At 42.7% G+C, this 111,891-nt stretch overlaps 1 protein-coding gene, 1 long non-coding RNA gene and 1 pseudogene across 11 annotated transcripts; 1 reads left to right on the top strand and 2 right to left on the bottom strand.

Annotated features, from left to right (window-relative positions):
- The first annotated feature begins 3,444 nt into the window (after positions 1-3,444).
- KDM5C (lysine demethylase 5C) lies at positions 3,445-34,679 on the top strand. 9 transcript variants are annotated; one of them, XM_027535261.1, is made up of 26 exons: positions 3,446-4,131; positions 7,957-8,034; positions 10,302-10,424; positions 10,715-10,885; positions 11,242-11,376; positions 12,114-12,237; positions 12,344-12,525; positions 13,563-13,721; positions 15,431-15,550; positions 15,678-15,836; positions 16,463-16,644; positions 16,731-16,893; positions 22,855-22,974; positions 23,086-23,280; positions 27,569-27,750; positions 27,840-27,964; positions 28,092-28,239; positions 28,846-28,951; positions 29,889-30,247; positions 30,839-30,977; positions 31,461-31,640; positions 31,780-31,917; positions 32,101-32,700; positions 32,989-33,061; positions 33,196-33,395; positions 33,504-34,679. In XM_027535261.1, the coding sequence occupies exons 1-26, from the start codon at positions 3,982-3,984 to the stop codon at positions 33,861-33,863; spliced, it is 4,671 nt and encodes a 1,556-aa protein (XP_027391062.1). In that variant the 5' UTR covers positions 3,446-3,981; the 3' UTR covers positions 33,864-34,679. The 9 variants fall into 9 exon arrangements, with proteins under 9 accessions (XP_027391069.1, XP_027391062.1, XP_027391061.1 ...); XM_027535260.1 differs by having other exon boundaries at positions 11,245-11,376; positions 32,983-33,061; positions 33,504-33,863; XM_027535259.1 differs by having other exon boundaries at positions 3,447-4,131; positions 32,983-33,061.
- A 13,460-nt stretch (positions 34,680-48,139) lies between these two features.
- Positions 48,140-49,645, bottom strand: LOC113887705 (annotated as a pseudogene). The gene has a single exon (XR_003509799.1). The product of XR_003509799.1 is annotated as a palmitoyltransferase ZDHHC3 pseudogene (transcript).
- Positions 49,646-81,415: 31,770 nt separating this feature from the next.
- On the bottom strand, positions 81,416-107,138 carry LOC113887067. The gene is made up of 3 exons (XR_003509645.1): positions 106,934-107,138; positions 106,747-106,820; positions 81,416-85,264 (listed from the first exon to the last, which is right to left on the bottom strand). It is a non-coding gene; the product is annotated as an uncharacterized LOC113887067 (long non-coding RNA).
- Positions 107,139-111,891: the final 4,753 nt, after the last annotated feature.

The raw sequence follows: 111,891 nt of genomic DNA on the forward strand, positions 1-111,891 counted from the left end.
CTAGCCATGTAACTTGGTTAAGTTTACACTACTCTGAATTTCAACCTCCTCATCTGTTATATAGGGATAACAATACCTATTTCATAGTACCTGGCTTTTGAGCAATGGCAGTTATCATGATCTCTAATCTTCATAACCACCCTGTGTGAAAGGGATTATATAGTCTCATTGGACAAATGAGAAAATCGAGGTTCAGGGAGGGGAGGTACATGGTAGATCTCAGTGGGTGAATGTCAGCTGCAGGAAAGCAGAGACCATGTCTGTCTTGGTCACCATTATATTCCCAGGACCCAGAAAAGTACCTGGTGCATAACAGGAATTTGATAAATGTTCATGAATGAATGAACTGGGACTGACTGGGCTTCAAGGAGTCTATACAGTTTCCATTTGCCCTTCCAGAATGGTGGGTGGTGTCTGGGCTAAGAACCTTTGGGAAGGCTAAGCTGAGCTGAGACCCCAAACCTGGTCTCCTGACTCCTAATTCGTGCTCTTTGCCCTTCACTGAGCAGCCTCAAGATAGAAAGGCCGAACTTCTTTCAACCTAGGATTCAGCATATTCTTTTATCTTCTTTGTTCTCTTCACCTTCTCCTGCCTAGTTCTACTATGGTGGGAGCAAATGACAAAAGCATTTGACCAAGAGTCAGCAACTTCCTGTGTGACAATGGGCAAGTTTAATCTGTCTGGAACTTGGTTCCTCATCTACAGGTTGGGTAAATTGATCTACATCTTTCCCAAAACTGTTGCAAAGATTAAGGGAAGTAATTGGTATGAAAGAGCTATGTGGGCTGTTAAATGCTTACACATGTGAGAAACTAGTGATTTTTTTTTTTTTTTTTTACTGTTATTACCATTACCTTTCCTAGCTTTGTTTTCTGTCCATACAGTTGTTCAGTTGGGTCACTCACCTGTGTTTCTGGTGGAGAAGGGTTGAGGTTTCCCCTGACACCTAGAAAGCTAGAAAGGAGATGTCATTTACTATATGTATTACCTGGGACAAGTTTCCTCACCAGGCAAGTAGGGGATAAAGATTCCAAGCATTCAAGGCAATCTAAGGGTTCAAGTGATAAAAAATCTGAAATCACTAGGCACAGTGCCTGGCACAAAGGAGATTCTTAATGAGTTTTGACATACTGTTTGTTGACTCTCAGGAATGAAAATAACAGTTAACAGATACTGAGGGCCTTCTATATGCTAGGTAGTATACAACAATCCTTCAAGGTAAGTATTACCATTCTCATACAACATCACTCAGTTTCAGAACCCGGGACTTACCCAAGGCCACATAACTAGAAAATGGCAGAGCTGGTGGGACTAGACGTCAGGCCTCTCTGACTACAGGGTGTGAATTCCTACCAGTGTTCCCCACTCCCTTAGAGATGATGCCCTTAGCTCAGCAGGCAGAATGAATATACTTAACTGGGACATGGTATAGATTAGAAACATGATTAGAAACTGATAACTGAAGGAATGACACTCTCCATCCCCTTCAAACATACTCAAGCTTACAGCAGATGCTTAATATATCCAGGAAATGTTTGCAAAGAGTATATATTATTTTTAGTGAATATATATTAAGGCTGCTCAAAAATATACATTCACTTTTCTGTTTACTCAGCATTTATTTACTGCTTACCATGCCAGGCGCTAAGGATGTATAAGATCACAAGGTCCCTGCCCTTAAGGAATTCACAGTCTGATGGAGGAACACAAAATAAGCACTTAAGCAGCATGTAGTGAAAATGAAAGTTGCTCAATCATGTCCCACTCTGCAACCCAATGGACTATACAGTGCATGGAATTCTCCAGGCCCAATACTGGAGTGGGTAGCCTTTCCCTTCTCCAGGGGATCTTCCCAACCCAGGGATCCGAACCCAGGTCTCCCACACTGCAGGCGGATTCTTTACCAGCTGAGCCACCAGGGAAGCCCAAGAATACTGTAGTGGGTAGCCTATCCCTTCTTCAGGGGATCTTCCCGACCAGGAATCCAACTGGGGTCTCCTGCATTGCAGGTGGATTCTTTACCAACTGAGCTATCAGGTAAGCCCAATCAGCATGTAGAGAAGTATTCTAAAATGTGCACAGTAGGTTCTTGAACTATTTATGCTTTAGGCCCACAACTGATGAGTAACTTAGAGCTCCTCAAATGCAGTAGATGCCTGCTGCTGCTGCGGCTGCTAAGTTGCTTCAGTCATGTCCGACTCTGTGCCACCCCATAGACGGCAGCCCACCAGGCTCCCCCGTCCCTGGGATTCTCCAGGCGAGAACACTGGAGTGGGTTGCCATTTCCTTCTCCAATGCATGAAAGTGAAAAGTGAAAGGGAAATCGCTCAGTGGTGTCCGACTCTTAACAACCCCAAGCCTACCAGGCTCCTCCGTCCATGGGATTTTCCAGGCAAGAGTACTGGAGTGGGGTGCCATTGCCTTCCCCAGTAGATGCCTGATCTATGGGCAAAGTATTGGTTTGATAGTCAAAACAGTTGCAATAAACCTATTCAGAAACTGCTCACAAACATGCACACAATGGGAGCAGAGGTACACATAGTAGATACTCAAATATAAGGAGGGGGCTATACACAATAAATAAAATCCATGCACACAAATACATAATAAGTACACTGTAGGCTCACAAGTGGGCACAGAGTAGGTACTTCAAATGGTGGGCACTGGTAGGCAATACATATGCTGTTGTTAAAATCCAATAGTTAAAATATATATACTCTCAGGCTTATTTTTGTAGGGGTACATGCCACAAATGAAAGTTGCTCAGTCGTGTCCGACTCGGCCACTCCAGTCCATGGAATTCTCTAAGCCAGAATACTGGAGTGGGTAGCCTTTCCCTTCTCCAGAGGATCTTCCCAACCCAGAGATCAAACCCAAGTCTCCCGCATTGTAGGCGGATTCTTTACCAATTGAGCCAGAAGGGAGGCCCACATGCCACAAATAAGGACACGATAAAAGTGTTCATTAAAATGCTGACTGACAATGACTCTTTGGAGCTAAGGATGGAAGCCCCATCTCTGAGAAGCCTCTACACGCAAACTTGGACAAATAAATATTTCCTTCCTCTCCTTGGGGCCCAGGATTCTAAAAATCCGCAATCCCCGAGAAGGGAGCAGCATCTCGGCTTCCTTTTTTCAAAGCCCCAGAGGTGTCAGAGCCTAGACCTGGGAGCTATGTATGTCTCTCGTAACCTGCGGGCCTGCAGAAGGGTCCCTTGCAATCACGGACTCGAAGCCACCTTCTGTGGCCCACACCGGAAAGACCCGGGAGGAGAGCATGTTGGGGCGGGGCTCGCGCCAGTGTTGAGGTCATCGAGTGGGTGCCAGTTTGGACCCACCACCCACCAACGCCAACTCCTCTTCCGGTCTCCCTCCGTAACGCGCATGCGCAGCACTGGCCTTTAAACGTGCACCGCCGGTCCGTCCGGAAAGAGGGACCGATTTGCTAATTTCAACTTTGTTCCTCCGCCGCTAAGGCGGACTATTTACTCTCAGTCTGGGAAGCAGTTTTAAGTTCCCGCTTCCTGATAGGGGATCCACGCCTGCCGATTCAGCTCAGTCCCCACGGGGTGATGGCTTCCTAGGGCTTGGCCTCTCGCAAGGCATACGAGGCTCGGAGGGACATCCCGCGGAGGGATCCGGTTTGTTGTGGTGAAGGGAGGGGGGGGGAGACGGTGAGAAACCAAGATGGCGGCGGCGGCACTAAAGGCCGCGGCGGTTGGGAGTTAACTGTGGTGGTGAAGGCTGTGGTAGTTGGGAGACAGCGGCAGAGTTTGGAACGAACGGAGCGGGACGAAGAGGCGATAGAGTAGCGTCAGTCTGAGCCTCTCAGAGCGCGGCAGCTACACGTCCCCTGGGCCCTCGGCGGGCGGCGGCCGCCCCGCTTAGGGCCTAGTCTCCGAGCAGTGCCTCGGCTTCGTACAGCGGCGTCCGCCATGAGTCCTTAAGGGCGGTCCGAGCCCTCCAGTCCTAGGGCGCACCATGGAGCCGGGGTCTGACGACTTTCTACCGCCGCCGGAGTGCCCGGTGTTCGAGCCTAGCTGGGCGGAGTTCCGAGACCCTCTTGGCTACATTGCGAAAATCAGGCCCATCGCCGAGAAGTCGGGCATTTGCAAGATCCGCCCACCCGCGGTAAGGCCTTGGGCCGGTGGTCGCCGGAGATGAAGAACTAGGGTAGCGGGCGGAGAGGTCCAGATCAGAGGGCAGCTCGAGGTGTGGGGAGATGGGGTGGCTAGCACCGTTGTGGATGCGGCGCGGGTCGGAGAAATGGTGCTGGGGGCAAGGGGTCTTTCGTGGTGGCCCTAAGTCAGAGACCCACTCCCACTCCATCCTTCAGGATCACTCTTAGTAAGATTCAAGAAACGGATGCCTAGTGGCCCCGGGGAGAGTTCACAGAGAGGTACCCCAAACATCTCTTGGTTACCCCGAACCACCTAGGTCAAGGCTGCTCTAAAGGTCTTTTCTCCCATTTACTGGCATCACTTCTCTTAATGCACGCAGTGTGGTGTAATGAAAAGATCACAGCTCTGAAGGGAGATAGACCTTCAGAACTCCACTCTGCAGTTTACCAGCTGTGTGACCTTGGTCAAGTAATGTAATTTCTCTGAGCCTGTGAAATGGGTTCCATGAATGGTTATTTCGAGAACTGGATTAAACTAGGTAGCGTCTATGTGTAGTAGGCACTAGGTAAGTGGTAATTATTGTGACTGCGAAGGTGTTTGATGTGGTCATTGGTTTGCTTCTATGTGGGTTGACTCATATTTACTCATAGCCTGCCAGGCCAATACATTTATGATAATATTCTGGGCTGGTAGACCAGTCAGGAAATCAGTCTCACAGGGAATGCTGTCTGGCTTCCTTGAGATGGGTTCAGCGAATTGTCCTTTTTTCCTAGTTGAAGGCAATATCTGGGCCTTTCCTGCCCATCACTACCCAGGCTTGAGTCTTGGATCAGTCAGCTTGGGGTGGGGTATGAGTCCTTCTCAGAAGATTTCTACTCTGATCTGTCCCAGGATGTAGGAGGTGCCAGATGATAGGATATTCTTGAACCCTCAGAAACAGAATGGTTGGATGGATGAAGTATGCCTCCTTTGGAACCCTTGATTCCCAGAGGTCAGCGACAAAGGGCGGTGTATCTGTACTCCTAGACCTGGCTTCAGGCCAGGAGAAGTCCCCCAAGCACTAGGATACACTGCCACCCTGCTAGCATCAAAGGGAAATGATGATATATGTTGTTCAGTCACCACTTGGGATTCAAAGGGCAGGAATTGAGTTTGGGTGTTTTTGAGCGGGTGTCTCCTGGCTGAAACCAAATGAGAAACCTCGCTGCCACCTGAGGAGGGCATAACAGGCCTCCTTATTTAACTTGGTGCTTTCTGGTGCTCAGCCATAGATCTAGGCTGGTTTCAAATGGATCCTTTGGGAGGTGTTGGGTAAGCTGATTTCTTCCTTATTGGAGCCTGGCCACATATCTCTGAGGTATCCTTGTCCATGGTGGAAAGGCTAGCAGAAAGGAGAAGCTGGAGTCTTGGGCAGCCTCAGGGAGGCATTCCCTGAAGTGACTTGGCAGGCCTGTGGGAAAGAGGCATATCTGACATAAGGGGTAGTTGAGCCTTGAATTTTGTATCCCATTTTTCTGTCTTGGACTTCTCAGGGCAGACTGGCGTTGTGCACGTGTTGTTACCCTTCCTTGGGAGACCAGGAGTAGGAAATGTGACGTGTGTGTGTCTGTGTGTGTCTGTCTGTGTCTCCTGCAGGGGGCCTTCCTTTGTTACGCTTCTCTTCTCTACCTCAACACTGTACTTCCCTCTAACCCAGGAGATCTGGCTCTTTTTGGTTTTGTTCGGTTTTCCCCTCCTGTAGAGCTGCTCCTAGGCCTCCTTTAGAAGTCCCTCCTAGCGGGACTTCTGGCTGGAATTTAAAGCACTCACCCAAGTGGTGCTTGGGCCCAGAGTTGGAACGTTTGTAGGGGTGGGTGCTTGGAAATTGGAGGTTTGCCTAAGGAAGGGCAGGGGAAGGGTAATTTGGATTCTGAATTGCTAGGCGAGTGGCTGCCACTCTTGGGGAAGATGAGTGCAAGGAGAGTGTTGGTATTCTGGAGTAGACCCAGGGGAGCTTGGAAGGGCCTTGCTTCCTGCATCAGGTGGCCAACCATTTTATCACCATCCTGCCAATACTGACATCCTGAGTATTTGACACATGAGAATATGGGACTGAAGCCAGGATGAGGGAGCTTGTAGGTCCCAGGGAGAGCCAGGCAGGGAGACCACTGAACCTTCCTCAGCTATCTATCTGTTGTATGTACAGCTCCTGCTCTAGGATTTCAGTTCTGCCACTGTCAGGTTGCTTGATGTTGCACTTATTCTTATCTCGAACTTGATTTAGGAGGAAAGAAGGGTGCCTGGAGTTCTGGGTTTGAGCACCTTCCTACCTGGGTTACCTGCGCTGAGGGCAATGCCCTACTGATGGGAGGCAAGGGAGCATGGGGAGCCTGTCTGGACTTGAGCCATATCTTTTTAGTTTGAGTTTTTTTGTTGTTAGTTTTGTTTGTTTTTGCCCCTACTTCACGGAGTCCCATGTGTTTGCTACCTGCTTTGCAGGGGTGGGGGTGGGGATTATGTATGCATGTAAGTATGAGTCCTTTGGTCCCTTTTCTAAAAGTGTGTGTACAGAAGAGGCCAGCAGCTTTTTATGCTCTTTAACTGCCCCTCCCCTTTTCCATGTGAATGCATGTGTGAGTGAATACTGGTATCCTGGTGTAGTGTAAAGAGCCTTGGACCAGTGGTCAGAAGACAGGGGTTCTGGTCTTGGCTCTACCAGTAACTCAGCATGTTATTTTGGAGAAATTACAATTCTTTTCTGGGCCTCATTTCCCCCATTCATTAAATGAAGGCACCGGTCTAGGTTACTCCAGGTTCTTTTCACCATCCCAGCAGGAGCCAGGGTTCTAAGAAGGACTGCTGGGAGGGTGGAGGGAGGAAGGAGCATTGGGGAGGAGGCTCTTTACAGCTGCCTTTTGGGCAGGACACAACAAGCTCCAACTTGGCAGATCAGTCTCCTCTACTTTTGTTATCTTTCCTAACTTCTCTCCTCCTCCCCAAATCCTCCCAATTTTTGCTACCACAGTCAGTGGTGCATTCCAGCGCTTAGAACACCCCTCCCTCCTTCCTACTTCTTCCCCTGCCTCTTCCTGGTACTGGGCAGGTGTTTGAGAGAGGACACATAGGAAGCCTTTCTGACCAGGTGAGTATTGCAAATTCTTGCTCCTTGTCCCTTGCTCTTCCCTGCAGTGTCTATCTCACTGAGAGAACGAACATTAAAGGCCCAAACTTTAAATAGCCCAAATTGGAGCTGAGCTACTCTGCAGATATATTGGGTAGTGAGGTCAGCCTTAGATGTCAAGTATTAATGGTGATTCCTTTGAATAACATTTTCATTTGAAAACCAGTTTAATTTTTCGTATCAGTCTTATGAGGAAACCAGGGCAAGAGTTCATATTGCCACCTTACAGTTAAGGAAACAGATTCAGAAAGGTAAAAATCCCATAACTAGTAAGAAGTAGAGCTAAAATGTGAACCCACGTCTTCTGACTTCAGATCCTGTATGCTTTCCAGTACAGCACATGCCTAAGGGATGTGTGCATAGGGAAAGTTTGAAGTCAGCTGTTTTGGACCTCATTTTTCTATTTCTTAAAGTTGTACCACTGTACTGTTGGAAGGGAATCAGGAGACATTTCCCAGGGTATGTGCATGGGATGTTGAGTATGGACTCGAGGTACTTCTAAAGCTCTGTTGTGAGTTGTGTTTGTATGGGTTGGGTGTTTGCCAGGTTAAAAGGTCTGGGGTGGCTAGAGGTCTGGGAAGCCATGTATGGGGTGCTGAGTTGCTTTTGGTGCCCAGCCTGGTCTTGCACTATGCTGGAATAACCCAACTCCCTTTCCCCTTCTTACCCACTCAGGACTGGCAGCCACCCTTTGCTGTTGAAGTGGACAACTTCAGGTTTACTCCCCGAATCCAGAGGCTGAACGAACTAGAGGTAAGAAGACTAGCAGCTGGTGGTGGGGTTGGGAGAATGGATACCTGAGCTCTGATCCTCTTTCCCTCCTACCTTCTCTGGCTGAGGTACTTTACCTAACTAGGCCTTTATTCTGTCTTGTTAAGTTGCCTGGAGGGCACGGAGAAGCTTTAGAGCTCTGAATATAAACCAGAGCAAGGGCTTTTAGTCTCCCAGATCTGATAGTCCCAAGGCTGGGGATTGTGCTTTTCCCACAAACATTTGGTACTTCTGAAACTCCCCTGTCAACTAACCCACCCTACTTAGGTCAGCAAAAGAGAAATATGAGGCTAACTGAGACCCTTTCTTGCTTGGCCAGCTGAATATGTCCTCATCTATCCAATTCATCTACAGCCCTGTGCTTCCTACCTTCCTTCCATGGTGCTTGGTAAGGTGGAAGGTGAGGTGGATGGGCAGGAACAACAAAAGAACTGGTCTCTGTGGAAGCTGGAATGGTTACAAACTTGGACAGAAGGTCAGGCAAGTAGGCTTTTCCCTCTCCCTTATGTTCTGTACAGGAAATATAGGCCCTTTGCATGGGTAAGGTGAGGTTCTCCATGAAAGACTTGAGAATGCCCCAGAGCAATGAGAGTAGATGCTCTTAAGCCAGTTCCAAGTAAAATCCTGGAGTTTCCCTTGGAAGATGTAGATTAGAAGTATGCTACATACTCCTCTCCCTCACTTTTATGTATCTTCAAGCCTTAATAGATGTCTATGGGTATGGGGCTGACTATTAGGCCCAACCAAATACCCATAACTTAAAAGGTTACTTGTCTTTTAGACTGCAGATCCTCAGCCTTGGCACTATTGACATTTTGGGCCAGGTAATTTATTGTCATGGAGGGCTGTCCTGTGCATTGTAGGATGTCTGTCATCCCTTTAGGATGTCTGTCAGCCCATTAGATACTAGAACATATTACCCTCTCCCAGTTATGGCAACCAAAAAATGTCTCTAGACATTACTTAAATGTCCTCTGGAAGGCAAAATTGCCACTTATTGAGAATCACTCTTCTAGAGTCAGTCTAGGTACTGTTCCGGTCAGGGCAAAAATCATCTTTTGTATGGGATACAAGTTCCTTAGAGAGATGGATCTGACCAGGTCTCTTGGGGTATAGGTAGGGCAAGGTGTAGCCTACCATAGGACAGGGGCAGGTTTTCTAGAGTGAGAGTGCTGGCTAATGAAGGGGCGAGGGGCAGGCATGAGGCCAAGGTTGGAAAGCTAAAGGGTTGAAGTGGAAGGATTAGGGTTCCTGGCCCCTTAGGGATTCTCATAGCAAAGGAGCCATAGGATATTCCTTTCTATGGCTAGACCTTACTTTTCCTCATCTATGAAAGAACTGTCCCTGTATCCCCCTAATGGGATCAGAGCAAAGCAATGAATGGTAAAGACTTAACCTAGTTCTCCCTAAAACTAGGCCCTCTGGCTAGGGTGAGGTGGTTATAGACTTGGGGAGCCCTTCTTGGGTCACAGATTTCAGGAACACATGGCACATGCCTTGTTCCTAGGATCTTTTGCCCACATTGGGTCCTGGGTAGGTCAGGTACCAGTGCTGCTGTGGTACACCATCTCAATTCTTTAGGCCATTTTCTCTTTAGCATGCACTCTCACCCTTTGGCCATCATGGAACAAATTTCATGGTGCATGTGAAGAGGTGAATGTTCTTTTTCGGAGCCTTCATTCTCTGAAACATGCCTAGAGCTTAGATATAATTCTGTAGTTTCCAGAGGGCATTCACTGTTCCTGTCATAAGTCTACTCTTCTGGGGTGAGTGGACTGGGCAGTTGTTTTATTTCCCTCCTAATCAGAAAACAGGGGTCCAGAGAGTAGAACTAATTTACTCAAGACTATATAGCAGATTATTAGCAGAGGAAGAGCAAAAACTTATTTGACACTCAGGTTTCTTGGTACCTGCTGTGTGACTTGAGGAAGCAGAGGCTCTGTAAGAGATGATGATACTCACACAGCCCTGTCAAGGAGACTGAGAAAGAATATATGTAAAGCTTTGGCTGTTGTGACTCAGCCTGCTCTGTTTTGGGACCTTGGGCTTCTCCTGTTGACTGGAAGATGGCAAAGATAACAGAGGTGGGTGAGGTACTACCTAGAGTTGAGGATCCAGTTCACTGGGAGAGGCCTGCTGCTCTGTAGATGAAGTGGGCTGCTCTGTATCCCTTCTCCTGCCCTAAGATTAGGCCAGAAGATGGTCAGGTACAGGGGGAGGCCAGCCTCTCTGAGCCATTTCTTCTCCAGGCCCAGACGAGAGTGAAACTGAACTACTTGGATCAGATTGCCAAATTCTGGGAAATCCAGGGCTCTTCCTTAAAGATTCCCAATGTAGAACGGCGGATCTTGGACCTCTACAGCCTCAGCAAAGTAAGAACAGGTTTTTCTCAAAAAACCTCCCCACCCCACGCCTTAATATCCTTGGTATTCTGGGGGCCACCTTGGTTTGGATATTGGATCTCTAGGCTACAGTGGAAGGGGCACAGCCTGGTAGCACACAAGCTGTCATCAGAACTTCTTGGCATCCCTTGGCTGCAATTTGAGTCTGAGTGGTGGAGGTAGGAGGGGGTAGCCTCCAGTGAAGTAAGGGGATGGAGTTGTCCTCGTTCTTTCTGTACCCACACACAGCAAATCACGTCCCTTCCTGCTTGTCCTTACAGATAGTGGTGGAGGAAGGTGGCTATGAAGCCATCTGCAAGGACCGTCGATGGGCTCGGGTGGCCCAGCGCCTCAACTACCCACCAGGCAAAAACATTGGCTCCCTGCTGCGCTCCCACTATGAACGCATCGTTTACCCCTATGAGATGTACCAGTCTGGAGCCAACCTGGTGGTAAGAATGCCAAGCCAGGGTGGGAGTAGGCTTTCTTCTGCCAGATGCAGATTTCCACACTTGCTCTTAATGGAACTGGTTCAGTGGAGTGGACTGGACATCTGGAGAGGTCCGAAAGAGATGAAGTCTGGTTGTTGGGGAGATGTTTGGAAGGAGGGATGATATAAGCAAAAGCATGAGAATTCTCAGAGTGTGTGCTGGTGTCAGTGGTAAAGACCAGTTAGGCAGGGCCTGTTGGCAGGGGAGCGGGGATGAAACCACAACTTTGGTTGCCATTGGGGGGAGGGTAGAGGGAAGTCCTTGCTATTGGGGGCTGGGGCCCCATGCCCTGACCTTTACCCTTCACCTATCCCCAGCAGTGCAACACACGTCCATTTGATAATGAGGAGAAGGACAAGGAATATAAACCTCACAGTATCCCCCTTCGACAGTCTGTGCAGCCCTCCAAGTTCAACAGCTATGGCCGGCGAGCCAAGAGACTGCAGCCTGATGTGAGTGCTTCCCTACTTTTAACAGAACTTGAGGGGTGAAGAGAGTTCTTTCCCTCTGACCAAGACACTTCCCTGTTCCACTCTCCCTTCTCTTGGTTCTCTGAGTTCTGAAAAGTAGTGTGCCTCTTTCTGGCTTCACTCTTGCTCTTCCTCTACTCTCAACTGAGCTTCTGAGCTGGGTTTTGATCTCTTTGCATAATATCTTCCCTGTGTCTGCGGTTTTTGCCTGCCTTGTTCCTTTCCTGACTCACTCACTCTGCTTATAGGAGAAGAACTCTCTTTCTCCTTACACCTATATTCTAGCCTCAGAAAGAAGCTTATATGTCAGCATTCTTCTGGGCATTGGGGCTACAACAGGAAAGAAGATGGACACTGTCCCTGGGCTCACCAAAGCATGTAATTTACCAGACCATGTTAGTCTCTGCCATTTATTGGTAGTGTCAGATACTTAGATTTCTTTATGTATATCTTTCTCAAGCCCCTTGTAACTGTGAGATAGGAGTTAATATTCTCATTTTACAGTTGGAAAAACTGAGATCCATCTTAATTCCATTCCAGGAGAGGGATGAGGAGGGAGCTCACTTACCCTCAGTCTCCAAAAAGCAATCTAAATTCTTGCCGTGGCCCACCTGTGCTTCAGGCCTGATATGAACTAGTCAGGACTATGATACAGTCCAGGCTGTTCTTTTAGAATGGGGCAACCTGCAATCTTGATTCATTTCCTTCTTTCCTCCTAGCCGGAACCCACAGAAGAAGACATTGAAAAGAATCCTGAGCTAAAGAAGCTGCAGATCTATGGGGCAGGCCCCAAGATGATGGGCCTAGGCCTCATGGCCAAGGATAAGACTCTGCGGAAGAAAGGTGAGGCCTGACAGGCTGGGGAAGTGTGAAGAATGGCCTCACCTGGGGAGAGGAGGCGGGGCCCTAACTGTTCAGACTTGTACTTTAGAGCTATTCTCTCTCCCAGATAAGGAAGGGCCTGAGTGTCCCCCTACTGTAGTGGTGAAGGAGGAGTCAGGCGGGGACATGAAGGTGGAGTCAACCTCACCCAAGACCTTCCTGGAGAGCAAGGAGGAGCTGAGTCACAGCCCAGAACCCTGCACCAAGATGACCATGAGGCTCAGGAGGAACCACAGCAATGCCCAGTTTGTAAGGACCCAGCCCTGACTTCCTAATGCTCTGCTTCTCATCCCTTCAATGAGCATTTCCCCAGCATGGCACTGGACCAGGTTGCATTAAACAGAAAAGTGGGCCTGGTAGGCCCTGTCCTCAGGTAGCTCACTTAATTGGGGAAACAAGGCCAGCTCACATGGAACAAAGAACAGGAAAGGGTGATCAAGTGCTGTTAACATGAAGTGCTGGAAGGGTGCAGAGAAGGAGACTCCCTCTCCATTGTTTCAGGATAAAGGCTAAGCTCCTCATTACCATGCATGATCCAGTCGCAGCAGACCTCTAGCCTCATTCCCCAGCACTGCCCACCTTACTTCTCTGCTATAGCCACACTGAACTGCTTGTAGGTATGTTTGTTTTTTCCCTGAGACGTGCCATGCTTTCTTGCCCCATCCTTTGCACATGCTGTTTCTTCTGCCTGGAAGTTTCCCCCTGTTCTCTGCACCATTGCCAAATCTTAGTTTGCCTTCAGATTTCAGTTAGTTTCAAGTGTTACCTTTTCAGTGAAGTTCTTCCTCAAGGCTGTTCCTCATCTCCAGCTGATTTGTGTGCTTCCTCCTCTAGGTTTCCATAGTACCCTTTTATGGGGAGCTATTGGCAGTTTCTACACTGCCTTTTAATTTTTATGAACTTGTGCTTCTGGACTATTGTATGCCTTTAGAAGGAGGATACCGTGTCTTACTTATCTCTGTACCATAGAGTCTGGCATAGTGTTGAACACCTAAGTGTTCAGTAAATGTTTATTGAATGGATAAAAATGGGGAATTCAGCCCTGAATCATAAAGACTCTGCTCTCACATCTCTACCAGTTAGTTTATTTGGGGAGATTCTTGCTTGCAGTTTAACTCCTGAGCTAGCATGACTAACCTGTACAAGGCTATGAATGATCCAGCCATCAAGCACGGTGGGTTTCTAACAGAGATCTCTGTGGACTAAGATACTGTCTGGAGGAGTATTATGTTTGAAAGGCTGGACGGGGCTTGGGTTGATGAACTGTTGCCTCCCTCCCCTGGCAGATTGAGTCATATGTGTGCCGAATGTGTTCGCGAGGGGATGAGGATGACAAGCTCCTGCTGTGTGATGGCTGTGATGACAACTACCACATCTTCTGCTTGTTGCCTCCTTTGCCTGAGATTCCCAAGGGTGTCTGGCGGTGTCCAAAGTGTGTCATGGCGGTAAGGACTTCCCAGCCCCAATCTGTGTCTGCCTCATAGGCTGTCCTTGCCTTCCTTCATCTGGTCTTATTGAAAGCAGCCTCCTAGCTCAGCCACAGTCTTATGTTTTGGGTCCCTGAGGTTGGGCTAGGTTGGGCAGAGCTTTGGGAGAAAGAAGAGGAGGACATTCAGCCTGTGTTCTCTGGAAGCTCTCAGACCACCTGGGGAGGTGAGATTCATAATTAGATTGTATATGATGACATATAATCAAATGTTAAATTGTGTGTTAGAAATTCAGATGTAGAAGTTCAGAGGAGAGGAAAGTGACTAAGAGTAGTAATCAGGGAAGGTGTCAGCAATTAGATTTGGAGGACAGGAATATGAATAAAAAAATGTCCTTTTGATTTTCAAGTTTTTTATTTTTTATTTCTTTTCGAAAGCTCTATTGTAATAGTCTGGTGTATTTTCTTCTCATCTTTTCATTGTTGCGTATATATAACTATCTTTAACAGGTTTGGGATCATACTGTGTACTTTCATTTGTTACTTTATAATCATTTTTCTGTATTATTCATGAGTATGATTTCTTGTAAAGGGTTCATCATGTGGGTATAATATTTATTAGTTATTTTCTTTCTGTTGTGATAATTAAATTGGTTTACACTGTTGTAGACTTCAGTTACAAGCGTTGGGCAGACTTTCTAGACTGGGGGATGGAGGAGTTCAGGAGTAAGGCTATGTGGGGATAACGTACCTAGTGCAAGAGAGGCAGTGAGGAGAGCACCTGAAGCAGCAGTGAGGGCTAAGAGGCCTGGTAAGTCTGCCAGTTTCATTTCATGAGCCTTTTACCTTGATCCAAATTCTGGGTTGCTCGTCTACATCTTTCCCTGGCTTTCTGGGAGAGTAGATGTTGATAGTCTCTCACCCTGTCAGCTGTGGTCATAGTGTCCAGGTATGCATGTGCACGTGGACACACACACACACTCACACGAGGAAAGAGACTGGGGCAGTGTAACGCCTTGGTAGTGGTGGGGATTCCTTTAGGGAGGAGTTTGAATGCCAACAGTATCATAGACAACAAAGATTGTCAGGTCTACTTAGCTCTCTTCTTTAAGTGGTCTTGGGCCGGTGAACCAGGTTGACATTTAGATTTCAGACATGAGCAGAAGGTGCGTCTGCCTCGGGTACATACAACTCTCATCTAAAACCATGAATATAAGTATAAAATGAGTTAGACATATGTGCTGTTTTATGAGACAGTCTAAAGAGCAGAAAGTGTGGAGTTTGACACTAAGGGTTGGTGCCTTTGTTTCCCATCCTCCGAGCTACTGGAATATTCGGTGTTGTTTTCCCAGGCCTGTAGTTCCAGTCTCGGCATAAAAATTTCTCTAAGCATCCTGTATAAACTCACATTTTGTCTTGAAAGAAAGATAGTGACAGAAGAGAAGGGGGTAGCATATTAAATCAGAGCCCATGGTTTAGATAGTCAAGTCCTGAAGGAAGAGAAGATAAAAGCATGGTAGAAGTGCATGTGAGGAGTGAAGAGACTAACTGCACTGAAGTACTAGGAGAAAAACATAGAGCTATGATGTGAGACCTGCCTCAGGGGCCTTAAGTACAAACCTAGGGCTGTTCTCCCTCCTGATTCCTACCCCATATTCCAGCTCAGCTTTTGGGGATTCTCCACCTCTTTGCCTCTACCTTGGTGACATGTTCTCCTTTGGGTTTCAGGAGTGTAAGCGCCCCCCTGAAGCCTTTGGCTTTGAGCAGGCTACCCGGGAGTACACTCTGCAGAGCTTTGGCGAGATGGCTGACTCCTTTAAAGCCGATTACTTCAACATGCCCGTACACGTAGGTGATGGAGGGCTGGGGTAGTGTCAGGGCTAGGTTCATAGGTGTCTGATGGTCTATAGCTCTCCTGGGTCAATGGGGCCAGGATATGATGAGCCACAGTCATCAGCTACCCCTGTTCCTTTAGATGGTACCCACAGAACTTGTGGAGAAGGAATTCTGGCGGCTGGTGAATAGCATTGAGGAAGATGTAACTGTTGAGTATGGGGCTGACATCCATTCCAAAGAATTTGGTAGCGGGTTCCCCGTCAGTGACAGTAAGCGGCACCTAACCCCTGAGGAGGAGGTGAGTAGATGATTCATGGTTATATTCAGCTGTGTGACTTAGGCAAGTCCTTCAGTATCTGAAAGACCCAGTATCTCTGTAGGAAGGGGACTGTTATCCCTGCCTTATGTGTTGCTATGAGATTTAGATGGGATGATGTGTGTAAAGAGCACAGCCTAGTATCTTGCGTGGCATCTCCAGTCATGAGATTGGCTATTTTTTGTCTGTAGAATGGGAGTAGTATCCATTTCACAAATTTTATAAGAATTAAATGAGAAGGTATTTGAAGTACCTGTCAGAGTACCTGGCTCATTCATAAGAAGTGTTCAGGGACTGGGATTGTAAGTGAAGGAAATAAAGAGGCCCTAGGCCTGTATCACAAGGAGGGTACATTTTGGTCCAGAGCAGGGGCTTTTAACTTGCAGATACTTTTGTGAGTGGGCACATCTATAAATTTTCCTAAAATTGAAGTAAAGTGAAGTGAATCGAAATTTTGTCTATGCATTTGAGGGAGGCAGGGGGAAGAACATCTGTAATATTTTTTAGACGTTTCAGAAAGGTCTGTGACCTCAAAATTAAGGTTCCTTGGAATAAAGAACTCAGCACCTTAGCAAAACTCTCTTTTCCACAAATACCTGACCTATCAGGAGTATGCTACGAGTGGTTGGAACCTGAATGTGATGCCAGTGTTGGAACAGTCTGTACTGTGCCACATCAATGCAGATATCTCTGGCATGAAGGTGCCCTGGCTCTATGTGGGCATGGTCTTCTCGGCCTTTTGTTGGCATATTGAGGATCACTGGAGTTACTCCATTAACTACCTCCACTGGTGAGTGGGGTCCTGGGCAGCCAAGGAAGCATTCAGGGTGGGCTCTTTGAGTGCCCACTCTACGTGTCCCCTTTCTTTTTGGCCAGGGGTGAGCCGAAGACCTGGTATGGGGTACCCTCCCTTGCAGCAGAACATTTGGAAGAGGTGATGAAGAAGCTGACACCTGAGCTCTTTGATAGCCAGCCTGACCTTCTGCACCAACTTGTTACCCTCATGAATCCCAACACCCTCATGTCCCATGGTGTGCCGGTGAGTGCCTAGGAAATGGGCAAAGAATAGGAATGAGTTAGTGATGTCCTGTATGGTGGTGGTGGTGGTCATTGTCTAGAATATACCCCCATGCCTTTCTCATTCTTACTCTCTCTTAATCAGACTGTAGGTTTGATGGAAATAATAGTGCTTAGAGATACAGTGTGATGGTGAGCCACCTCGGCCAGATGTTTCAGGGCAACGCCTTAGGGGTGGATTCCACCAGTAGAAGAGGGAAATGAAGGAAGGACTGGGCAAGACAAGTCTCCTTACTGTTAAGGGCACACATCATTGTCATTCACCTCCTATTGATCATAACTTAGTCACATGGCCACATATAGTTGTGAGAAAAACTGGAAAATCTGATTTTTATTAAGGATGGTCATGTACCAGCTACAAATTGGAGGTCATGTTATTATGGAAGAGGGTGAGAATGGATATAGGGGGACAACTAGCAGTCACTGCTATACTTTCCATATTGTGACCCATCTTGGAGAAGTGAGTAGGTCTGTTTACTTATTTAACAGGTCAGAGTTCTGTGGTGGTAATTACTTTGCAAATACATAAGTGTATCACATCAAAATGTTGTGCACCAACAGGTTATATGTCAGCCGTATCTCAGTAAAGTTGGTGGGGAGTGGGGGGAATTAAGCTAAAAAAAAAAATGCCAATATCTTTCAGCATTTAAAAAAAAAAAAGCTGAACTCAGAGTCCTGGCTTGTCCTATTCTCCTCCTCTGTAGTCTTCTCTCCCACTCTGGGTACACATCCTGGCTTACCTCTAAGGGGCTTTATATTCCTGGGAATTTCTAATGTTGATTAGCATCAGCCAGTTTTCTGGTATGGGTCTTAAAATAACCTGATCAGTAGTCCTGTAGGAATAGGATTGAATACATCTTCCACCTCTGCTTCAGTCTTACTCATTCTGTGGTTATACTTCTCCCCACTCCCTTCACCTCACCACTTCCCCTACACACACACCCCCACACCCCAGCCTTAGCTACCCTGCCACTTACTCTGATGTATGGGACATGGTAGACAGTCAGTACATACTGAATTAATCTCCTTGAAATTCCTGGTCACCTGAACAGCAGGTCTTTGGACTAGGTCAGTGGTTCTCACCAGAATTTCTTGCCTTCAGCTTGTTTTACTATACTATATAATCTGCAAGTGATACTTTTACACATTTTAGTGGTACTTAGCTAAGGATTGAGATACCTAGGAAATTAGAGGAAATGAATTCTGCAACAGTTCAGGTCACCTTCCTCCACTTGGGGGAGGTCGGGGGGGTTACATTTTCCCTCTCTGCCTCACCCCGTTTGAAAATGACTGGGCTCAAGGTATGGAAATGATCAAGGGCATTTCAAGTTATGCTCTTTGCAAGTTAGACATTGAGTCTGACCTTTCCTCAGACTACTTCCTGATTCACAGCATCCTTTCTTTCCCACAATGTCAAGAATTGTACGAGTAGGAGAGGATTCTCCTTAAGGATTCAGACAGCTAAGATGCATATATATGTGTGTGTGTGTATATATATATATATATATATATAATATATATAAATATATATAATATATATAGCTATTCAATCCTTGCCTCTTGTTTAAAAAAGTCTTATCACAGACTCTTAACATGTGCTCTTTGCATCCACCTCCATAGCATTTCTTCTGCTCATAGCCCCCCAGCTTCTCTGGCCAACTGCTGTTTCACCACCTCACCCTCTGTCTGCCCTGCCACTCCTATAGGTAGTTCCCAGCATCTCCAGGCTCTTTGGACTTGGCAGTATCCCCTCCATCAAGACATCTGATTTTTCATATTCACATGTTGGCAAACTAGAATTTAGCTAGCTGAAGCTCCCTCAGCCATCTTTGGTTGCCCCCACCCTACCCGCTACCATCTTACCCATCTTCCCCTTTGGTGAGAGAAGGCTATTTCTTTTTATAGATAAAAGATATATAGTATACGTATTTTTATTATAAAAGAAACAGCACCCCCCTTTCAAAAAAAAAAAAAGGAAATACAAAGGTCACCTCTATTTTCCTCCACATTTTGTTGTTTCCACCTGTTTTTTATGTAAATTTTGACATAACAGTAATCAGTGTATGGATTTTTATAATCTCTTTTGTTAAGTTTGATCATCTAGAATGGCTTTGTCCAGCTTGATAGCCACTAGCCACATGTGGCTGTTGAGCACTTGAAACATGAGTAGTCATAACTGAAATGTATTTAAAGTATAAAGCACATGTTGGATTTCAAGGTGTAATATGAAACAGTTTAAAATATCTCACTAATACTTCTGTATACCAGTTACACATTAAAATGATATTGTAGATATAGTAAATAAAATATATTGAAGTTAATTTTACTTTTTTAACGTGGCTATTAGAGAATTTGAAAAGTATTTGTGTGGCTGGCATATTTCTGTTGGACAGTGCTGGTTTAGAATGATTTTTGCTTCCTCACCATGAACTATTCATACCATCTTTTTTGAAATACAACTTTATTGCAGTATAATTTACATACCATAAAAATCATGCATTTTAAATGCACGATTCAGTGAATCTACAAAGTTGTGCTACCATTACTTTATTCCAGTTTTAAAACATTTCCATCACCTCAAAAGGATCCTGTGTACCCTTTTGCAGTCACTCTCCATTCCAACCCCTAGTCTCAAGCAACCACTAATTGACTGACTCTAAAAATTTGCTTTTTCTAGACAGTTCATATAAATGGAATAATATGTGGTCTTTGTATATCCGGCTTTTCATTTAACATAATGTTTTTGAGGTTCATCTGTGTTAGAGCTTGTTTCAGAACTACCTTTTTAAGGTGGACTAATATTATATTGTATGGATATACTAAATTTTGTTTGTCTATTCACCAGTTGATGGACTTTGGGGTCATTTTTTTAATAGCTGCAGAATGTGAGGAAAGTTTTTTAAAAAAAACTGTATAGGAAGAAAATAGTAAAGTGACATTGCCAAAATGAGGGTACAGGAGCATTAGGTTTTATTTCTGGCTCTGCTACTTGAGGCTTTTCTAGGACTCAGTTTTCACATCTATAAAATCAAGGCTGGGACTAGATCATTCAACAGATATTGCTGGAACTCCCTGTGTGCAAGGCCTCTGGTCAACACCCTGAAAGTAAATAAACCAATCCCTGCCTTTGGTCGTGTGTAGTTGAGTAGAGGACAGAGATGAGTAAACAACTGGAATAAAATATTATTAGGGGTGTTACAGAAGAAAAACAGACTGGGTCATTAGGAAGTTGAGGGAGGGAGGGGTCAGGAAAGTATTTGTAGAAGTGGCGACACTTGAAGGAAGAGTAAGAGTTTGTCTGTTGGGGCTATGGCTTTATCATGTAGATATGAGGATTTGAGTGAGAGGTTCTCAACAGGGACATTACATGATCAGATTTGCATTTTGGTTGGGGAAGACAATTCTGGTTGATAATGGGGGCCAGTGCGGCAGTACAAGTAGTAAATACTGATATTGTCTCTTAAGTAGGCGTAGATTTGAGAAGAAAATGTATTGGAGGTAGGAGCTGATACATGACCTGAATAAATTTGGAGATTCAATATTGTTAGGATGCTGATTCTCTCCACATTAATCTAGAATCCTAGCAGAGGAATTGTGTTGAAGGCTATAAACCTTTTAGGTTCTTAGTATATATTAGCAATTTTGCTTTCTAGAGAGAAGTTATTGGTCCCCATACCTGCACTGTACTTATTTCAGTGTGTCTTCATCAGCGTTAAATGTTTGTCTTAAAAAACTTTGTAAGACTTCTTGGTAATGGTGGCAAACTAAACATACACATGGCTACTTCCATTCCTTATTGAAACTTCACTTAAATGACACAAAGGGATTTTTTTTTAAGGTAAAAAAAATCACAATGATGGGGAAAACAAGAGACAATGAAAAAATTCTTGAAACTAGGAAACAGGAAAACTGAAACTTAAATCAGTACCTGGAACATCTGCGAATCAATCTGAAAGCCGTGGGAACCTCACCCACACTAGGTAGCGGGAAATGTGACCCTCCCTCACTAGCAAAAGATTGTGAGGTGTACTTTTGAAATTGATCTCTGGATTGAGGTCTTTTAGGTACAATTGAGGTATAGTGAAAATACTAGAATTCATTGTATACTTACTGAATGTTGAGGTTCCCAGCCATCTTCCTCCACTTGACTCTTAGAACACTGGTAGCCAAACCTTTTTTCTTCGGGCACAGAAAATGGGTGAGTTTTCTCTGGGGACTCTTAACTGGCTCAGAAGGAAAGACCTAGAGTTTCCCAAACTAAGTGGCTTTACCCTACAGTGAAGCTTACAGTTGACAAACTTCATCTCAGTACTCAGAACTTCTATTCAGTCTTTTCCTTTCTTACTTTTGAATATAAGTAGATAACCGAGAAAACTCTAGAACAAAGTAGAACCAAATGGTAAAAAAGCAGTTTGAACAGAGGGTAGGCTGGGAGAAATAAACTTCAAAAAGAAAAGGAAAAGAAACCTCATTAAAACTTTCAGAGATGAGCATATGTTGCAAACATAAAATAAGAACAAGATGCTATTTTAAAAGAACATGCTAAGAACAAAAAAGAGCTCTTGGAAATTAAAATTAATGATAACAAAAGTGGAAAACTAAATAAAAAGCATAGAAGATAAACAGTTAAGGATATCTCCCAGAAGATAGAATAAAAAGTTAAAGGCAGAAAAAGCTAGAGAAAATCAGAGAACTTTTTCTGGTAGTTCAATATTCAATAATTCTCTCTGAAAAGAGAATAAATGAAAACTGAAAGGATCAAATTATTAATGAAATTGTTTAAGAAAATTGCCCTCAACTACGAGAGTCTCCAGAATCAAAGGGCCTACCCAGTACATGAATGAGAATAGATCCATACCAAGGTATATCTGGTGAATTTTCACAAACACTGGGACCAGAAAACTCGTACAAGCTTTCTGAGAGAAAACTGGTTTCATTCAAAGCATTACAGATCAGAATGGCTTCAAACTTTCAAAAGCAACATTGGAATCCAGAACACTAGAACCATGCCTTCAAAATGATTTTCAACTTAGAATTTTATATGTGCCGTCAAATTATCAAATGTGAGAGTAGAATAGAGATATTTTTCTAAATTCTTCCCACTGTTTCTCAGGAAGCTGTTGGATGATGTGCTTAATTAACCACAGCAAAGGAACAAACCAAGAAAGAGGAAGACATGGGATCTAGGAAACAGGAAATCTGTCATGGGAGAGTGACAATCCAGGGAGGGCAGCTGGTCCAAATTGTAACAGATCATAAGGCTCTATCAGAGATTGCTACAGAAAGGTGAAAAGTGATAGAGTTTTACATTTGTCAAAAAGGTTGGGATTAACTTACTAATGCATGCATAGAAAACTAAGCAAATTGATAAATAGAAGGCTGTTTTTAATATAGTCTTGAGGCATGATATTTAGAATTGTTAAGGTGAATGCCAAAATAATCAGAAGAGGTGAAAACCAATGGCTGTAGGAAATGGAGAATGGCAGGGCCTGCTGATTTTATAACAGATTTTGTAGAACCACTTGGTGTGAAACTGCTTACATGACTGGTAACAAAAATTGTTACTGAGAAAGGAATGGCCAGCTTAATGGAAAGTTATATTTTGAATTTTTATAAAAATTATTAAGGAAGTTGAAATATTTTGGTATATTTCCTGCTTTTGACTCAAATTCTCTTTTTTTAAAATTAATTTATTTATTTTAATTGGAGGCTAATTACTTTACAATATTTCCTGTCGTCACAAATCAAAACCTTGAGAACAGAGACCAGTGGTCCTCTCTGTTGGAGTTGGAGGATCTGGGAATCTGTTGTCAGACCATTCCCTGAGACTTTCCTTCCTCTCCTTGAGGACTCTGCACTTAGATGAGGTTTCTGTAGACTATGGAAAACTTCTATCTCAGCGATCTTGGCTTTTCTTCCTCAGGTTGTCCGCACAAACCAGTGTGCAGGAGAATTCGTCATTACCTTCCCTCGTGCTTACCACAGTGGCTTTAACCAAGGCTACAACTTTGCTGAGGCTGTCAACTTTTGCACTGCTGACTGGGTGAGTCTGGAGTGTGATGAGGGGTGGCAAGGAGAAGCAGGAGGGTGGTAGGGAAGCTGAGGCACCATGGCCTCCAGACTTGGCTATGCTCAACCTTGAACCTGACCACAGCTGCCAGCTGGGCGCCAGTGCATTGAGCACTACCGCCGACTCCGAAGATATTGTGTCTTCTCCCATGAGGAGCTCATCTGCAAGATGGCTGCTTGTCCAGAGAAGCTGGACCTGAATCTAGCAGCAGCTGTGCATAAAGAGATGTTCATCATGGTGCAGGAGGAGCGGCGTCTACGAAAGGCCCTGTTGGAGAAGGTGAGTGGTGGGGAGAGTATACAGGATTGGGTACCCTAGTCTGGCAGAGATAGGAGAGGAGGAAGTAGTAGTAGGCTCTACTCTTGGGAAGTACTGAAAAGAACTAGACACATCTAAGTTGAAAACTACATTCCATTCTCTACCATTTACTAATAACTGTTGGCAAGTTAATTTACTTGACTGAGCCTCAGCATCCCCATCTGAAAAAAAATGGAATTATAATAGTGCTTATCTTTTTGGATAGTTGAGTGGATTTAAGTTGTTAAGTGGGCTTCCCAGGTGGCTCAGATGGTGTAGTGTCTGCCTGCATTGAGGGAGACCCAGGTTCGATCCCTTGGGTCAGGAAGATTCCCTGGAGAAGGAAATGGCAACCCACTCTAGTACTCTTGCCTGGAAAATTCCATGGATGGAGGAGCCTGGTAGGTTACAGTCTATGGGGTCGCAAAGAGCTGGACATGACTGAGTGACTTTACTTTCACTTTCTTTTCTTTCAAGATGTTAAGTAAGTGACCCATAGCAGGTGCTGGTATAGCTGCTATTCATGATTATTTAAATAACCCAATAAGACCAACTGACATAACAAAACCCCCATTTGCTGGTAAGCTTGGACAACCTTTTTAGGTTACCTAACCTTTCATAGTCTTACTCTCCCACTCTATAAAATGGGAATAAATACCTCTTGTGAGGTGGTTGTAAAGCTTGAGTAAGATGATTTATGTCAAAGCATCTATTACTGCACTTTCAGTGTAGCAGCTGCTGTTATTGATAATATTAATACATGAACAAAATAATTGAAATATGGGATATTAAATGCCATTTTATTGCAGTTCAAATGGTTTAGCAGTTCAGATTGGGTTCGTGTTACTGAGTAGAAGGCAGATAGATTCCTCATAACTTATCAGTTTTATTTGAAGGTGAGTGGGACTGCTGTTCATGTAGTTTAGCTGCCTTAAAGCTCCAAACTTGCTCAGTTAGGGAATTGATTTAGTGAGAGTGCTCCATAGGATGCACAAAAGAATGCTGGTCTTGAGGAATCCCATGCTGGATCCCTTTTCTTAAAATAAGGAAATTTAGGCTAATATTTTCTTATTTTAAAGCTCATTTATAACTTCCCTATGAGCATGGGCTGTAAGAATTGCAGCTTTGGTAAGTGTTGGAGGTCTGGGGCCTATCAGTCTGTGGTATTAGTTGATGGGCTTTTCTAGGCATAATTTTTTCTCTCTGTTCAGTGCTGTTATTAAGTGATGACTTTGGGGCTGTGCTAGGCTATAGGAAGGAGCCAAAGTAAGGTGGGAAAAGTAGATGTTCCCATACTAACACTCAGAATTCTCTATTCTCAAAATCTCAGAATTTGGCCCTTACCTAAGAGAAGAATTCTGGAACCCCCAGTCTCAAAATTCTGTAAAAGATTGTGTGTGTGTGTGTGTGTGTGTGTGTGTGTGTGTGTGTGAGAGAGAGAGTCCTTTTCTAGCGAGAGGGCTCGAATTCTGTAAAAGATTGTGTGTGATTGTGTGTGTGTGTGTTTGTATATGTTTGTATATATGTTTGAGTCCTTTTCTAGCAAGAGGGCTCATAGCTTACATCCAGTTCTCTAAGGAGTTCATGATCCAGGAATACCTAGGGGGTTCACCCTAAGAGCAGCATTCTCTAGCTTCAGATTCAAAATAGGCTGTAGTCACATTCTCACTTTGTGCAAGTTACTCTCTCTAAGACTTTGAGATAGCCCCGTGAAATATGTGTCTTTATCTGAAAATTAGCTAATATCAGTAAATATTTGTTGAATGCCCATTTTCCCCCCTCCTATAGTCATCATGTTATAGATTAGACTCCCCCAAATCTATTTATTTTCTAACTGGAAGTTTGTCCTTTGACCAGCATCTTCCTTTTTTCCTACCTCCCTAGCCCTTGGCCACCACCATTCTACTCTGTTTCTTGTTTGTTTTGTTTGGCCGTGCTGCAAGCCAGCTTGCAGGATCGCAGTCCCCCCTCCAGGGGCTGAACCCAGGGCATGGCAGTGAAAACCTGGGATTCTAACCACTAGGCCACCAGGGAACTCCTACTACTCTGTTTTTAGGAGTTTGGCTTTTTTGGATTCCATATATAAGTTATACTCTGTGATATTTGTCTTTTTTGTCTGATTTAACTTATATAATGCCCTCAAGGTCCATCTGTGTTGTCACAAATGGCAAGATTGCTGTCTTCCACATGGCTGAGTAATACATATTCCATTATATGTATATGTACATATACACATACATACACCACATCATCTTAATCCATTCATCCATTTATGGACTCTTAGGTTATTTCCGTATCTTGGCTATTGTGAATAATGCTGTAGTGAACATGAGAGTGCAGATATCTTTTTGAGATCCTAGTTTCATTTCCTTTGGAGTATACCCAGAAGAGGGATTGCTAGATCATATGGTTAATTCTATTTTAATTTTTTGAGAAACCTTCATACTGTTTTCCAAAGTGGCTGTACCAGTTTGCATTCCTACCACAGTGCACAGTTTCCCTTGTCTCCACCTTCTCTCCAACACGTTATCTCTTTTCTTTCTGATGATAACCCATTCTGACTGGTGGGAGGGGATATTAATGGTTTTGATTTGCATTTTCCTGGTGGTTAGTAATGTTGTACATTTTTTCATGTACCTATTAGCCATTTATATGTCTTCTTTGGAAAAACATCTTTTCAGGTCCTCTGCCCAGTTCTTATTTGGGTGTTTGGGGTTTTGCTGTTGAATTGTATGAGTCCTTTATATACTTTGGATGTTAACCATTTATCAGATAGACAGTTTGCAAATATTTTCTCCCATTCCATGGGTTGCATTTTCATTTTGTTGATGATTTCTTCTGCTGTGCAGATGCTTTTTAGTTTGATATAGTTCCACTTATTTATTTTTGCTTTTGTTGCTTGTGCTTTTTAAATATACCATGTATAAGAAATCATTGCCCACACCAATGTCCAGGAACATTTTCCCTATATTTTCTTCTAGGAGTTTTATGGTTTCAGTTCTTACATTTAAGTTTTTAATCTATTTCAAGTTAATTTTCATGAGTGATATAAGATAAAGGTCCAGTTTCATTTTTCTACCTGTGATTATCCAGTTTTCCCAGCACCATTTATTGAAGAGACTATCTTTTCCCCACTGAGTATTCTTGACTCCCTTGTCAAATATTAGTTGAGTGTATGTATGAGAGTTTATTTTTGGGCTTACCATTGGTTTATGTGTCTATTTTTATGTCATTACCATACTGTTTTGATTACTGCAGCTTTGTAATATAGTTTGAAATCAAGAAACTTGATACCTCCAGCTTTGTTTTTCTTTCTCAAGGTTACTTTGACTTTTGAGGGCCTGTTGTGGTTCCACTATTCTAAGTGCTAAGATACTTTTCTAAGTCCTTAGTGACTTTACCTTTGTTAATCCCAACCCAATGAGGATAGTACCATAGTCTCCATTTTACAAAATAGGGAAACTGAAACCCAGAGAGGTTTAAATAATTTACTCTATATCAACACAGCTGGATTTGTAATGTGCAATGGACTCATATGAGCAGGGTTTGTAATGTGCAGAGCACATCTGTGGCAGGGTGGGATTTGTAATGTGCAATGGACTTACACAGAAGTTAGGTCAGTACAGAAGACAAAAACTGTTAGAATCAAAATTTCTCTCTAAAATCCCCAAAATTGCTCATAATGTATAGCATTATCTTGTCTTTCAGTTACTCCAAGATAGCTGGCTTTTCCTCCATTTTTGGAGTGGATTGCTTTTTCTTCATCTAATCAACAGTAAAGTCATTGGCTTAGGTTGGGAACTTTAAACACTGGATACAAGCACATAGAGTTTATTTCTCTTAAGTTGTAGATGTGCATGTAGTATGCTGCTAAAGCAGCCAGCACAGTGCCTAGAGCACAGTGGGCACTGAGTGCCTGGAAGCTAGCATTATTCCCCAGTACACGACACTTGTCTTGGCCACTTCCACATATTGCCATCTCTCTGGTGCCTTGGTCCACATTTTCCTCACCTTCTTCACCCCTAAGGCCCTTTCTGCTAATCTGAAACTTCCCTGATTTTTCTTCCTCTCAACCTACATTGATCTTACCCTGCTTCATATGATTACCCAGCTTTGAGAGTCTGGACTTCACAGAGGCAGTGTGATCTGTGGAGTTTTGTCTCCTTCATAGCTCCTAGCACAGATTTGAGTCTTTTATGTGGAGCTCAGTGGTGGCTGAGTTAGGGGTTTCTGCAGCCCTGTTCTGGTTCTATATAATGAACACCCCCAGGGCATCACTGAAGCTGAGCGAGAAGCTTTTGAGCTGCTCCCGGATGATGAACGCCAGTGCATCAAGTGCAAGACCACGTGCTTTCTATCAGCCCTAGCCTGCTATGACTGCCCTGATGGCCTTGTCTGCCTCTCCCACATCAATGATCTCTGCAAGTGCTCCAGTAGCCGGCAGTACTTGAGGTGAGCAGGGGGCCTACCTGGGGGAAGTGGGCTGAGGAGGGGGATGTAGAACTGGGCCAGATGTGCTCTTCCCTGTCCTCTTCCTGTAGGTATCGGTACACCTTGGATGAGCTCCCTGCCATGCTCCATAAGCTGAAGGTCCGGGCTGAGTCCTTTGACACGTGGGCCAACAAAGTGCGAGTGGCCCTGGAGGTGGAGGATGGGCGGAAGCGCAGTGAGTGATGGGGGGACGGAGGGACTCCACAGGCAAGTTCTATTCCCTTTTCTTCTGTACCCTCCACCCCCTTCCTCTGCCTTTACTCAATACTGCCTACTCCTTGCTGCTCTTATTCTCTCTCCAGGCCTTGAAGAGCTGAGGGCACTAGAGTCAGAGGCCCGTGAGCGGAGGTTTCCTAACAGTGAGCTGCTGCAGCGACTAAAGAACTGCCTGAGTGAGGCAGAGGCTTGCGTGTCCCGGGCTCTGGGGCTGGTCAGCGGCCAGGAAGCTGGGTATGGCAGCGTGAGGCATTGGGCACAGATAGCCTGCTGAGGAATGAGCACCTTAGGAAAGGACTGTTGGCAGGGGGTGGTGGTGAACTCTGAGTACCATTAGCAAGTGACATCAACAGGAAGCTGACAAGCACTGTCATTGGAAGAACTGGGGAGGCAAGGAGGCCAGGCAGCTAGAACGGAGGGGAGTACCTCAGTGCTAAGAAAGTTAGGATTGTTTCTTTTTATCAGTACCTGAAGGTACTGATTTCAGACAGGCTGAGGTCAGGGAGTTGTTGGAGGTTTAGGGATAAGAAAAGGACACAGAAGCATACACTTAATCTGAGTTCACAGTAGAATATGGATTATAATTGTCCAGCTTCTGTTGCCATCAATTTCTAAGCTTTCCCCACCAAATAAATCCTATATTCCTCTCTTCTAATTCTTTTCCCTCATCATATGAACATGCATGTATCTTAAAACTCTCCCTCTAACCTGGGCATTTGCAGAGAACTGTGAAGTATGAGAAGTCAAGGTGGGCATGTATGAGGAAAGGTGTTGGGCCTTAGTACAGAGATGGAGGGAGGGGACTGGGCTGGACTTGAAACTACATGTGAAACTCCATAGCCCCCACAGGATGGCTGGTCTGCAGATGACCCTTGCTGAGCTCCGGGCCTTTCTGGACCAGATGAACAACTTGCCTTGTGCCATGCACCAGATTGGGGATGTCAAGGTGAGGAGGGGTGAACTTGGGGTGCTGCTGAGGGTTTGGGGGAGGGGAGGGGGACCTGAGCAGCAGGCCACTCTTGACTTCTTTCAAAAGTGGCAAGTATTTGGGCACGACAGGATACACCTGTGAGTAATAGAGGTAGGAGACAAAGGGTTTGCAAACTGCCTGTTAGAAATGGGATTTGAGGGCCAAGTGGCAAGGGTACAGATACAGGATGCGTAGTCAAGGAAAGGTTTCCTCTTCAAGGTAGAAGAGGTGAAAGGAAGTAACAAGGGTGTTTCTGTGCCTGGAAAGCGGAGTAAAGTTCAAGAAAGTACAGAAATAGGGTGGAAAGAGCAATGGACACCAGTGTGAGTGTAGAGATTGTGAGAAGGCCAAGCATAACAACATTTTTAGGACAGAGGGTCTCCTGATGATATACATCAGAATCCTCTGGGCGCTTAAATAAAGCATAGACTCCTGCTGCTGCTTAGTCACTTCAGTCCTGTCTGACTTTGTGCGACCCTATGGACTGTAGCCCGCCAGGCTCCTCTGTCCACAGACTTTTCCAGTCAAAAGTACTGGAGTGGGTTGTGGTTGCCATGCCCTCCTCCAGGGGATCTTCCCAACCCAGGGATCAAACCCGGGTCTCCTGCATTACAGGCAGATTCTTTACCACTGAGCCACCAGGGAAGCCCTTTAGACTCCTGACCGATCCCTATTAAGAATCTCAAGGAGTGGACCCAGAGATCTGTGTTTTAAAATGTCCCAGGGTATTTAGTGGGCAGTGAGTATTAGGAACCACTGCTTAGGGCCTGGCGAAGGAAGAGTGCCTAGACCATGCTAGGTTCTCTTCCCAAATACTGAAGGGTAAGAAGGTAAATAGGGCAGAGGTACGTGGTGGTGGGATCTCTGTGTGGGCTCTGCTGAGGAGTTTGTTTTTTTGTTTGTGTCCTGGTAGGGTATTCTGGAACAGGTGGAAGCCTACCAAGCTGAGGCCTGTGAGGCTCTGGCCTCATTGCCGTCCAGTCCAGGGCTCCTGCAGTCCCTGCTGGAGAGAGGGCAGCAGCTTGGAGTGGAGGTACCTGAAGCCCAGCAGCTCCAGCGGCAGGTGGAACAGGCACAATGGCTGGATGAGGTTAAACGCACACTGGCCCCGTCAGCCCGAAGAGGCACCCTGGCTGTCATGCGGGGACTGTTGGTAGCAGGTGCCAGTGTGGCCCCTAGCCCTGCTGTGGACAAGGCCCAAGCCGAACTGCAGGAGCTACTGACCATTGCCGAACGCTGGGAGGAGAAGGCCCACCTCTGCCTGGAGGCCAGGTAGGTCTAGCTTCTTCTCCTCCCTGCTCTACTGCATCCTTCAGAGTTTAGCAGAGAAGCTGAAGATGATTCCCATGGGTGGCCTTGAGCACCAGACTCCTGTATTGGTGTATTGACTATCCTATCCTCCCCTTTTTTGTTTAACTCTGTGTTACACGTAGAGTCAGAGGTAGTCTTATGGAGAAACAGAGATGGACAAATGCAGAGCTATATAGAGGACTAGCTCCACAGGCTGACGTGTGCACACAGTCATGAGAAGTACCAACGAGCAGATGAACACCTGTCAGTAGAAAGCCCCACACATGGGACAGTCTGACAAACTGCAGTTCCCAGATTAATACTACAGGTTGTGTGTGTAGGCACTGCCAGCAGGTGGACAGACTGGTGGACAAACAGCATGGGGATACGGCAGAAGTTTTGGTGCGTGCAATATGGAACAAGCAGAGACTGACAGCCGCTTGTAGGCAGAATGCAAGCAAGTAGGCCCAAGTGGCAGCCACAGGGGCTCATACTGCTATACCCAAAAGTCAGGCTGGGCTTCTGGTCACAGAGACCATCCCAGACTGAGGCCTCTTTTTTCCCTACCTTTAGGCAGAAGCATCCACCAGCCACGCTTGAGGCCATAATTCATGAGGCAGAAAACATCCCTGTTCACCTGCCCAACATCCAGGCTCTCAAGGAGGCTCTTGCTAAGGCCCGGGCTTGGATTGCTGATGTGGACGAGATCCAAGTGAGGACCCTGTTGCCCCACCCACCCTTCACCCCAGATCTTCAGTCCAGATGGGAGAGATGTCATACACTGCGTTGTTCTGGGTTGAGTTCGGTTGGCTAGAGCGAGGAAGGGGGCATAGCACATTGTGAGGAGGCAGAACGTGCTTGGTGAGCAGTGTGAAGAACGGTTGCGAGGCTGGCCTGAGGGAAGATAGGATGCTGGTTAAGATGAGAATGGTAGGGGGCAGGGAGGCTAAAAGAGGCCAACCACAACAGCGTAACTGGTCTGGTGGTCCTGGGGACTGCCTGGATATCTGGAGGCTGATCCAGTGGATGTAGGAGTTGGAGGAGAGAGCCAAGTAGGCATACCTTCCTTAGGATGAGTCTTTTCTTCTGGCTCAAGACTGTGAGTCCAGTCCATCTTCCCAATTCAGGGCCAGGGACAGAGTAGCATCAGTAGATGCTGGCGAGTTGAATTGAGCTTTCTCTTGCCCTGTCCCAGAATGGTGATCACTACCCCTGCCTGGATGACTTGGAGGGTCTGGTGGCTGTGGGCCGGGACCTACCTGTGGGGTTGGAGGAACTGAGACAGCTAGAGCTGCAGGTACTGACAGCGCACTCCTGGAGGGAGAAGGCCTCCAAGACCTTCCTCAAGAAGAATTCTTGCTACACTCTGCTGGAGGTGAGGCCTGGGACCTGACCCACAGCCTCTCCTGCCTCTGACCCAGATGAGACAGCTCATGTGAGAATGTGGGTTTGGGGGCTTTGGGTATGGGAAGGAGGGGAACCCCAGACATTCCCTTTCTGCCTGCCTGCCTCAGGTGCTCTGCCCGTGTGCAGACGCCGGCTCAGACAGCACCAAGCGCAGCCGTTGGATGGAGAAGGAGCTGGGGTTGTACAAATCTGACACAGAGCTGCTGGGGCTATCTGCGCAGGACCTCAGGGACCCAGGCTCTGTGGTAAGGAGCTTAGGCCCAGATGGGGAGAAGAGTCTGGCAATGATAGTATCTGAGCCTGGTGACCATGGGCAGACCGCTTGCTCCCTGTGCGTCAGTACTCTTGGTTTGGGAGTGGGGTGTTCATGGTGCCAGAGAAGGAGGGTTGGGGTGCTGACCTCTCCTCCCCTGTCCTGGGCACGGCAGATCGTGGCCTTCAAGGAGGGGGAACAGAAAGAGAAGGAGGGAATCCTGCAGCTACGCCGCACCAACTCCACCAAACCCAGTCCACTGGCATCATCGACCACAGCTTCCTCTGCAACCTCCATCTGTGTGTGTGGGCAGGTGCCAGCCGGGGTGGGAGCTCTGCAGTGTGACCTGTGTCAGGACTGGTTCCATGGGCGATGTGTGTCGGTACCCCGCCTCCTCAGTTCCCCAAGGCCCAGTCCCACCCCATCCCCACTGCTGGCCTGGTGGGAGTGGGACACCAAATTCTTGTGTCCGCTGTGCATGCGCTCACGGCGCCCACGCCTGGAGACCATCTTGGCACTGCTGGTAGCGCTGCAGAGACTGCCTGTGCGGCTGCCTGAGGGTGAGGCCCTACAGTGCCTCACAGAGAGGGCCATCAGCTGGCAAGGCCGTGCAAGGCAGGCTCTGGCCTCTGAGGATGTGACTGCTCTGTTGGGACGGCTGGCTGAGCTTCGCCAGCGGCTGCAGGCTGAACCCAGGCCCGAGGAGCCCCCTACCTACCCTTCAGCCCCCGCCTCTGACCCTCTCAGAGAAGGCAGTGGCAAGGATATGCCTAAGGTGAGCTGTGCAGCCCAGCTCTTTGACCCTCAAATTCCTGTCTCCTAGCCCTTGCCCTTACTTAGGCTCCAGCCCTACTACCCCTGCTCTCTGACTTTTGGTCTCCTTTGGCCTGGCCTTCTTGCCCCATTCTGCCTCCTCTCCAGATCCCTGTAATGCTCAATGCTGGCAGCCTGTGTCTGCCCTTCTCCAGGAGGTGGAGGGTCCCAAGTCTGAAGTTGGGGGGCAGCAGTAGGACCTGGTTCTTCAGTTATCACTACCTTTTCTTGATCTCTTTGGCAGGTGCAGGGGTTGCTAGAGAATGGAGACAGCATGACCAGTCCTGAGAAGGTAGCCCCGGGGGAGGGCTCAGGTAAGAGAGGTAGGTCTAAGTGTGGGTAGGCTGTTAGTGGATCTCACCAGAGTGATCCCTGTGGTCCTTAGCTCTGTCGTGGTAGGGGGCAGGGGTATAACCAGGAGTAGCCTCTAACACAACCTGTCCCCGCAACCCCCCAGACCTGGAGCTGCTGTCCTCGCTGTTGCCACGGTTGACTGGCCCTGTGTTGGAGCTGCCTGAGGCAACCCGGACCCCCCTAGAGGAGCTCATGTTGGAGGGGGACTTGCTTGAGGTGACCCTGGATGAGAACCAGAGCATCTGGCAGCTGCTGCAGGCTGGGCAGCCTCCAGATGTGGAGCGGATCCGCACACTTCTGGAGGTGAGGAGAGGACAGATCATGTGCAGAGCTAGGAGGTCAGGCGGAGCAGTCAAGGAGCTCAGGCCTGACCACTTGTGCTGCACCTCTTTTTGCCTGTTGTGATCACAGCTGGAGAAGGCTGAGCGCCATGGGAGCCGAGCACGGGGCCGGGCACTGGAGAGGCGGCGGCGGCGGAAAGCAGATCGGGGTGGGGAGGGTGATGACCCAGCCCGAGAGGAGCTAGAGCCAAAGAGGGTACGGAGCTCAGGGCCAGAGGCCGAGGAGGCCCAGGAGGAGGAGGAGCTGGAGGAGGAGACTGGGGGTGAGGGTCCACCCCCACCCCTGCCCACCACTGACAGCCCCAGCACCCAGGAGAATGGCTTGGAGCCTGCACTAGGGGCCAGTTCAGGCTCCTCGGGCCCTTTCCCCACTTTGACTCCCCGGCTGCATGTGCCCTGCCCACAGCAGCCGTCTCAGCAACAGTTGTGACAGTGGCTGAGCCTAGCACAGACCCCAACAGAGACCCCTTGGCCTCAAGGATCCTCTTTCTGACCATCAAGCCTGCTTCTTGGGAGGTGGGCGAGTAGGGGGGATGACCACCCCAGCCCACCCCTGAGTCCCTTGACTTTTATATTCTGACTCCAAGGTATTGTTCAGACCTCAGCTCCTGGGGGCTGGCCCCTGGAGTCCCCCTCCCTGGTAGCCTCTAACCAGCATTCCTAGACACCTGAGGCAGATAGACGGATGGGCAGGTGGCAGGGGGGTGGCTGGGGCTGGGCCAGCACCATTCCAGAGAGACAGCCAGTGCATATGCAAACTGGGGGAATCTCCTCTCCCTTCTCTCCCCAGTTGTGGCCCTGGCCAGGCCATGCTACACTAACCTCACCTCCCCCCTTCACTCTTCCTCCTCCTTCCCCCCTTCTCCTGCCTCCATCCCTCCCCTCACCTTCTTCTTCCTTCCCCTGACTTCCACCCAGGAGGAGGAAACTTCACATAGCTGTGCTCACAGTTTATTATTTTAAATAAATTTGGTTGGGGAGCTGAGGAGGGCTCCCTGAGATCTGAAGAAAGCTTTTGGTGCTTGTCCTCATTACCACCTTGACCTTCCCTCCATGTCCTGCCCTGTCTCCTTTCCTCCTCCTGGGTTCATGTTGTAATAAAAGATGATTGTTGGTGTGTAATTAATTTGTTCAAAAGGAAAAAAAGGCAAAACAAGAAACTTGGTTCCAACTGAAGCCTATTTTAATTTTATTTTATTATTTTCCTCTTGTTAGAAATAAAACCCTTAGCAACATTTTTTTGAAACATGTTTCTGAAGTGCATTTCTCTTCGGAAGGTCTCCATCACCTGTCAGTGGAGGAGCTGCGGTGCTGGTGGAGCACAAGGGCTGAAGCCAGGGAGCTGAGTTCTGAAACGAGTTCTGCCAGGTTCTCCTTAACCATGGGCAAGACATCCCAGTTCTCCCCCCACTCCACCCTAAGCTAGTTTTAGCCATCTCCCAAGAGATAGGCCCTGGCACGTAACTCCTACCACAGCTGCCTCCAACTTTATGCCCTCCTGTCCACCCTCTTCGAGCCCCTAGAGGTATGGTTTGTGGGCAGGGCTTTACTGAGGTATAATTTACACACAAAACTGGTGTACCTCTTTTAAATGTACAGTTCAGTGATTCAAAGGGATGTTTCTATTCTGCTTAAAACCACCCATGATGCGTCATTGCCCTTAAGATACACATGGACACAGGGTTGAGCCTTAAACAATGGGTTTGAACTATGAGGGTCCACTTAAACTCAGGTTCTTTCCAATAAATACGTATTGACACTACTGTACTATACACCATGTGTCAAATCCACAGATGATATGGAAGACTGGCTTTAAAGTGACATGCAGATTTTCTACCCTAACACACACACGTACACACACATCCATGTAATCTCATTTTGGAATGCTTTCTTGTCAGACCCATATGCTGGGTCTTTCAGGGGCCCTTCCCTGGTTTTTCTCTACCCTCAAGGGTTTTTCCTACCTCTGAGTGAGGAGGTAGGAAAAAGGACCTCCCCCAGTTAGGTCATTTACAGTCACCAAATTCACTTTTTAAAAAACAGCATTACTATACTAGATTTTACATACTACACAGGTTTCACTCACTAAAGTATACAATTCAGTGGCTTTCAGTATATTCTAGTTGTATAATCATCACTGCAGAAGGTTTTAGAACATTTTTGTCATTCCAGAAAGAAACTCTACACTCGTTAGGCATCACTTCTCACCCCTGGTCCCCCACTCCTAGACTACCCCTTAATCTATAAGGGTTTGTCTATTTTGGACATACATAAGTGGGATCATATAATATGTGATTCCTTGTGACTGTTCTTTGACTTAGCATAATGGTTTCAAGGTGAGTTCACTTTAAAATACAGATTATTAATGGTGACTTTATATTGGATAGATTTTTTTCCCCCTCCTGGGCCCCAAAGTCTTTAAAATGAGGGTGACTAAGGCTCTAAAATCAGAGACCATCACTGGAGTTAGTTAACATGTTTTTAATGGGGGTTTGCATGCATCTGTTACACTGGCAAGAAGACAAACCACATTGCGTCAGATTCATAAAGGGATCCTAGTCCCTCCAAAGGCTAAGAACCGCTCTTCGTAGTCCTTAATACTGTGTTCAGATCTGCGCATGATGGGAGGATATGGGGGAGGAAGCAAGAGCACCATCCCAACTAAGCCAGCCCACCAGCTTCCCATCATGCCTGGTTCTTCAAGGGCTTTTCTTTCAATGTGCTTGCACAGAGGGCTTAAAGGCTAATGGGCAGGCTTTGGTGCCTACCCCGGGAACCCAGAACACTGCCACTCTGCCCTTTCTCATGTGAATGCTCAGTGGGTTCATTTTGTTACTATCCAGTTGATAGTAACCTAGTGATGAGAAAGCCCACCCACTTCTAGCAGCTTTGATTTGTTGGGGCTTTGACTTGATATCTGCCTCAGCCCTGCCTCCAGTCTTCCAGCCAGGAGATGGTGGGCTGTGCAAGTAATGGGAGGCATGGGCCAGTGGACACCTCAACTTGGGCTCATTTTGATCCCAGTCCACTGGGAAAGCCTGGTCTTTTGTTTGCCCACTTACATGGAATTGAGCATGAAAAGTGGTTGGAGGAGACCACCTGAGAGGAGACTGGGATGTGAAAGCTGGGACAGGGACAGGAAAGGGCTGTCTCTCAGCACTTCACTACCACTCTCACCTGGAGGCAGACCCCAGAACAGGACCCTGGTCTAACAGGAGAGGAAGAGTGTGCCTACAATCTGTAGCAGCTCCCCTGCTTGAGAACTTGGCCCAGGCTCAGGCCCTCCAAAGGAAGGGGCTCACCAGTTTCTAGACAGCCTTTCCCATCTTGGCACTGCCCTGCCTCATCCCTCAGTGATATGCATCCCGTGAGCTCTGCGGGAGAGGTGCTAGCCCCCATCCTGTGAGACCCAGCTCAAATATGACCTCTTCCAGAGAGCTTGCTCTGGGTGCAGATGTGTCTCCTTTTTCAGACTCACCTATAAAGGAGTGACTGCCCTGGGGAATTCCAGATGAGTGGCAGATGGGGAGAAAGAGCACTGGGGAAGCACAATATCTTCACCTCGAAGTCATTTTCTTCTGAAGAGACATCATTTTGGAGACAGATGCAGGTTCCTAGGGGCTGCCAAATCCCTCAGAATGGCTCTTGAGTCCACAGTAACAGGGATGGGAAGAGACATCACTTCTACTAAGGACTTTCCAACCCCTTCCCCCTCCGTAGTGCCCCCACTGTGCTTTAGGTGGTGCTTGAAACACTCTTCCCACCCCCAAGTCCCCTGTACTGGGAGTTCCTAGAGGGAAGGCAAGGCCCAAGCCTAAGGCCTCTGCTCCCACTTTCAGTCAGGGCTCAGAAGAAGAGGGAGACAGGAACAGCGTTTGGAGTCTCATTCTGTTCTCTGCAGTGCATAAAGCTCCTTGGTAAGGGTGTTACTCGACAGGAGTGGGGCCTGGGGTCTGAGGTCCATGATCACTGAGACTCTGAAGGGATAGACACTGACCATGCGTCCCAGAAGCCCTGAAATTGTGATGATGGGAAAAGAGGGATTTGGAGACAGAAATGCATTCCCTGCCTCTGGGGCACCCACCTTCCAGGAAAGGGAAGGGAAGAGCCTCTTGTGAACTCCTTTCTGGGTGCCAAGCTACATGTGAGATATTTCACGAAGTCTTTGTCATATACACAGGAAACAGACCCCACAAAGAGTGTATCTAGCTCAGGTAGTATCAGCTGGGATTCCCACTAAATCTCTGAACCTACAGCTTGTGTTACATGAGAGCAGGGATCCAAAGTAATCAGCCTGCCCCTGGGAAACAGTTCATAGCTGGGGTTCAGTGTTGCTGTCTACTGTTGGCAGGTGGGACTTCAGCAGTGCTATAGCCAGATTGTCTTTGGTAGGTAGAAGTCCACATGCTGAACTTGTACATAACCTGCATGCCTTCCCGTATTGGTTACGTATTACTGCATATGTGTGCTAAGTCACTTCAGTTGTGTCTCTTTGTGACCCCATGGTCTGTAGCCCTCCAGGCTCCTCTGTCCATGGGATTCTTCAGGCAAGAATACTGGCATGGGTTGCCATGCCCTTCTCCAGGGTATCTTCCCAACCCAGGGATCGAACCCGTGTCTTTTATGTCTCCTGCATTGGCAGGCGGGTTCTTTACCACTGATCCACCAGGGAAACCCCTATGCAGCAGCATTACTGCAAATTACTTCAAAAACAGTGGCTTAAAACAACATGTTAGTATCAACATACATACACTACCATGTGTAATTTAGATAGCTGGTGAGAAGTTGCTATATAACATGGGGAACCCAGCCTGGAGCTCTGTGATGACCTAGAGGTGTGGGACAGGGGGAGGGGAGGGGAGGGAGGCTCAAGAGGGAGGGGATATATGTATAATTATGGCTGATTCACATTGCTGCATGGTAGAAACCAACACAACATTGTAAAAAATAAATTTTAAAAAAATGCTGAAGAGAAAACCTAAATAAAACAATGACATTTATCTCAGTTCCTGTAGATCAGAAATCTGGGCACAACTTAGCTGGGTTTTTATTTCAGAATCTCTCACAGGCTACAATCAAGGTGTCAGATGGGGCTGCAGTCATCCCAAGGCTTGACTGGGGAAGGATCTGCTTCCAAGCTCAATGTATGGCTGTTGGCAGGACTTAGTTCCTTGTGGGCTATTAGACTAAGTGCTTCAGTTTCTTGCCGACTGTTGGTGGAAGCCATCCTCAAATTCCTTGCTGTATGGACTTTCCCACAGACCAACTCACAACATGGCTGCTTATTTCAACAGGGTGATCAAGTGAGATTAGACAGGAGCGTGAGGGGACATGGGGAGAAAATTGCACACGCAAGATAGAAGTCACAGTCTTTACAACCTAGTCTCAGAAGTGACATCCTACCACTTTTACAATATTCCACTCACTAGAAGTAAGTCATTAGGTCCAGGCCACACTCTCAGGGAGGGGGTTATACAAGGATATAAATACCAGGAGGTGGGGATCATTGGCAGCCACCTTGGAGACTTCTACTGTTTGTCCTCAGGCCCCAATGATATATGTCCCTTCCACATGCAAAATACATTTACCCCCTCCCAAGGTCTGTAAAAGTCTCATTTCATTAGAACATTGTCTGAAAGTCCAGAATCTCATCTAAATCAGGTCCAAGTGTGAAGGGTTCCTTTGGTGTATTCCTTAAGTATGGCTCCTTAAGTACTATTCCCCCCACCCCCACTACCGGTAGATCTGTGAAATTTAGAGACAAGTTATATCTGTCTCCAACACACCCCAACATACAATGGTGGAACAGACACAGGATATTGGCTACAGACATTCCATTTCAAAAAGGGGAAATGGGAGACACAAAGGAGTCACTGGTCTATAGCAACTGTGAAATCCCACTGGGCACATGGAAGTTCCTGGATTAGGTTTCAAGGCCTGGAGATAATTATCTAGGGTTTCTGGGCTCTGCTTGGCTCTGCTTTCTGGGCTCTTGGTCCCACCCTCTGTGCCTTCCTTCCTTTTTCACGAAAGGTAGCACATATTCGCAGGTGAGTAGTTTCCCCAGTCTGCTTCCTGCCAGTAAAATGTTGGGGGTCCAAATGGTTTCTTTTCATTTTGTATTGTGCCTGTAATCAGTTGCCACTGAGAAATGATTCCAATAGTGGGGCTTGGTGTACCTTGCTGTCAGTAGGTTGGGTGCTCAACAGTTGCTATAGCCAGACTGGCCTTGGTGAAAGTCTATATTGTAGAGCTTGTGTCTAAATTCCATGCATGCCACCATGGCCATTTTGTTCAGGAGTTCATTGGATAAGAAACTGAGGTTGGCTGGCATCCACAGGACAGGACATCTTAGCCATCTGATTGAGATCTTCCTCAACAGTTGATTCTCTCTGCTGCTCATTTATGTGGGAATATGAATACCTTCACACCCATTCCAAAAGGGACATCCATATGCCTCTTCCCCAGACCTCCCCCTTGAACAATATTTCAATCTTGTTCTAAGTCCTGGACCACCTAGCCAAGTCATTACTAACTACTCACGAATCAGTGGATATCTAAACCTCTGACCATTTGTGTGACCAGTCACTGAAAAGTTCCCTTCCCGTTGTCCCCAGGATCAACCCTAAGTGGAGCTATAACACTGCAGCTAGCCATGTCCAGCTGGTGCCAAAATACTATGCAAAACAATCTGTGAACCAAGCTTAACTATTGTGCCTCTGAGTCACCTGGTCACAGGGAACACCCCATGAGACTCAGGTGTGAGAAAGGGATGGCAGTGCAGCCAGTGGGAGTATGAGCCACCTGCTCAGACAGCTTACTTTTTTTTTCCTTTTAATTGGAAGCTAATTACTTTATACATTCACATGAATCATCCATGGGTGTACATGTGCTCCCCATCCTGAATCCGCTTCCCACCTCCCTCCGTATCCCATCCCTCAGGGTCATCCCAGTGCACCCTGTCCCATGCATCAAACCTGGACTGGTGATCTATTTCACATATGATAATATACATGTTTCAATGCTATTCTCTCAAATCATCTCACCCTTGCCCTCTCCCACAGAGTCCAAAAGTCTGTTCTTTACATCTGTGTCTCTTATGCTGTCTCGCATATAACGTCATTGTTACCATCTTTCTAAATTCCATATATATGTGTTAGTATACTGTATTGGTGTATTTCTTTCTGGCTTACTTTGCTGTGTATAATAGGCTCCAGTTTCATTCACCTCGTTAGAACTGATTAAAATGCATTCTTTTTAATAGCTGAGTAATACTCCATTGTGTATATGTACCACAGCTTTCTTATCCATTCATCTGCCAATGGACATCTAGGTTGCTTCCATGTCCTGGCTATTATAAACAGTGCTGCGATGAACATTGGGGTGCACGTGTCTCTTTCAATTCTGGTTTCCTTGGTGTATATGCCCAGCAGTGGGATTGCTGAGTCATATGGCAGTTCTATTTCCAGTTTTTTATGGAATCTCCACACTGTTCTCCATAGTGGCCGTTCTAGTTTGCATTCCCACCAACAGTGTAAGAGGGTTCCCTTTTCTTCTCACCCTCTCCAGAATTTATTATTTGTAGACTTTTTGATAGCAGCCATTCTGACTGGCGTGAGATGGTACCTCATTGTGGTTTTGATTTGCATTTCTCTGATAATGAGTGATGTTGAGCATCTTTTCATGTGTTTGTTAGCCATCTGTATGTCTTCTTTGGAGAAATGTCTGTTTAGTTCTTTGGCCCATTTTTTGATTGGGTCGCTTATTTTTCTGGAATTGAGCTGCAGGAGTTGCTTGTATATTTTTGAGATTAATTGTATCTTGCTTGTATATATATTTTTTAATGTTTTTATTTATTTATTTTTTATTTTTTGATCGTATATTTTTGAGATTAATGACTGGTGGACCATCATGATAGTCTAGGTCATGGGGATTAATTCAGAACCAGTATCTATTATATTTCAAAAGGTCTGGGTATTTCCCTGTCCCCAAGGCACAATTATGTTGGCTACAGGTTCCTGTGGGAAAAGCAAGGAGGGAGAGTTCACAATACACCCTTGTGAAAAGTGTAGCAAGTATTACTTCAAGTAGACCCTCCCCTTCATTCAAAGGGCTCCAGTCTATGAACTACGGGGAGAGGCTGGGACTCTACATTTTGGGGACTAGATCAAGCCTCCATTTGCTAGACTAGATTTTTTTTTGTTGCGTGAATCAAGTAGGACCTTATTAGGCTGTCCATCTATTTGGCCCCAGGGTAACCACGTTTAATTAGCCACAATTACACATCCCCACAGGTCAAATCACCATTCTGATTTCTGCTATGGTTCCGCTGTCCATTATAGGGATCAGAACAGACTTGTTTCTAAAGGTGATCCTATCAACCCCATTGAAATCAGGGGGCCCATCTCTTATCATGAACCCAAATTACAGGGAAAAAAACACTACAATGTTTTTAAGGAGGCTGGTGCTTACTTGTTTTAGTTAAAGTAAAGTTAGCTTCTGAGACAGAAAAAAAAATCTGTGAAATTTAAGACAATAACATTCACTTCTTGCTTCTGCAATCTTCCAAAACAACCATTAATAGCTGGACTGACTTTTTCTAAGTGGTGATTCAGGGTCCTAGGCATCTTCTGTGAAGATGATCTGCCACCTTCAAATGTGGTCACCATTGTACTATTGTCATCTCCATCGCAGCCAAATAAAAGAAGGTGAGACCATGTGGGAGGTTTTAATGAGCTAGGCCTAGACTGTAGTGTACAGCACTTCTGCTCACATTCCATTAGCTAGAACTCAGATAGCGGTCACATTCAACTGCAAGGGATGCTGGAAGATATAATCTGAATTTGTCCCAAAAAGGAAGAATAAAAACATGCCTAGTGACCACCTAGCTAGTCTCTGCCATCTAATAATGCATGTCTTGAAGCCTTTGTGAAAGGAGTGTCCACATAGTTAGGGGGTGAGTTAAGTGGGTTATACAGAATGAATTGATTCCAGCACTCTGATTTCTTTTTATTTTGAAAATTTTTACTGCGTTTGGTTTCCATGTGGAAGCACTGGCAGAACTGAAAAGAGGCAGCATGTTCCACTTACTTTTCTGAAAGATCACATAGCTAGATGAAATCTCTCCCCACCCAGAGCTGATTTAATAAACCTCACCCCAAACCCACCCCAAGCAAAAGATTAAAACAAAGGTTTGTGGTGATCATTTAAAAAACAATACCACGTGTGAGATGGTCAGCATCTGGATTTCTGTGACCTACATTTGATGTGTGCTCCTCTTCCTCTCACCTGCGTCCAACCCCCCGCACTCCCCCCTCCCCATCTTCAGGCCCTTCCTCCTTCAACTAAGACTCAACACACAAGTGTGCAAGTGGAAACACTACTCAGTCTCAGTACTACAGGCTTAGATGTCTGCCAATTCCAGCGGATGGACGGTCATCTCTCAACTTTGTAATGTTGCCCTTGCGTCACGGTCAGCTAACGCAGGTCCACTGTCTCTCAGGTTGAAATACAGACAAGATATGGGTACGTACACATTTATGGGTCTAAAATATCAGAAAGTAAACCCACTGCGAAAATTTACAAAATGAGGAAGAGGGGGGTCGACGGGTTGGGGGCAGCTGTGGCTGTTTCACTTAGGCAGTAACACTGCTGAATGGACACTGTGCTAGGAGAGGGAGGGAGGTTGGGTGCTCAGTCAGTAAGCAGAAGAAACAAAGGAAACAGAGCTTGCCTGAAGCTACGTCATTTTCTTCTTGTGATTGTGTAAGGCATTTTAAACGGGAAAAACTTCTTTCCTTCGCATTCTTCCAAATAATCATTTGGAATATAACTTGTGATTCAGAATACAAATAAGACCCCTTTCATCTCCAGCCCCCACCTCCAAAATCATTCTACACACCCAGGGCCCATAGAGTACAAGGCAGGCGATTGATTTCACGAATCAGGAGGCATTATGCTCACATGGGGCATGAGGCCACTGTGTCAAGGACACTTTTTAGGGCTTCAACCCTGATCCCGGCCCTCTCAGAGTACAAGGGTAAGAATCCATCTTCAGTGAGGATTTAAGTCCCAGATCCTTAGAAAAGTTCAATCTTCCAAGACTGAACCAGGAAGAAATAGAAATTATGAACAACCCAATTACAAGCACTGAAATAGGAACTGTGATTAAAAAAATCTCCTCCCCAAAAACAAAAGCCCAGGTCCAGATGGCTTCACAGGTGAATTCTATCTAACATTTAGAGAAGAGCTAATGTCTATCCATCTAAAACTCTTTCAAAAAATTGCAGAGGAAGGAACCCTTCCTAACTCATTCTATGAGGCCACCATCACCCTGATACCAAAGCCAGACAAAGACAACACACAAAAAGAAAACTACAGGCCAATATCACTGATGAACATAGATGCAAAAATCCTGAACAGAATTCTAGCAAACAGAATTCAATAAAGCATTAAAAAGCTCATACACCATGATCAAGTTGGGTTTATTTCAGGGATGCAAGGATTCTTCAATATACACAAATCAATCAATGTGGTACACCATATTAACAAATTGAAAGATAAAAACCATATGATCATCTCAATAGATGCAGAAAAAGCCTTTGACAAAAATTCAGCACCCATTTATGATTAAAACTCTTCAAAAAATGGGCACAGAAGGAACCTACCTCAACATAGTAAAGGCCATATATGATGAGCCTAGAGCAAACATTATGCTCAATGATGAAAAACTGCAAGCATTCCCCCTAAGATCAGGAACAAGACAAGGGTGTCCACTCTCACGACTATCATTCAACATAGTTTTGGAAGTCCTAGCTACAGCAATCAGAGAAGAAAAATAAAAGGAATCCAGATAGGAAAAGAAGAAGTCAAGCTCTCACTGTTTGCAGATGACATGATACTATACATAGAAAACCCTAAAGGTACTATCAGAAAATTATTAGAGCTTATTTAGCAAAGTTGCAAGATACAAAATCAATACACAGAAATCACTTGCATTCCTATATACTAATAATGAAAAATCAGAAAAATAAATTAAGGAATAAATCCTGAATTCACCATTGCAACAAAAAGAATAAAATATCTAGGAATAAACCTACCTAAGGAGATAAAAGACCTGTATACAGAAAATCATAAGACACTGATGAAAGATATCAAAGATGACATAACAGATGGAGAGATATTCCATGTTCCTGGGTAGGAAGAATCAATATTGTGAAAATGACTATACTACCAAATGCGATCTACAGATTCAATGAGATTCCTATCAAATTACCAATGGCATTTTTCACAGAACTAGAACAAAATAAATCACAATTCATATGGAAACACAAAAGACCTAGAATACCCAAACCAGTCCTGAGAAAGAAAAATGGAGCTGAAGGAATCAAACTTCCTGACTTCAGATTATACTACAAAGCTACAGTCATCAAGACACTAAGCTACTGGCACAAAAACAGAAATATAGACCAATGGAACAAGATAGAAGGCCCAGAAATAAACTCATGCACCTATGGGTACCTTATTTTTGACAAAGGAGGCAAGAATATACAATGGGGCAAAGACAGCCTCTTCAATGGTGCTGGGAAAACTGGACAGCTACATGTAAAAGAATGAAATTAGAACACTTACTAACACCGTACACAAAAATAAACTCAAAATGGATTAAAGACCTAAATGTAAGATCAAAAACTATAAAACTCTTAGAGGAAAACATAGGCAGAACACTTGATGACATGAATCAAAGCAAGATCCTGTATGACCCACCTTCTAAAGTAATGGAAATAAAAACAAAAGTAAATAAGTGGGACCTAATTAAACTTAAAAGCTTTTGCAAAGGAAACTATAAACAAGGTGAAAAGACAACCCTCAGAATGGGAGAAAATAATAGCAAATGAAACAACTGACAAAGGATTAATTTCCAAAATATACAAGCAACTCATACAAAATTCGAGAAAAACAAACAACCCAATCAAAAAGTGGGCAGAAGATCTAAACAGACGTTTCTCCAAAGAAGACATACAGATGGCTAACAAACACATGAAAAGATGCTCAACATCGTTCATTATTAGAGAAATGCAAATCAAAACTACAATGAGATATCACCTCACACTGGTCAGAATGGCCATCATCAAAAAGTCTACAAAAAATAAATGCTGGAGAGGGTGTGGAAAAAAGGGAATGCTCTTACACTGTTGGTGGGAATGTAAATTCATACAGCCACTATGTATGATGGTACTTAGATTTCTTAAAAAAGCAGGAATAAAACCACCATATGACCCAGCACTATGTGACTCCTAGACATATACCCTGAAGAAACCAAAATTGAAAAAGACACTTGTACCCCAATGTTCACTACAGCACTATTTACAATAGCTAGAACATGGAAGCAACCTAGATGTCCATCAACAGATGAATGGATAAAGAAGTTGTGGTACTTCTGAGTAATATTACTCAGCCATAAAAAGAAACACATTTCAGTCAGTTCTAATGAGGCAGATGAACCTAGAGCCTATTATACAGAGTGAAGTAAGTCAGAAACAGAAAGATAAATATCATATACTAACGCATATATATGGAATCTAGAAAGATGGTATGGGAGAATTTATTTTCAGGGCAGCAGTGGAGAAACAGACATAGAGAACAGACTTATGGACACGGGGAGAGGGGAGGAGAGAGTGACATGTATGGAGAGGGTAAGATGGAAACTTACATTACCAAATGTAAAATAGATAGCCAATGTGAATTTGCTGTATGTCTCTGGGAACTCAAACAGGGGCTCTGTATCAACCTAGAGGGGTGGGATGGGGAGAGAGATGGGAGGGAGGTTCAAGAGGGAGGGGACATATGCATACCTATGGCTGATTCATGTTGAGGTTTGACAGAAAACAACAAAATTCTGTAAAACAATTATCCTTCACTTAATAAATAAATTTTAAAAATCTCCTATTAAAAACTATTTATTTAAATTAGAGGATAACTACTTTACAATATTGTGATGCTTTTTGCCATACATCAGTATGAATCAGCCATAGGCATACATGTGTCCGCTCCCTCTGAAGCCCCCTCCCATCTCCTTCTCCAGTCTATCTCTCCAGGTTGTCACAGAGCACCGGCTTTGGGTGCCCTGCATCATACATCAAACTCTCACTGGCTATCTATTCTAGATATGGTAATGTATATATTTCAATGCTATTCTCTCAAATCATCCCACCCTCTCCTTCTCTGACTGATCCCAAAAGTCTGTTCTTTATGTCTGTGTCTCCTTTGCTGCCCTGCATGTAAGATTGTCAGTACCATCTTTCTAGATTCCACATATATGTGTTAATATACAGTACCTGTCTTTTTCTTTGCCTTACTCTCTACAATATTACACTGTATAATAGGCTATAATAGGTTCATCTACCTCATTAGAACTGACTCAAATGGCTTCCTTTTTATAGCTGAGTAATATTCCATTGTGTGTATGTAAGGAAACTATAAGCAAGGTGAAGAAACAACCTTCACAATGGGGGAAACTAATAGCAAATGAAACAACTGACAAAGAATTAATTTCCAAAATACATAAGCAGCTCAAGTAGTTCAATACCAGAAAAACAAACAACCCAATCAAAAAGTGGGCAGAAGATCTAAACAAACATTTCTCCAAAGAAGACATAGAGATGGCTAATAAACAAATGAAAAGATGCTCAATATAGCTCATTACTGCTGCTGCTAAGTTGCTTCAGTCGTGTCCAACTCTGTGCAACCCCATAGACGGAAGCCCACCAGGCTCTTTCAACCCTGGGATTCTCCAGGCAAGAACACTGGAGTGGATTGCCATTTCCTTCCCCAATGCAGGAAAGTGAAAAGTGAAAGTGAAGTCACTCAGTCGCCACCAGGCTCCTCCGTCCATGGGATTTTCCAAGCAAGAGTACTGGAATGAATTGCCATTGCCGTCTCCGAGCCCATTACTACAGAAATGCAAATCAAAATCACAATGAGGTATCATCATCTCACACCAGTCAGAATGGCCATCATCAAAAAGTATACAAACAATAAATGCTGGAAAGGATGTGGAAAATAGGGAACCCTCTTACTTTGTTGGTGGGAATGCAAATGGATACAACCACTATGGAGAAGAGTATGGAGATTCCTTTAAAACTAGGAATAAAACTACCATATGACCCAGCAATCCCACTACTGGGCATATACCCCGAGGAAACCAGAATTGAAAAAGACACCTGTACCCCAATGTTCATTGCAGCAATATTTACAATAGCTAGGACACAGAAGCAACCTGGATGTCCACCAGCAGATGAATGGGTAACAAATGATTTTAAAAAGTAAAAAAGAGGGCTCCCCTGGTGACTCAGTGGTAAAGACTCCACCTGCCAATGCAGGAGACAAGGGTCCGATCCCTAGTACGGGAAGATCCCACATGCCATGAAGCAACTAAGCCCATGTGCCACAACTGTTGAGTCTCTGCTCTGGAGCCAGTTAGCCGAAACTAGGCCGGCATGCCCTAGAGCCCGTGGTCTGCAACAACAGAAGCCACTGCAACGAGAAGCTGCAGTACAACTACAGAGTAGCCCCGCTCACAGCAACTAGAGAAAAGCCTGCATGCAGCAATGAAGACCCAGCCCAGCCCAGCCAAAAATAAATAAAACTATTATATTTTTTAAAAGGAAAAAGAAAAGCAGAAAGGATGATCTTTTAAAAACAAAACACAGAGACTTTTTTTTTTCTGCAATGTTCTGCCATTTTACTTGAGACATTAAACAAAAAATGTCTTATTTAGAGTTGTTGTGTTGGTTTTTTGGTTTGGACATTCTTAAGACCCAATCCAAGGGTAGTGCTGGGATGTGGTTTGTGTCTGAGTGGCAATGCTGGTCAGGGTCTTTCAGATCACATGCTGGTACCCGTCTGTCTTCCCTTGGTTTGGCATGACAAAGGGGCTGGCCCAGCCTAGAGAGAAGCGGTGGCCAAAAACGGCTTTCAGGTTCACCCATGTTGTTTTCTTGGCCCATTTTCTGTCTTCCTTTTTCAGTTGTTCTATTCCCGTCTCATCTGTGCAGATGGAGAGCATCTGGATCCGGAACATGGCCGATGTGAAAATGAGGAAGAGCAGCGCCTCCAAGCCGAGGAAGATGAGGAGGGTCATCGTGGTGGGCGAGAAGGAGCTGCAGTCTTCTTCAAAGCAATGCAGGAAGTGGAATCCCACCAAGATGAGGGCGTGCAAAGAAATGAGAGCTACGTACATTGTAAACAGGACGAAGTATTTCTGGTTCTTCTCGCCGACACAGTTGTTGATCCAGGGACAATGGTGGTCCATCTTCCGAATGCACCGCTTACAAATCCTGCAGTGGTGGGCTCGGTCGGGCTTGATGCTGCAGCATTTGGGACAGCTGTACAGCACCTGCCCAGACGTCAGCTGTAAACTCTCGATGAATTCTTTAGTGGCATTTCCTTTGGGCACAGCCCCAGGGTCGGTCAACATGGCCCGGCAGTGGGAAGCCAGGGCCAAGAAGACCAGCACGCTGAACACGATTCCGTTGATGGCGCTGTACATGTAGTCCCCAGATGGAATCAGCATGACGAAGAGGACCACGAACTCCGCATATAAGACCAGAAACCAGGTGACAATGGCAAAGACAATGCCACAGCCATCGCGGATGAACCACATGGCGCCCGTCGGATAGGGGTGAGAAGGTGGGACGCACTTCTCTGACTGGAAGCACTCTGGTTTCCGCTCAAAGTCTCAGAAGCGGAGGGCGGGGATAAACATCCTAAGCTATTCTGTCCATACTGGCCTTGTGAAGCCCCAGTCAGTTCCTCAGTCCCAGACTCCTGGTGGGGCTCCCGTTGCCGCCACCGTCGTCGCTCCTCAGGCAGCCCCCGACCGGTGACCCGACCTCAGGCTGCGGCGATGGCTCCCCGGCAGGAGGCGCCGCAGCTTCCGGGATTCGGCCGGACGCGAGGCGGCGCGCCCATCAAGCGCCCCTCAGTGGGGTGGCGGCGGCTGCAGGAGCCGGCGCCGCCCACCATTCTTACTGACCTAAACCTTTGGAAGTCAGTTATGCTCACCAGTTACCATCGATGTCACTAACATTTGGATTCCTCCCTCTACACTGTACAGTTGTACAATTAACATAGGCTACTGTTGGGCTTCCCTGGTGGCTCAGATGGTAAAGTGTCTGCCTGCAGTGCGGGAGACCCGAGTTCGATCCCTGGGTTGGGAAGATCCCCTGGCGAAGGAAATAGCAACCCACTCCAGTACTCTTGCCTGGAAAATTCCATGGGCTGAGGAGCCTGGTGGGTTACAGTCCATGGGGTCGCAAAGAGTCGGACACGACTGAGCGACTTCACTTCACTGTTGAGTCCAGGCTTTCCCTGGTGTGGTGGCTCAGATGGTAAAGAAGCTGCCCGCAATGCAGGAGACCCAGGTTCAATCCCTGGGTCAGGAAGATTCTCTGGAGAAGGGAATGGCGACCCACTCCAGTATTCTTGCCTGGAGAATTCCATAGGCAGAGAAGCCTGGCGGGCCCCAGTCCACAGGGTCAAAAAGAGTCAGACACGACTGAGCGACTAACACATTTGAGTCCAGGTTTCAGTCAGTAGGACTAATCTTAGAAATACTGCTAGCTGCTTTAGCTAACACAGTACATACATCCAGGAATGCTAAGTGCACCCATACTGAAAAGTCTGGCCCTACCAAAACCAAAGATATCACAAGAAAATTACAGACCAATATCCCTATAAATACAGATGCAAAAATCCTCAACAAAATACTAGCAAACAGAATCCAACAGCATATTGAAAGGATTATACAGAATGATCTAGTGGGATTTGTTCCAGGAATGCAAGAGTGGTTCAACATCAGAAAATCAATCAGGGTTATAGATACATCACATTAATACAACAAGGAAAAAATAACCTACATGATCATCTCAACTGATGCAGAAAGGGCATTTCAGATGCAGAAAAGGCCTAGATCTAATAAATTCAGCAAAGCTTTAAGGAACAAGATCAACACATAAAAATCAGTTGTGTTTTGAAATTAAGAGCAATTTCATTTACAATACCATCTAAAAGATATCTGTAGGGGACTTTCTTGGTGGTGCAGTGGCTAAGACTGCACTCTCAATGCTGGAGGCCTGGTCAGGGAACTAGATCCCACATGCCACAACTAGAGATGCCACATGCCACAATGAAGGTTGATTTTTTTTTTTTTTTGCTGCATAGAATGCGGGATCTTAGTTCCCTGACCAGGAATTGAACTCAAACCCCCTGCATTAGAAGCTTGGAGTCTTAACCACTTGACTGTCAGGGAAGTCCCCAGATCGGAAGATTTTATATTAACATGTTACTAATACACAAAGCAACCTACAGATTCAACAAAATCCCTATCAAAATTCCAACAGCCTTTTTGCAGAAATGTGGAGATGCCAATCCTCAAATTCATATGGAATTTCAAGGGGCCTTGAATAGTCAAAACAATCTTGAAAAAGACAAATCAAATGGCCAAGTGGTTTTTGACGAGAGTGCCAAGTCCATTCAGTGGAGTAAGGATAGTCTCTTCAACAAAGGGTGCTGATGCAACTGGATTTTTATATGCAAAAGAATGATGTTGGGCCCCTACCTCATACCTATACTATTAATTCAAAATGGATCAACAACCTAAATACAAGAGCTAAAACCACAAAACTCTTAGAAGAAAACACAGGGGTAAATCTTCATGACCTTGGATTTGGCAACAGGTTCTTTTTTAAAATTTATTTTTAGTTGGAGGCTAATTGCTTTACAATGTTGTGTCGGTTTCTGCTGTACAATGTGAATCAGTCGTAAGTATACATATATCCCCTCCCTCTTGAACCTCCCCCTCCCCCCAGTCCTACCTCTCTAGGTCATCACAGAGCATGAGCCCTGAAAATATTATTCTAAGGGAAATAATCCAAACATAAAAGGACAAATATTGTTAAGATTCCACTTATATGAAATATCTAGAACTGGCAAATGTATAGGGACAAAAAGTAGGTTAAAGGTTACCAGGAACTAGGGGCAGAGTGGAATGGGCGTTATTGCTTAATGGGTGCAGAACTTCTGTTTGGGACGGTTAAATAAAAAAAGTTTTGGAATTCAATAATGGTGATGGTCACACAACATTTTGAATGTAATTAACACCACCGAACTGTATACTAGAAAGTGGTTAAAATGGCAAATTAAAAAAATTTTTTATTTTAATTGGAGGCTAATTACTTTACAATATTGTGGTGGTTTTTGCCATACATTCACATGAATCAGCCATGGGTGTACAGGTGTTCCCCATCCAGACCCTCCCTCCCACCTCCCTTCCCATCCCATCTCTCAGGGTCATCCCAGTGCACCAGCCCTGAGCACCCTGCCTCATGCATCAAACCTGGACTGGCGATCTGTTTCACATATGATAATACACATGTTTCAATGATGCTATTCTCTCAAATCATCTCACCCTCGCCTTCTCCCACAGAGTCCAAAAGTCTGTTCTTTACATCTGTGTCTCTTTTGCTGTCTCGCATATAGGATCATCGTTACCATCTTTCTAAATTCCATATATATGCATTAATATACTATATTGGTCTTTTTCTTTCTGTCTTACTTCACTCTGTATAATAGGCTCCAGTTTCATCCACCTCATTAGAACTGATTCAAATGCATTTTTTTTAATAGCTGAGTAATATTCCATTGTGTATATGTACCACAGCTTTCTTATCCATTCGTCTGCCAATGGACATCTAGGTTGCTTCCATGTCCTGGCTATTGTAAACAGTGCTGCGATGAACATTGGGGTACACATGTCTCTTCAATTCTGGTTTCCTCAGTGTGTCTGCCTAGCAGTGGGATTACTGGGTCGTATGGCAGTTCTATTTCCAGTTTTTTAAGGAATCTCCACACTGTTCTCCAGAGAAGGCGATGGCACCCCACTCCAGTACTCTTGCCTGGAAAATCCCATGGATGGAGGAGCCTGGTAGGCTGCAGTCCATGGGGTCACGAAGAGTCGGACACAACTAAGCAACTTCCCTTTCACTTTTCACTTCCATGCATTGGAGAAGGAAATGGCAACCCACTCCAGTGTTCTTGCCTGGAGAATCCCAGGGACGTGGGAGCCTGGTGGGCTGCCGTCTATGGGGTCCAACAGAGTCGGACACGACTGAAGCGATTTGGCGGCAGCAGCAGCAGCAGCACACTGTTCTCCACAGTGGCCGTACTAGTTTGCATTCCCACCAACAGTGTAAGAGGGTTCCCTTTTCTCCACACCCTCTCCAGCATTTATTGTTTGTAGACTTTTTGACAGCAGCCATTCCGACTGGCGTGAGATGGTACCTCATTGTGGTTTTGATTTGCATTTCTCTGATAATGAGTGATGTTGAGCATCTTTTCATGTGTTTGTTAGCCATTTGTATATTTCTTTGGAGAAAGGTCTGTTTAGTTCTTTGGCCCATAAAATGGCAAATTTTATGTTATATGTATTTTACCACAATTAAAAATGTTTGGCCCAATCTAAAATTGTATTTATTTCCCTATGATCTATCATGCATAGAATCAGTTCTCACATATATTACTGGGGTTTCTGCAAACATAAATTAGGCTTTCTTCTCACAGGTCTGACATACAGGAGTCTGAATCCAGTAATGGGGCTGGAGGCGCCAAAAGGTGATATGAATGGATCTTGAGAAAGATGAGCCAAATCGTTGGAGGATCCCCAAGTCACTCAGGTCCAGTCCCATTAGACTGTGGAGGAAGGGCTGCTTCTGCCACCAAGGGAGACTCAGTGGAAGCTGGTGTTTAGGTATCGCTCAGGTTAATACAAATCAACTTTGATGCACCAATTTCAATTCCCAAGGTCCCTTTCTTCTGGCAACCAGAAGTCTTTAGGTTTCACATAAGAGACCTGGAGATCTGGTGAATTCAGCCTGCGGTGTAATTCAACAACCTGCGGTATTTGGCTTTATGACTGATTTCAGGCTACATCAGTCTGGTGACTAGAAGAGATACAGAGGTTTCTTGTTTGTTTTCTAATATAGGCTCTATTTTTCAGAGAAACTTTTAGGTTCAGGCCCTGTTGTCTGTCCCATGTCAGTACCACCCGTACTGTCACTTTTCAATTTTTGCCAATCTGAGAAGCATAGTATCTCATATGGTTTAAATTGGCATTTCCCTGAAAACTAATGAAATTGAGCACCTTTTCGTGGCCACTTACTGGCTATTGGATATTCTCCTGTGAAGTGTTCATTCAAATCTTTCAAATATTTTTTAATTAAAAAAATTTATTGGTCATGGCTTGTGGGATGTTAAGTTTCCCAACCAGGGATCGGATCTGGGCCCTTGGCAGTGAAAGTATGGAGTCCTGTCAACTGGACTGCCAGGGAATTCCCTGTCGAATATTTTTCTATTGATTATAGATCTTTTGTTGAACTGTAAGATTTCATTTTGTAATCTGGATATGAAATCTTTGATGGTTTTAAATGATGAAAATATATCTTTTCCCATTCTGTAATTTACCTTTGCACAGTTTATGGTATTTCTAGGTGAAAATAAGTGAAAGTCGTTCAATTGTATCCGACTCTTTGCAACCCCATGGGCTATACAGTCCATGGACTTCTCCAGGTCAGAATATTGGAGTGGGTAGCCTTTCCCTTCTCCAGGGGATCTTCCCAACCCAGGCATCGAACCCAGGTCTCCAGCATTGCAGGCAGATTCTTTACCAGCTGAGCCACAAGGGAAGCCTAGGTGAAAATAAGTTATTATTTTTAATGTAGTCCATTTTATCAATCCCTTCATCATTAGTAATTTTGGTGTCTTGTTTTAAGAAATGTTTTACTATCCCAAAGTCAAAAATATATTCTCCTATGTTATCTTCTTTGCTTTTCACATTTAGGTTTATAACTATTTGTGAATTATTGATGTTTTAGATATGTGAGGTAAACATTCCAATTTAGGTGTTTTTGTTTGTTTGCTTGTTTTCCTATTTGGACACCCAATTGGTTCAACATAAAATTGCCCTGGTACTTCTGTTCTCCAGTGCTACATTTTGTTAAATCACATACCTGGGTCTTTTTCTGAGCGGTTTGTTCCACTAGGCTAGTGGAACTATGGGGCTTCCCCAGTGGTCAGTGGTAAAGAATCCACCTGCCAATGCGGGAGATGCAGGAAATGCAGTTTCGATCCCTGGATCAAGAAAATCTCCTGGAGGAGGAAATGGCAGCCCACTTCAGTATTCTTGTCTGGGAAATAGCATGGACAGAAGAGTTTGCTGGGTTACCATCCATGGGGTCACAAGAGTTGGACATGACTGAAGCTACTTAGCATACATGCACGGCAATACTATGGTCGGAATTACTGTAACTTTATTTTAAAAATCTGGTCATCTGATAGAATAAAACTTCTCTATTGTTCTTCAGGAGTAATGTATATTTTTGGCCTTTTTCATTTCTATATACATTTTGGAAGTAGTCAAATTCCACAAAACAATGACTACCCATTAAGGCTTTATTTGGATTTATATTGCATCTGTAAATCAATTTGAAGAGAACCAACATCCTTGTAATATTGAGTTCATCAGCCTGTGAATACGGTATATCACTTCATTTGTTTACATCTTCTTTAATCTCTCTTTAAAAAGTTACAGTTTTCTCCACAAAGCACTTGCTGCTGCTGCTGCTGCTAAGTTGCTTCAGTCGTGTCCTACTCTGTGCAACCCCAGAGATGGCAGCCCACCAGGCTCTGCCGTCCCCGGGATTCTCCAGGCAGTAACACTGGAGTGGGTTGCAACCCACAAAGCATTTACATGTCCTTTTAAGACATATTTCTAAATATTTGATTTTTAAATGGCATTTAAGTGTTAATTAAAACATTTTATTTTCTAACTGCATCTGCTTATATGCAGAAGTACAATTGATGTTTGTAAACTGATTTGATATTCAGTAAACTTTAATCCTGGGATATTTACCTCCATTCTTTAAGTATTTTCTCCTCTCGTTTTTTTATTTTTACTCTTTTTCTGAGACCACTATCAAGGCTTTTCTATTTTCCATTTCTCTTAGTTTTTTAACTTAATATTTTCTACATTTTTATTCTGCTTTCTGAAAGAATTCTTCAATCTAATCTCCCAATTCCCTTATTCATTCTTCATCTGTATTCAACCTATTTTACTCCTCTATTGTGTTCTCTATTTCAACTTTATATATTCTTCATAGCTTAATATTTCCACTTTTCTGTAGCCTGAGAGAAAAGGTAAGGGAAGATCCCAGAGAAGGTGGTGATTAGCTGTCTGGAGTGATGAGTTAGGAGGTGCCTGATTATAAACAGAGAGAGGAGAATCAACCTGAGGGTGCAGCAGTAGCTAAGCCTAGAGACCAGACAGCAGGGCCCTGCTGTCCTGCTGGGAATGGCTGGAACAATGAGTTTGGAGTAGGGTGGGAGGGAGATGATGTGGGAAACTGCAGGGCTTTAACTTCACAGGGCCTTGGTCACTGAGAGCCTTCACTTGTGAGCCCTGCAGCCTATGGCGACCTCCAGAAAGATGGCAGCTTCAAGACAGGGTTGGAGGACACACAAACTTTTGAGGTGAAGAGAGTCCTCTCCACTTCATGCTCTGGTTCCAGCACCTGCCAGCTCTGGTTCCCTTGACCAGAGAATGGACCCGGAAAAGGCACCCTAGAGAACCTATGATTATATCTGGATTTTGTGGGATGTTGGGGTTGAAGGTAGAGAGAGGGAAGTGGTCCAAATAAGGATAGGAGTAGAGGGAGGCAGCCACAATAAAGGCGGGAGTCTGTGGGTGAGAAAAAGATGGTGGGGGAGGTGCCAAGAGTCTACTTTGGAACAGGGCATAATCTGGAAGGATTTACGAGCTAAGGCTAGTGAGGGAGGGGCCTGGGCTTGGAGGTGCCCAAAGGCCATGGCCATCATTTCTCCAAAGTCACTGGAGGTCATACATATCTCTCTCCCTGGCCTGGCTGCCCCAGTGCCTCCTTCCTAGTGGTTCCTGGCACTCAGGTCTCAGGCTCTTCTCAAGTTCTTCCATGCTTCTTTGAGGAGAGGGTACCCCATGTTTTATCCTCATGATCTGCTCCAGATAGGTAGTGCAGGGCCTTGACAAGAGTGAAACCTCCTGGATGATAGCTTCTATGGTGCCTCCTTCCCCTGAGAGGGCCCCACATAGAATCCTTTCAGGAGATTTTGGACAGTGGAGTGTCCCTGGAGTTTTCTGATAAAAGGTTATATAGCTTTGGGGAGGGAAAGATAGCTTGTGGACACATAACAGGGATGAGTGTAAGTGTGTGGAAAGCACAGGAGTTGCATCCTAAGGGTCAGTAGGGAGACATGAATGTGACTCCACCACCATGGCCTTGATCCACAGGGAGATTTTGAAAAGAAGAGGGTGCTGAGGACCAGAGTTAGGGAAGTCTGTTCAGACAGGTCAAGAAATCAGAGAGAGAGGCATCTGTGAGTGCCCCATGGTACAGAGTATAGAATCCCTGGTTGACATCCAGGTTTCCTGCAGGATTGGGATCACTTGTATAGACCACACAGAAGGGAAACCTTTGGAGAGGACTTCAGATGCAAACAGGTCTACAAAGAATATGAAAAGGAAAGCAAGCCATAAGGCTAACAGGCTCATGAACAAATGCTCAAACTAAGCAGCCATCAGATAATTAGAAATTAAAACAAAACTAAAGGGGCTTCCCTGGAGGTCCAGTGGAGCTCTGTGCTTCCACTGCAGGGGGCTCAGGTTCGATCCCTGGTTGGGGAACTAAGATCCTACATGCTGCATGGCCCAAAACAACAACAAAGACTAATGCAGATATATTGTTACACCTATTAGACTGATGAAAAAAATTTTAAAGCTGAATAAGACCAAGTGTTGGTGTGTGTGTGTGAAGCTATAAGTTCAGTTCAGTTCAGTCGCTCAGTCGTGTCTGACTCTTTGCAACCCCATGAACTGCAGCACGCCAGGCCTCCCTGTTCATCACCAAACCAAACCCATGTCCATTGAGTTGGTGATGCCATCCAACCATCTTATCCTCTGTCGTCCCCTTCTCCTCCTGCCCTCAATCTTTCCCAGCATCAGGGTCTTTTCAAATGAGTCAGTTCTTTGCATCAGGTGGCCAAAGTATTTCAGCTTCAACATCAAACCTTCCAATGAACACCCAGGACTGATCTCCTTTAGGATGGACTGGTTGGATCTCCTTGCAGTCCAAGGGACTCTCAAGAGTCTTCTCCAACACCACAGTTCAAAAGCATCAATTCTTCAGTGCTCAGCTTTCTTTATAGTCCAACTCTCCCATCCATACATGACCACTAGAAAAACCATAGCCTTGACCAGACGGACCTTTGTTGACAAAGTAATGTCTCGGCTTTTTAATATGCTGTTTTAGGTTGGTCATAACTTTCCTTCCAAGCAGTAAGCGTCTTTTAATTTCATGGCTGAAATCACCATCTGCAGTGATTTTGGAACCCAGAAAAACAAAGTCAGCCACCGTTTCTCCATCTATTTGCCATGAAGTGATGGCACCGGATGCCATGATCTTAGTTTTCTGAATGTTGAGCTTTAAGCCAACTTTTTCACTCTCCTCTTTCACTTTCATCAAGAGGCTCTTTAATTCTTCTTCACTTTCTGCCATAAGGGTGGTGTCATCTGCATATCTGAGCTTATTGATATTTCTCCTGGCAATCTTGATGCCAGCTTGTGCTTCCTCCAGCTCAGCGTTTCTCATGATGTACTCTGCATAGAAGTTAAATAAGCAGGGTGACAATATCCAGTCTTGACATACTCCTTTTCCTATTTGGAACCAGTCTGTTGTTCCATGTCCAGTTCTAACTGTTGCTTCCTGACCTGCATATAGGTTTCTCAAGAGGCAGGTCAGGTGGTCTGGTATTCCCATCTCTTTGAGAATTTTCCACAGTTTATTGTGATCCACACAGTCAAAGGCTTTGGCATAGTCAATAAAGCAGAAATAGATGTTTTTCTGGAACTCTCTTGCTTTTTTGATGATCCTTGTAAATGGCTGATAGGAGTGAAGATGGAGCAGCCCTTTTGGAGGACTCCAGTCAAGAACAAACACTATGCAATTCCATGCCTTGACATACATCTCAAAGAAATTCTCTCAAATGTGCATGAGTAAACATATTGAAGGGTGCTCATCACCTCAAAATCTGTGATGGCAAAGAATCAGAAGCAATCTGGGTGTCCACTCTTGCTGAGTAGACAGGAAAAATAAGGATTTTGTACACCACAGTGCTGTAAAGCAGCTGAGGTTGCTTTATGTCTTACATGTAAGAATATGTCTTACAATACATTGCTGCCATTACTTATTATAGACCAGAGTGGAACAAACCCAAATGTCTACAACAGATGAATGGATAAATAAAATGTGGTATATCCATACAATGGAATATTGTTTGCAATAGAAATAGGTGATGTACAGACCCATGCTAAAACATGGACAAACCTTGAAAACATTATGCTAAATGAGAGGAACCAGAAACAAAAGATACATATTGTACGATTCCATTTATGTGAAATGTCCAGACTAGGAAGTCTATAGAAACAGAAAGTAGATTAGCCGTTGCCTACATGCTAAGTTGCTTCAATCGTGTCCGACTTTTTATGACCCTATGAATTGTAGCCCTCCAGGCTCCTCTGTCCATGGGATTCTCCAGGCAAGAATACTGAAGTGGGTCGCCATTTCCTCCTCCAGGGGATCTTCCCGACCCAGGGATCGAACCCACCTCTCTTAGGTCTCCTGAATTGGCAGGTGGATTCTTTACCACTAGGGCCACCGGGAAAGCCCTAGCTATTGCCTAGGGAGGTGGCAGATGGAGGTTGAAGGGAAATGGGAAATGACAGCTAACAGGTACAGATTTTGCTTTTGCGGGTGATGAAAATATCAAAAGCTTAAATGGTAATGATGGTCTAACAACTCTGAATATGCTAAAAGACACTGAATTGTACAGTTAAATGGGTGAATTGTGTGATATGTGAATTGTATTTCAATAATGGTGTTATACTTAGTATGTATATTTTAGACAATTATATCTCAATAAAGCTGATATATAGATATATTGCTGATATATAAAGCATCTATCTATTTATTTGGACTTCCCCGGTGGCGCAGTGGTAAAGAATCGGCCTGCAGTGCAGGAGACGTGGGTTCAATCTTGGGTCGGGAAGATCCCCTGGAGAAGGAAATGGCAACCCACTCTAGTAACCTGCCAGGAAAATCCCATGGACAGAGGAACCTGGGGGCTACAGTCCATAGGGTCGCAAAGAACTGGACATGACTGAGCAACTGAACATGCACACATCTATATATTTATCTATCTATAATCTATCTAAACATATTAGAGACATGGATGATTTCAGGGCTGGAACCAGAGAGTTAAGATGGGCTTAAAATGAAAGGAACATGTCAAAAGCACACAAAAGCCAACTTAAAGGATCTCCCAATGTCCAAATCTGGGACAATTTGATCAACAAAATAAATAAAGAGTGTAATGAATCATAATCCACAAAATAAAATAAGAACTCATGAGTCCCTACAGATGTAAACAAATGAATGAATGAATGAACTAGCCTCTGTCCATGGGTTTCTCTAGGCAAGAATACTAGAGTGGGTTGCCATTTCCTCCTCCAGGGGATCTTCCCCACACAGGGATCAAGCCTGAGTCTCCTGTGTCCCTGCATTGCAGGTGAATTCTTTACCACTAGAGCCACCTGGGAAGCCCAATAAATAGGGGAGAAAGCAAAATCTTTAATACAAGAGAAGTCTAATAACGTTTAAAAAGTGTTGAAGGAACAGTTGAAATAGAAAAAATCACTATCTGGAAACACTACAGTAACAACTATATCAGGCATGAATAATTAATGGATGCTAAAATTAGTGAGTGAAACCTTGGTGAAACACAGAATATCTGTGAAGATATTTTGAGTGTCTCGTCACAAGTTAGTTATTAATTACAAAGGTGAAAATAGCAATCTTACAGTGGAAGACACTACCTTAATCAAGTGATAAAAGTTAATATCACCAATAATATGATATACGAACATCCCATACCCCCTGTCATGATGGACTGGGAAGGCTGCATCACTTCTGAGGTCCTTACCAAAAATGCATACATTTAATCTAATCTAATCTAATCCTAAATCTAATCATGCAAGAACATCAGGAAAACCCAACTGAGGGACATTCTATAAACTGACCAGTACTCTTCAAAAGTGTCAATGTCATGAAAGATTGGGACAGATCGAGGAACTATGGTAATTTAGAGGAGACCAGAGAGACATAATAATGATAACTAATTGTATTGAGGGATCCGAGAACAGAAAAAGGATATTAGGTGAAAAACTGGTAAAATCTGAATAAAGTTCAAGGTGAAATTTGAATAGATTAATAGTATTTTATCAGTGTTGATTTCCAGGTTTTGATAGTTGTACTGTGATCATGTAAAATGATAACAATGGGGAAGGTGGGTGAAGAGTATATGAGAATTATTTGTATTGGGTCTGTAACATTTATAAGTCTGAAATTATAAAACAAAGTTTAAAAAATTAAAAGCACATATTGCTGTGTGAACAGGAAACAGAATGAAACATACAACATAACACCCTTAGATATATTACAAATACATGCACACACAACAATATATTTTACCAGGACAAACAAAAGGCTGCTGCTGCTGCTGCTGCTAAGTCGATTCAGTGGTGTCCGACTCTGTGCGACCCCATAGATGGCAGCCAACCAGGCTCCCCGTCCCTGGGATTCTCCAGGCAAGAACACTGGAGTGGGTTGCCATTTCCTTCTCCAATGCATAAAAGGCTGCTGCTGCTGCTGCTGCTGCTGCTGCTGCTGCTGCTGCTAAGTCGCTTCAGTCGTGTCCGACTCTCCGCAACCCCATGGACTGCAGCCCACCAGGCTCCTCTGCCCATGGGATCCTCCAGGCAAGAGCACTGGAGTGGTTGCCATTGCCCTCTCCGAACAAAAGGCTATATAACATTAAATATTAGCTTGATTCCCTGAGAATGGTGACTACGAAAAGAAAAAGAAATCAACCAATTCATCAGGAAAGGGAACTTAACTTGGACCCTAGAAGTTTTTCTGGAGGGGGCGGGATTGGATTTAGACCTTGCAGGATGGATGGAGAGACTTGGGAGAGGTAAGGGGTGGTCAGAAACCGTGATAGTGGCAAAATGTGGAAGACAGAGCTAGATGGGATTTGGAGGCCTGCTTTGAGCGAAAGGGCATAGTCCAAAGGGGCTGGGAGTTGCAGCTGGCTAGAGGGACTCAAGCTCGGGAGATGCCTTGAGGGCCAGCCTCCTCTCTGGCCATTTCATCCCCTCAACTACTGCCAGGACGTGCCACAGGGATTGAGCCCTTTCCTGCCCTTTACCTGGTATTCAGGCCTCATTCTCTTCTAAAGATCTCCTTGCTAGCATATCTCTGTCCTCAGGATGTTGGCATACACTGTGTTGCCTCATGATCAGGTCCAGACTGGAGTGTAGGTGAAAGTCCAGGCCTTTTCCCCAGACTGGGGCTTAGTGACAGGCTTGATCAGGGGCTGGTGCCTCCATTACTTCCTGATTCCCCCTAACTGTAGACCTCAGTGGTCCCAGCTGGGCCTGTCCTACTGTATGGTCACCTGTTCAGCCTGTATCTTGACCTGGGATAGCCCTGACATCGACCCCTCTATACAACCAACCACTGCAGATGAATAGCTGAGGCCGAGTAGTGAAGGAGAATTACACAGCTCAAAATAGCCTGGAGTTAAATCTCCCCTCCGGGTCCTCCCCACCATTCTATGCAAAAAAAAAAAAAACCAACTCTTCCACCTGAAGAAAAAAATGGAGGTTAAGGTTGATTATGCCCAGCTCCCAGAGAGTCCCAGCCTCTGGCCGATCTCTAGAATTCCTTGCCCCAGCTGTTTGCTGCTGCTGCAGTCGTGTCCGACTCTGTGCAACCCCATAGACGGCAGCCCATCAGGCTCCCCCGTCCCTGGGATTCTCCAAGCAAGAACACTGGAGTGGGTTGCCATTTCCTTCTCCAATGCATGAAAGTGAAAAGTGAAAGTGAAGTCGCTCAGTCATGTCCGACTCTTAGTGACCCTATGGACTGCAGCCCACCAGGTTCCTCCGTCCATGGGATTTTCCAGGCAAGAGTATTGGAGTGGGGTGCCATTGCCTTCCCTGGCCCCAGCCGTTTAAGAGATAACTAATCCGGACAACCTTGGAGAAGAACAGGCCCCCTTAAGACAGTAGATTTCCACATATATGCCTATATATACTTACTCTTTTCTTGGGTTAGGGCAGCAGCTCACTAATCTGACTGCTGCCCTGTCTTGCCTCATTAAAGGTGATCTGTTCTGTAAAGTGCCGGTCTCATTCTTCTTCCAAACCTGGCGTTCTCTAACTCCCTTACCCTACACGCAGGGAGCAGAAAGGGGCCCAGAAGGAGCAGGTACATTGGGTACTCAGAGGGGAGGAACCACCCACCCAGAGGCTACTGAACTGCTTGGGTGCAAATCCTGCCTCCATGGATTACTGGCTGTGTAAATTTTGGCAAATAACTTAATCTCTTATAGTCTAGATCCCATATCTTTCTAATGAAGGAGAACAGTAGAATAATAATACCTACCACAGAGGGTTATTGTGAGAACTAAAAAGATTATATGTATTTAGTAGTTAAATAAGATAATTAAAATAAGATTATGTATTTAGTATGGCTTCCCTGGTGGCTCAGTAAAGAATCTGCCTGCAATGCAGGAGACTGGTGTTCCATCTCTGGGTCGGGAAGATCCCCTGGAGAAGGGAATGGCTACCCACTCCAGCATTCTTGCCTGGAGAATTCCATGGGCAGAGGAAGCTGGCGGGCCACAAAGAGTAAGACATGACTGAATGACTTTCACTTCTTTTCCTGTATTTAGTGTTCGGCATAAATCAAGTCCTCAGTAACTGTTAGCTGCCATTATTATCATTAGATGTTCTCAGTCTTGGTGCTTGGGCTCCCAGAGCTGGAGCAAGACTATAGCTCAGAGGAAACATCACCTTGGCTGTGGCTCCGATTCGGAGGAGGTATGGGGGTGTGGAGAAAGGGGTGGGAAGAGGGCTTGGTGAAAACATGTGCTACTTTGGTTTTTTGTTTTGTTTTTTTTTTTGGTTGTGCTGCACGTCATGTGTGGTCTTAGTTCCCCGACCAGAGATAGAAGGGATCAAATTGGTTCCTCCCCCGACCTCTGTGCAGCGGAAACGCTGGGTCTTAACCTCTGGACCGCCAGGGAGGTCCCTCTATTTATTTTATATAGTTGTGACAAAAATAAACTATACAGTATTAGAGGAGATAGTAAATCTTTCATTTGTATAAATAAACTATTTTCACATTTTAATGACACATTCGATCATCTTTTTTGGAATATACATTTTACATAAGGTTTTATGCTGGAAATGGCTACACACAATTCCTGATCAGGACTTCTCAAAATCTCTTCAAAATCTGATTGTGGCTATTAATGAGAACTTTTTTTTTCTCAAGTAGGCGGTGGTAAATGGAAAGGAAAAATTTATGAGTTTTTCTCACCATTAGCCAGAATTTCTATTTCATTCTTGAAATCATTTAAATCCAGTTGAACATTTTAATGGTTTTTAAATGATGATTCTTTCCTGAAGTTATTCACATTATTCTACTCCATTAAAATTTTTGTCTTTATGATTCAAATTACATTACCAAGGGAATAACTTTTAACCTCACTTTTCCAAAGCTCCAAAAACTTTCCAGAGTTTTTGCTTGAACCCCCCAAACTCTGCCAGTTCACATTAACCTCTTTTCACATGATCCTTACAAATTTCTATAAACTATATTCAGGGACCAAAAAATTCAGCTAATCTCTCCACAAATCTGTCAGGTACCAATTGACCATGGAAAAAAACTTTCAATTTTTATTGTGGCTCACAAACTTTTGAAAATATTCTTCTTCTGACTCAGCTCACACACACTTATGAAACAACAGAGAAGAATGTTCTGAGCCCTTGTCTTTATACAAAGTTGAAAACAGGAAAGAGGTTAGTACCTTGTATTTCATTTCACCATACTGATAGTACCATTTCCCATGGAAATCAGATCAAAAGGCAAACTCTTACAGATGAAGGCTCCTCTGTACAAAACAATATATTACTTAAATCTCAGCTTTTCAGGACATCTTCCTGTCACCATGGCCTCACTCACTACACAGACTTGTTTCAAAATGTTCATAAAAATGCAATGCATGATCCTGGATTGAGTCCTTTTGCTATAAATTTTAGGCTATTATTAAGATAACTGGTGAAATCTGGATGGGATCTGAGAATTAGGTGATAGTGATGGATCGACATTAATTTCATGACATTGATGGGTGAATTGTGGTTATGTAGGAAAATATCCTTGTTTGTAGAAAAGCACATTGAAATATTCAGAAGTGATGGGTCACTAGGTCTGCAACTTGCTCTCAAATGGTTCGGGAAAAAAATTCTCTGTACTGTTCTTGCAACTTGTCTTTGTGATTGCTCCAAAATAAAAAGTAATTCATGAAATATTTGTTGGAATAGTTTAACACAGAATCATCTGTTTTGTATTGTTGCTTCTCTCAAACATTTTGTATACAAATCAGACATTTAAGCTGAGGAATGAGGGCTTCTTGGGCATTCAAATCCAAATGTGAGATGATCCTCATGAAGTAAGGCTTCCCTGCTGGCTCAGTGGTTAAGAATCCGCCTACAATGCAGGAGACCTGGGTTCGATCCCTGGGTCAGGAAGATCCCTTGGAGAAGGAAATGGCAAACCACTCCAGTATTCTTGCCTGGAAAATTCCGAGGAGAGAGGAGCCTGGTGGGCTACAATCCAACAGGTCACAAAGACTTGGACATGACTGAACGACTAACACTCATGATGTAAACACCATTCATGGACGTGGAGCTGGTTTTGGAGATATGATGACATTGCATCTTTACCCCAAAAGTCCATTATGATATTGTGATGGTTACTTTTTTTTTCTATTTATTTATTTTTGGCTGTGCTGCATGGCTTGCAGGATCTTAATTCCCCTCATCAGTGAAAGTGCCCAGTTCTAATCACTGGACCTCCAGAGTATTACCTTGTGATGGTTAATTTTATGTGTAAATCTTACTGGGCCATAGGGTGCCTAGATATTTGTACATTGTTCCAGGTGTGTATGTGAGAGTGTTTCTGGATGAGATTAACATTTAAATTAGCAGACTGAAAAAAGCAGATTGCACTCTCTGATTGAGTGGGCTGCACTCTCTGATTGAGTGGGCCTCATCCAATCTGTAGAAGGCCTGAATAGAACAAAAAGGCTGACCCTCCCCCCCCCCCAGATAAAAAAGAATCCTTCCTCCCTAACTGTCTTCTAACTGGGACAGCAGCTGTTCCCTGCCTTTAGACTCAAAGAAAACAATGGCTCTTCCTGGGTCAGTTGGCATTTGGGCTGGAACTACACCATTGATTCGCCTGAGTCTCCTACTTGCCAACTCATCCTGCAGATCTTGGGGCTTGTTAGCCTCCATAGTTTTATGAGCCAATTCTTTCTAAAAAAATCTCTTTATCTATATATACACATCCTACTGCTTCTGTTTCTCTGCAGAGCCCTAATCCTGATTTTGATCATGAAAGCAGTCTAAAGGAACAGAATTTTAAGAATGAATTTCTGAATTGGTTCTGGGGTTTCTTGAATTGGCTTTGTAATCTGATTAGCGTTTTGAGACTGGTGGCTACTTCCCTGGTGTCTCAGATGGTAAAGAATCTGCCTGCAATGCGGGAGACTGGGGTTCAATCCTTTGATCAGGAAGATCCCCTGGAGAAGGAAATGGCAACACACTCCAGTATTCTTGCCTGGAGAATCCCATGGACAGAGGAGCTTGGTGGGCTACAGTCCATGGGGCTGCAAAGACTTGGACACGACTGAGTGACTAACACACACAATGACCATCCCAGTAGTAAAGAAAGCACTGATAGTCCATGAACTGCTCATAGAGACACACAAACTATTACCAGTGGATACTCCTAATCAACTACTCATAAGAAGCAAGGATCTATATATTTTTGAACATTTTTCTTAAATTAATGAATATAATGAGATTGTCTGGTTGCTTCTAAGGCTGATCTACAAAGTGGGGAAAGTAAAGAAGGAGCTCAAGAATTTGAAATTCCAGCACAAGAGGCACATAAATGACCTGGCAGGCTCTAGGTGTACCCTGGAGGTCCTCATCTCCTGTAGTTCCAGGACTGAGATTGCTGAAAATCAAACCCAGATTCTCACCCTGCAGCTGGTTGAATTTCAACACAAGTTGAACTCCTGGTCTTACAAGGTGTCCCCTATTAAAGTGAGAGAGAACTGATTGGTAAGGAATAAGATCCTGAAAGTTGGAATGGTGAGGCCAGGTCTCTTACAGGAACACTGCCAAGAGTTCATACTGTTAATCTTTCTCTCAGCCTCCACAAAAGGACCTAGAGCTTTTACTAGGGTAACTGTGCATTGAGTAACAGGGAATAATCAGATCTCTGGGGGGACTACCGGACACTGACTCTGAACGGACATTATTTCTAGAAGACCACTGTGGCCCACCAGTCAGAGTATGGGCTTATGGAGGTCAGGGGATCAATGTAGTTTTAGCTCAGATCTGTCTCACAGTGGGCTGCATGGGTTCCCAAACCCATCTTATGGTTCTTTCCCCAGTCACAGAATGCATACTTGCAGTAGATCTACTCAGCAGCTGCCAGAATCTCTCCGTTGTTTCCCTGATCTGTGAAGTGAGGGTGATGCTGGTGGGAAATGCCAAGAGGAAGCCACTAGAACTGCCTCTACCTGGGAAAATAATAAACTAAATGCAGTACTGCATTCCTGAGGGATTGCAGAGATTAGTGTCACCATCAAGGCTTTAAAAGATGAAGGGGTAGTGATTCCCATCCCATCCACATTCAGCTTTCCTATTTGGCCTGTGCAGAAGACAGATGGATCTTGGAGAATGACAGCAGATTGTTGCAAGCTTGAGTGAGCGGTAGTCGCTCAGCTGTGTCTGACTCTTTGTGACGCTATGGACTGTAGCCTGCCAGGCTCCTCCGTCCATGGAATTCTCCAGGCAAGAAAACTGGAGTGGGCTGCCATTTCCTTGCAAGCTTAACCAGGTGGTAACTTGGGTTGTAGCTGCTGTACCAATGTGGTTTCATTGTTTGAGCAAATTAACATATCCCCTGGTTCCTGATATGCAGTTATTCACATAGCAAATCATAATATTTAAGTCATGGGATTGCAAAGAGAAGAGGACTTTACCTCCTCTTCTGGGGAAGGGGTTAATTCATTTTTGCTGTACACAGGACGGCTGTATCATGTTAAGTAGAAGGATAACCTTTGTATTATCTTCATTTGGAATATGCTAAGTCATTTCAGTCGTGTCCGACTCTGTGCGACCCCACAGACGACAGCCCAACAGGCTCCCCCGTCCCTGGGATTCTCCAGGCAAGAACACTGGAGTGGGTTGCCATTTCCTTCTCCAATGCATGAAAGTGAAAAGTGAAAGGGAAGTCGCTCAGTCGTGTCTGACCCTCAGCGACCCCATGGACTGCAGCCCTCCAGGCTCCTCCATCCATGGGATTTTCCAGGCAAGAGTACTGGAGTGGGGTGCCATTAAGGAGATGACTATGAGTGTCAAGTTGACAGGGGGTAAACTTGTGATGGTTAATTCTATATGTCAACTTGACTGGGTTACAGACTGCCAGCTATTTGGCCAAACATTATCTTGGGTGTTCCTGTGAGGGTCCTTTGGGATGAGAGTAACATGTGAATTGGTAAACTGAGTAAAGCAGATTGCCCTCCCCAATGCGTGTGGGCCCCATCCAATCTGCTGAAGGCCTGAATAGAACAAAAAGTCAGACTTTCCCCAGAATAAGGGAGAATTCTTTATGCCTGATTGTCTTTGAACTGGAACATCAAGCTTTTTTCTGCTTTTCAATTTAAAATGAAACACTGGCTCTTCCTGCTTGCCCACTCACCCTACAGATCTTGGGGCTTGTCAGCCTCCATAACTATGTGACCTAATTCCTTAGGTCTATTGCTTTTGTTTCTCTAGAGAACCCTAACACAGATTTGGAAACAAATATTTTTTTATAAATTAAATCTATTTATATGTAAGGTTCTCAAATTTGATATTTAATATTAGGATGCATTAAGAATACTTAAAATGAACTTCATGAACACTTAAAAATCTACATATGGTAAATGAAATATTAATTTCTGGTTAATTTGATAACGAAAATTCTAAAAATTCTAAATATTCAAAATAAATAGTATACTCACATAATGAATATATTCTGAATAACAGTGTTTTTAAAGTGGTGTGCGTGCTAAGTTGCTTCAGTCATGTCCGACTATTGGCGACCCCATGGACTGTAGCCCGTCAGGCTCCTCTGCCCATGGGATTCTCCAGGCAAGAATACTGGAGTGGGTTGCCATTTCCTCCTCGAGGGGATCTTCCCAAACCAGGGATCGAACCTGCATCTCTTCTGTCTCTTGGCAGGTGGGTTCTTTACCATTAGCACCACCTGGGAAGCCCTTTAAAGTGGCAAAGGCCTATAATCAGCCCATTCTGACTTAATTATATGATACCATTATTACGTTTTCATATTTTTCTAAAAGTAGAAGATAACTCAGCATAAAATTCCATAAAAAATCAGCATATGGTTCACTGTTAAATGCATATTTCATTTGGCAAAGTACTGCCAGACAGCCCTTCAGCATGGCTGCCGAAATCTACACTCCCAGGAGCCATGCAGGTGGGTTTGTAGGTCCTTACAGCTTCATCAGCACTGGGCATTATCCTGTTTTCTAATTTTGTCAGTCTCATAAATGTAAAGTCAGATCTCACTGTTATGTTAACTTCTCAGATTTCCAATATCTTGAATACCTTGTCATATACGCTCTTGGCTTTTCAAATTTCTTCTTCGGTAAACTGTCTATTCTGTGCTTTGCTCAACTAGTGGTGGTGTTTTTTTTTTTGTTGATTCACAGAAAGTCCTTGGATGTTCTAGATATTAAATCCTTTGTTGATTTAAACATTGCAAATATCTTCTCCCAATCTGTAGATTATCTTTTACCTTTTTCCCGTGTCTTTCATCAAGCACAAATCCTTTAATTTGATGTAATCAAATCAATCAACTCTTTACCATATGAATTATAGTCTTGCACTTTTATCTAATAAGTCATTCCAAGCCCCTAGGTCACAAAGATATCCTCCTATAATTCTTCTTATTAACATTAGAGTTTTATCTTTCACATTTAGGTCCTCTATCTAGAGTCCATTTTTTGTATGTGGCATGAGGTAGGGGTCTGTTTTTATTTTTCTCCAAGTCATGAGCCAGGTTTTTAAACACCTTCAAAAAAGAAACTGTCCTTTCTCCATTGATCTGTTATACGCTAGGTTCCTTTATATCCACAGGTCTGCATTTATACTGTTCTATTGGTCTACTTTTCCATTTTTGTGCTAATGCCACAGTTTATATTACTGAATTCAAAGAAACAAGAAAGAAACAATGGTAAGGCAGAAATAAATGCCATAGAGAACAACAGACAATGTCTTTGAAAAGATTCATAAGGGAGACAAATCTCTGACAAAGAGTAATAAAAAAAAAGGGAGTGGGGGAAGAAAATTACAAAAACAAGATGTAGAATGAAATTCTTTTAAAAGAAGAATGATGAATGATATTGCAATGAATTTGAAAACCTGGATGAAAAGGATACATTCCAAGAAAAATGTAACATGTTAAAATAGACACAAAAGTGAGGTCTTGAATAGGCCAGTGAGTATAAAGGAAACCAAAGTGGTAGTCAATGAACTCTCCTTCACCACTACTTGATTTCGTGGGTAAATTGTAGCAAACTTTCAAGTTTCTGATCTTATGCACAATAACAAAAGAGTGAAACTTATCCATTTAATTTTTTGAGCTTAGTGCAACCTAGATTGAAAAACTAGGTAAGAATCCATGAAAAGAAAATTCTAGGGCTGTTTCATTTATGAAATGAAAATCCCCAACAAAATGTTAGCTAACAGACATTAACAGTGTATTCAAAAATATAGATTATTACCAGATAGAGTTTATCCCAGGAACATCAAACATTACCATATAAATGGTCTAAAGGACAAAAGCCTTTAGATTTTTCTGCATCAATTGAATTAACCATAAGATTAGTTCAATTGATGCAGAAAATCATTTGATATATTCCTTTTATGTTGTAGTTAGTGCATTATCTTGATTTTTAAGAACTGTGTAGATGGGTTCCATTAGTAGCAAATTTCATTTCAGGAAAGTAGAAGGTACATTGGGTCTGATGAGTTGAGACTTTCTGCTCTCAGATGACATTGAGGCATATTGAGGACTAACGGAACAGTCTAGTTTCCTTACAGATGCTGGGGCCTGGGAAGGGACAGTCTACGTTATTAGTTGTTGATGGTGGGTGAAGGCAGTTTTGGGGAACTGGAGTGTTCTGAAACAAGAGAAACAAAGAGATGCTCAATCTCAAATGAGTCTGAGATAGATTCATGGAGAAAATGAGGTGGGTTCAGAACTCTGAGATGAAAGGGGTGACATATTCATTAAAGTGGTATGGGTTCAGAACGTGGTGGCAGACCTGTTGGCTCTTAGGAATAAACTGCCTTTCTTACCGGGAGGACAAAGCTATTGCATACATTCTGAGTTGGTATTAAGATGCCATGTTTGAGTGGAGAGTAAAATGGTGGCTCAGACGGTAAAGCATCTGCCTGCAGTGCAGGAGACCCGGGTTCGATCCCTGGGTTGGGAAGATCCCCTGGAGAAGGAAATGGTAACCCACTCCAGTACTCTTGCCTGGAAAATTCTGTGGACTGAGGAGCCTGGTAGGCTACAGTCCATGGGGTCACAAAGAGTCGGACACAACTGAGCGACTTCACTCACTCACTCACTGTACAGCACAGGCAACTACACTCATTATCCTATGATAAACCATAATGGAAAAGAATATTTTTAAAAGAATATATATATATATAGATAGATAGATAGATAGATGAGATGGTTGGATAGCATCACTGATTCAATGGACATGAACTTGGGCAAACTCCAGGAGATGGTGAGGGTGAGGGACAGGGAAGCCTGGTGTGCTGCAGTCCATGGGGTCTTGAGGAGTTGGACACACCTGGTGGCTGAACAACATACATATATGTATCTGAATCACTTTGTTGTACAGCAGAAATAACACAACACTGAAAGTCACCTATAATTTTTAAAGATGCCATGAGCCTGGATTGGTGAGGGTGGGCTTGGGGAGAATGGATACATGTATATCTATGGCTGAGTCCCTTCGCTGTTCACCTGGAACTACCACAACATTGTTAACTGGCTATACCCCAATACAAAATAAAAAGTTCAAAAAAAAAAAAATAAGATGCCATGTTTGAGGAGAACATTGATGACAGGCTCTTTGGGACAGAAAGGTAACTATACGCTGTGTAATTTTTACAAAAAAAAATATTTGACCGCATTGAGTCTTACTTGCAGCATGCAAGGCCTTCTGTGGGGTGCACGCACTCTCTAGTTGTGGTTGGCAGGCCCAGTAGCTGCAGCTCGCGGGCTTAGTTGGTCCCTGGCATGTGGAATTTTCCCAGACCAGGGATTACACTCGTGTTCCCTGCACTGGCAGGTGGATTCTTATCCACTGTACCACTAGAGAAGTCTGCAAGGAATATTTCCAGTTGATATGTTAGTAGACACACAGGTTAAGGCAGGAAGGCACATAACACAGTAATAGGGAGCCATTTCATAAGATTCGGGATAATTGGCTTTATCTCAATTTCAGTTCCAGTAAACAAGTTTAACGAGCAAACTGAGCATGGGGAGATTAGGTGGAACAGGTGGCCTTAATATTGAGGGGGAAATGCGTATTTGCCCATCAGTGGAGATGGGGATGCTAGGATTGGGAGCCAAAACGAGATATTGTGGCCAGAAGTGAGCTGAGTAGACTCGGTGTTACCCTCATGATTCTTCTCCAGGCTGAGGATGTCTGAGGTTTACACAAGCACTCATTTTCCCAACTGCCGGGTTTTGTTTCTTGTTTTTAAAACTATAGAGGCAATTTCTTTTCTCTCTTTTGCTCTTATAAGAACATGACTATAATCTCTTGCTTTCTCCACTGTTTTTTTTGTTTTATTGTGAAATGGGCTGATGCACCAAGTGTTGCATTGGAATCCTTCAGGAACACTGGGCAGGAGTCCACAAATCAAACCTTGGAGAGATGGCCACTCAGAGGGGCCTTCAAAATCTTCTGCCTTGGGAAACCTGTAGCAACCCTTTATTATAATAATCTTCATGTGATTTGACTTTGCACCTGTTGATTTTGAAAAGATATGTAAGGCCCAGCTGCTTTATCATATTCAATATTAAGGGGCAGAAGGTAAAGGAAACTGTCATTATCTTTGACCACTAGACTGGATGTCTTTTTATTTACTTATTCATGCATCCCATTTTCTCTTCATTCTCCATTTACGTTTCTCACCCTCTGCCTCCATAGGCAGATATTCTAATTTGTTTATTGTGATTCTCTTTGATTCTATGTGTTCTGTCAGGTGTAAATGTTATTGGGGTTGAAAACTGTGCTTCTTCAAAAATTTTAACTGCATTCAACATATAGAAAAGTTTCTAAAACTTATTTATACTGTTTGTTGTGTTGTTTAGTTGCTAAGTCATGTCTGACTCTTTGCAACCCCATGGACTGTAGTCCGCCAGGCTCCTCTGTCCATAAGGTTTTCCAGGCAAGTGTTCTGGAGTGGGTTGCCATTTCCCCTTCCAGGTGATATTCCTGACTCAGGGATCAAACCTGTGTCTCCTGCACTGGCAGGTGTATCCTTTACCACTGAGCCACCAGGGAAGCCATTGTACAGTTTAAGAAAGAGTAATAAAATATCCAAGATTCAGAACTGGAACTTTACAGTATTTTAGAAGCTGCTTTGTATCTTCCTTCCCCCAAGGAAACCATTATTTTGACCTTTATGTTCTCATTCTCTTGCTTTCCTTGAAAGTTTTGCCCTAGACAATAATATTGTTTTGTTTTGAAAATGGGTGTGGCCAGCACACACCTAGCTGGTTACTAAAGCTGCTGTTGGGTGAAGATGCCCGAAAGCGGGTAAGCTGAACAGTCTCTTGGTCATAGTCTGGCTTCAGCTTCCCTAAGAGTTTATGAGAGCTAAGTCTGGGAAGGTCAGAGGGTAAGGTCACATGTGAGTTCAGGGAAACACACATGGCTCACCACAGTCAGGGCACCAGCAGGCTGCTGTGCAGACCAGAAAAATTAGTTTGGTAACAATTTGGTAAAACATATTGTCTGGTAACAATATGTTTGACAGGAAGTGGGCCCCTCTAACTTTTCTACTTCTCATCTCCCCGTGACCTGCCCCAACTTCCCAGCATGGGCAAGAGTAGGAGACAGCAGATAATTTCTGTTCGGTGGAATGTATGTCCACATCTGATTGAGGCTGTGCAGTGCTTGGAGGGAGGATGTGCAGGAGCTTCAGCAGCATGTGGTCAAATTAGCACAGAAAAACTACAGATACTCTGAGGCAGGTTCCCCTAGGCATTCTGTCCCCAGGTTAACAGAGGACAGGTGGGGCTGTTTCCTCCTTAGTGAAGAGCAGATGCTAAAGGATGAACACCACAGAGAGTAGGTAAACTAAGACAAAGGAATATGTGCTTTCTGTTTATTTCTTCCTTTTTCCCTTGCTTATTTATTCCCTATTATCCACACCCCCGTTCCATGCCAAATCCTGCCTCACAGGCATCTCTTTGAATGTGTTTAACTTATATCCTTTTAAGGGGCTTCCCTGGTGGCTGAGATGATAAGAATCTGCTTGCAATGCAGGAGACCGAGGTTCGATCCTGGGATTGGGAAGATCCCCTGGAGAAGGGAATGGCAACTCACTCCAGTATTCTTGCCTGGAGAATTCTAAGGATAGAGGAGCCTATCGGGGCACAGTCCATGGGGTCGCAAAGAATTGGACATGACTGAGCGATTAACACATACCACATACATATATATACCCTTTTGAGTTCTTTTAAGATGTATATTTGGTATATATGTGCATGTATTTGTAACTTATGAGAATAGTGTTTTGTTTTACAGCTTATTTTTCATCCAGTGCTACTGTAGATCACCCGTATTGCTCTGTGTATGTCTAACTCACCGATCTAACTGCTAAAAGGCCAACTATGGAGTGTATCCCCTGGTGACAGCCAGAACGACCCCAACTCCCCACTGTTGCAAATCACACTATAACAAACATTCTCCTGCCTGACCTGTTATGGATCTGTGTGAGAATTTCTTCAGGTGGCACATGAAGATATTGACTGGATTATGTATTGCCACATTCATCTCTGGGATGGCTGCCCAAGTCCCTTCTATCATTAGAAGTGCATGAGGGTCCTTAACCTCACATCCCTATTACAGGACACGGCATGATTGTTGTTCAGTTGCCAAGTTGTGTCTGACTATGCGACCCCATGGACTGCAATGTGCCAGGCTTCCCTGTCCTTCACTATCTCCCTGAGTTTGCTCAAGCTCGTGTCCATTGAGTCAGTGATGCCATCCAACCACCTTACCCTCTGTTGCCCCCTTCTCCTCTTGCCCTCAATCTTTCCCAGCATTAGGGTCTTTTCCAGTGAATCAGCTCTTCACATCAGGTGGCCAAAATACTGGAGCTTCAGCTTCAGCATCAGTCCTTCCAATGAATATCTAGGGTTGATTTCCTTTAGGATTGACTGGTTTGATCTTCTTGCTGTCCAAGGGACTCTCAAGAGTCTTCTCTAGCACCACAGTTGGCATGACTGAGCTTTCTAAAATTTGGCCATCTATGAGATCTAACGGAGAAGGCAATGGCACCCCACTCCAGTACTCTTGCCTGGAAAATCCCATGGATGGAGGAGCCTGGAAGGCTGCAGTCCATGGGGTCGCTGAGGGTCGGACACGACTGAGCGACTGCTCTTTCACTTTTCACTTTCATGCACTGGAGAAGGAAATGCAACCCACTCCAGTGTTCTTGCCTGGAGAACCCCAGGGATGGGGAAGCCTGTTGGGCTGCCATCTATGGGGTCGCACAGAGTCAGACACGACTGAAGTGACTTAGTAGTAGTAGTAGCATGAGATCTAAAGTGAAATCTCCTAATTTCATTTTGTAGTTTTTTTATAACCAATGCATTTGCATATCTTTTCTTATGCCTGTTAGTTTTTTCAGTTTTCTACTTCAGCAAATCGCTTGTTTGTATCCTGTGGAGGCCCCTCTACTGTTTTTCCTATGGTGGCTCTATCGACAGGACTGATCCTGTAGGAAGGCTGGACCCTAACCAAAGCTTCTGTACTCTGTTTCAGGTTCTGCAGTGCCTTTATATTTCTATATGAATTTAATTAAAAAAAAATTTTTTTAATTTTATTGGCTGCATGGTATGCAAGATCTTAGTTCCCTTACCAGGGATCAAATCTGTGCCCCCTGCAGTGGGAAGTCTTAATCATGGGCCACCAGGGAAGTCCCTCCATACGAATTTTAAGATCACCTTGTCCAATTCTGCAAAAAAAAAAAAAAAAAAAAGCCTGCTAAGACTTTTATAGGGATTATGTTGAATGTACAAATTGGTTTGGGAAGAATAGACATCTTAACAATTCTTAGTTTTCTGACCCATGAACAAGGTGTATCTTTCCATTTAATTTGGTCTTCTTTCAGCAATATAGGTGTACAGGTCTTTCTGTCAGATACATTCCTAATTCACACTTCTAGATGTTATTATGCTGAAATTTTAAAAATTTCTATGTCCAATTGTTCATTGCTATATACAGTTGGTATATATAATTGTTTTGTGTATATTGATCTTGTATCTTGCAACTTGGGGAATTATTAGTTCTAGTAGTTTGTTGTTTGGTAGATTCAATTGGATTTTCTACAAAGAGTTACATCTTCTATAAAAAATAAAGTTTTATATAACTATAAAAATATAGTTTAACTCCTTTCCCATCTGAATGTCTTGCCTTTTTTTCCTCTCTCTTTTCTTTTCTTATCTGATTGCACTGGCAAGAACCTCCAGTACAATGCTGAACAGAAGCGATGAAACCAGACATCCTTGTGTTGTCTCTGATGTTGGAGGGTAAAACTTTCAGTCTTTCACCACTAAACGTAGTGTCAGCTGTGGATTTTTTGTAAATGCTCCATGTCAGGTTGAGAGGTTCCCTTACATTCCTAGTTTTTTCTTTTTAAATCAGGAATGGATATTGGATTTTGTCAAATGTTTTTCTGCATTTATTGCAATAATCATACGGGATTTGGAGGGGGATTGTTAACATGATGAATTGCAATGACTGATTTTCTAATGTTAAGTCAGTCCTGCATTCCTGAGACAAACTCCACTTGGTTATCTTTCAAAATATATTGTTGGATTTGATTGGATAAAATCTTGTTTACAATTTTTGCATTTCTTGAACTTTCACTTTTGACACTTTCCTAAAATATGCCTCCCCACTAAGCACTTACTTTCAGTATGACTCACTCCTCCTGTTCATATCCTCTAGATTCTGTCTGAGATAGTTACTAAGGCTGGGAATTTCCCTAAACTCAGAGGGGGCCCAGAAGAATTTAGAACAAAGACTGAAAGCATTTCTGATGTGGTCAGTCCTACCTCTGAGAGTGTGATTCAACTCCTGACAGTAAACTTGCTTTCCAACAGACTCATGTCCTCAACCTGAAGAGCCATCACACCCTTTAAAAAGCCTCTCAGTACCTGACAGCTTAGTTCCAAAAGAGAATTATTAAGTGCTTAGGAAATCCCTTACCCTAGATTGCCTCCCCTGGTGGCTCAAACAGTAAGGAAGCTGCCTGCAATGCAGGAGACCCGGGCTAGATACCTAGGTCAGGAAGATCCCCTGGAGAACAGAATGGCAACGTACTCCAATATTCTTGCCTGGAGAATTCCATGGACAGAGGAATCTGGCGGGCTATAGACTATGGGGTCGCAAAGAGTCAGACACAACTGAGCGACTAACACTTACTTACTTATCCTAGATTAAGCCTCACTATCAGTGATCCCCCATTTGGTATTGTTCTGGTCCAATGAGGAAATAGCCAATGTGGGTCATCTCTCAAGAGGGGTTTACCCTTCCTGTTTTCCCACTGAAGAATCCTAAACCATTCTGACTGCCTAATGAACTTGATATCCCACAGCCTAAAGTACCCAAATAACCCCTCTAAATTCCCAAATTTGTGTTTTTTGAGAATGGTTTTCATTTCTAAGAACGCTTACTACCTGCCAGTCTCTAAACACATTAGATACATTTACTCATTTAATACCCTCAATAACTATGTGAAGTAAGTACTATTAGTATCCACATTTTTATAGAAGATAAAACTAAAGAATATAGAGGTTAAATGACTTGTCCAGCTATGAAATGGCAGATCTAGGATTTGAAGCCAGGCAGTCTGGAATACTGCACCACCATGCTATCAAGTGACAAATGTGGCACTGACGCATGCTTCACAGTAATGGAGCCCCTCCCTCAATATCATATAAACTCCAAGTCTTCAGAATATGTTGTTTTTGGTATCTGTGATGCCTCTGGCCACATCTGGTAGCCAGTAAGTTTCTCCCTGATACCCAAATACACATACTTAGAAACAAAAACTATGCAAGGAAAAGAACACTTTTTTTGAAAGACACTATTATTTAATGTCCTCAGAGTGACAAGAAAAAAATACTGCATTCATGAAGCAAGATCAAGAAGCTATACAAAGAAACATTCAAAGAACAACAACGATGAAAAGCCCTTAGAGTTAAGCAACAATCAAAGAAAGATCTTCAAAACAGCCAGAGAAAAAGAACACCTGAAAAAAAAAGGCAAACTGACAGCAGACTTCTCAACAGCAACAGTGGAAACCAGAAGACAGTGCCACAGTATTTTATAAGTGTTAAGAGAAAAAGAGGTAATTCAGAATTGGGGACCCAGCAAAACCTATCTTTCAAGAAGAATAAAATATAATAAAGGCATTTACAGATAAATACAGATTCAGACAGCTTCCTGTTAAGAGATCTGCACTCAAGGATCTAAAGTATTTATTTCAAGAAGGAAACTTATCCCCAAAAAGGAGGTCTGAGGTTTAAGAAGGAGGGTGAGCAAATAAAATAGTAAATAATTATTTAAACACTGACTGCACAAAATAATATTGTTAATGTCCATCTAGTATACATGTTAATATCTTCCTTAGAAAAGAAAGAACTAAAATAGTAGACAAACATAACATGTAAATTGGGAGACATTAGTATTTGATAAAATCCTCGTATTGTTTGGGGTGGGGGATTATGATACTATTTAGACTTTACACTGAATATTTATGGTAAATTTTCTAGACTAACCACTAGAAAATCTCTGGAGGGACTAATCAAGAAAGAGAGAAAAGGCACAAAATAAATAATATGAACAACATAAAAGATAAAGCAGAAATTATACAACAAGAGGATACAATTAATTTGAGAACTTAGATGAACTGGACCAACTAATTTATTTACTGGATGAGCCCTCTAATAACTCTGACCAGACAAATATGGTAGATGACCAAAGGTGCAAAAATCCTAAAGAATTTATTAGCAAAACAAATCTAAGGATGAGTAAAAAAAGATTTAACATAAGATGAAAATGTTGGGTTCATTCCAGAAATGCAAGAGCCAATTAACATTAGAAAGCTCCTGTAACAAGGCAGCCCTGTGGCTCTGAGGGTCCAGCTCGGTCCTCTTTGTTAGCCTCAGAAAGAGGGGGAAGCTAAAGGTAGGTCCCCTGGGGAGGGGGGAGTCTCTTGAGAGGGCAGGCTGGGGAGGGGTCCGAGGCTTGTGAAGGCTCCCACCTCGCATATATACCCTGTTACAAGAACATACTCTGAGGTAGGTGCAGTAACTTCATTTTACTAAGGCTTTTAAAAAGGTTAGGAAACTTGACCAAGGTCCCAGTGTTTGTAAGTAGTTGAGCTATAATCCAAATCCAGGTTGGTCTGGATCTTCAGCTCATGTTCTTAACCACTAGGCCATTCTCCCTTTAATACTGGTGTTCAGTAAATGGTGGTCAGGTGCCAAGTACCTCACATATGCTTTAATACCCACAACTATTCAAGGTGGGTATCCAACTCATTTTACTGATGAGTAAACTGACACTTAAAGAGAGGACAGGTGACATGGCTAAGGTCACACAACCAAGATATGGGGGCTCCATACTTGAAACTGGGCTTGCCAGACTCTACAACTAACTTGTTCTAGATTATTAGAGGTATGAATTAATCCTAGAGGAGGTTAACCCTAACGTCCGAGAACAAGATAGGCAGGCCCTGTCCATTCCCTAAAAGATGAATAGTCTTTATGTCATGGTTGATATCAGGAGTCAGAAAAACTCCTCTCCACGAGATCTCTATACAAGTTGTTGAGGGAGACTCCATAACCTCCAGGACAGTGGGAATGACCCCAACCCCAGGGGAGGTACAAAGGAAGCAGGTAATATAAACACTATCATCTATTTAAGGAATACAGGAACGTTGGAAGCTGGTATGGACAAGTTTGAGGACAGTCGTGTCCAACCAACTTTTCATTACTTTTCTGGAGTTTACAGATTAGCATGTCAGAGGAGGTCACAAACTCCTCATGTCAGAATTTTGGTCTCCTAGAATGATCTCACAGAAAAAAAGGTGAACACTGAATGCAATTAGACTGGTGTACAGCACATTGTTTCCCATCTTTGGGCCTTTGCATGCTGTACCTTTTGCCTGGACTGCCTTCCTCTCCTCTTGCTAGTCATCTAGAAGATTCCTACTCATCTTTTTTAGAGTCAGTTCACGTACCACCTCTTCCAAGAAGCCTTCCTTGGTACCCTGAGCTGGGTTGTGTGTTCGATAGGGGCTCTCACAGTCTCTTGTATCGTCACAATTACTGCACTGACCACTGCTCTGAGTTGACGGTTCTGTGTCTGAGAACACGCCTGTTCATCTCTGTGTCCTCAGTGCGGGACAGGAGGCCTGATACATACTAGGTGTCCAGTCAACTTTGCTGCAGTGAACTTATAACTAGTTGGCTGGTTAAAACCAGTGTGACAATGATTAATGAACTGATGTTGGCCCAGAGAGGGTGTCTCTAGGGGCATGCCACAGGGACCTGTGTGTATTGACAGCATTCTGATGAAATCAGTGGGTTACAAAAAGCCAGGGGAGTAGGCCACACATTAAACAGAATTAGTATCTAAACAGTCATGGGTAGACAGAAACACTGGAGCCATGCTGGCCCACAAGGGGGTTAGGGGAAAAGCCAGGATTAAAACCTCACAACCTGTTGTAGCCTTTACAATGGAAAAAAATTTTCTGAACTGAAACTTACCTCCCTGAAGTGTCCACCATTATGACAGCACTTACTATGTTCCAGGCTTTATACCAGCTGCTGTACCACCACCCCCAACCTAAATACTACAGAAAAAGTCTAATGGGGGTGATCTGCTTGGCCTGGGGACCAAGAAACAGTTTCTCACAGGCTGGAGAAAGGAGGATCCTAGCTGGGACCAAAAGGCCTAATGAGAGCAGCGGCTTTGGTTTTCACCAAGTAAACAGGTAGGCATGACAACACAGCAGTCTGAGGGCTGTTTGAGAAAGAGGCTGGTTCACCTTCAAGAGCCCAGGGTACAGAGCCAGTCATAAAGATGGGGTCTTGTTACTACCCTATCAACTCTGAACCTGCTTCTCAAAAGAATCCAGAAGCTATCCTCACTGCTTTTTACAGCCCCTATCCTTCTGAACAATGACACTCGAGCTCCTCTGCATGGCACGAAAGGCCTTCATGCCTAGTTGAGTTCTCAATGCGTTTCTCCCTCTATCCTCTACATTAACTCATTCATTAATTCACTCAGTTTATTCCAAAAATATTTATTGAGTGTCTATTAAATATGACTATGCACTGTTCTTAGCACTAGAGAGACAACTATGGACAAAACAAGAGTCCTTGCTTTGTGAAGTTTACAGTCTATTATGGAGAGACAAACACTGATCACAGTAAATAAATACAATGTATCAGGTGGTCATCAGTGATTTGTAGAAAAATATAACATAAAGAAGGATAAGGGTATAGAAAGTGCTGGTGAATGGGGCTATTTTAGATATGTCAGTCAGGGAATGCTTCTCTAGGGAGGTGACATTTGAGCATACTGGAAGTGACTGGGTAAGTCATCAGATTATCTGGGAAGAAGCATATTCTAGATGTGAGACTAGCAAGTATAAAGGCTCTGAAGTTGGGAGGGCGGGGGTATCTGACATGCTTAAGGAACACAATGTGGTTGGAGAACAGTGAGTAACGGGGAGAGTGGAAGATCAGAGAGGTGATGGGGACCAGGTTGTGTAAAGACTTTTGGGCCATGGTGAGGGCTTTGGCTTTTATTCTAAGGGAGCTGGGAGCTATGGGAGAAATTTGAGCAAAGGAGGGACATGATCTGATATGAAATTTAAAAGAATATCAGAGAAGAACTAGTAATGGTATTAGAACACTGGGCAAAAGAAAAAAAAAAATCCAGTTACTAAGAAAACAAAAAGGCATACAACAGAGGATATGTAATCCAACTGTACTATGTAGTTGGATGTGAACAATATTTATAACACCATACTTAGAGAGACAATGATTACTGGTTGAATAATAATTGTATAAAATGTTTAAAGAAATAATAAATGCAATCACAAACATGAGCAAGCAACAAGAGATTAGGGATGACTGGGAAGATTAGAAAGTGAAATACATGAAGTTTGTATAAGTGAAAAAACATAATTCTTGAAATAAAAAACTCAGTGGACAGATTAAACAGCAGATCAGACACAGTTGAAGAGAGAATCAATAAGCTGAAAGACATAGCTGAAGAAATTGCCTAGAATGAAGTTCAGGAAGACAAGATAATAGAAAACATCAATGAGACATTATGAGATATGGAAGATAGAATGAGGAGGTCCAAAATATGACCAACTGAATTCTGAGAAAGAAAATATAGAAAGAATGGAAGACAGGCAATATTTGAAGAGACAATGGCTGAGAATTTCCCAGAAATTATGAAAAACATAAACCCAGAGGCATGAAGAACATCTCCAAAGTATAATACTAAAAAAGAAATACATATGTAAACACTGATAGAATGAAACTGCAGAATCCCCTGAATAACCACCCCCCAAGAAAAGAGAAAAAATAGCAATTAGACAGATAGTGGACTTCTAATATTACCTATAACAAACTATGTTTTAAGAATGAGAATAAACAAATTCACATATAATAAAGACTAGGAGAATTTAACACCAACAGACATGTACTGTAAGAGCAGTTAAACACTGTAATCATAATGAAGGAAAATGATCCCAGAATGATGTCTGAGATGCAAGAATGTACGCATGTAAATCCAAACACATACTATCTAGGTAAAATATACTAATGATGTTATATTAGTGAGGTTAGGGGAGAAAAAGGAACAAACAAACATACTCAAAAAAATAACATGTAGTTACGACAGGAATAACTAGAGTTGAAGGCTTCAAAGGTTCCTGAATTCTTCAAGAGGGAGGTTAAAATACTGTTCAACTTTAAACCTTGTAAGTTAAACATGTATGGTAAAATTTCAAGGATAACCACAGAAAGAATGGGAAAAAAATTGGCAAATTCCAAAGAGTAGGAAGGAAAAAATTAATCAAAAAAGCAAACAAACAAATTTCAAAACTATAAAAGCAGGCAAAAAAAAAAGAGAAAAATGAAGCATCAAAAGGCTGGTAGTAGGAAATAGAGGTTAAAAAGTATGGTGGTAGAAACAAGTCAAAATATATCACAATAAATATAAACAGACTAAAATCATCATTAAAAAAGAGATCATTAGATTAGACTTTTTAAAAGGTCCAACTATATGCTATTCCCAAGAGATATAATTACAGTATAAAGGCATGAAAATGTTGAAGAGTAAAAGGATGGAAAATTATATAACACACAAATCCTAACAAGAAGAAAAATTTGTGTTGCTATATTAATGCAAGATAAAACAGACAGGAAGAATGCATCATCAGGAATAGAGAGGGTCATTACATGCTTACCAGGAATATATAACAATTCTTAATTTGAATATTCCTAATAAAATACTCTCAAAAATAAAGGAAAAAGAACTACAAGGAGAAATAAACAAATCACCATCATAACTGCATATTAATATACCTTACAATTATTGGTATATTATTATCCAAAATTCAGTTTATATATAGAAAATGTGAACAATACAATGAACAAATTTGATAACAGACTTATATAGAACTCTGTATTCAACAATTAGAGAACATACAGTCTTATAAAGCACATAGGAGACATTCAAAAATATTGATCACTAATAAGCCATAAAACAAGTCTCAATAAATATCAGTTTTTAATCACACAGATCACATCCTCTGACTATAATGCAATTAAGACAGACTTCAGTAACACAGAGATAAATTTTAAAATCTCCAAATATTTAGAAACACACTTCTATATAACTCGCAAGTCAAAGAAGTAACCATGATGGAAATGCTGAAGTACTTGGAACCAAACAGTAACAAAATATGACATGTTTGAACCTGTAGAAAAGCAGTAGTTAGAAGGAAAGTTATGTCCTTAAATGTGCAAATAAGAAAACAAGAAAGGCTGAAAATTAATGAGCTCAGTGTCAAATTTAAGAAATTAGAAAAATAACAACAAAATAAATCCAAAAAATGTGGAAGGAAGGAGATCAAAAAAGATAAGAGCAGAAATTAAAGAAATAGAAAACAAAGACAAAATAGAGAGAAGCAACAAAGCCAAAAGCTGGTTCTTTGAAAAGACTAATAAAATAGACAAACCTCTGGTGAGATTGATCAAGAAAAAAAGTGAGAAGGCACAAATTACCAATATTAGCAATGAAAAAGGAGACATAACTACAGATTGTATACAGCAGAAAATAAAAAAATAAGGAAACTTTATGCCAGTAAACTTGAGAAGGCAGACAAAATGGACCAATTCCCAGAAAACTATAACTTAGCAGAATTGATTCAAGACAAAAAAGAAATCCTGACTAGTCCTGTATTAAATGAAGCAATAGATACAACTTTTTCTACTAAAAAACAAACACAAGAACAAAAAATAACAGGAGACAATTTCCCAGTTGATAAGTGGATGACAGGTAGGTGAAAAAATACTAATCCCCTTAGACCTGGAGTGTCCACACAGGACCTAAGGCAGTGGAGACCCTAGGCAGGCCACTTCTCTCTATGGGCAGCCTCCTGTTGAGATCCTTAGAGGGTGGCCCTTAGTGAAATGGGGTCTGACAAATCCCTTTGCAGTCCCTAAAGGTGGTGAGCATGAATGACTAACATCCAGCACTCAGTTATAGCACTGCGCTAAGCGGGGCCAATGAGGAGCTCTAAGACTTGGACAGCCTCTTCAGTAGCCAGCTTCTGTAGTCTTCTGCTCACTGAGGACAAGGGGCCCGTGGAGCTGCTGGAGAAGTCTGTGTTCCAGTTGCCAAGAAATACCACACACGACCCAAGTTGTGACTGGATGGGGTGGGGCTGGGTGCAGGGAGGCCAAGCAGAGGCTTCTGGAGAATGTAGCTCCAAGGAGAAGCCCTGAAACTGTCTTCACGATATCAGATACTTCTATCCGTTTGCAGCTGATGAGCCCTTTTAATGGTGTCCAAGCTAGCTGCAGGGTGATGGTTCTAACAATGATGCATGTTCTGCAAATAAGAGCTTCATCATTATTTTGAAACAGTTAATACAAAAGAGTTCAATTGGATCTGAAATCTAATCACATTATCACAAGAAATTTTTAAAAATATATTTGTCAGTGAAACAAAAGCTGTTAGATATCATTTCACTTGTTAAACATTTTTAAACAACTTAGAAGTTGGTTTTAAATACTTTATCACCTAATTGTACAAAAAAAGATTTTTACTGATGGTGACTGTTAAGAATTTGAAGAATACTTTATTAAAAAGTCTTGATCAGGATTTGTGTGTAGCCATTTCAAGCATAAAACTTGATATAAAATAAACATGTTAAGGAAGCAAATTTCAAGTTTTAAATTAAAAATTTTGAAAATATTTAAAGTTTAATATTCACTCAATATTAAAAATGAAAACATCAGACCAAGGTGGTTTCACAGGAGAATTCTACCAAACAGATCATTCCAATAGCATCTTCCAGAATATTGTAAACGAGGGAACACTGACTCATTCTATGATGCAAGCAGGACTTGATGCCAAAAGCAAATAAAAACAGCCTGAGAAAGGAAAATCAAAGACTGGTTTAACTCATGAACACAGATACAGAAATCCTAAACAAAATATTAACAAACTGAATCTAGTATCATATAAAAAGGAAAAGATCATAACCAAGTTGTATTTACACCAGAAATGCAAATGTAGTCTAACATGTGGAAAATCTATAAATGTCATTTATCACATCATCAGATTATTGGAGGGAAAAAATATAATCATCCTAAGAAACAGAAAATGTATTAGACAAAGAATACAATACCCTTTCATGATTTAAAAACAATAAGAAAAACTTCTTATCATAGATGAATAGTATGCTGCTGCTGCTGCTGCTAAGTCGCTTCAGTCGTGTTCAACTCTGTGCGACCCCATAGACGGCAGACCACCAGGCTCCCCCGTCCCTGGGATTTTCCAAGCAAGAGTACTGGAGTGGGGTGCCATTTCCTTCTCCAATGCATGAAAGTGAAAAGTGGAAGTGAAGTCGCACAGTCATGTACGACTCTTCGCGACCCCATGGACTGCAGCCTACCAGGCTCCTCCGTCCATGGGATTTTCCAAGCAAGAGTACTGGAGTGGGGTGCCATTGCCTTCTCCGAGATGAACAGTATAGAACTTGTTTAATCTGATAAAACCTGTAGGAATCTACAGCAAATATCATTCTTACTATGGAAAAGTCAGTGTTGTTTCCTCTAAAATATCCAACAAGTTAAGAAAGCCCACGACCATCTTTTCTATTTGCCATTGTACTGGCGGTCCTGGGCATCTCAGTAACACACAAAAAATAAAAGCATGAAGATTGGAAAGGAAAAAACAAAACTGTCATTATTAATAGCTGATATGGCAGTCAACATAGAAAACACAAAAGAATATATAGACATCTCAAAAGGAAGCAGGGCTCTTTGAGAAATGGTCAATTCTGGGGTTGGGGTTGGGGCAGGAAGATAAAAGACAAGTAGAGAGTATTTTGTAGAGCTGGCAAATAAGGAAGTACTTAAAAACAAAAGGATGGGGGCCATGTCAAAGGAACACAGAAGCCAAACTAAGAGCCTCCAGTAGCTAAAGCTGGAACAATATGAGCCACAGGACAAATAACAGTATTGGATTTATAACTCAAATTATTAAACAAATATATATCAGTTCATACTGACATAAGCAAGCAACTGAATAAATAAGTAAGCAAACAAATAAAGGAGAAGAAATAAATCTTTTTTATAGAAGAATTCCAGATACTATATGTAATTACACCCCCTTCCAGAGGTGGAGCTTTATTCCCTTCTCCTTGATGGTGAGCTAAATTCTTTCAAAGAAAAGACAGTGAAAAGGGAAAAAAATAGCAGCTTTATAGTGGAGAAATCTGGCAAACACTACCTTAACTAAGTGGTGAAAGTCAACCTCATCAGGGATGTCATAGGGATATCACATACTCCTGATATGATGCGATGGAAATGGCACTTGAACTCCGTGGTATTCTTTCCAAGACCAACCCCAGTCTAATTATGAGGAAAACTTCAGACAAATCCAAATTGAGGGACATTCTATAGTACATCTCAAAACTGTTAAGGTTATAAAAAACAAGGAGACTAAGAAACTATCATAGACCAGAAGACACAAAAGAGACATGACAACTTAAATGCATTGTGGTATTTGGAATTGGATCCTAGAACAGAAAAAGGACAATAGTGAGAAGACTATATAAAGTCTGAAGTTTAGTTAATAGTCATATACCAATGTTGTTTTCTTAGTTTTGATAAGCATATCACGGTGAAGAGTATACAGGAACTCTCCATACTGTTTCTTTATTTACTTTTCTATAAATAAAATTCTTCCAAAATTAAAAGTTTGCTAAAGGTAATGAAAGTTTAGCAAGATGAATGGCTATAACAACAATATAAAAAATCAACTTCATTTCTATACACCTGCAAAAGAGATAAAACATATTAAATAACACAATCTCATTTATAGCAGCAGATTAGAAATGAGATTTATAAACAGATCTCATCTATAAAAGTCATAAATAACAAGGAAAAAAACTAATACAAAATATGCAAAAACCTATGTAGAAAATTATAAAGCTCTACTAAGACATTCAACAATTTATTTAAAATGAAAGGATATATCATGTGTAGAGCCAGGAAGAGTCACCATGATAAACACAGCAATTTTCTTCAAACTGATCTATAGATTTACTCCAATTCCAATGTTTTTGTAGAACATGACAAGCTCATTCTGAAATGTGTTTGAAATAACAAAGGGCCAAGAATATATACTACTACTAAAGAAAAATAGGATGGGAAAATTTTGTTCTATTAAATACCAAGACTCTTTATGAAGCTAAATAATTAAAGATAGTGTAGTACTGATTCAGGGGCAAAAAGTCGGCCAATATCAGGGATCCCAGAAACAGACCTACACAAATATGAAACTTGGATGCATGACAGAAGTGGCACTTCAGATCATATCCATGGGGGCAATAACACAACTGGCTTTCTGCCCTATGACTCGTATCACACAAAAATCGATTCCAGTTAGATTGAGGACTTAAAAGTGAAAGGTAAACCTTTAACTTTTTATTAGAAGAAAATAAAGAATATCTTTATGACCACAGGTTAGGGAAGACAATACACAAAAAGAACTGGCTACAGAGAAAAAGTTGAATTGTTTAACTCACTTAAAATTAGGAATTTCTACTCATGCAAAGACACCATAAAGAAAAAAAACAAGGCCACAAACTGAGAGAAGATATTCAAAACATGTAACTGACAAATGATGAGTAGTATCCATGGAATTCTCCAGGCCAGAATACTGGAGTGGGTAGCCTTTCCCTTCTCCAGGGGATCTTCCCAACCCAGGGATTGAACCCAGGTCTCCTGCATTGCAGGTGGATTCTTTACCAGCTGAGCCACAAGGGAAGCCCAAGAATACTGGAGTGGGTAGCCTATCCCTTCTCCAGTGGATCTTCCCAACCCACGGATCTAACCGGGATCTCCTGCATTGCAGGTGGATTCTTTACCAGCTGAGCTATGAGGGAAGCTAAATAGCTAAGACTTTTCTGTTATTCAATAAAAATGATAAAAATATCCATTTTTAAAATGGGCAAAAGATATTAACAGTCGTTGCACAGATGAAACATGTATGACCAATAAACATGAAAAAGTGCTCTACCACATTAGTAATTTGAAAAATGCTAATTATGTCCACAAAGACTCACTATAATGACAAAAATTTAAAAGTGGGACAATATCAAGTATTGATAGGGTGTGTGTGAATGAATGGGACCTCTTATAAATTGCTGAAAGGTGTGTAAATTGGTAATAACAGTTTAAAATACATTTTGGCATAATCTTGTCAAGATGAATGTTTATAGGTCTTATTAACCAGAAATTCCATACATAGGTATATGTCTTGGAAAAGTGAGTGTGCAAGTGTACCAGGAGACATGTACAAGAATGTTCATACTAGCACTTTCTATAAGAGCAAAAGCTAGAAATGATCCAAATGCCCCTCAACATGTAAATGGATGAATAGTTTGTTTTGGGGTTACCCAATGAAATATTATACAGCATTGAGAATGAACAAGTTACAGCTACATGCAAAACAGGTGAATCTTGGAAATGCAATAGTGAGGGAAAAAAGTAAGTCACAGAAGACCACACATAGTATGATACTAGTTTTTTATGGATCTCACAGCCAAGCCAAATAAACAACATATTGGTTACACATCTCCAAAAATATGAATAAAAAATAAAAAAGAGGGAGATGGTAGGGAGGTTCAAAAGGAAGGGGATATATGTATACCTATGGCTGATTCATGTTGAGGTTTGACAGAAAACAATAAAATTCTGTAAAACAATTATCCTTCAATAAAAAATAAATTAAAAAAAATAAAGAGCAAGGGAATGTTAAATATAAGACTTAGGAGAATGGTAATTTCTGGCAGAGGGTGGAAAATGGGACAGAAAATGACAAAGGGATAAATGCTATCATTAATGTTGTTCTTGGGTGGAGGTGGAGTTCCTGGGTTTTCATTATTATTGTTATCTTTCTAATTCATGTACATAATGTATATATTCTTTTATTATATGTCTAAGATATTTTATAAGAACAAACACAGAATGGGAAAAGAGTAGGAAGAAATGAGTAGGAAGAATGATTTCTCTTTTGAAGAGTTTTGTTGTTAGAGAAATAGAAAAATAAATTCATATTTACAAGGGGATGTGGGACAAAGAGAGTTTTACATTTTTTAAAGATGGGAGCAACAGGAGATCGATGTAATGGCAGTGAGGACACTGATAAGCCAGCTATTCCTCTTAAACAATGAAAATATGGGCAAACCAATCAGTTCAAAACTCTGGCAATTAACAAGGGCATAAAATGAAGTGAAAATAATTGATCCAAAAGAAACAACTAAATCATGGCAAGATAGCAGGTTCTGTGTAACATTTTTGTGTGTGTGACACTTTAATTTGTGACTATTTCTATGCCCCCTCCCTCTCCAGCTAAGTGGTTCAGTACCCAAAGGTGAATAAATTTCAGAAAACATAGATGCCTTGGGCGGGAATTTAAAAGGAAATCATGGAGAATGAGACAACTATAGAGAACTTTGAAAAGCTCTGACATATGCCAGGGAATCTAAAGAACTGTCCACAAGAAAGCCAGGAAAGGAGAGGGCTGAAGTCATGACTTCTGGCTGACTGTGAGGCTCTGTGTAAACAGAAAGTGAGAACTCAGGTTACCTTGCAATCTGGCTGAAATTTGAAGGCATGCCTTCTCACACAGATCTCCTTGGCAGAGGGTGGAAGATATATAGACAAGACATTTAAGGAAATCTGACCAATCACTGGCTGACCACCAAATTATACTTACCAGGTGTGACCCCTAGGAATACAGACAAGACATTTAAGGAAATCTGACCAATCACTGGCTGACCACCAAATTATACTTACCAGGTGTGACCCCTAGGAATCCAGGTTTAAAAATAAAAACAATAATCATTTAAAAAAAGCTAGCAGAGAACTCAGAGGCCACATAATGCAGGGAATATACAATCCACAGAATTAGTCAAGAAAAGTTGCCAAATGAATGACAACAAGAAAAATAACAACAACCACACAACACATGTGCACACACGCGCACACACACACCGGAACAATAAACCTTGAGGGTGGAAGAGTTTGATACTAGAATTTTTAGAGTAGAATATCTAAAATGTCCAATTGTTGACAAGAAATTAGGAGACATACAAAGAAACAGCACAGTATGTTATATATACAGGGAAAAATGCAGCCAAAAGAACATGTCCCTGAGGGGGCCAATGTTTGGGACTAAATAGACAAAGACTTTAAACAAACTATTATAAATATTTTTTGAAGAACTAAAGGAAACCATATCTAAAGAAGGAAAGTGTGAGAAGACTGTCTCACCAAATAGAGAATATCAATAAAGAGATAGAAATCATTTAAAAAATCAAATAGAAAATCTGGACTTGAGGAGCTTCCCTGGTGACTTCAGTGTAAAGAATCTTCCTGCCAATTCATGAGACACAGTTAGATCCCTAGTCCGGGAAGATCCCACATGCCACGTGGCAACTAGGCCCATTTGCTACAACTGCTGAGCCTGTGCTCTAGAGCCAGTTCCCTGAAACAAGAAAAACCACTGCAACGAGAAGCCCGTGTACTGCAACTAGAGAAAGCAAAGCGTAGCCCCCACTTGCTGCTAGAGAACACCCACACACAGCAACGAAGATCCAGCACAGCCAAAAAAAAAATATACATAAATAATTTTTTTAAAAGAAAAAAAGTCTGGAGTTGAAAGGTATAGTAACTGAAATAAAAATTTCACTTAGAGGGGCTCAACAATACATTGAGCTGGCAGAAGAGGGAAAGGATAACTGATAGGTCAAATAGAGATTATCCATTTTTGAAAAGCAGAAAGAAAAAAGAATGGAAAAAAAAGAAACAACGTCACACACCTGTGGGACACCATCAAGTGTACCAGCATACACATAGTGGGAGTCTTGGAAGGAAAAGAGGATGAGAAAGGGGCCAAAACATCACAAATTTGAAAGATACCAATCTATATGTTCAAGAAGCTCAAGTAGAATAAACTAGAAGAGATCCACACTTAGACACATACAGAAACTGATGAAAGTCAAAGACAAGAGAATCTTGAATGTAGCAAGAGAAAAATGACTTAATGTATATAAGGGATACTCAATAAGATTAATAGCTGATTTATCATTAGCAACCACGGAGGCCAGAAGACAGTATAATGACATCTTCAAAATGTTGAAAGAAACAGATGGAGAATTCTTTATCTAGCTAAACTGTCCATCAAACATGAAAAAAAGTTATAAGCAAAAACTGAAAGAATTTGTTACTAGTAGACTTATCCTACAAGAAATACTAATTTAAAGCTGAAATGAAAGCACACTAAATGTTAATTTGAAGGTAACTACACAGGTATTATGACAGAAAGTATTTTTGTTTGTAACACTTTTATTTTCCTATCTGTTTTAAAAGACAACTACAAAAGACAAAGACAACTACATAGACCAATAATAATAAAACTGTGTTGGCAGGCTTATAGTGTATAAAGAGGTAATTTGTACGATAATGATACTATGAAGGAGGGAAGAGGAAACAGAGGTATACTGCTGCTGCTGCTAAGTCACTTCAGTCGTGTCCGACTCTGTGTGACCCCATAGACAGCAGCCCACCAGGCTCCCCCGTCCCTGGGATTCTCCAGGCAGGAACACTGGAGTGGGTTGCCATTTCCTTCTCCAATGCATGAAAGTGAAAAGTGAAAGTGAAGTCACTCAGTCGTGTCCGACTCTACCAGGCTCTCTGTCCATGGGATTTTCCAGGCAAGAGTACTGGAGTGGGATGCCATTGCCTTCTCCGAGAGGTAAACTAGAGCAAAGCTTTTACATACTAATGAAATTAAGTTAGAATTAACCCAAAGTAGATTGTTTCAAGTTAAGACGTAATCCTCAGGGCAACAACTAAGAACTTAACTCAAAAATAAATAGTTAACAAGGAAATTAAAAATTTATAATAGAAAATATCTACTAGATACATAAGAAGAGAGGCACTGAAGAACAAGGGAACAGAAAAGACATAAGACATACACAAAGCAAGTCTCAATCCTTCACAAACTCTTCTAAAAAACAGGAGGAAACACTTCCCAATTCATTTTATACAACCTGTATTATCCTGACACCAAAATCAAACAAAAACAAGAAAATTACAGACCAATATCCCTTATGAATACAGATGTAAAAATCCTCAACCAAACACTAGCAAACCAAGTTCAGTTACATATAAAAAGTGTTAAATAAAATGACCAATTAGGATTTATTTCAGGAATGCAAAGTTAAGTTTACTACCTGAAAATTAATCAATGTAATGTAACATATTAGTAGGACAAACATAAACTCCACAGGAACATCTCAGTAGATGCTGAAAAAGCATTTGACAAAATCCAACATCCATTTGGATCATTTACAGAATGATCTCTGTTCATTTCCTAGGCAAACCATTCAATATCACGGCAATCCAAGTCTATGCTCCGACCAATAATGCTGAAGAAGCTGAAGTTGAACGGTTGTATGAAGACATACAAGACCTTTTAGAACTAACACCCAAAAAAAGATGTCCTTTTCGTTATAGGGGACTGGAATGCAAAAGGAGGAAGTCAGGAAACACCTGGAGTAACAGGCAAATTTGGCCTTGGAGTACGGAATGAAGCAGGGCAAAGACTAATAGAGTTCTGCCAAGAGAACGCACTGGTCATAGCAAACACCCTGTTCCAACAACACAAGAGAAGACTCTACACATGGACATCACCAGATGGGCACACTGAAATCAGACTGATTATATTCTTTGCAGCCAAAGATGGAGAAAATCTATACAGTCAGCAAAAACAAGACCAGGAGCTGACTGTGGCTCAGATCATGAACTCCTTTATTGCCAAATTCAGACTTGAAGAAAGTGGGGAAAACCACTAGACCATTCAGGTATGATCTAAATCAAATCCCTTATGATTATACAGTGGATGTGACAAATAGATTTAAGGGCCTAGATCTGATAGATAGAGTGCCTGATGAACTATGGATGGAGGTTTGTGACATTGTACAGGAGACAGGGATCAAGACCATCCCCAGGGAAAAGGAATGCAAAAAAGCAAAATGGCTGTCTGAGGAGGCCTTACAAATAGCTGTGAAAAAAAGAGAAGCAAAAAGCAAAGGAGAAAAGGAAAGATATACCCATTTTAATGCAGAGTTCCAAAGAATAGCAAGGAGAAATAAGAAAGCCTGTCTCAGCTATCAATGCAAAGAAATAGAGGAAAACAATAGAATGGGAAAGACTAGAGATCTCTTCAAGAAAATTAGAGATACCAAGGGAACATTTCATGCAAAGATGGGCTCGATAAAGGACAGAAATGGTATGGACCTAACAGAAGCAGAAGATATTAAGAAGAGTAGGCAAGAATACAGAAGAACTGTACAAAAAAGATCTTCATGACCCAGTTAATTGCGATGGTGTGATCACTCACCTAGAGCCAGACATCCTGGAATGTGAAGTCAAGCGGGCCTTAGGAAGCATCACTACGAACAAAGCTAGTGGAGGTGATGGAATTCCAGTTGAGCTATTTCAAATCCTAAAAGATGATGCTGTGAAAGTGCTGCACTCAATGTGCCAGCAAATTTGGAAGACTCAGCAGTGGCCACAGGACTGGAAAAGGTCAGTTTTCATTCCAATCCCAAAGAAACGCAATGCCAAAGAATGCTCAAACTGCCACACAATTGCACTCATCTCACATGCTAGTAAAGTAATGCTCAAAGTTCTCCAAGCCAGGCTTCAGCAATACATGAACCGTGAACTTCCAGATGTTCAAGCTGGTTTTAGAAAAGGCAAAGGAACCAGAGATCAAATTGCCAACATCCGATGGATATTCGAAAAAGCAAGAGAGTTCCAGAAAAACATCTATTTCTGCTTTATTGACTATGCCAAAGCCTTTGACTGTGTGGATCACAATAAAATGTGGAAAATTCTGGAAGAGATGGGAATACCAGACCACCTGACCTGCCTCTTGAGAAACTTGTATTCAGGTCAGGAAGCAACAGTTAGAACTGGACATGGAACAACAGACTGGTTCCAAATAGGAAAAGGAGTACGTCAAGGCTGTATATCGTCACCCTGCTTATTTAACTTCTATGCAGAATACATCATGAGAAACGCTGGGCTGGAGGAAGCACAAGCTGGAATCAAGACTGCCAGGAGAAATATCAATAAGCTCAGATATGCAGATGACACCACCCTTATGGCAGAAAGTGAAGAAGAATTAAAGAGCCTCTTGATGAAAGTGAAAGAGGAGAGTGAAAAAGTTGGCTTAAAGCTCAACATTCAGAAAACTAAGATCATGGCATCCGGTGCCATCACTTCATGGGAAATAGATGGGGAAACAGTGGAAACAGTGTCAGACTTTATTTTTGGGGGCTCCAAAATCACTGCAGATGGTGATTTCAGCCATGAAATTAAAAGACACTTACTCCTTGGAAGGAAAGTTATGACCAACCTAGACAGCATATTAAAAAGCAGAGACATTACTTTGTCAACAAAGGTCCATCTAGTCAAGGCTATGGTTCTTCTAGTGGTCATGTATGGATGTGAGAGTTGGACTATAAAGAAAGCTGAACACCGAAGAATTGATGCTTTTGAACTGTGGTGTTGGAGAAGACTCTTGAGAGTCCCTTGGACTGCAAGGAGATCCAACCAGTCCATTCTAAAGGAGATCAGTCCTGGGTGTTCATTGGAAGGTTTGATGTTGAAGCTGAAACTCCAATACTTTGGCCACCTGATGCGAAGAGCTGACTCATTTGAAAAGACCCTGTTGCTGGGAAAGATTGAGGGCAGGAGGAGAAAGGGATGACAGAGGATGAGACGGTTGGATGGCATCACCAACTCAATGGACATGAGTTCAGGTAGGCTCTGGGAGTTGGTGTTGGACAGGGAGGCCTGGTGTATTGTGGTTCATGGGGTCACAAAGAGTCAGACACGACTGAGCGACTGAACTGAACTGAACATCCATTTCTGGCAAAAAAAAAAAAAAAAAAAACTTAGGGAACTAGGAGTAGAAGAGAATTTCCTCAACTGCTAACAACACGCTTATTGGAGAAATACTCAGTACTTTCCCCCTAAGATCAGGAATAAGATAAGGATGTCTGCTCTTGTTGTTTCTAGTCAATACTATAACTCTAGCCAGGGTAATTGGTCAAGAAAAAATAAATACAAGGCAACCAGATGGGAAAATAAAAGTAAAACTACCTCTATTTGTAGATGACATGATCTTATACACAGAAACTCCTAAGGAATCCAGTAAAAAAAAAAAAAAAACTATTTGAACTAATAAACAAGTTCAGAAATGTGACTAGATAGAAATCAATAAACAAATCAATTGTATTTTACACAATAGCACTAAACAATCAGCAAGTGAAAGTAAGAAAACAACCCCATTTATAATAGTAGCAAAAAGAATAAAATATCTAGGATAAGTTTAACAAAATAAGTGCAAGACTTGCACACTGAAAATACAAAACACTTTTGAAAGAAAGAAGGCATGGACTGGATGACTTAATATTGTTAAATGGCAATACTTCCCCAATTAATATACAGATTCAACACAATCTCTATAAAAATTTTAGCTGATTCTCTCCAGGAATTGACAAGATGATTCTAAAATTCATATGGAAATGCAAAGGACTTCACCAAAACAATCTTGAAAAAGAAGAACAAAGTTGGAGGACTCCCATTTCCTGATTTCAAAATTGACTACATAGCTAATTTAATCAAAACAGTGTGGTCCGGCATAGTGACAAACATGTAATTCAATGGAATAGAATTGAGAGTTCAAAAATGAACCTTTGCATTTATGATTTATGGGCAACTGATTTTTCCCAAGGTCGTCAAGACAATCCAATGAGGGAAAGAATACTCTTTTCAACAACAGGTGCTGGGACAACTAGATGTCCACAAGTAGAAGAACGACATTTGGACTCCTACCTCACAGCAAGCACAAAACTTAATTCAAAATGGATCACTGGCTTAAATTTAAGAGCTAAAACCATGCAATTCCTAGAAGAAAACAAAGGAATAAATCTTTGTGACCTTGGTTTAAGGAATGATTTCTTGTATACAACACAAAAAGCTCAAGTAAGAAAAGAAAAAACCAGATAAACTGAACTTCATCAAAATTAAAAGCTTTTGTGAATCAAAGGACACCACCAAGAAAGTGAAAAAATAGCCCACAGAATGGGAGGAAAGATTTGCAATTCATGTATCTGACAAGAGACATATTTAAAATATATAAAGAAGTCTTACAATCCAACAATAAAAAGATAAATAATCTAATTTTAAAAGGGCTAATGATTTAAGTAGACATTTCTCCAAAAACGATGTACAAATAGTCAATTTACAAATAGTCAATAAACACACGAAAAGATGTTCAACAGCATTAATTATTAGGGAAATGTAAATAAAAACCACAATGAGACACCACTTCATACTCATTGCTGCTAAGCTACTAAGTCACTTCAGTCGTGTCCGACTCTGTGCGACCCCAGAGACAGCAGCCCACCAGGCTCCCCCGTCCCTGGGATTCTCCAGGCAAGAACACTGGAGTGGGTTGCCATTTCCTTCTCCAATGCATGAAAGTGAAAAGTGAAAGTAAAGTCGCTCAGTCGTGTCCGACTCTTAGCGACACCATGGACTGCAGCCTACCAGGCTCCTCCATCCATGGGATTTTCCAGGCAAGAGTACTGGAGTGGGGTGCCATTGCCTTCTCCATCATACTCATTAGGATGGCTATAATAAAAAAGACAGACAATAAAATAAAAAGTGTTGAGGATATGAAGAAATTGAACCCTTAAACCCTTAAACATTGCCTCAAGGCATGTAGGATCTTAGTTTCCTGACCAGGGACAGAACTCATGCCCCTTTCAGTGGAATAACAGCGTTTTGACCACTGGACTACCAGGGAAGTCTAGTGCAGCCACTTTTGTGAACAGTTTTGACAGTCTCTCAAAAAGTTAAACACAGAGCTGCCATATGACCAAGCAGTCCCACTCCTGGGTATCTACCCGAGAAAAGAAAACATATTCTAAGTGAAAGAAGCCACTCACAAGGGCCAATATACTGTATGATCCCATTTATATGAGATGTCTAGACGAGACAAATCAATAGAAACAGAAAGTAGATTAGTGGCTGCCTAGGGTTGGGGGGAGGGGGAGTCGTGGGGAGTAACTGCTAATGAGTATGAAGCTTCTTTTTGGAGGGAATAAAAATGTTCTAAAATTGATTGCGGTGATGGCTAAACAATGCTGTGAATATACTAAAGACCACCGAATAGTACCCTTTAAAAGGGTGAGTTTTATGGTATGTGAAATATATCTCAATAAAGCTGTAACAAAGAGATGGAAGCAATAACAGGATGTCTGTGTGCTAGTGGGAATAATCTTGTAGAGAGGGGGAAATTGAGGCAGGAGAGAGGGAGAAATTGCTGAAGCAATATCCTCATGTAGGTAAGAGGATAGGATCTAGTGCCAAACTGGAAGAACAGGATTTTGATGACAGTATGGACAATTTTTCCATAACAAAAACAAGGCAGAGTATGTGAGTACAGATGCTGTTTGGTATTTGGCTGTAGTAATGGGAATCTGTGGAGGTTTTCTTCTGATGGTTTAAAATTTTCAATCAAGTGGGCAGCCTGAGCCTAGGATGGGAGAGGAGGTGTTGGAGATTTGAGGAGAGAGAAGGCATGAAATAGTCATCTAGAAGGGTAGGACAGTGAATGGTCTAGGGAAGTACAGTGGAGCTGGCAGAGTTGGATTTAAGCAGGGCTGGTGTTTTGCCTGATAAGTATGCTATAGTGACAGGCAGCAAGGAGAGTGACAGTGTATGCAAGGGGGTGATTATTTTGACGGACCACGGAATCTAAGCTGATTAAAGGAAGGACATGGGAACCTGGAGAAAGTAAAGGGCAGAGAAAACATTCAATCCCAGTGGCATTGAAGGGCTGTTGGAATTGGGGTGCCGGAAGGAGTGAGCTAGAACGATAATTACTGGTTGGAGAGCAGGATACCTGAAACAGATTATGGAGGTGATGCAGTCACAGGTAACTGATAAGACGGGGAAGACTATCAGGGTGCATGCCTGAGGTGTGGCTGAAGGCAAGAATACCATAGAAAAACAGACTACAGAACTGAGACAAGAACATTGGAAGGGTCATCTGTGAGGATATTAAAGTCACCAAGAAGTAGGACTGGAGTAGTGTTACAGACAGTAACAGTGTAGCTAAATTTTTCTAGGAATGGGGCATGAGGCATGAGGCAGATACGTGTGTATGTCTGTACCTGACTATAACAGACAGACAGGTGATGGTATAGTTTGATGACCTGAGATTTAAAACAAAGTGGTTGATACTCATATAATCTTAATGTAACTCTCCATAAATTACTCATTAATTACAAAGGAAAAAAGAGTACAATGGAGAAACCTGGAGACATCAACTTTAACAAAGTCAATGTGAACAAAACCAGTATTGATAAACTGACATCATGTGCCTCCTGATACAAAGCACTGAAGGCACATCTCTTCTGTGGCATCCTTGCCAAAATTATATATAATCACAAGGAAATATCAGACAAACCCAAATTTTATAAAATCACTGCCTAGGACTCTCCAAAAGTATCAAAGGCATGAAAGACCAAGAAAGACTAAAGAACTGTACCAGATTAAAAGTGTCTAAGGAGAGAGTACCATTCAAGATGGAGAAGTAGAAGGATGTGCGCTCATTTTCTCCTGAGAGCACCAAAATCAGTTGAACAAACATCAATAGGAGGATGCTTGCTGTTGTTTAGTCAGTCACTAAGTCATATCCTACTTTTTGCGACCCCATGGACTATAGTCCACTAGGCTCGTCTGTCCATAGGATTTCCCAGGCAAGAATACTAGAGTGGGTTTCTATTTACTTCTCCAGGGGATCTTCTTGACCCAGGGATTGAACTTGGGTCTCCTGCATTGCAGGCAGATTCTTTACCACTGAGCCACCAGGGAAACCCAAGAAGGATTCTGGAACACACCAAAAAAGTTACCCCATTTCCAAAGACAAAGGAGAAGCTGCAAGAAGACAGTAGGAGGGTTGCAATCATGATAAAATCAAAGCCCACATCTATTTCTCCCACAAACTAGAGAAAAATAATACCAAAGATGTTCTCCCACTGTTGTGGAGGTTTTGAGCCCCAGGTCAGACTTCCCAGCCTGGGGAGCCAGCATAGGAACTAGGAATCTCCAGGGAATCTGACTTTTAAGGCCAGCAGGATTTGATTATAAGACTTCCACAGGACTGGGAGAAACAGAGACTCCACTCTTGGAGGGCAAAAACAAAATCTTGCATGTACCAGGACCCACAAGAAGAAAAGCAGTGACCCCACAGGAAACTGAACCAGACCTACCTGCTCGTATGGGAGGGTCTCCTGCAGAGGCATGGGTCAGCAGTGGCTCATCACAGAGATGCGGGCCCTGGCAGCAGTAGTCCTGCACCTTGGCCTAGACCCATGGAGCTTGTAGACTCCAGGGCTGGGTTACCTCAAGCCAAACAACTAACAGGGAGGAAGCGTAGCCCCACCCATCAGTAGACAACTGGATTAAAGTTTTACTGAGCATGGCCCTGCCCACCAGAGCAAGATTCAGGTTTTCCCACTGCCAGTCCCTCCCATCAGGAAGCTTATACAAGCCTCTTAGCCTTATCCACCAGAAGGCAGACAGAAGAAGCAAGAACTATAATCCCACAGCTGCTGGAACAAAAACCAACCACATCACAGAAAGTTAATCAGGATGAAAAAGCAGAAATTTATGTCAAAGGGATGAGATAAAACCCCAGAAAAACTAAATGAATTGGAGATAGGCACCTTCCAGATAAAGAATTCAGAATAATGATGGAAAAGATGCAAGAAATGTTTACCAAAGATCTACAGGAACTAAAGAACAAACACAGATGAATAATACACTAGAAGGAATCAATAGCAGAATAACTGAGGCAGAAGAATGGATAAATGACCTGGAGGACAAAATACTGGAAGTCATGGCCACAGAACACAATCTAGAAAAAAGAAGGAAAAGAAATGAAGACAGCCTAAGAGACCTCCAGGACAACATTAAATACACCAACATTCTCATTATAGGGGTCCAGAAGGAAAAGATAGAAAGGATCTGGGAAAATATTTGAAGAGATAATAGCTGAAAATGTCCCTAACACGGGAAAGGAAATAGTCAACCAAGTCCAGGAAGCACAGAGTCCCAAGCAGGATAAACCCAAGGAGGAAAACACCGAGACACACAATAAACGGACAAAAATTAAAGACAAAGATAAAATTTTAAAAGCAACAAGGGAAAAAGAATAAATAACATAAAAGGGAACTCTCAAGGTTATCAGCTGATTTCTCAACAGAAACTCTACCAGCCAGAATGGAATGGCATGATATATTTAAAGTGATAAAAGGGAAGAAACTACAACCAAGAACACTCTACCCGCAAGACTCTTTGTTCAGATTTAATGGAGAAATTAAATGCTTTCCAGATAAGTAAAAGTTAAGAGAATCCAGCACCACCAAACCAGCTTTATAACACACGCTAAAGGAACTTCTCTAGGCAGGAAACACAAGAGAAGGAAAAGACCCACAAAAAACAAACTCAAAACAATTATGAAAATGGTAATAGGATCATACATATCAACAATTTCCTTAAATGTAAATGGATTAAATGCACCAAACAAAAAAAAAAAGAAGAAAAGAATAAATGCACCAAACAAAAGACACAGGCTGGCTGGGTGGATGAAAACACATGTGCACATATGCACTTCCACTTACCACATCCTTCTACTTAATCCCCCAAATTGTATGTGATATTTTATATTGTTAGGTTTATCATGTTCCCATTATGGCTAGCAATTGTAATTATCTTTTACTTTTTGTCCATTGATTGTGAAAACTGATAAACATCTTTTACTATTGTGATTATATAACTATTATTCATTTAAAACCATTGTATCATGAAAGTGAAGTCACTCAGTTGTGTCCGACTGTTTGCGACCCCATGGACTGTAGCCTATCAGGCTCCTCTGTCCATGGGATTTTCCAGGCAAAAGTGCTGGAGTGGATTGCCATTTCCTTCTCCAGGGGATCTTCCCGACCCAGGAATCGAACCCAGGTCTCCCGCATTGCAGGCAGACGCTTTACCGTCTGAGCCACCAGGGAAGCTGTAACTATTATTCATTCAAAACCATTGTATCATGATTGGTCAACAGAAATAATAGAATTCTATATCATAAAACTACCATTTAATAGAAAAACCTGCAATCAATTTTTAAAATCCAAATGCATATCAGAATTATCCTGGAATTGTATGAAAAACACAAATGCTGAGGTTTTGCTTTTTTCTCCAAAGCTTAACTCCAGATGTGTTTCTAATAAGCAAACATGTTTGCAAACTATTGGACTATATGATGATCTTTACTTTTATCTAGCTTGTTTCACTTTTTCTATTTCATATCCAGTGCTCGCATTTCATTTAGTTTGTTTTTCCAGTTTCTCAGTCTCGTTTTTTGTTGTTCTTTCTCAAGCCTTTATAAGTGTAGAAAAGCTTTTGTATACATATATAGTATGTATAATACAATGTAGTATGTGTAATATATATATTTTAGAAAACTTACAACTTTTTGCATAGCCAAAGAAATCATGACATTTTGATTCCACTTGTTTGACTAAGTATGAATAGAATGCTAGATTTTTAATTTATATTCACTCAAAACTTTGATATTGTTCCATTTATTCTGGCATCTAGTATTACTGCTAAAAGTCTAGAAAGCTTATTACCTTAGTGATTTTTTTTTTAAAAAAAGTTGAATGAGGCCTGAAATTTCTAATCCAATTCTGAGAATATAAAAAAATACTATGTTGTAAAAAAAAATCCAGTAAATTAACATATGATACAGTATTATAGATTTTATTCAAATTTCACAAAATTTTATGTTAGTGTCTATTATTTGTTTTCATACCTTAGTCAAGATTCTATATAGTATTTAGTTGCATTGAGCAGCTTCAGCTGCATACAACAAATTCTGATAAATTCTCTTTTCATTTTTATTTTTATATTTTCTCATTTTTCTTGTTATGGCTTATTAGATACACTCATAATTTAAAAGTAGACATTTAATTTCCAAATATATGTTTTTTTAAAGAATCTTTGATATTAGCTTCTCATTTAAATACTTTCTTCTCTGCAATCACCCTCTGTTTTTTCAGTGTTTTAACTTTACTGAGGTTTCCAACAGCTAAGTCAAAGGTCTCTCTTGGTAAATGTCACATTGCACTTGAAAATATGTGGGTTATTTTTGAATATCTTTTGATATTGATTTCTAACATAATTCCACAGTGATAAGAGAACAGACTTTACATGATTTCAATACTTTCAGACCATGAAGTTTTTGCACCTTGTTTTCTGTCCCTGGATATGTTCCAGTGTCACTTAGTTGGTAAAGAATCTGCCTGCAATGCAGGAGACCCAGGTTCAATCCCCAGGTTGTATATGTTCCAGTGTCTCCTGGTTTAGTCTATGGGAACTTGAGTAGAATTTGTATCCTGCTGTTGTGTGAAAATTGTATAAATCTTAATTATGTTGAATTGGTTCATAGTACTTTTCAGGTCTACTATATCCTTATACTTTTCTGTTTATTCATTCCATTAATTTTTGAGAGTTTGATATTGAAACTCCAACTAAAAATATTAATTTATCTACTTAAAGTAATTGTACTTACTATATAGTGGAACTATATGTAAATTTGCTCTGTATTTTTCAAGTCTCCTGTAAATGTGTTATCATACTTTCATAATTTAAAAAAGAAAAAAGTACATAATGATGTATTATTGGAGATAACCTAAATAAGTACATGTTTGCTTGAAGAAATAATTACATTGACACATGCTATATAATAAAAATTTTCATGTATTCTCATGGACAAACTATATTCATAGAAATGTGCAATATATATGTTGGGCTTTCCTTCTCTACAGGTTTGTAAACTGAAATTTTAAAAAAATGTATAGTTGATTTACAATATTGTGTTAGTTTAAGGTGTATAGCATAGGGATTCGATTTTCTGTTTTTGTTTTATGTATTTTTTTTTTGCAAATTATATTCCGCTATAGGTTATGAGAAGATATTGGGTATAATCCCATGTTATACAATAAATTTTTGTTGCTTATCTAAAAAAAAGTGCCTAAGGTGATATGACAGCTAAACACAATGTGGAATCCTGAATCTGACCCTAGAATAGAAAAATTATAGTAGTGGAAAAAATGATGAAATTCAAATAGGTTCTATACTTTCATTAAGAGTATTGTACCATTGTTCATTTCCTAATTTTGATAATTGAAATGTAGTTATATAATTTCTTAACATTTGGGGAATCTAAGTGAAGGATATATGGGGATTCTTTGTATTGTTTTTATAACTTTTAAAAAGTCTGAAATTATTTAAAAATAAGAAGGTTTTAATTCTAAAAAAAATAGAATGCTTAAGGAGGAGGGAGAAAAAATGTCTGGAAAGGACATATAGAGTGAGGACACCTACTCTCATGTCCTAATCTCCTGGCAAGAGGGGTATGAGGGCGCTGCTGGGGGAACAGAGTGCTCAGGGAAAAGCCAAATTTCTGTTCAAGTAGTTGTTCTCAGTGAGGGACTGAACAAACAGGCAAGGGGTGTTTTGGGAGCATTTTTGACTGTCACAATAATTGGAGATTACTTGTGACATTCAGTGGGCACTGACCAGGGATGCTCAGCATTCTGCAATGCACAAAACAGCTCCACATGGCTAACAATCATAACGCATCCCATACAACTTTAGAATGTTCCATCAGACAATCACATAGGTGAAAAACCTGTTCGTTCATTCATTCATTCAATAAACATTTATTGAGAGACTACTATGTCCAAGCATTGTTTCAGGTAATAGGGATACATCAGGACACAAAACAAACCAACCATGTCTGCCCTTCTGGAGTTTACAATTGAGTGGGAGAGTCAGACAATAAACAACAAACATAATAAAGATGTAAATTATGTTATGTAAGAGGGTGAGAAGCACTATGGAAAAAACAGAGCAGGGTACGTGCTAGGGGAGTGCTACAATTTTAAATATGAAGGTCAGGGTAGGCCTCATTGAGAAAGTGACATCTGAGTAGAGGCCTGAAGGAGGTGAGGGCATGAGCTTTGTGGATATTGGAGGGGGGCGCATTCTAAGTACAAGGGATGGCCCAGTTCAACCTCCTGAGGTGGATGTGTGCCTAATATGTTCAAGTAGCCTAGAGGAGGTCAGGATGGGTGAAAGAGAGGGAGTAAGTGGGGAGAGTCATAGGAGATAAGATCAGAGAGCTTGTGGGAGCCAGATCATGGATTTTAATATATAATGACTTTTCCAGTAATTCAACAACCATATAAATTGAGGGAAGATTGCACTTTGTTTTGTTTAGAACCTTATGAAGAACTACTCATCATCTAGGAAAATCACATCACCCTATCCATGGTTTCTGAGTCACAGTGTAGCTGTCACACTCCCAGGTACAAGGATTATATGTTCAAGACCACTCCATTATGTCTTCTGGTGGAATTATATCCCAGCCTTTACATATTGAAATATATATTTTAAAAGAAAAAAAAGATAACGAAATATATATTGCTTTATTATAAATTATTTTTCCTTTACTTCTCCCTTATATCCAATTAGGACACTATATTGGTTTTGAGGGGAATTATGTGTGTAGACAGATTCTATTATCTATGCACTTCAGTTCAGAACAGTGAAGGAGATATTTCAAAATGTACATTATAAAAATGGAGTGCTATGTCCAAAAGGTATGCGAACCACTAAGGCAAGGCAAAAAAACCAACAGGACTATTCAGACACTAGGGTGAGAGTGAAGGGGATTTTGCTGATGACAGAAGGTGAGTTCCAGACACCTGGTCAACTCTGGGGCTGTAATGAGAAGACCCCTGGTCTCTGGTTTTCTTGTAGTAACTAACATGATACAGGATAGGAACCTGATTCACTTTTTCATCTAAGCTGCTCCCCACCCTATGGGGGTAGGTCTCACGTGTTTAACACAGTAGCTGGGGAACAAAGAGGGTTGTCTCCTCAATGAGGCCAGAAGCAGCCTAAGGCCAGGCTCCGTTTTTTTTACCCACAGAACAGACAAGTGCCCCAGACTAAGCTGATAGGCACTCTTAGGCCAAGCTCATTGCTATAAACAATGTACCTCTAACCTGCTTCGGGATGGGAAAGAGGCAGAAAGAGGAAAAGCAATAACAGAGAAAGAAACATTCACAAAGAAGAACCAATTGGGGTGGGGGGAGGGTCAGAGACAGGAAAAAATAAAGGCAAAGGCCAAGAGAGACTATATTCTTTTCAATCATAACAGTTATTATTTATTGACACTTTTCTAGGGGCCAGTAGCAGGGCAAAGTGAGGCACATGTATTGTCTCAGGAGAATATTAGACTCCCATTTGACAGATGAGAAAACTGAGGCCCAGCTGGATGGGGCTCGAGGTTTTACAGCTAGTTTTTACTGGCTGGATCAGGATTCAGCCTTGTAGGTCTGAGTGGTCTCCTATGTCTCAGAGAGGGAGCCAGACAGAAAGGTAAAGGCAGACAGAAAGGTGGGGATAGACACAGAGGAAGGGGGAGTGGAGTGGGCAGAGAGAGACGGAGACTTTCAGACAAGCAAGCAGACAATCACGTGAGCTGCAGACCTGCAAAGTACACCGTTTACCAAGAGACAGAAATGAGGGGAGCACGGAGGGCGGGCATGGGGGTGGGCTCCGCAGGGTACTCACCTGGTTGCTGTCTGGGGCCGCAGGAGCACTCGCCTTCCTTTTGCTACCCGCACGATCCTCCGCAACCTGGTGACCTAGGGTTGAGAGGCCGCCGGGATAAAAGCTCGCCCAGGTCCAACCTCTCACGCGCTCCGGCTGGGCATCTTTCCCCCCGCGTCCCCTACCCCCAGTCTTTACAGAGTCTCACCGGGAACCTCGGGCCGTCGGTGCCGCCACTGCCTCGCGCAAGCAGATTCCAGGTGCCGGCAACTGGATCTCGAGAATGCACCGGATGCGTCCCTCCCGCCTGCCAGAGCGCTAGGGGTGGTCTCAGGCCGCCACTGCTACCGACGGCTCCAGGATCCTATTGGAGGAGTGCCGTCCTGTCTTCCCTGGGATTGGCTGGAGGTGGAAACACTTTATTTTTACCGCCCCCCACCCCCAGCTAGGATCCAAGCCTAAGAAAACCCGCCCCTCTGGGGGTCTTTGATTGGTTTATGAGACAAGCCCATTCTTTAATAGGATTGGCCAGGAGTACGATCGTCATCGCTCTTTGCCAGTCGGTTCGACACATCTTTGGGCGGTTGGTTGGGAGCACGCAGGCGCGAAGCCCAAAGTGAGGCCTGGCGCGAGTCACTGGAAATCTGAGATACGCAGCTTCTTGACGTTTTATTCTCCGTAAACCACCGCTCCGCTAACCTGCAGGCATTTCTGAGCCAGGTTTTTCTCGCTCAAAGTGAAAGTAGTTCCCAGTTTTATCCCTGGAGGATAAGGTGGTTATAGGCGTCTGGCCAGTCATCCACCAGCCCCCGCTGCTTGCTGATTAAGACATTGGTCAAGAGACAACCTCATTCAGAGCCTCAGCTTAACCATCTGTGAAATGGGAAGATAATTTTTAAAATCTTACCTGAAAATGCCATCCATTCAATAGGCGATTCAATGAGAAAACATAAATTAGTTGCCTGGAGCATAAATAATTAAGGTCTCCCGTCCCAATTCTTGCCTTTGCCATTGTTTCAAATTTAGGGAACTTTGGCTCACAGAGGCAAACTGATTGACTTAAGGTCACACAGCAGTACGACCCAGAGTAAAACCCCCGGCTTCTGTCCTCCAGACGAAAAGGGTTTAAGAAGGAAGGAGATACAGGAAGGCCCTTCCTATTATTAGGGTTTCTTAATTTGGGTTCACAAACCTCACTCCAGTCCAGCTGGGACAGGGTTTAGAGTGGTTCCTAAATTTGGATGGGGGAAAATTTTTTTTTCCACTCTCCTGTAATTGAAATTTAGCATCTTTTCAGCAAAGAATGTAACTCACCATAGTAGTAATAGTACCTGTGACTCCATCACTAATAGAAATCACAGAGATTTTCATGTCATATTATAGATGTTGCACATTTCTTGAAGTATATAATCTCATCTCTATCTCAAAAGCATATTTGTCATTAGACTGTCCATTAGATCTTGTGATTGAATGGGTTAATGAGCAAAAACACATATTTGTTTTTCCATATTTTAATAACAATATTTAAATATACTCAATATTTTATGGCTCTAATTATTTTATTTTATGCATTCAAAAGATATTGTTTTCTGAGAAAAGATGCATAGGCTTCACCAGATCACCAAGCAGATCCATAGCACCCAAAAATGGTTATGAACACTTGTTTCAACTTTGTGCTCCAGGGGGACAAAAACTTGGTCTATTCATGTTCCCTTGCTGTATTCTTATCACTGAGTTTCTATCAGGCACACAGCATGTGCTCAATAAATGTTTATGGAATGAAAAATAGGATGCTTCCCTAACTATCCTCCACATTCCCAACCACGGGAGCCACTGATGGCCTTTTTGGTCACCAAAGAAGGAGGGATCTAGTTTCCTGAATTTAGTTTTGTCCCTGCCAATCTACTTTTAGTCACAGAAGTGGGTGGCACTTTAAAGGTCTGGTCCTAGGAAGTCCTGGGAACCTCACCCTCAGGAAGTTGCTCCAGGCTTCAGGGGAGTAGGGTGAGTTGTGATGGATATAAAGACAAGTAGCTTCAGCATGGGAACAAGCCCTGGGGCACATTGGATCTACAGTTCCTCACTCTCCTCCTGGTTTCTGTTTGGGGTCCCAGCAGATGGACCTGTCTTCATTGGTCTTCAGCAAAGACTATATTCTGGAGTTGGATGTGACCTTAAGGGCTTCTAGAACAGTCCTCCCTTTTGGAGGACCAGACAGGGCAGAACTGAAGCCACACCACACACTGAGGAGTGAGGGCATAGGGAAAAGATGTCACCCTAGACAAAGAACATTTTCTTCTCCCATGCCTCAGTCCAGGACATGAGCATCCTGGCCAAGTATATTAGAATTAATATACTAATATATTAATAATTAATAGTATATTAATAGAATTAATATATTATAGTAATACTAATATACTACAGTATATTAATATACTATTAGAATTAATATACTAATTAACATAATTAGGACCAATAATTGGGTCCTAACAGTGTCTCTGAAGTCAGAGGCCATTTCTGACAGGGTGAGTAAAGAGGAGCCAGGATGAGAGGCTAGGAATTTAATTTAGCAAACTTCAGAGGTTTGCTTTAAGACTAGACTCCATTTGGGATCTTAGGCTGGTTGCTTCTCCTGGGCTGATCCCCCAGCACAATTAGTCTGTCTGTAGATGGGAAAACTGAGACCCTCTAGAGAGGGTGAGGGAGTCACATTGTGTGCCAGAGTAGACTCAGGCAAGGATACCCAGGCTATCTTTCTCCAGGTCCTTTGCCCCTGCTGCTTTCCCCTCCCCTCCACTTCATCACATGCTCATTAGGACTGACTCCAGATACTGCACATAGGTGTTTCTTTCCTTTGCCCAAGATGCCTTGACTCAGCATCCTGTACTCTCAGCTTTGGCCCTGGGGCAAGATGTTCCCCTTTCTGGGCCAGAGTCTCCTCTACCCACTTCTGATAGTGTGGTCCCAGGTTAGAACCAGAGGCATCCAAGCTTCCATGCTTTCCCCAAAACATTTATCACAATCTGGAGTATATCCAAGATCTAGTATTCTAACCATTTCACAGGAGGTCCCACAGCAACCTGGCAGTCATCTCTGACTTCTCTCAATCCCTCTTTTTCTATACTTAGAGCCTGTTGATTCTAGCACTCATAGAATACACACATTTTTTGTGCAGGAGAATTCCAATTAATTTATGTAGATACTTCCCCATCAAGAAGTTGGAGGATAACTCCCCACTCCCTAAGCACGGGCTATGCTTAGTGGCTTCCTTCCAGAGAATACAGTATGGAAGGTGGGGGAATGGAATGACTTTACAGTGGAAAAACCTGACATACACTACCTCAGCCAGGTGGTCAAGTTAACATCAACAGTGATAACACATATTGATAGCATGTACCTTTGATATGATACAAAGAGACTGGTACTTTATTTCTATGATCCTCCTTTCCCAAACCCATAACTCCTGTCTAATCATGAGGAAAATACTAGACAAATCCCAATTGAGGGATATCCTGCAAAATACCTGACTAGTATTCCTCAAATGTTGATGACTCCAAGTCATCAAAAATGAGAAAAATCTGAGAAACTGTCACAGCCAAGAGGAGCCTATGGAGACATGATGACTAAATGTAATGTGTCCTAGATGGCATCCTGGAACAGAAAAAGAAAATTTAGTGAAAACTAAGGAAATATGGACTTTTGTTAATAATGTTTTGATATTTGTTCATTAATTGTGACAGACATATCGTACAAATGTAAGATGTTAACAATAGGGGGAACTGGTAAGGTATACTGGTAGGGTATAGGGACACTCTATGTATTATCTTTGCAATGATTTTGTAAATCTAAAACTTCCAAAAGATAATATTTTAAAAATCTCCCGTATCCTTCCCCATCACGCCATTCTCACCTTAGGTATAGCATCAACTTCCTCACTGCTCTCCCTCCCTCAAATCAATGCTCCTGCTAGCCAGCAGAGGGCATGATGTAAAACACAAATCAAACCTTCTGAAGCCTTCCCCAAAATAAGAGCTGCTGTTGCTGCTAAGTCACTTCAGTAGTGTCCAACTCTGTGTGACCCCATAGACGGCAGCCACCAGGCTCCCCCGTCCCTGGGATTCTCCAGGCAAGAATACTGGAGTGGATTTCCATTTCCTTCTCCAACGCATGAAAGTGAAAAGTTAAAGTGAAGTCTCTCAGTCGTGTCCGACTCTTAGCGACCCCATGGACTGCAGCCTACTAGGCTCCTCCCATCCATGGGATTTTCCAGACAAAGTACTGGAGTGGGGTGCCATAAGTTCGGGAGGTATATGGCAGAAGACATACCCAGATGTCTGGGATCTCTGCGTAAGTTATTATGATTCATAAAGAATCTGGGAGGTTTCTGTGGTGTTCGTGGGAATAAATTTTCTGTATCCAAAACGTAAAGCCATTGGGCCTTTCCTTAGATATCTCCCAGATAAAGTCTGTCTTTCAGACGTCCGACTCCTGACCGTTCCCGCCCTGCCCCCACTGCTGCTGCTGTTAAGTCGCATCAGTTGTGTCCGACTCTGCGCGACCCCAGAGACGGCAGCCCACAAGGCTCCCCCGTCTCTGGGATTCTCCAGGCAAGAACATAGCTACATAGTAATTTTCCTTTTCTCTTCCTTTGAAAAGTAGTTAAAGTGTTAGTCGCTCAGTCGTGTCCGACCTTTTCCGACTCCATGGACTGTAGCCCGCCAGGATCCTCTGTCCATGGAATTCTCCAAGTAAGAATATTGGAGTGGGTAGCCATTCCCTTCTCCAGGGGATCTTCCCCACCCAGGGATCCAACCTGGTCTCCCGCATAGCAGGCAGATTTTTTACCGACTGAGCCACCAGAAAGCCCTGCTTTTCTCTCTATGCAAACTCCCCAGCCAGGGCTCTCTTTTCTTGCCTTCTCTCCCAGGTACAGCCCCAGAGATCATGCACCTTCTTCCTGAGAGAGCACTTATGCATTACTGGATTAAATCCTAACTGATATCATTTTTATTTCACTACATGCGAATGAAAAAAATGGATTCCTCTAGCTCCCCCTCTCCCAGCTCATACTAGGCCCGAGGAAAGGTTTGACGCACGATAAATAAAAAGATCACTGAATAAAATGTTCCAGAGCGCAGGGCGTGTCTGTGCGCATGCGCGGAGGGG

This window comes from Bos indicus x Bos taurus, chromosome X (genome assembly GCF_003369695.1).
Source record: "Bos indicus x Bos taurus breed Angus x Brahman F1 hybrid chromosome X, Bos_hybrid_MaternalHap_v2.0, whole genome shotgun sequence".
NCBI lineage: Eukaryota > Metazoa > Chordata > Mammalia > Artiodactyla > Bovidae > Bos > Bos indicus x Bos taurus.

Coding starts and splice junctions, on each gene's coding strand:
- KDM5C (XM_027535259.1), top strand. CDS start 3,982: ATGGAGCCGGGGTCTGACGACTTTCTACCGCCGCCGGAGTGCCCGGTG. Junction 27,751..27,839: donor AGTAGCCGGCAGTACTTGAG/GTGAGCAGGGGG, acceptor CTCTTCCTGTAG/GTATCGGTACACCTTGGATG. Junction 33,396..33,503: donor GGATCCGCACACTTCTGGAG/GTGAGGAGAGGA, acceptor TTGTGATCACAG/CTGGAGAAGGCTGAGCGCCA.